Raw genomic sequence first — 131,884 nt, forward strand, 5'->3', positions numbered from 1 at the left:
GTGAGTCCTCCTGGTAGTTACACAGCAGAAAGGAGTGCTTGCACTCACAGACCAGAGCACAGGCCAAGAGAGGAGTATCATATAACCTCAGAATAGAAGTAGCTCTGAAAACAGCAACACAAAGCCCCTGAAGCTTGGGACAGAGCACTCTCCACTCTGAAAGCAGTCATACCAAGACAAAGAGCTCAAAAGTCAAGTAATTGGCTGGGAAAGTGAGCAGGCAGTGTAAAAGGACTCAGACCATAGAATCTTACATTGGTGACAAAGAAGATCAAAACATATAGCCAGAAGAAGTCAACAAAGTCAAAGATCCTACATCAAAAGCCTCCAATAAAAATATGAATTGGTCTCAGACCATGGAAGAGCTCAAAAAAGGACTTTGGAAAATCAAGTAAGAGAAGTAGAGGAAAAATTGGGAAGAGAAATGAGAGTGATGCAAGAAAATCATGAAAAATGAGTCAACAGCTTGCTAAAGGAGACCCAAAAAAATACTGAAGAAAATAACACCTTAAAAATAGACTAACCCAAATGACAAAGGAGGTCCAAAAAGCCAATGAGGAGAAGAATGTCTTTTTGTTTGAATTAAGATTTTTTATTTTTAGTTTACAACACTCAGTTCCGCATGATTTTGAGCTCCAGATTTTCTTCCCCCTCCTTCCCCTCCTTCTCCGCAAGATAGCATGGAATCAGATATATCCTCTACATATAACCTTACATTAAAATTATTTACACAATAGTCAAGTTGTAAAGAAGAATTATGACCAATGGAATGAATCATGAGAAAGAAGAAACAAAACCAAAAAGAGAGAGAGAGAGAGAGAGAGAGAGAGAGAGAGAGAGAGAGAGAGAGAGAGAGAAAGGAGAGCAAATAGTTTGCCTCAATCTGCATTCAGACTCCATAGTTCTTTCTCTGGATGTAGATACCTCTCTCCATCATGAGTCCTTTGGAGTTGTCTTTGACCCTTGCATTGCTGAGAAGAGCCAAGTCTATCAAAGTTATTCATCACAGAATCAATACACCTGTGGTTGAGTACAATGTTTTTTCTGGTTCTGCTTTGCTCACTCAGCATTACATCATGTAGGTTTTTCCAAGCTATTATGAAGTCCGTATCTTCCCCGTTTCTTATAACACAATAGTATTCCATTACATTTATATACCACAACTTGTTTAGCCATTCCCCAATTGATTGGCATCCCCTTGATTTCCAATTCTTTGCTGCCACAAAAAAAAAGCTGCTATAAATATTTTTTTACATGTTGGTCTTTCTCCCATTTTTATGATCCCTTTGAGACACAGCCCCTAGGAACAATTTTGCTGGGTCAAAGGGTATGCACATTTTTATAGCCCTTTGGGCATAGTCCCAAATAGCTCTCCAGAATGGCTGGATCAGTTCACGACTCCACCAACAATGTAGCAGTGTTCCAATTTTCCCACATCCTCTCCAGTATTTATCATCTTCCTGTTTTGACATGTTAGCCAATCTGACAGGAGAGATGTGGTACCTCAGTTGTTTTGATTTGCATTTCTCTAATCGATAGTGATTTAGAGCATTTTTTCATTTGATGTATAGATATCTTTAACTTCTTCCTCTGAAAACTGCCTGCTCATATCCTTTCACCATTTAATTAATTGGTGAATGATTTGTATTCCTATAAATTTGTTCAGTTCCCTGTATATTTTAGAGATGAGGCCTTTATCAGACACACTGGTTGTAAAGATTTTCTCCCAATTTTCTGCTTCCCTCCTAATCTTTGTTGCATTGGCTTTTTTATACAAAAACATTTCAATTTAACGTAATCAAAATTATCCATTTTGCATTTTGTAATACTCTCTATCTCTTGTTGTGTCATGAATTCTTTTCTTTTCCATAAATCTGATAGGTAAACTATTCCTTGCTCTCCCAAATTGCTTATAGTATCAGTCTTTATTCCTAAATCATGAACCCATTTTGACTTTATTTTGGTATATGGTGTAAGATATTGGTCTATGTCCAGTTTCTGCCCTACCATTTTCCAATTTTCCCTGCAGTTTTTGTGAAATAGTGAGTTCTTAGCCCAGAAACTGGATTCTTTGGGTTTATCAAAGAGTAGATTGCTATAGTCATTGACTACTGCATCTTGTGGACCTAACCTATTCCACTGATCCACGGCTCTGTTTCTTAGCCAGTACCAAGTAGTTTTGATGCCTTCTGCTTTACAGTACAGTTTAATATCTGGTATGGCTAGGCCACCTTCCTTAGCATTTCTTTTCATTAATTCCCCAGATATTCTGGACCTTTGTTCTTCCAGATGAATTTTGTTATTATTTTATCCAGCTCTGTAAAATAATTTTTGGTAGTTTGATTGGTATGACATGGAATAATTAAATTAATTTAGGTAAAATTGTCATTTTTATTATATTAGCTCAGCCTAACCATAAGCAACTGATATTTTTCCATTTATTTAGCTCTGACTTAATTTGTGTGAAAAGTGTTTCATAATTATGTTCATATAGGCCCTGGGTTTGTCTTGGGAGGTAAACTCCCAAATATTTCATAGTGTCTACAGTAACTTTAAGTGGAATTTCTCTTTCTATCTCTTGCTGTTGGGCTTTGTTAGTAATATATAGGAATGCCAAGGATTTATGTGGGTTTACTTCATATCCTACAACTTTGCTAAAGTTGTTTATTATTTCAAGTAGTTTTTTACTTGATTCTCTAGGATTCTCTAAGTGGATCATCATATCTCCAAAAAGTGATAATTTAGTTTCTTCTTTGCCTATTTTAATTCCTTCAATTTCTTTTTCTTCTCTTATTGCTACAGGGGTGATAATGGACATCCTTGTTTCACCCCTGATCTTATTGGGAATGCATCTAGCTTATCCCCATTACAAATAATGCTTGTTGATGGTTTTAGGTAGATACTATTTATAATTTTAAGGAAGGCTCCATTTATTCCTATGTTTTCTAGTGTTTCTAATAGGAATGGGTGTTGTATTGTGTCAAAGGCTTTTTTGCATCTATTGAGATGATCATATGGTTTCTGCTAGTTTTGTTGTTGATATGATCAATTATACTGATAGCTTCCCTAATATTGAACCAGTGTTGCATTCCTGGAATAAATCCTACCTGGTAGAAGAATGTCTTAAAAGGCAGGATTAGCCAAATGGAAAAGGAGGTCCAAAAGACTACTGAAGAAAATTAATGCCTTAAAAATTAGAAAGGAGCAAGTGGAAGCTAGTGACCTTATGAGAAATCAAGAAATTATAAAACAGAACCAAAAGAATGAAAAAATAGAAGACAATATGAAATATCTCATTGGAAAAACCACTGACCTGGAGAATAAATCCAAGAGAGATAATTTAAAAATTATTGGACTACCTGAAAGCCATGATCAAAAAAAAAGAGCCTAGACATCAGCTTTCAAGAAATTATCAAGGAAAACTGCTCTGGTATTCTAGAACCAGAGGGTAAAATAGAAATTGAAAGAATCCACTGATTGCCTCTTGAAAAAGATCCACAAAAGTAAACTCCCAGGAATACTGTAGCCAAATTCCAGAGATCCCAGGTCAAGGAGAAAATACTGCAAGCATCCAGAAAGAAACAATTCAAATATTCTGGAAACACAATCAGGATAATACAAGATCTAGCAGCTTATACACTAAGGGACTGAAGGGCTTGGAATATGATATTCTGGAGGTCAAAGGAGCTAGGACTAAAACCTACTCAGCAAAAATGAGTATAATACTTCAGAGCAAAATATGGATTTTCAATGAAATAGAGGACTTTCAAGTATTCTTGATGAAAAGACCAGAGCTGAAGAAAAAATTTGACTTTCAAATACAAGAATCAAGAGAAGTGTGAAAAGGTAAACAGGAAAGAGAAATCCTAAGGGACTTTCTAAAGTTGAACTGTTTACATTCCTACATGGAAAGATGATATTTGTAACTCATGAGACCTTTCTCAGTATTAGGGTAGTTGAAGGGAATATACATATATAGGTATGTGTGTGTGTGTGTGTGTATACATATATATATATATATATACACACACACACATATATGTATACACACACACACGTGTGTGTATATGCATATATATGTATAGACAGAGGGCACAGAGTGAGTTGAATATGAAGAGATGATATCTAAAAAATAAAATTAAAGGGTGACAGAGGAAGATATTGGGAGGAGAAAAGGAGAGATAGAGTGGGGTAAATTATCTCATATAAAAGTGGCAAGAAAAAGCTGTTATAATAGAAGGGAAGAGAGGGTAGGTAAAAGGGAATGGGTGAACCTTGCTCTCATCGGATTTGGTTTAAGGAGGGACTAACATACACATTCAATTGGGTATCTTACCCTACATAGAAGTAGGGAGGAAGAGGATAAGAGGGAGGGGGATGATAGATGGGAGGGCAGATTGGGGGAGGAGGTAGTCAAAAGCAAACACTTTTGAAAAGGGACAGGGTCAAAGGAGAAAAGTGAATGAAGGGGGACAGGATAGGATGGAGGGAAATACAGTTAGTCTTTCACAACATGACTATTATGGAAGTGTTTTGCATAACAATAAATGTATAACCTATATTGAATTGCTTGCTTTCTCAAGGAGGGTGGGTGGAGAGGGAAGAAGGGAGAGAATTTGGGACTCAAAGTTCTAAAGCAAATGTTTAAAAAAATTAGTTTCTGCATGCAACTGGGAAATAAGATATACAGGCAATGGGTATAGAAATCTATCTTGCCCTACAAGAAAGTAAGGGAAAAGGGGATAAGGGGGGGAGAGTGGGGTGATAGAAGGGAGGGCACACTAGGGAAAGGGGTAATCAGAATATATGCCACCTTGGGGTGCAGGGGGAGGGTAGAGATGGTGAGAAAATTTGTAACTCAAAATCTTGTAGAAATGAATGTTGAAAACCAAAAATAAATTTTAAAAAAGTAATTGTGGTGGGGAGGACTCCCTATGGGGGAGAGAGTAATCAGCCAGACATCTTTTGGGGGATGTCACCTGAGCTCAGCGCTGAGGGAGTTCCATGAGGCAGAGGGGAGAAGGTAGTATATAGCAGGCATGGGGGAGGGGGAATAGCCTGTACAAAGGCAGAAGGGAGATGGAATTATTTGTGCTGGGAACAAAACAGTCAGGTGGGTTAGAGCTTAGTGTGTATCAAGGAGAGTAAAGCACTGTAAACCTGGGTATGGAGGGCCTTAGAAGACAGTCAAGTCAACAAGCATTAATGAATAATTAATTGATTAAGGGCTTAATATGCACCAAGCACTGTTTGTTCCTAGGGGCAAGAGAGCCCCTGGGGCTTCTTGGCCACAATGAATGAAATGGTCAGGCCTGGCTTTAGCAATGCCAGTTTCACTGGTATTTGTAAGATGGTTTAGAGGGCAGCCAAGATGGCAGATTAGAGTTAGCATTCCAGTTGAATTCTCTCAACATTCTCTTCCAAACAACTTTAAAATAACACCTCAGATTGTATTCTGGAGCAGCAGCGCCAACAAAAGGTTGAGGTGAGACATTTTTCATGCCCAAGAAAACTGAAGAGTTGGAAGGAGAGGTCTGTGACATGGGGGTGGGGGCTGGCCACAGCCCACATGGAGGCAACACCAGTTGTGGGACTTGGAGGCAACTGAGACGGTGCCTTGGGAGTTCTCAAGCAAGAGAAGGGGATGTGGCACCTGGCCAGAAAGAGATTACAGGGCACCCCTGCAATAGCACTGAGCACAGGGCCAGACTCTGCTTGGCAATTCATGGCCTATACTCACTTCTGGGTCCCTGTTCCAGAGCCGAAAGGAACACTTGTGGTCACAAGGGAGCAGAGTTTGGATCTTTGGGTTTATCAAGCACTAACTCTAGTCATTTACCACTATACCTTGTGTACCTAATCTATCCTACTCATCCATCACTCTATTTCTTAGTACCAAATTACTTTCATGATTACCACTTTATAATATAGCTTGAAATCTGCTACTGCTAGGCCACCTTCCTTCGTATTTTTTTTAATTGAGTCTCTTAATATTCTTGACCTTTTGTTCTTCCAGATTTTGTTATTTTTTTGTTTTTTAACCCTATAAAACTCTTTGGTAGTTTGACTGGTAAGACACTAAGTAAATTAACTTAAGTTGAATTGTCATTTTTATTATGTTGGCTCGGCCTACCCATAAGCAATTATTATTATTTTTCCAATTGTTTAGATTTGTCTTTATTTATGTGAAAAGTGTTCTGTAATTCTGTTCATATAGTACCTATGTGTGTCATGGCAGGTAAATTCCCAAGTATTTTATACTATCTGCAGTGATTTTAAATGGAATTTCTCTATCTCTTCCTGCTAGGTTTTGTTGCTGATATATAAAAATACTGATGATTTATGTGAGTTTATTTGCTAGCCTGTAACTTTTATTGAATTTGGAAATTGTTTCTACTAGTTTTTAATTGATTCTCTAGGATACTCTCAGTATATCATCATATCATCTGCAAAGTATGCGTTTTGTTTCCTTGTTGCTTATTCTTAATACCTCAATTTCTTTTTTATGTTTTACTGCTATAGTCAGAATTTCTAATACAATGTTGAATAATACTGGCAACAATGGTCATCCTTGCTTCACCCCGATTTTATCAGGAAGGCTTTTAGTTTATCCCTATTACAGATAATGCTTGCTTATGGTTTGAGAAAGATACTGTTTCTCATTTTAACAAAAGCTCCCTTTATTCCTATGGCTCCTAGTGTTTTTAATAGAAATGGGTCTTATATTTTGTTAAAAGCCTTTTCTGCATCTATTGATATAATTATATGACTTTTGTTGTTTTTGTTGTTGACATAGTCAATTATGCTGATAGTTTTCCTAATATTGAACTAGCGCTGCAGTTCTGGTATAAATCCCACCTGGTCATGGTGTATAATTTTTGTGACATATTACTGTAATCTCCTTGGCAGTATTTTACTTAAAATTTTTGCATTGATATTCATTAGGGAAATTGGCCTAGAGTTTTCTTTCTGTTTTTGCTCTCCCTGGTTATCAAAATCATATTTGTATTACAAAAGGAATTCGGCAGGACTCCTTCTTTACTTATTTTTTCGAATAGTTTATGTAGTATTGGAATTGGTACTTAAAGATTTGGTAGAATTCACTTGTAAATTCATCTGATCCTGGGGATTTTTTCTTAGGGAGTTCTGGCTTGTTCAATGTCTTTTTCTAATGCATTTCTATTTCTTCTTCTCTTAATCTGGGCAATTTAGATTTTTGCAAATATTCACCCATTTCACTTAGACTACCAGTTTTGCTGGCATATAACTGGGCAAACTAAACTCCTAATAATTACTTCTTCATCTTCATTTGTGCTGTGTTCACTTTTTTCATTTTTGATACTGGTAATTTGGTTTTCTTTTTCTTTCTTTTTTAAGTCGCATGCCCAATTTATTGACCTGCTTTTACTGATGTACTCATCTAGAGACAATAATTTTCCCCTAAGTACTACTTTGGCTGCATCCACAAATTTTGGCATGTTGTCTCATTGTTGTCATTGTCTTTAATGAAATTAATCTCTCTATGATTTGTTCTTTGATCTACTCATTCTTTAGGATATTTAGTTTCTAATTAATTTTTAATCTCTGCTTCCAAGGCCCTTTGTTGAATGTAATTTTTATTGCATTATGGTCTGAAAAGGGTGCATTTAATATTTCTGCTTTTTTGCATTTGTGAAGTTTTTATGTCCTAATATATGATCAATTTTTGTGAAAGTGCCATGTACAACCGGGGAAAAGGTATACCCCCTTCTATTCCCATTCGATTTTCTCCAGAGTCTACCATAGATAACTTTTCCAAAATTCTATTCCTCTCTTTAACTTCTTTATTTTGTGGTTAGATTTATCTAGTTCTGAGAAGAGAAAATCGAGGTCCCCCACTAATATAGTTCTGCTATTTCCTCCTGTAGCTCATTTAGCTTTTCCTTTAAGAATGTGGATGCTCTGCCATTTACGGCACAAATGTCTAGTATCGATATTACTTCATTGTCAAAGGTGCCTTTTAGCAAAATAGTTTCCCTGATTATTTTTTTAATTATCTATTTTTGCTTTTGCTTGTTCTGAGTTTGATTGCTACCACTGCCTTTTTTTACTTCAGCTGAAGTATAAAGAGGTTCTGCTCCAGCCCCTTAACTCTACATGTGTCTTTCCATTTTGAGTGTTTCCTGTAAACAACAAATTGTGGGGTTCCAATTTCTAATCTACTCTGTTATCTGCTTCCATTTTATGGGTGAGTTCATCCCATTCATAGTCATAGTTACAATTACTAACTGAATTTTTCTCCATCCTGTTTTCTTCTGTTTATCTTTCTCTCTTTCACCTAATCCCTCTTCAAAAGTGTTCTGCTTCTGACCACTGCCTCCTTTAATCTGCCTTCCCTCTTATTACAAATTATTGTTTTTTGCTGATTTTCCCAGGCTATTTCTTGTCTTTAAATTTGTTAAAGTTGGGCTCTGCTCACTTAGGGTGGTGAGGGGAGGCATCATCCCAAGTTTCAGGCTTTTTCATGCTGCTGTTTTCAGAACTATTTCTGGGAGTTTGGCAATTTTTGGTGCTTCTAAGGTGCTGTGATATGGAGAAAGTTGTGGTCACTACTCTCCTGGTCTGTGCTCTGGTTTTTATCTAGAAAGGGCAGTTGATCTTCTGCAGAAACAAGCACTTCTGCTTCTCATGGACCCATTTTGACCATATCTTATCTTGATATATGTTGTGAGATGTTGGTCTATGCTTAGTTTTTGCCAAACTGCTTTCTAGTTTTCCCAGAAATTTTTGTTAAATTTTGTCAAATGGTGAGTTCTTACCTCCAAAAGCACGAATTTTTAGGTTTATCAAATGTTAGATCATATGGTCATTTACTACTACATATTGTGTACCTAATCCCAAAGACCCATATTATAGAAGTCAGACTAGCAACACCACTCTCCAGGCACAGCTAGCAGACCTGGTCAGGGACCTGACTTTGAGAACCATGGCCTAAAATAAAAGAACTTCAGTTTGGCAGACGCAGTAGAAATCAAGCCAACAATTACTACTAAAATGATTATTATTTGTTGAGTGGTTACTCTTTTCCACAAGGCACAGTGTGGTGGGTATTGGGTTACATTATAGGTTATATAAGTCAAGGGTCCTAGAATCTTTCCTGCTCTCTCAGGCTCGCTCGGGACCAAGGACTCCCTTGCAATAGAGGATCCACTTGGACTCTGCTAATTCATCTTCTTGGGCACAGCAGCTAAGACCTGAGATCGGAGCAGCATGGCATCCCGGTACAAGTTCCTTTGCAGGATGGCGCTGCTGCACAACATGGCCCCGTGGAGGGCTCCAAAAAAACCACAAGTGAGCACATCCTGCCCTAGAAGGCAAAAGCAAAAGCAGGGTCATGGGAGTCACTTCAGGCAAACTTTCCTAACAACGACAGCCATCCAATAGTGGTGGGGGTATATCTGCCTGGCACAAGCTGCCCCTCCCAGGTTGAGTTCATCACTTCTAATCTCATCACCAAACTGCTAACTTAAGCCTTGATGGACACCAGGTCCCTCAACCTCCTCTCCCCTCTGATTAAAAGGCTGGAGGGGAGGATACCAAACTTCACCCAATACCTTACTTTGTAGAGGACAGAAACTGGACTCTCAGTTCATTCCACTTTGCATCTGCTGCCTGCCTGGTGTCCACTTCAGGGAACAAGATGCTCCCCCACCAGGCACCCTTTGGCCTGCCCCCTGCCTTTCCTGCCTCCTTCTGCATGTTGGGGGAGCCCTTTAGGTTGTGAGCTCATTGAGGGCAGCGAATGTCTTTCTCTTTATTGATTGCATCCACAGTGCTTAGCACAGGGTCTGGCACATGGTAGGCACTAAATAAATGTTTATTGGGTTGGGTTGGACTGGAGGTTCTCCCCACATCTTCACTCAGAGAATGAACAATCACTTGTGGTCATGTCACAATGGGGATTCCTCTCCTGTAGGAGGTGGACAAGATGTCCACTTAAGTCCCTTCCAACTCAAGTTCCAGAATTCTGTGGACCTGAGTCCTGGGCCAAGCAGCAAGATAGCACTACTTCTGTCAGCCCAGAACTGAAGCTCAAGAGAGAAAGGCCCTGGGTTCTGGTCTGGGATAGACACCTTCTTCTCTTCTCTTCTAGGGACATTAGTCAGGTCAGCACAAAATGGCTCCTTGCTCAAGATGGACGATGCTGTGCCCAAGTGCTAATGAGTCACTTTGCTCAGACCAATCCTGGAAATCCAAGGGGACTATCTCAACACACCACATATTGCTTGTTCCTTGTTCCTTCTCCCCATCACTCCCCCGAGCCCTATGTCCCTGACTTCCCTGTGATCCCACATATGCCTCCTACTGCTCACATATGCTTATTATGTTGAAGGCAAGACCTGGGTAGGGATGAAGGGATTTAGGTTTAGGGGCACATGGGGGGATGGGGAGGGGACTTAGAGACAGCAGAAATCCCTGCAGAGTGAAGGAGCATACCTGTTAGGTAGAGATTGGGGATGGGGCTCTGGGTCCGCATTGCAGCTATTACTTGGGGCTGGAGACGACTCAGGTCATGGTCAACCCCATAGAGCTCTCCACGAGGGGCAGCCAGGAAGAACCGGTTGCTCAGTGGGGACCCTGCTGAAACATTCTCCACCTGAGAAGGTAAGGAAGGTAGCAGAGGTGAGGAAATCCAGTAGTGGCCTCAGACTCCAGCATCTGTGTTCTCTTCATTCTCTTCAGTCTGCACAACTCCAAGGTGAGTCAGAACGATGGGTGCCTGTGGCTATATCCCCTTACCCACAGTGTGACATTCCTTTATGACCCCTCTCTCTTGAACCGAGACAAGGAGAGAGATGCTAAAGGTTGAGCTCCCTCTCTACCACTCACTTACATGACCCACCCTCTTTTCCCTCTTCCCACTCACTCCAGTACCTTCCCCTCCAACTGAGGATAAAGTTTCATCAAAAAAGACATGGAAGCATCAATGAAGGAGTTCTTCAGGGCCTCATAATCACTCCCTCTCTTGCCCTGGGGCTCATCCTGCCATTCCTCAAACCACTCATAGCGGGCAGGCAACATCATAATTAGTGTTGATTTATCTGTGGAGATAGAGTTCTCGTCACTATACTTGGTGTTGGGCCTATCCTCCCTCTTCCTTTCCCCTCTTCCATGGCCTCTGTCCCACCTGGGAACCTGTCCTCCCATGTTGGGTCTTTGGCTGATGCTGAGGTGACATAGAAAAAGGGAATGTGTGCCACAGCTTCATCCCTGGATAGGGACAGGTATCTCTCCATCCTGTGGGGAGGAAAGAAGAGATCAGCCACATGACCAGTTACTCTACAGTGCGAATGAATGGATCCCTTAAAGAGAGAATCCCACACTCTGAGCTGCTGTCTTAACCCTCTCACAAGAAGGGGACAGGAATCATTCTCCCCAAATAGGCCAGTTTAGTAGAAGAGGAGCTGGGCAGATTCCTTGGATCAAAAAATGCTGCCAGAGACAACTTAAACAGGTCAGCCCAACAACTGATCCTGGCAGCTAAGGAAAGAGAAAGAGAGCTTAGAAGATGGAAGGGGAAAAAAAATACAGGAGCTTCTAGAAGGAGATCTGACCTCAAAGAGGAAGAGTGAGCAACTGGCTGTGGAGACCCTGGGCCTCTGAATCAGTTTGAGACCCCTTTCCTGCCCAGCTTTTAGGAAACAGGAGGAGGATCAATGGCTACCCTCTGCCCCCAGCCCCAACTCTCCTTTAGGTCTTACGCCTTGTCAATGTCTGTGTCAAAGTAGACATAACGGTTCTTGGCTTCCAGACCCAGGTCACTCTTGGAGCCCTGGAGGCAGATGAAGATACAAAGTATGGACAAGCCATGCTGCACCATTCCCAGCTGGGTCTGTATACCTGTCAAAAAGACCAGTGACCTCAGGACACAGAGACAGACTGGTGGCCATATATACATGCCTGCAGATGGGGTTGGTTAAAGTCATTGACCTTAGGGAAGCTTGCCTGGTGGTTTAAACTTACCCATGTTACCTGAGGGACAGCATGCTGGACACCCGCACTTCTTGTGAGTGGATCAGGACACTATTCCTATTTTCTAAAATATTTCAAGGATAAAAGTTCAAGGGACTTGAGAAAGGATCTGAAGAGCCAGAGGGAAATCTTGACCTGTGTCTGGAGGTTAGAGGGTAGAAGGTGGCAGAGGAGGACACTTCAAGCTAAGCAACAGATATGAGGCTCTTCCCAAAGAGACAGAAGCATCAACTCGTCCTCCAAGCAATAATAATATGAATGGTATATGCCAGGGGTGGGAAACCTGCAGCCTCAAGGCCACATGTGGCCCTCTAGGTCCTGCAGCCCTTTGACTGAATCTAAACTTCACAGAACAAATCCCATTAATAAAAGGATTTGTATTGTAAAACTTGGACTCAGTCAAAAGGCCACACCCAAGGACCTAAAAGGCCACATGTGTCCTCAAGGCCGCAGGTTCCCCATCCTGGGTATGCTATCAGCAGCATGTGGTGAGTCCCTAAGGGGTAGAGTCTAAGCCATTTGTCAACCAGATATTACTAATCAAGAGTTCTGGTGTCTTTCCATGGCAAGTATCCAATATCCAATGGAGAAACCTCTCAGACTTGCCAAACCTCACTACCACAAACTTGTGGTGACTACAGTGAAAAGCAATGATAACTGATTAAAATGATCTAGAAAGCATTGCCAAGGATTATGAAGTCTTGAGCCACAGTGCCAGCCACCCCTGGGGGTGCTCTCTCCCTTTTTCCCTTCCCCCACCCCATCTGGCTGCTCATGCTCCTTAGAGGAGTTAAGTCTCACCAGCTATGACCATTCCAGGAAGATGGAGAACTCCTAGGCTTTACTATCTGCTCCAGGCCCCCAGGGCTAACCATCTGCTGCTACTCCTTCCATTCCTGTGGGTACTGTTGTCTCACCTGTCCAGAGACCCCCAAACCCTTGGGCCTCGCTATCTACCTGCACCCAAACTCATTGTGTTATACCCCTCATTAGAGTGTGAACTCCTTGAGAGCAGAGACTTCATTTCTATTTGACAGTACTTCATAATACTTAATAAAAGCTTTTTCCTTATTTTATTCGGTTATGAAATTGAAGGCTAAGTGGCCCAGATGTTTTTGTTTTTTTTTATCACTGCTGCTGATTGTAGAGAAAAGTCTTAGAAGAGTGAGACAAATTTAGAAGTGAACAGCTTAAGAAACTGGTGTCTGAAATCTAAATTTGGATATCTGGATCACGGCTTAAAATACAGGAATGATGTGCTCCTGGCCCTAGATGGAGGGTGCCTCATAAGAGCTGGGTAGCTAAGTGTTACATGCAGTGGATAGAGTGCTAAGCCTGAACTCAGGAAGATTTAGCTTCAAATCTGGATTCAGACACTTAATTCTGTGTGGTGCTGGACCCTGGGCAAGTCACTCAATCATTGCCTGTCTCAGTTTCCTCATCTGGGGTTGTTGTGGGGATACAATCAGATAATATTTGTGTTAGTGCAGCAGAGCTTAACAAATGCTTAGTCTCCTCCTCTGCCCCCAAACCAAACAGGAGACAGAGAAAATAAAATGTCTGTTTACCTATCAAGCTAAGTACCATAAAGAATAGGGACAACAGAGGAAGAAGATTAGAGGAATTCTCATAAATTTACAAGTCCAAGACAAAAATCCTAGAAAGGTTCTAACCATAAAAGCCATGGCCTAAGACATCTTTACATAAATGCACAAAGTATTAGTAATGAGCAAAGAAATTAAAGTTCTTAATGAAAGGGAACAAATTAGACCTCCTAAGCGTTCCTGAGATCAGGCAGGACAGAGTCCATGTCTGAGGAGGTTATTGCAGGCACCGTCTGCAGCACCTATAGCTCCACAGGATATGGCTTGGCCCATCCAAGCACCACCGATGCTCCCTTCCCTTTTCCACCACAGGCAACTACCTGAGCCCTAAGACAAATTCACCCAAGGCTACCTACCCTGTGCACAAGGTTAACCTACTTCAATCTTTACTCAATGATTCACGTACTTCCACTAGTCATTGCCACTACCCATGACAGGGATTCAAAACTTCAGGCTGCTGTTCTCCATCACCCACTGACTTCTCCTTATTCCCATCCCTCTCAATGCCCCACCCCAAGCTGAATCCTCCAACCCCCGAACTCTCCACTCCTCTATTGTCCCTGCTGAAAGACTGGAGATTTTACCTCAACCTTTCCTTCCCCGGTCTCCATCTTCTCATCCTCATTGAATCCTGGCTCCCCCAATGACCCAGCTTCCCTGGCCATGCTTTCCAGCCCTGCTTGCACTATCTCTTTTTATATTTATTTATTTTCACTTTTCAACATTCACTTCCATAAGTTCTAAATTTTCTCCCCCCTCTCCTCCCTCCTCAAGAAGGCACGCAATCTACAGATATGTGCTCTACACATACATTCCTATTAAATGCATTTTCACATTAGTCATGTTGCATTAGAACAAATGGGAGATACCACAAGAAAGAAAACAAAACAAGATAGTCTGCTTCACTCTGCATTCTGACTCCATATTTCTTTCTCTGGATGTGGATGCCATTTTCCACCATGAGTCCTTTGGAAAAGTTTTAGGTCCTTGCCCTACTGAGAAGAGCTAAGTCTAACAAAATCAGTCCTCGAACACTGTGGCTGTTACTGTGTATAATGTTCTCCTGGTTCTATTGTGCCCTGTCCCCCAGTTTACCCTCCATCTTGCCCCAGCTTGCCCCACAGTTTGTGCTCCCATCTCCACGCAAATAATCCTGCCCCAGCTTGCCCACAGTTTGTACCCCCATCTCCACGGAAATAATCCTGCACTAGCTTGCCCCACTGTTTGTGTTCCCATCTCCATGGAAATCAGTTTGTTTTTTCCCTTTAAATAACCTGACCCTGCTCAGGGCTGTTCGATTTGAGTCTTTACTCCAAACAGTCAAGTGCTTGAATAAATCCACATCAAAATTTACATTCAGGTCTCACTCGCTTTTTTCGGCACAACATTTCTGGAGTCCCAGCGAGATTTGGGGGTGGCCTGTAGCACCCTCTCAAGACCTGGGCCAGGAGGGGTCTTGTCCTCGGGTAGTGGGTATCTCCTCATCCCGACCTCCAGTGGAGCCAGCCTCTGAGACATTCCAGAGCCCCAGAGCTCGAGAGGGAGGAGAACTAACCCACCCCCCAACACCGACCTGCCTCCTATTCGGACTCTTGTGGATCCAGACCTCCAGGGGGCCGGCCTCTGACACGTTCCAGAGCCCTGGAGGTAAGTCAAGTTTCTGGTGGGAATTCCCTTCTGCTTCTGGTGGGGATTCGGGGCTGCACACAGCACAGTGTTCAGTAAAAAAAACACACACACACACACACACACACACACACACACACCCACCAATCCCCCAGGTGTACTTGAGATGTCAGGCACCTGCCCGTTTCTGGTTTCTGTCCCAGGGTGTCTCTCCATTTCGTGCTTGTGTGTTTCTGTATGTCTGTTTGTGTCTGTGTTTTTGTGTGTCTGTGTGAATGAGTGAGAGTTGCCTGTCAGCAGCAACAGCAGCAGCAGCTGCAGTGGCTGAATGGTCAGTAAACTCCCCTTTGCCCCTCCCTATCCCACTGGCATTCCTGAGGAAACAGGCTGGAGCACCATGAAGGGGAGCAATTCAGTTTTGTCCTATGTGTCTGTGGTCTGATTAAAGTTTAACATTGTAAGGAGAAATACGCACAAGTTAAAGTCAAGTTGTGGAAGACTGACTTAAGTTGAAAACAGGGAGATGTGAGAAAGAAAGCCTGAGAAGTGTTAGGACCGAGCTCTCAGGGCTTTAACCTTAAAAGGTGCATGGGAAAAGTTTTCTTTGAACTTCTCTGCACTAAAAAATAGTTTCAAGATAAGAAAGCGTTAAGACAGAAGAGGGGGGAACTTTTCCCTCAGATCAAAGGGAGGCAGGCTAGACAAGTATTTTAACTCTTTTTCTGCCTACATAAAGTTATGAGAAAAGTTTTTGTGTAATGGGACCCAACCAGAAAAGAATTGAACTAAATGTGAAAAGTGAAGATGTGTCATTCCTAATTTAATGCTTCAGATAAATTAGAGTTCATTTTACTGCTTGTCACTTAACTTTATGGGAAAAGGAAAGGAGAGACTGTGATGAAGTGGAAGATCACTAAATTAAAATCTTGAGCAAGCAGCTTAGAATAAAAGGCTTGATAGCCTGAGTTAAAAACTGAATAGATGAAGTTATAGAGAGATGGAAAGGATTATGTCCACCCACCATTTGAACTAGATCTGTGAGTGGGTTCTATTAAATTTAATATGAATATTGGTCCAGTATGTCACTTTAAACTGATCTGGTTATAACAGGTGATTCAAAATTGTTTGTAAAACAATATGGGAATCACATAATTGTACAAGTATTTGTTTAAGTTAAATATAATTGCTTCATATGTGAATTTTATCAGATGTGAAGTTTATGTCAATGGTGATAAGACGAAGGTGGAAACACATCCAGCCAGATTGGTAATTAATTAATTATGCTTTTAAAAGGTTTAAATACATGACATCTGTTTATGGTATTGTATTTCTAAAAATTTTGTTATATTGTTTGGTAAATAACTGTTAAGTTCACCTGTGTTGTTAGAGAGGCAATTTCTCTAAATGTTGTTAGATTGACAAGTGTACTGTTAAAATAATGAAGAGATTAGGAAACTGTTAAGTTATGTTATATGACCATGTCTTTTAAAGAAGTTTAATTTAAGAAATTATAAACTTCCAGGTTTTGTAGCAGCAGTACTGGGATCCCTATTTGTACAATAAGTTGGGAAAGCCTGGAAGTGGAAGTTTTACTGAAAGAGAGAGAACAGTGGGGTCAGAAACTAGCTGACCTCTGAACTTGGCTTTTAAAGTCAGTAGGACTAATTTTTAATAATTGGCTTTTAGGACATTCTTTTAAAAATTAAAATTTGATTGTGAGGTCCTGGTAAAAGCTTTAAAAAGGAAAGATATTTGTCAGAAAATGCTATTATTGTCAAGTTGTGATACCCAAAGACCTAGAAGGTTTTATGGGGGGAAATGGAAAAATTTTTTAGTCAAATAATTGGGTAAATTGGTACTCTTGTATAGTCACGTGAAACTCCCCTGAGGCAGTTGGCAACTGGGCAGCCGATGCCGCCACTTGGGCGGCATCCCTCTCGGATGCTGCCTTCCTTCTTTTTGTTTCAGACCCCCTCCCCTCTGCCACCCCTCCTCCCTCCTACTCACCCTCAGATGATTCCTTCGTGGCCAAAAAAGGGGGAAAGAAGGAGTCTGGGTGGTGGGTTTTGGGAGATGGCCAGACTTTTGTGCCTGAGGCCTTGGGGTGGCATTGGGTGGGAAGACTCCATCAGATCACACACCTGGGGTCATGAAAGCTTGGGGAGCTACTCAGGGAGAGATATTACGTCCACCACCTAGACAACATCCCTACCAGCACAGTCACCAGATGCATGTCCTGCGCCCAAGTGAACCCAAAACAGGCAAAGACAGCTCCACTGGGAGTAAGGCTGCGAGGAACGCAACCTGGGGAACATTGGGAACTAGATTTTACTGAAGTCAAACCACCAGCAGCAGGTTTTAAATGTCTCTTGGTCTTTGTTGATACCTTCTCGGGTTGGATGGAAGCCTTCCCTTCTAAGAAAGAGACAGCCCTGGTGGTTGTAAAGAAACCCTTGAATGAATTGATCCCCTGTTTCAGCCTTCCCCTTAGCACTGGCTCAGATAATAGCCCTAGTTTTGTTGCCAAAGTTTCTCAGGGTGTGGCCAGAGCTTTAGGTGCAGAATGGAAATTGCATTGTGCCTACAGGCTCCAGAGCTCCAGGATGAACAAGCAAACCGCACCCTTAAAGAGTTTCTGTCTAAACTTATCCTGGAAACCCAGAAGAACTGGGTCACTCTGCTCTCTCTGGCCTCGCTCTGCAGCCAATGCACCCCTAATAAACTTGGTTTGACCCCTGTGAAATTCTTTTTGGGCAGCCCCCTCCTATTAACGCTTCCCTCATTAAGTTCCTACAGGGTCTGCAACATACCAAGTCTCAGCTTCATAAATCTGTCTGGGAAGCCCCGCCTATTCTGACTTCTGACCACCTCCACTGCTTCCAGCCAGGGGATTCTGTCCTAATCTGGAAACATACAACCTCTGGTCCATTCCTGTCTGGCTCCACCACAGCTGTGTGAAGGCAGCTGCATCAACACAAAGGAAGGCAGAGCCCCTCGAGGACCCCCAAAGACTAAGACTGTCCCAACCCTCTTCTTGATCCTCCTATTACCCCCTTGCATGGTCCCTCGCAATCCCCATGCCCCCAAGCCAAGCTCTACTTGGGTAATTACTACAGGGAACAGACAGTCCTGGACTTTCCAAAACCCTGAAGACATATACTCCCCCACTCCCGGAGACTCACCTATCAGGTCCTCTTGCTTGCCCTTTTGTCGGCTGTTCATAAGACACTTAACAGTTCTAACCACATGCTGGGCAAACATTGTTGGATCTGTGTTAAGCCCCAGTCTCCTTACTATGTAGGGGTGACACTAAATGCCCCCATCACCCCTACCTCCAACACGGAAAGCTGCGAGTGGGACCAACCACGGCTCACCCTTGGAGATGTGCATGGAACAGGTCTTTGCCTCACATCATCTAGCACCACTTTATCCAGTTCTCAGTATGGGTCCATTTGCAAACAAACTCAGGAGATTCAGGCCTCCAGCTCAGACTACTTCCCGGCCCCTCCAGGAGCCTGGTGGGCGTGTCATGACGGCCTTACCCAGTGTGTCTCTGCTACTGTGTTCCTCAGACACCAACAACACCTGGAGGGCCCTTTGTGCATCTTGGTGGCCATAATTCCCCGGGTCTCCCTCCTCCCAGGTGAGGAAGGCTGGTGCTATTTTTCCCCCCAAGGGCAACCGAGTTACCAACAAAGGCGAGCAGTACCACTCCTCATCCCCATCTTAGAGGGTCTGGAGCTTGTGGGCTCTGCCACCACTGGGACGGCAGCCCTAGTCAAAGGGGATCACAGCTATAAGGCATTAAGTGCACAAGTAAACATTGACCTCTCCCACATAGAGCAGTCCACCTCAGTCCTAAAAAAAAAAAGTGGACTCTTTGGCAGAGGTGGTCCTCCAGAACCACAGAGGCCTTTTCTCAAGCAGGGTGGCCTACGCGCAGCCCTCAGGGAGGCTTGTTGCTTCTTTGCTAACAACTCTGGGGTGGTGCGGAAAAGCCTGAGGTTGTTATGCCAAAATATTGCCAACAGACAGAAGGAGCTGGAAAACTCTGAGAACTGGTTATCAGTCCCTGTTCCTACATCCCCTTGGCTCACTACCCTGGTGGCAGCCCTAGCTGGCCCCCTCCTCCTCCTCAATATAGCTCTGGTTGTGGGCTCCTGCCTCATTAATTGTTTTCTGCAATTTTTTAAGTCCCACATAAACTCTGTTATTGGTTAGGGATCTCCATAACCAGTTTGCAAATTCCAGTCCCTCTGATTCTTGTGACAGATCCCCTGAGAATGTGGCAAGGGATTGACACACTTTGAAAAAGAAGTGGGGAATGTTGTGCCCTGTCCCCGAGTTTACCCTCCATCTTGCCCCAGGTTGCCCCACAGTTTGTGCTCCCATCTCCACGCAAATAATCCTGCCCGAGCTTGCCCACAGTTTGTGCCCCCATCTCCACTGAAATAATCCTGCATTAGCTTGCCCCACTGTTTGTGTTCCCGTCTCCACGGAAATCAATTTGTGTTTTTTCCCTTTAAATAGGCTGACCCTACCCCTGCTCAGGGCTATTCGATTTGAGTCTTTACTCCAAACAGTCACACGTTTGAATAAATCCACATCAAAATTTATATCCGGGTCTCGCTTGCTTTTTTCAGCACAACGTTTCTGCTCACTTCCCTCAGCATCAGTTCATATATGCCTTTCCAGGTTTTCCCAAAGTCTGCCTGCTCATCATTTCTTATACACAATAGTATTCCATTACATTCATATCCTGCAACTTGTTCATCCGTTCCCCAATTGATGGGCCTCCCCTCGATTTCCAGTTCTTGGCCACCACAAAAAGAGCTGCTATAAATATTTTTGTACATGTGGGTCCTTCTCCCACTTTTATTATTTCTTTGGGATACAGCCCTAGAAGCTGTATTGCTGGGTTAAAGGGTATGCACATTTTTATAGCCCTTTGGGCATAGTTCCAAATTGCTCTCTAGAATGGTTGGATCAGCTCACAGCTCCACCAACAATGAAGTAGTGTTCCAACTTTCCCACATCCTCCCCAGCATTTATTATTTTCCTGTTTTGTCATGTTAGCCAATCTGACAGGAGAGATGTGGTACCTCATAGTTGCTTTGATTTGAATTTCTCTAATCAATAGTGATTTAGAGCATTTTTTCATATGGCTATAGATAGCTTTAATTTCTTCCTCTGAAAACTGCCTGTTCATATCCTTTGACCATTTATCAGTGGGGGAATGACTTGTATTCTTATAAATTGGATTCAGTTCTCTATATATTTTAGTGTATCTTTTCTTTTTCTTTTTGGAGGGGGAAGGCAGAGCAATTGGGGTTAAGTGACTTGACCAAGTTCACATAGCTAGTAAGCGTGTCAAGTGTCTGAGGCCTGATTTGAACCCAGATCTCCCGGCTGGTGCTCTATGCATTGTGCCACCTAACTGCCTCCTCTATATATTTTAGAAAAGAGGCCTTTATCAGAGACACTGGTTGCACTTTAACTCATTATGCTGTGTTCCCTACCACACACTGATCTTGGAAGAGGAGTTGGAATACTCTTTGCTCCCCATGGCTACTTCCAGCTTCTCCCTCCACCCCCGTGTCTCAGTAACCTTTCCTCCTGCAATGTATACTCAATCCACATTATCACCCCATCAAGATGCTCATAGCTGTTGCCTGCAGACATCTACAATGCTGTCCTTCCTTCTTCTGTGAGTTCAGTGCCTGGCTCACAGTCTTTCTTTTCCCTTCGTCAACTGCCCTCATATCAAGAACATTCAACATATCTACTGACACTTCCGCAAACCCCCTTACCTCTCTCTCCACCTTACTCACTACCACAGACAGGTCATATCTGGGATGCTGTCATCACCCACACATGCCCCACATTCGCGTTCACAAACTCTGACCAATAGAACCTGTTGTCATTCTACTTCTCTCTGCCTTGCAACCCCAAACTACTGCTTCCAATCTGTCCACCCAGTCCATCACCCTACCCTACACTGGCGACATTCTCTTCCCTTACCCATTTTGAGCCTTTGGCGAATCAGTTCCCCCTACTGTCTTCTCTCTAGGCCCTTGCCCTTTTACTCTAGGGAAGACCTTGCCCTGATGAACTCTAGCCTTGGGTCATGGTGACCATCCCCTGCTTTTGCTCCTGTTCTTGTGCCACTGAATGAAGCTGGAGAAATTCATGAAACTCTATGGACTGGATCCACAACAAGCTTGTGTTACGTAATCTTAATAGGGCCCTCACTGTGGCAAGCCAAGCCTTGGACAGAGGAGTGGACAGCAGCGGATAGAACACTGGTCCTGTAGTCAGGAAGACCTGAGTTCAAATCTGGCATCAGACCCTTACTAGCTGTGTGATGCTGGGCAAGTCACTTAACCACCGTTTGCCTCAGTCTCATCAACTATTAGATGGGGCTAACAACAGCTGGGTTGTTGTCAACCTCAAATGAGAGAATCATTAATTGGCACTATACAAATGCTTATTTCCTCCCCCTCTTTTACATCTCCTTCGTGGAATTATTACCCACTCACCACAACAACATTTCCAAACTCGCTCCACCCTCCCTGAACCTCCCACAGTCCACCAACCTACCTTCTTCCCCACTTCAGCTGAGAACTTAGCCTCATGTTTCTCTGAGAAAACAGGCCATTCTCAGAGTTCCTCTTCTCTCCTCCTCACCTCACATCACCCGTGTCTTCCACCGCTATTTCCTCCCTCATCTCTGCTTAGCCTGACCATGAGGGCTTTCTCCTTGCCACGGCCAGCCCTCTCCTTTCACATGATCCCCTTCCATCCCATCTTCTCCAGCTGGTCACCCCTCTCACTGATCTCCAGTCTCTCCTTGTCTCCTAGCGACTTCTCTATTGCCCACAAACATGTCCGTGTCTCCCCCATGTTCAAAAAAATCATCACTTGACCAGTCCATCCTCACTGTCATCCTATATTCTCCCTGTTGTGGCTAAACTCCAACAGGCATCTACCCCAGGTGCCTGTTCTTCCTCTCCTCTCCCTCTCTTAACTCTCTACAGTCTGGCTTCCAACCTCACCCCTCAAATGCAGCTGCTCTCTCCAAAGTGACCAATGATCTCTTAACTGCCAAAGCCAGTGGTCTTCCTCAATCTGAATCTCAAAACCTCTCTGCAGCTTCTGACACTGTCAATCACCTTCTCCATCATTCCCTTCTCTCTCTTGGTTCTCTTCCTAGCTGTTGGACCGCTCTTTCTCAGTCTCCTTTGCTGAATCCAAGCTGTGCCCATTAACAGTGGGTCCTCTTCTCCTTCTATACTATTTTCTTGGTGATCTTATGAGCTCCCGTGGATTCTATCATCATCTTTATACAAATGATTTTCAGCTGTTTGTCCAGATCTGACCTCTCTCCTGGCCTCCAGTCTCACATCACCAACTGTCTATTGGACATCTTGAACCGGATGTCCACTGACATCTTTAACTCAACATATCCAAACTGAACTCATTATCTTTCCCCCTATACCTTTTCTCCTTCTGAACTTCCCCATTTACTGCCAAGGACAGCCCCATTTACCAGTCACCCACACTGATGACCGTCACTCTCCGATCCCCTCCTCCCCTGTTTTGGTCCATTGCCGAGGCCTGTCCATTTTACCTCCATAGCATCTCTGTAGATTCCTCTCCTTCCCTCTGAAATCACCACCACCATGGTGCAGCCTCTCATGCCTGAACAAGGGCAAGGCCTGCCAATCTCCCTTCCTCCAGTCTCTATCCCTTCCAGTCCATCACCCTCCCCTCAGTCAAACTGACCTTCCTACAGTGCAAGTCAGCCCAGGTCACTCCCACTCCCAAAACACATATAAAGATCAAATATAAAATCCTGTTTGGCTTTGAAAGCCCCTCATATCTTGACCCCTTTCCACCCGTTCAATTGTCTTATACTAACGATACCCCAAATACTGTTCTATGAGCTGCCTTCCTGGCTGTTCCTCAAACAAGACTCTCCATCTGCTGATGTCAGGTGTCTTTACTGTGTGTCCCACTTCCCCACGCCCCATCCCTGGAATGCCCCCCTGCCCCCCATCTCTGCCTCTTAGCTTCCCTGGCTGCTTTCAGATCTCAGCTAAAGTCTGACCTTCTGTGAGAAGCTTCTCCTAATCCTCCTCTCTCTCTGTACCTTCCCTTTGACATCATCTCTAAGTTCTCCTGTTTGCACACCACTGTATACATCTTGTCTCCTCCATTAGGCTGGGAGAACCCTGGGAGCAGGAGCTGGGTTTTGCCTGTGTATCTTCAGTGACAAGCACAGTGCCAAGCACAGAGCAGACACTTAGTAAGATGCTTATTGATTTGCTTTGATTAAATGCCTTTTCCCTCTTTCTTTTAAAGATTTTTGTTACAAGATCTCTCTGAGGAGGAGAGGGGAACATACCTGGAAATGAAGGTGATATGAATCAAAAGAGAACAAATGGCATTTTGAAAATGAAATCAATTCAATCTTTTCCTTCTCCACAGCACCTTGACCTTGTGCCTTCCTGCTTTCCTCCACAGCCATGGGTCTCATCCAGCTGAAACCTTTCACGTAATTGGTGCCTTGCATTTTGACACTGCGATTATTTCCAAATACGCCCCTCCCCCCTTCCCTCTTCAGCAAACTTTCCCATATGGCAAAGACTGAAAAACAAAATGGTTCAGCAAACCAAATGACACATCCCCCGGGTTGTAGGATGTGACTTCTTGGGTCCCCCCTATCCTGAGCGTACAGTCCCTAAAACGATTTCTGCTAAAATGATTACTGTTGAATGCTGTTCGGTCACCATCCCCTTCCTCTGACTCCTCCAGGGGATTCCAGCTTCTCAACAAGAACAGAAATCAGTAGTCACAGATCTGAGCTTCCTTTTTCTGCCTTCCTCTGTCACCGCTTTGCACCTTGGTGTTAATACCACTGTCTTTGGGCTATGAGCCTGTCTCCTCGCCCCTGTTCCCCGCAAGCACCCTTGCTCAGAGGACGGTGGGTTTTAGCTCACTGAGCTAATGCCCATGGTCCAATGCAGGTCTTCTGATTCCAAATCCCTTACCCTTCCAGCACCCAGCCCAGTGCCAGGTACACAGTAGGTGCTCAGTAAATGCCTGTGGCCTTCCTTGATTTTCACAGCCACTCTGTTCTATTTAAGGCATCTTACATGTCTCAAACACCATGTCTATCTCCCACCAAAACAAGTTTCTTCTGGCCTCTAAGCCCCTGATCAAGGTGACACTAAGCCTCCTACATTTTCTTCCTCACAAGCCTCCCCTGGAACCTGACCTTATCTCTCCAAAATTTAAACGTGCGTGTGACCTTGGAGAGGTACACAGCCTGTCCAAAGGCCTACAAATGTCTGTCCACGGTTTGTTCTGCCTGTACACAGTGATATGAAGGGGTGCAGAGATTCAGAGGCCAAGGGCATGCTGTAAATGACTGTTGCTTAACAGCCACCAAGCCTGCCCTGCTTTCTGTCGGGAACCTGAGTTCAAATCCAGCCTGAGACATTTCCCAGTTGTATGACCCTGGACAAATCACTTTAACCTCTGTTTGCCTCAGTTTCCCCATCTGCAAAATAGGACTGATAATAGCGACTACCTCCCAGGGTTGTTTTGAGGATCAAATGAGAGCAAATCTCTATAGCGCTGTGGAAATGTCACATGCTATAGAAGTGCTAGCCACCAGCAGACGGACATCCAACAGAAGACGGAAGCATAGTCAGGAGGAGGAATCCATGTACCAAGAAGGGGATGAGGATGATAGGGATTCAAATACCATGCAAAGGAAGCCACCACCCAAGCCACAGGCCTGGCCTGGGCAGAGGGCACAAGGGAGGCAGTGACCCTTCCTCCCTAAGGAGGTCTGTAGAACACAGCTGAGCCAGCCTGGAAGCAGAGCAGAAAAGGATAAGCGTCTTTTACCTGGCAAGCAGCGCGCCTTCTCAGGCAGCAAGCGCTCGTAGGTATTAAATATTCCTGCGCTGGAGATCACGATGGGAGCATAGACATTCACCAAGTCGTGCCCCTTCTTGACGCTGACACCTGCAAACAGAGGAGACTGGATGAGGTCCGGGAAGCCCAGAAAGGAAAGAGAAGGCCCTACAGAGCACAAAGGGCTGACCCTTCACAATACATCTTCCAAAGGCCCACCCTGCCTCCTAAGCCGAGAGACACCTTAGCAGAACTGGACAGCAGGCAATGCTTTCTTCAGGAGCCCTAGGTCCCCGTTCCCTGGTCTCCCTCCTTCTCCTCAGCTATTTCCTGGCATCACACTGCCCCCAACCCCATCTATTTCTGCCTCAATTTCACCCATACTGAAAATGCCACCTATCCTATGAAAACTTTTCTGCCAAAGTAATCCATTCCTGTCCTCAGAACTCCCCGAGTATTTGGTCTGTCCCTGTCTCATGACGCCTACCATATTCTAATGTATGTTATGGTTACCTATGACTTACAATCATTGGTACCTATTACCAATATCTGCATCTCATGTCACAACTTTGGCATTAACAATGATTCCTCGCTCTCTCACACAACAAATAAGCCATCGGATGCCGAATACTGTCATGTCCACTTCCACATATCTCTGATATCCACCTCCTTTCAACTCAAACGGCCACCACCCTATTTTAGACCCTCACCACTTCGGGTCTGGACTACTGAAGCAACCCCCTAATAGGTCTCCCCATCTCAAATCCACTCTCAGCCCAGTTGCCAAAGGAATTTCCCAAGGGACAGGCCTCACTATGTCCCTTCCCCTCTTAGTGAATTTCAGCAGCTCCCTAATGCCTCTGGGATAAAATCAAATGTCTTCTTTTCAGCTTTTGTAGCCTTTACAAGTGGTCTCCCTCTGCTCTTACTCCCCATTCTACAGCCTATGGCCCATGCTGATGGACAGACCTCCCACCCACCTCCCACATCCCTCCACTGAATCTTGACAAGGCTGTGTCTCCTTCCTGGAAGGTACTTACATCTCAGCTTAGGCTCTGGGGTTCCCCAGCTTTCTTCAGATTCTACTCCAGCACCACTCCCTACATGTAGCCTGTCCTGATGTCAATCGCCCAGCCGCTCATCCTTCCCCACGCAGAAAACTTTTACATTGATCTTGTATGCCCTTTTGAAATGCACATGTAATCTCTGACAGCATGTAATTTCTCTGAGGGTGAGGGCGATTTCATTGTTGTCTTTGCATTCCTAGAGCCCGGCACAAAGCAGGCATTTAAAAAGGGCTTGCTTGCTGATTACATAACTGTATTTCTGAACCCGATTTTCTGCTCTCTGAAGGCAGTTACCATGTTTTATTTACCACTGTAGCCTCCAGAGACCATAGCAGAGTAGCTTAGCACAAAGGAAACCTTCAATAACTATTTCACCAATAAAGGATTTGGCAGAGCCCTGCTCTCTGATGGGTACCATCAAAGCCACACTCCTCACCCCCCTACCTTGGCTATGGCTCCCAGCATTCAATTCCCAATTGGCAGCCAGCTCTACAGCCCATCATCTGCACCCTGGAGCCTCTACCCAATCCTCCTTCCTTGCCTCCCTTTCTTGAGCCCATCTCACCCACCCCACCTCTCATGATAGGACCCCCAGCTCTCACCACAGGCTCTTCCAGCAGAATCCAGCAGCACACTCTCCACTGTTGCCCTGGTAAGGACCGCACCCCCAGCCTTCTGAATCACTGGGATAATGTGAAAAGCAATTTCACTGGGGCCTCCCCGAGGGTAAAAGCCTCCACGCAGGTAGTGTCTGATAAGTATGGCATGCATAGAGAAACTGGCATTCTCTGGTGAAACACCTGTGGGAGAGAAGCAAGGTGAGTGTTTTAGGCTTGGCACTCACACACTACCAGTCAGCATATTCCCTTCAGGACCAGAATCTCCCGCAATCCCTAATCTATCAGGGAACCTTGTCACCAACCAAACCTGGGGTAATGAGAGAATTCTCCCTCAAGATTGCAATGATGGCTTATTTAAAGTTGACAGCCACATCTCACAGGACAGCAAGAGCTTCAGGGCACAGAGTAAAGGGAACTTTTACGGGGAAGAGTGACAGATGACTAGTCTTCTTGATCACAGACTCTTAAGAGTCACAGGTATAAACCATTCTCCACCCATATCCAGTAAAGCAAGAAAGAAACAACCTGAGAGCCAAGAGACCAGCAGAACTGTTCACACAGGCCGCCCCCTCCCCACCTGGCTGCTCCCTTTACCCCCAGCATTCCCAGAGCTGAAGGTCCATACCATAGGTGGGAAAGATGTAGCTGAGCACGGTTTTGAGCTCCGGGGAGGCAGGCAGCTGGCTGAGCACATTCGCTAAGCTCTGGGTGGCTGCTCTCAAGAAAGGGGAGAAAAAGGCCAGCATCCCAAACTTATCCAGCAGCTTCACCACGGGCAAAGGGATGAACTTCAACTTGACCATATGAGGGATTCCTTTTGCTACCTCCTGGGGAAAGAAAGGAACCCAGGGAGAAAGAAGTTAGTGCATCCCTGCCCCTGCCAGCCTGAAGAGCTGAGGCCCTAGTGACATGGGCCAGATTTCACTAAGCAGCCTGGGGAAGAAGTGACTTTTTAGGTAAGTCTTAACTGCACACATCTGCCAGATCATGTCTTAGTCTCTTTTTGGGAGCCCTCAGTGCTTATAAAGGAGGAAATCCCTGAGACCATAGCATGGGAGTGTCAGGCAAACCTCCAATGTCCTGATGAGAAGCAGGTGAGGCCAGAACTCTGGTCCCTCCTCCATCTTCACCCTCCCCCCGTAGGTCAATGCTGGCCCTTCCTGGGTCTCTGCAGACAGGGAGGAGCCTCCCAGCTCAGCCCAGTCTTACCTTCACCAAGTTCATGTACTTGTCAATGGCGGCTTCTTCGTGAGGAAACTTTTCCTTGAGGCCCTGAATATAGGCTTTCTCCCCAGCGTACATGGGGAACTCCCTTCTGCCATTGGGTCCCTCCAGCACCACGATGTCAAAGGGGGAGTCCAAGGGAGCCCAGTCCAGCTGCCCCTCTGTGATCTGGTCCAGGAGGAAGCGGTTAAAGGTGCCCTCTTTCAACTGCCCAACATAGTGGATTCCTATCAAAGAATGACAAGGAATGGATATGCTGCTGAGCATAACCCCACAGAGGTAGAGAAAGAAGGAAAGTCACGTGGAGGTGGCTGGAAGCTCCCAAACCTCCCCTCATGTACATCAACCCTGGGATCAGCCTTCAGTAAGAGGAAAGCCCAAGACCAACCGTCCTTTGCTCGGAAGCTCTGTGGTAACTGGACAAGAAGCTGGGCCTGAAGTCAGGAAGACTTGAGTTCAAATCTTGGCTCAAACACTTATGAGCTGTGTGATCCTGGGTGAGTCACTTAATCTCTGTTTGCCTCAGTTTCCTCATCTGTCAAATGCAGATCATACTAGCACCTACTCCCCAGGGTTGTTGTGAGGATCACAGGAGATAATATAGCTGTAAAGGGCTTAGCAGAGTGCCTGGCACACAGCAGGCACTTAATAAAAGCTTGGGCTTTGTTTTGTTTTGTTTTTTACTCTCCACACTCTGCCACTGCTGTTTGGCTGTCTTCTCCCCACAATACCAGGGCCTCCTTCTCTCACTGGTGAACTCTCAGAGCCTCCACTTTGAGAAGGGACCCAGTCTGGCCACTTCATCCTCCAGACTTTGCCCCCAGTGACTCAGCTCCCTTCTCTGCTTGACCCACCCTCCTAGGGTCCCCTTCTCTCCTCCATTTTGAGGAAGGGCCCAGCCCAGCCATGCTCCAGCCCAACCCAGCCCCTCTCCCCATTGGAATGTAAGGTCTTTGAAGGCAGAGACTGTCTCTTTGCCAGTATTTATGTCCCTGGTGCTTAGTACTGGACCTGGCCTAGAGTTAGAACTCTAATAAAAGGCTTTTTGCCTGGACTTGACCCAGAAGTAAGGATAACCTCCCCTTCTCTAAGCAATCTCCCTGCCTGGTCTATAGCACAAACCATGATAAAGGTGTGAGAGATTGGTAAAAGTTAGGCTTCCACAGAATAATTAATTGTCAGCCTGAACAAAGAAGGGAATAAAAATTAACTAAGGCAGGTGAATCCAGCCAATCAGAGAATAGCTCGTGGTTTTCTGAAAACTGCAAACCCAGGATATAAGAAAAACTGACCTAAACCAGCCAAATAACAGGGTTGAAGGGAGAACTGGGTCAAATTGCTAATACACATGCTTAATTGGCTAATTGAATATTACTTTACACACCCACAGGGAGGAGTCTTCGGCCAATTTTGAACATGGGACATATGTTGAGGGAGGGAACATACCAAGGAGCAGCATGTAAGGGTAGTGTAAGGAAGACTGTAACCCAGAAAGGAAGGGACCAATCCATTCTCTGGAGGGAGGTGCTGTGCTGATGCTGCGTTGAATAAACACTATACAACTGATCTCATTTTTGTAGCAGTACTCTCTCCTAAAGAAGAGCAGAGTCCGCTCCTGGCCAGGAACGTTTTCCAATTCCTTTGGATTCCTCCATAATAAATTGTCCTTGATACCTAAATCTCTGTGCCAAGTGTATTTCTAACAAAGGCTACAGAGAATTGTTGTGTACTGGAAGAAAAAAAGGAGTCCCTAGGAAGGAGAGGGACTCACTAAACCAATGAGGATGCCTAGTGTCAGCTTCTGTCTGGTCTCCTCTATCTCCTGATCCAAGTCACCTGGTGGCATCGCAGCAGAACTTTAATAAGATCATTATTCTGGAGGTGCAAGGGACCTCAGAGGCCAACTGGTCCTATCTTCATCATTTTACAAATACAGAAACTGAGGTCCAGGGAGGCAGTAGGAGGCAGTAGGAGGCAGAGCCCAGCTCTGGCCTCTAGTCCTCAGACTCTGAGTTCTGTCTTCTCCCCCCTACCCTGTGCCGCCACTCTCAGGTGTGCCCTGAAACAGAGGAGCCAAATAGCTCCTCCCCAGACCCACTTTACCTGTGTCAAACTCCAGGCCATTTTGGCCAAAGGTATGACAGGAACCGCCTGCCTTAGTGTGCTGCTCCAGAACCAGGACTCGCTTTCCTGCTTTGGCAAGGGTGGCTGCTGCCGCCAGGCCCCCAATGCCACTCCCAATCACCACGGCATCCAGCTGGTCTGGCACACGGCTGGCAGAGAAAGCTGTGAAACAAAATATGAGAGAGATGGCTTGTTGACCTCTGAGACAGCACTAGATGAGTGGGAGGTGGAACATGAATCTAAGTGAGCAACTCTGGCCACATACAATGAGAAAAGCCACAATACAAGTATGGGCACTGACCCTCTATCTCATTGGCAGTGAGATATGTAATCTGAATTGGCACAGTCTATTCCAATGAAAATTTTCCCATCCCTAAGGAGGACCTGACTCATCAGATAGACACACATAGAATCTGGAGCCCAAACAACAAGAGGTAAGACCCTGGATCTTCCCCTCCCAGAGTGATTTTTTTCTGACTAGGTAAAAGAGGCCTTTCTCTGTCCCATTTCTTACTTAGCCTTAATCACTGAATCAGTGTTGCCTCAGTCAAACTGAGATCTGTTAAAGACTTTAGCTTAAAAAGGCCAAGGTCTCCCACTGCATCTGGAACCATTTCCAGTCTTCCTGATCTATATCTGGCCACTGGACCCAGTTGGCTCAGGAGAGAGGGAGGCTAGTGACTTTGCCCAGCCCTCTCTCACTTAAATCTAATTTACTTGCATGTCTTGGCATCACCTCCCTAATGTCATGGTCCTCTTCAAGAACAAAGAACAAACCACAACAACCATAGGATTAGGGATTGAGGAGCAGCACAGGAACAGAGAGAAGGCAGAGTACCTTGCACAAGGCAAGCAGTTAAGAAATGTTTGTTGAGATGCCTCCCAACCCAACATGGAGTCCTCCGTGAGCCCAGGACAACAGGCCTTGGACTGCCCTGAGAGCTGCAGGCGCGGCTGGAGAAGGCTCTCAGGAGGAAGAAGGCCAGTGAGGGTGACGGCAAAGACCCCAGACCCTTGGTGCCCCTCCGCCTCCTCCAAGAGCTGCATGAGCACCTCCGGGAGCAGGGCTCGCCTCTCCTCCTTCACGAGTTCCTGGAAGGCAGTGAGATCTATCTCCCTGAGGTGGTGAGACCCCCGAGGAATTCAGAGCTGGTCGCCCACCTGGAGCGGATCAAAATTCAGCTGGCCAATGAGGAGTACAACCGTATCACCAGGAACGTTTCTTGCCAGGCCCCAAGGCGCAGTGGGACTCTATCTGACTTTGGACTCCAAGTGAGGTCAGTAAAGGCAGTGGTCATCTCCATCTTCAACTTTATCATCACTGTGGCAGCAGCTTTTACCTGCACCTTCCTAGGAAGCCAGTACATCTTCTCAGAAATGGCAACGAGGGTGCTGGCTGCGGTGATTGTGGCTTCCGTAGTGGGCCTGGCTGAGATCTACATCATGTTCCGGGCTATGGAAGGAGAACTTGGAGAGCTTTGACGGGGGTTCTGCCCCCACTCAAATACCAAGTGTGTTTTTAGGAGTCCCAGAGTGGGGGGGCGGAGCTTTGCTCTGTCTTCTTTTCTTCCACGTAGCTGCCAGCCCACTTCAGGACCTCAGCCCTCCCCGTCACTCAGCAGTGTACAGCAGACCCTCCTCTGCATGCAGCCTTGTGTTAAGGTCCAAGGAAGAGGGCTGGGGCTGCTACCACACCCGCTCCTCATCCCTGCCCACACCCCCAAAACAAACACTGTCTTCACCCTTGATACAAACCCAGCTACCTGCATCAAATATCACAGGCCTGAGGTCATTGCCCACTTGGACTCAAAGAGGAGGAGCAGAGAATTCCCAGGCCTGAAAAAACCTTCACATCCAGCCTCTAGCCAGGCCCTTGCAAAAGAATTGCCTTTTGTCCATTTCAGTTTCTGCCTTTGTGTTGACCTTAAAATTTCTTCTTGCTCTTCCTCCTATCCATCTTTGTGTCCTCTGATTCCAAGAATGGGGAAGGAGGGGTGGCAAGGCCTGTATGTTTATTTTTAACCACATAAATCATTCCTCTGGCTCCTCTTGTGTTCAGGGAAAATGGCTTCTCTGAATCTTCTCCAGTCCAAAAAGAACACAGTCAATTCTGCTATGATGCTTGTTTTAAAAAATGTGAATTTGTTCCAAATGTGATTGGTATATTCAGGAACAATTCAAGCATAACACAGATTTTGTGTTTCCTTATGCGCCATTGCACCTGACAGAAAATTGTGCTTGTTCAGGATAACTCACAAGCATCCACCCTTCCAACACCCACTTCCGAAGCAAACTTCTGGTCTCCTTCAAGGTGAAGCGCCCTAGATCCTATGGTGCAGTGGGACCTATGGGCTGATGCGGGCTGGTCTTTCTCTACCTCTTCCCCCACCTTCCTCTATGGCCAAGACCCACCCCCAGCCCAGCAGTTACCATCCACTGAAACTACCCTCCCCCCAGGAGCGACTAGACTCTGCCATCCTGGGCCCTGTGAGAACTGGGACACCGGCGGAGCATCAGCCGAGGCTACAGGCTCCACAGCTATTTATTGTAGTATTTACATATTTCTCAACCATTTAATATGTATTATCTTTTTATTAATTATTATTTATTAATTATTATCTTTTTATTAATATGTATTATTTAATATGTATATATCTAGGGAAACTGCTATCACTTTTGGTAGGTTCCTATCTTTTTTTAACGTGTCACTGATAAAGTTTTTGACTGTTGTCCTCCTAACCCCGTTTTCCCATAAACTCTAGTTTTTGTTGCAAGATTTTTGTATTGCACTGTGGTTTTTAGGGACACATGTCAAAGAGAACATCTTCGGGTTTTATGTATTCTGTGTCTACTGTAGCCTATGTGGTGGCTTACTGTATCAGAAAAGGTACATGTGTATATACACAGGCACACTTAGGTGTGTGTTCCTGTACAAAGGGTGTTTCTGTATATATGGAATACGCATAAAGTTCTCAGTTCTTTTTCACACCATTACCCAAAAAGGCTTCTGCCAATAAGAAGGCAGTTATACTGTTCTGCTGCCCACAGCTCTGGCCTTAAATGCTGTTTTCAGTTGTTTTGTCATGCCCTGATAGCATTTATACAACTATTAAAGTTTAAATAGCAAATGCCAAAAAAAAAAAAAAGAAATGTTTGTTGAATAAAATAACAAATGATATGGGACAGCCTGTACATAAATATAACAGAGCCAGGAATCAAAGCCAGGTTCTGGTGTGGTACTGGAAAAATCAGTTACTGTTAGAAAACCCCTAGACTCTGACAAACACCCCCAGAAAGAATGGACTCAGATCTCTTCGGCATTTAGCAAATATCCCTGGGGCCCTGTGACTCCTCCAAGGAATGTCAGTAGATAGGACCATCCCACTGAACAATAACCTGTCAGAATCTTTTGACCAGTCAGGACCTCTGCCCCCACCCTGTGACCTGGCCTGTAAGTTCCAAGAGATAACCTCTGTACCCTGTATTTTCTATATAAGCCACAACTTCACCCCAACTCGGGGCCATTTGATTTGGGTAGCAAACCCCTAATGGCTGCTGGCTAATAAATTCTCCATTTAAAACCTTTACTCTGTGGTGTGTCTCACTCGCTTCTGGTACAACACTGAAATTCCTAATCCAGTGACCTTTTTGCTAAACTGTGCAATCTCGTAGGCGAGGCCTGGGGTGGGGGTGGGGGGAGTTCACATTAAACACATACAATGAGGGGTGACTTGGCTTTGGGGAAGGGGCTGGGCCTTCAGAGGGTCCTGGGCAGCCCAGCCCACTTTGGAGCAGATCTAATGTGAGGAAGTGTTCCTGGCATCAGATCTCCATCTGCCCTTTTGAAATTCAGCCCATGGCTCCTGGTTCTTCCCTTTGGGCCTGGACAGAGTAGGTCTAATCCCTCTTCTCAGTGATAACCTTTGAGATACTTGAAGACACCTACCATGCCTCTCTTTAAGGTGTTTCCTCTCTAGGCTAAATTTCCCCCACCTGCCATTGCTTCAGACACCTTGGGCAGTTAATGATTTCCAAATCCTCCTGGCTCATCCAAGCCACTCCTACACCTCTCCACCCTATCTCCAAGGCCTATGTGGTGGACTTGGCCCAAGAAGACCTCTCACATCCCCCTGGTCTCTTCATCTAGTCAGTCTGGAAACAGAGATGAGGCGTGAAAGTCAGCAGAATGTGCTGGCCTTGCACTCAGCCAATAGAACACCAAAAAGCATGGATTAAGGGCCTACTATGTGCCAGGTCCTCTGCTAAGTGCTGAGGATACAAGAAAAGCAGCCCTGCCCTTGAGAAGCTGATAGTTAAATGGATGAAACAACTTGTACAGATATAGGTACATTTGGAGTAGATGGAAGGTAACCTTGGAGGGAGCTGGGAGACAAGGAAAGGGCCCCTTAAAAAGGTGACATTGGAGCATACGAGGCTGCATTGAGGAAGGTGAACATTCTCAGTTGGTGGAACAGCCAGTGCGGAGGCAGTGAGGAGATGGAGCATCACTGATTGGAAGGAGCTGCACCTGGAGTCAGGAAAAGCTGAGTTCAAGTCTGGCCTCAGACCCTTAGTAGGTTTAGTGTGACCTTGGGCATGTCACATAACCTCTTTTTGCCTCAGTTTCCTCATCTGTGAAATGGGGATAATAGAGTACCTATCTCCCAGGTTGTGAGGATCCAATGAAATAATATCTGTGAAGGGCTCAGCACAGGGCCTGGCACACAGCAAGCGCTACATAAAGGAGAGCTGTTGTTATTATTTTTAAACGAGGAGCAACAAGTATCCAGCATGGCTAGAATAGCTGTAGAGTGTGTGAAGGGGACAAGAGGCACAGAATGCTAGGGAGGGGCCTAGTTATGAAGAGCTATACAAGCCAAACAGAGGAATTAGCATGTGATCCTAGAAGTAACAGGGAGCCCTTGGAGTCTACTGAATCAGGGAAGGATGGGGGCAGAGAAAGGGGAAGGGAGAAGAGAAGATGATCAGACCCAAGCTTCAGGAAAATCGCTTTGGTAGCTGAATGGAGGATAAATTAGAGTAGGAAGACACTTGAGGCAGGGAGATCAATTAGAAGGCTACAATGGTAGAGGCAAGAGGTGAGGATGGTCTAAACTAGGGTGATGGCCAGAGCAGAAAGAAGGGAAACTATAGAAGAGATGGGATGAGGAGAACAGCAATAAAACTGGACAACTGATTGGTAATTAAAGTGAGGAATCAAGGACCATGCTGTGCCTGCAAGCCTGGGAGCCTGGGAAGGTGGACAGTGGTTCCCTCAAAAGGAATAGGAAAGTTCAAAAGATGGGTATGTTGGGCGGAAAGAGAATGAGGTCAGTTTTGGACATGCTGGATTTGAGATGCCCATGGGATCGCCTCTTTGTAATGTCTAATAGGCAGTTGGTGGTGTAGGGCTGGGGCTCAGGAGACTAGGGCTGGATCTGGAGATGCAGGAGTCATGTGCAGAGAGGTGATCACTAAACCATGGGAGCTGATGAGATCTCCAAGTGAGAGAGTGTAGAGGAAGAAGAGGTCCCAAGGCAGAGCTCTGGGGACACCAAGAGGTAGTAGGTGGGACAGGAATGAAGATCCAGCCACAGGGATGGAGGAGTAGTCAGGTTGGAGCAGAACCAGGAGAAAGCAGTGCCAGAATATCTGAGAGAAGAGACTTTACAGGATGAGAAGGTGGTCAATACCTTCCAAGAAAGGCCACGGAGGAATAGGCCACAAGATCTGATGATTGAGAGATCACTGATGGATACATAACTTAGAGACATTAAGGATAGCATCATAAACAATCTGGGGAGCAAGAAAGAAATTACTTTTTAGGTCTATGGATGGGGAAGAACTCGTGAACAAATGGGGGCCAGAGAGGATCCAAAACAGACAATTTTGATTACATAAAATTAAAAGGTTTTTGGATAACAAAGCCAATACAACTCAAATTAGAAGGGAAACATACAGGGGGGAATCTTTGCAACAAGTTTCACCAATCAGAATTTCATTTTCAAGATCCATAAGGAATTCATTCAAATCTCTTATAAAAGCCATTCCCAATTGATGAATGGTGAAAACTGGCAGTTTAATAAGGAAGAAGTCCAAGCTCTCAATGGCCATATGGAAAAATGCTCAAAATCGCTAATAATTAGAAAAATACAAATGACAGTAACTTTGAGGTTCCAACCTCACATCCACCAGATAGGCACATATGATAAAAAAGGAAAATAACAAATGTTGGAAGGTCACAGGCACATTAAATGCCCTGCTGGCAGAGCTGTGAATTGCTTCAGCCATTCTGGCAAGCAGTTTGGAACCTGGCCAAAGAGTTACTTAATTATGAACCCACTACTAGGCCTATAACCAAATAGGTTAAAGATAGAGCAGAAGGACCCATACATACAAAAATATTTCTACCAGCTCTTTTTTGTGATGGTAAAGAAGTGGAAACTAAGGAGGTGCCCATCCAATGAGGAAAGGCTGGAAAAATCATGATATATAAATATAATACTATAAGAGAAGCCAGGGAAACTTTGAATGAAAGGACACAAAGTGAAAAAGTTAAAGCAGGAGAACATTGTCAAAACAAACAACTTTGAAAGACATAAGAACTCTGGTGAATACGATGACCAAGGAGGATTCCAGACTACCAATGGCACCTCCTAACAGAGGTAAGGGACTCAGGGTACAGCTAGAGAGATTTTTTTTTCATGTGGTCAATGTGGAAACTAGTTTTGCTTGACTGAACATATTTGTTACAAGAGGATTTTTTTTCCAACGGGGGTGGAGAGAGGAAGAAAAGATAGGTTTTTGTTCAAAATTTGTAATTATTTTTAACAAGGAATCTGTTCACTGGGGCAAGATCAGTTTCAACTGAAATAAGAGGTTGCAAGTCAAAGGAGTGAGAAGAGAGCAAGGCAGGCACTGAGAGTAGCCCCTTTTCCTCAGTTTCCTCAGTTTACCTGAAAAGGGGAGATGAAATGTAGGATGACAGCCAAGGGAGATGATAGGATCCAGTGAGGAGAAGGAATGTGCCCAGGATTTGGATGGCCAGAGCACTCATTAAGCAGCTATTCGGTGCCAGGGGCGAGGGACACAAGCTCCAAGAGTAATAATGGTGCTCTGCACAAATGTGAGCTCAAGGCAGTTTGTAGTGAGGGGCCTGTAGGATTTCATAGTAGAAGGCACTGAGTCAGGCTGACCAGACACTTAGAGCTTGACCACATTTGGCCCCAACAGCCCCTCTGCAGGGCATAGAGCCGTGGTCCCAGCTATTTATGGCAGGGCTGGAAGGGGCCCTAGTCTAGGACTACCAAACTGCATACCCTTTGACCCAGCAATACCACTATTCAACCTGTATCCCAAACAGATCACAAAAAAGAGAAAAGGACTCACATGCACAAAAATATTTATAGCAGCTCTTGTGGTGGTGGCAAAATACTGGAAATTGAGGGGATACCCAGCAATTGGAGAATGTCTGAACAAGCTGTTGTATATGAATGTAATGGAATACTACGGTGCAAAAAGAAATGATGAACAGGCAGATTTCAGAAAATCCTAGAAAGACTTGTACGAACTGACACAAAGTGAAATAAGTAGAACCAGGAAGACATTGTACACAGTATCAGCAATACTGTGTAATGATCCACTATGAAGGACTCAGCTCTTCTCAGCCACGCAATGATCTAAAACAAGTAAAAAGGACTCATGAAGGAAAATCTTATCCACATCCAGATAAAGAAGTGATGGACTCAGAATACAGATTGAAGCATACTTTTTTCACTTTAATCTTTTTTTTTGTTTTGTTTTATCCTTTTGATCTGTTTCTTCTTTCACAACTGATTAATGTGGAAATAAGTTTTGCATGATAGCACATGCATAATCTATATCAAATTGCCTAATATTTTAGGAAGGGAGAGGGTATGGAGGGAGGGAGGAGAGTTTGGAGCTCAGGACCTTGTAAAAATGAATGCTGAAAATTGACTTGATATGTAATTTGAGAAAAAAATACTATTAAAGTTTTAAAAACAGTGTAAAAAGAGATGAGCGCAATTTGGCACTATGCCCAAAGGGCTATAAAAATGTGCATACCCTTTGACCCAGCACTTCTAGGGCCGTATCCCAAAGAGATCACACAAATGGGAAAAGGATGCATACGTACAAAAATATTTATAGCAGCTCTTTTTGTGGGGACAAAGAATTGGAAATCAAGGGGGTGTCCATCAATTGGGGAACGGATGAACAGGTTGCATGATATGAATATAACAGAATACTATTGTGCTATAAGAAATGATGAGCAGAATAACCTGGAAAGACTTATATGAACTGAGGCTGAGTGAGGGGAGCAAAACCAGGAGAACATTGTACACAATGACAGACACAGTACATCTGTGATGATGAACTTTGATAGACTTGGCTCCTCTCAGCAATGCAAGGTTCTAAGACCACTCCAAAAGACTCATGTTGGAAAAAGCCATCCATATCCAGACAAAGAATTACAGAGTCTGAATGCAAATTAAAGCAAACTATTTCCTCTCTCTCTCTCTCTCTCTCTCTCTCTCTCTCTCTCTCTCTCTCTCTCTCCCGTCATTCCATTGGTTATAATTTTTTTTTTACACCATAACTAATGTGAAAATATGTTTAATGTGAAGGTATATGTAGAACCTATATTGGACTGCATGCCATGATGTGGGGGGTGGGGGAGGGAAGGAGAGGGAGAAAATTTGGAGCTCAAAAGCTAGTGGAACTGAATGTTGTAAACTAAAAATAAATAAATTTAAAAGGAAAAAAAAGAGAGAGCTAAATAGCCAAGCAGTAGTACATTTAAGTCAGACATGCTGTAAATGTTGATGTCATCTCTCCAGAAACACCCTTTCCTCTCCAATGTATGCATGACACACATTTAAGTTTAGTATGCATTATTAATATTTTCATCACTTTATTAAATTTCAACAATCATCGAAACAAATCAAGACCTGTTTTATAGTCTTTGCCAATTTCCAAGGTGTATATAGGCATAATGCAAATTAAAAATTTGTCTCTTGTGAGCCAGTTCAAGCTTGGCTCCAGCATACCCCTGGTTGAAATGACAGAGGGATTTGAAAATAAGGAATAATTTTTAATCTTGAATCAGAGAATGATTTTTTTCTTTTGAGAGGGCAGATTTTTAATATTTTGGTTTTTTTCCAATTACATGTAAATATTTTTAGCATTTGCTTTTTAAGGTTTTGAGTTCTAGATTCTCTCCCTGCCTTCCTCCCTCTCGATCTTCCACCCCACCCTCCCCCACTCTCCCCCCATTGAGAATACAGCAATATGATGTTAAGCAGGTGCAGTCATGCAGAGCATATTTCCGTGTTGGTCGTGTTGTGGAAGAAAACATGGACCAAAAAAAAAAATAAGAAAAATTTTAAAAAGGGGAATGATGGTGGTAGGGGGGGAATGCTTCTATCTGCTTTCGCACTCCATCAACGAAAAGATGGATTTTGAATCGACAAGAGAGATTTGCAAAAAGAGAAAAGTTCCGTGCCCCAGGTCTAGGGAAACATGGCAGAGTCTAAATTAGACATGGCCTTTAAGTATAAAGGAAAGAAGTAAACGTATTCTCTGGAGTGGAATCGTGGAAGTACGTGCCATGCTGCTGTTGCCACACATCCACAACCCCCTACTTCTATCAATAAATTAACGCCGCGATGTAGTCCACAAAAGCACAAACGGCGCCGCGGGCGGTTCGCAGCGAGCGGCCTGTAGCTGGAAGGCGCTGAGCCAGGCTGACTGGACACTTAGAGCTTGACCACGTCCCGCCCCGACAGCCTCTCTGGGAGGCTTGGGGCTACACTCTAGTCTGACCTGTGGGGAAACTGAGGCCGTGGGGGGGGCATGTGCCTCGCCCAAAGTCACAGATCCACCTCGGGGTAGGTCCCACCAGTGACCTGCTCTGAAACCCACGGGCCTGGGGCCACATCACCTCCCCGCCAACCCTCCGCCTTCGCGCTGCGTTTTACAAAGAGGGAAACTGAGGCACGGCGCGGGATTCGCACCTTGCTTGAGGACCCTCTTGCGGGCCTCCCGGTCTGTCACCAGAGGCTCCCGCGGCCTCCTCACGTCTTTCGCGAAGGGGTTCGGGCCGCCACCGCCCACGAGCCTCCGGACCCAGGTCACGAGCAGCGCGACCCCGGCCGCCAGAGCCCACCACAGCCACATCTTGTTGACAGCCTCCTAGGACTGGAGCCCGGGGTAGTACAGCAAGAGATAAGGAGGGCCTTGGGCGTCGCCCCTCCCACCCCGCCCATGCCCCGCCCATCCGCACCACTAGGGCGGGCAACGAGCCTGCACAGCCCAACGACTGGACCTCGAACTTTGCACCCCGGCGCTCCGCGCGGTCCGGCAAGGATTGTGCCTGGCCGGGAGCCGTAACGCGGGCTCGCGAAACCTGCTGGGGAGTGTAGTTCTGGCTGGCCGCGCGAGGGGAGGGGGGGGCACACTGCGCAGGCGCAGAGTGGGAGAGTTGGTTTGAGGCAGCTGCTGCTGGACGGTGGCTGCTTCGGGGTGGAAGGGGACCACCGAGACGAGAGGCTGCGTCGGAGGCTGAGCAGGTAGGTCACGGCTGGACGCGGCCCCGCGCCGAAGGCCCAGTGCCCACGGCTGTCTCCCCGAGAGCTTCCTTTAGAGGCGGGAGGAGGGCGTGACCCAACGGGCTTGATACAAAGTAACCTCTCCAGCCGCCGGGGCTCCCCGGGTGCATCCTGGGCTTTTCCCGCTGGAAGGGATTGGGGATAGGGATGGGGGTGGGGCTGGGTTCTCATTGCATAGAGACCTCCCTTCCCGACCCCCCAACCTTCCCCGCCCTCCCGCCAGGGCAGTTTAGCCCCGTTTCTGCAGCTTAGGGGCGTCCCCTTTTGGGCAGTCCGGTGAAGCCTGTGGACCCTCTTCTTATGTGCATCAAATACAAAATGTAGGGCTGAAAAGGAAGCCAGGTATATGGAAACAGAGTTACAAAACTACTTTTTAAAAAAAACCCAGCAAGTTTGTACAGAATTGTTTCAATGTTGTCTCCCCATTAGACTGAGCTGTATGAGAACAGGGAATGTTTTTGCTTTTTTTCCCAATTCTCCGGCCCTAAGCCTAGGGCCTGGCAATCCAGTCCAATCCATTCACCATTTATTAAGTCCCTCCCAGGGGCCTTGTATTGTGCTAAGCACAGAGATTACAAAAGAAAAAGAAAATCAGGCCTCTTTCAAGGAACTTCCATTCTAATAGAGCAAAACATGAGTATACAAGCTACTCACGGAGTAGATGGAAGGCAATCGTATAGGGGAAGGCATTAACAGTTGGGGAGTATAAGAGGCCGAGGTGAGGAGGGAAAAGCCAGGGCAAAGGCATGGAGGTGGGAGATAGACTGCCAGTAGAGGACCAAAGAGGGTGAGGAAGGGAGAAATGTACAAAAAACTAGAAAGATTATTGTGGAGGGGTGGGGAGGGAGGGGAAGGTCAGTTTGTGAAGAGCTTTCTATGTCAAACAGAAGAGTTTCTGTTTGATTCTAGAAGTAATAGGAAGCCAGTGGGTTACATGGTCAGACTTAAGTTTTAGGAAAATTACTTTAGCAGCTATGTGGTGAATGGATTGGACTAGGGAAAGACTCGAGGCAAAGAAACCCATTAGAAGGCAGTAATCCAAGGTTGAGAGTGGAAAAAAGGGACTATAAAGATGCTGTAGAGACAGAAAATAGCGCATTAAAGATTGACCAAGCATTTTACCTGAGTTAATCTCATTTTACCCTTGCAACAGCATCATGAGGTAGATGCTGTTGTCCCCATTTTGCAGATGGGTAAACTGAGGCTTAAAGCTGAAGTGACTTGCCCATAGTCATGCGGCTTATAAGTGTCAGAGGCTAGATTTGAACATGGGCCTTCTTGACTCCCAAGTCCAACGCTATCCACCATGCTATGATGCTTTTCCCCATCTAGGCTCCATTGTGTTTTTTTTGGAGACAGCCCCTAATTCAGTTTTCTTTTTCATTCCCAGAGTGACCATTTGAAAGATCACACCACCTAAAACAGTGCCTTGCAAATAGGAATGGATGGTACTTATTTTTTTGAAAATGACCCTTGTCAGGAAGGGCAGAGTGACTGGCAGAGAGGCGATAAGACTTGGGCAGAGGAGCAAACTAGAATGGAACTCGGCTGCAGATCCAGAGCTCCTTGTCTTATCCTTCACTGCCTTTCTGATGCTTTGGACCCCTGCATCTGGAGTCACTTACTGTGGGTCCACACAATGGCTCTGCTGCTTAATGTCTCTGTGTCTTCTGAGAGGTCCCCGAACCTCTTGTGGCTTTCATTTTCCCAAATGGGGATTGTTTTCAGGCTCAAATATTTGTATTTGTTGTGTCATGCAGGTCTCTCAAGCTCTCATTCTCCCCACCTATTGCCCCATACAGGAAAATGTGTAAACTCCCACAGGTTTGACCTCAGAGGTTGACCGTTGGGAATTTATGTTTCTAGCCCAGCTTGTTGCTTTGTTTGGTTTTCATAGGAACAGGTGCCCTTTGGGGGGTTTCATACTTCACTGGGGATGCAAAACAGCCTTAGAGACAACCAGTTAAGCTGTAATCAGCCCTTCACTGTGGTGAAGATACTGCAGGTATCTTTAACACAACCGCTCCTGGGCATGGTCTGCCTTGGAAATGTTTCTCCTCTGAATAAAATTAGGTATGAACTCCTACTGCTAGCGAGAGATACATTATTCTCTTATCATCCTTCCAGTTGTTCTTTGTTTTAGTGAGTTACATACTTTGATAATTGGAAGAAACCACATAGGCATCTAGCTCAGTGTATATCTTAAAGCAGGGGCGACCTCAAGGCCACCTGTGGCTCTATATGTCCTCAAGTTTGACCCTTTGACTGAATCCAAACTTGGAAGAGGGCCACATATGGCCTTGAGGCTGCTGGTTCCTATATTAGGAAGGCAGAATTTATGATTTCAAAGAGAATCTCATATGTGCCTAAAAGGTCCGGAACTGCAGGATATAAGGAATTCTCTAGGCAGAAGGCAGGAGAACTAAAGCATGTATTTACACTCCACAATAACAAGCCCACAAACCAGCGTCCCCATTTTGATATTTTCATCAAAAGCTTCCAGGCCCAATAAGTCCGCCTTACAAGGGTAACCAGGAGGCCACAGAGAAGCGAGATGGTATAAGGCAAAATCGTATACATGCTTCCCCTCTACGGTAAGAAGATTACCCACTAGCCTGTAGTCAGCTCTGCTACCGTCAGCTCTGCTACCGGCAGCTCAGCTTCGGCTGTAGGTGTCTCTGGCTCCAACCGGAAAAGGAAAGGAGGATCTTCAAGCTGTCCTCTCCCCTCTTGTAGAGTTTTTGACATCATCAAGCGCCGCCTGAACGACCAGGGCCGATTGGTTCTTGACTTGGACCCTCCCCCTAGCGTAGACCACGTTAACACACCTCCCTCAGCCAGCCCCACGACTCATCACACAGGAAGCTCTCTGATCCCTGGCATGGTCGCTGGGTCTCCTGCCCCGGAAGAGCAAGCCCCAGCGTCCAGGGAAGCTCAACGAGGCAAGCTGAGTCATTCAAAGAAAACAAAGTCCATTCTGGCTACAGTTCCCCACTCCTGCCTTAAAGGAATCCTAACTACACTGTATCTGACAAGTGGTCATGCAGCCTCCGCCTGAAGACCCCCAAGGAGGAAGAGCCTACCAACTCTCCCGGCAGCTCTAATGGTTTGGAAGCTTTTCCTGACGTCAGGTCTAATTTGCCCCTTTTCGATGTTGCCCCTGGTTCTGCCCCCTGGGGGCCAACAGAGCAAGCATGGTGCCCCCTCCCCAAGACTGCCAAAGACAGGGCTTCAGATACTTGAAGACAATGATCACATGTCTCCTGAGGCTTCTCTTTCTGTGATATGACTTGGGACCTTTCCCACCCTGGTTGCCCTCCTCTGGTCTGTCTCCAATTTACCAGTGTCCTCCTTAAGCCTTGGTTCCTGGACCAGAATGCAGTGCTCCAGATAGGGTCTGACCAGAGTGGAAATAAAGTAAACCCATCCTCTCTTTATTCCTAGAAGCTTAGCCCCTGAATGAGGCACTAAACCACACTTGCTTTTTGGTTGTCCCTTAGAGTAGATGTTATCATGCTGTGGCTATATGCTTCATATAAGCTGTGTATGTGTATCTGTGTATACACAGATGAAATCAGATGCTTATGTAAAATACCTATTCAGAGAGATTTCCCCTTCTGTGGGTATATAATGATCTAATCAAGAAGGGTATGTCTTCCACTGGTGCAGATGGCAGCCCAGCCTTGCTTTTCCAACCTCTGGGACATGGCAGTGCAGTGCAGCACGAAGTCAAAGAACCTGGGTTCAAATATCCTCCCTCAGTTACTGCCTGGGAGACTTGGAGCAAGCCATGTGCTCCCCTGGGCTTCCGTTTCCTCTGAGGTTGCTTCTAGCTCTGGCTCTGTGAGCGAGGAGCCTTCCTTAGAGGGTCTTTTACTGCCCTGTGGATATGGGTCCGACCCCTTCCTTGTCTTCTCAGTATAACTCTGTGCTTTTCACCACTCCCTCTTTTCCCTACATTTGCCTTTCCATGGTGCTTTCAGGCATCTCCAATTTAGATCATTTGAGACTGGGATGTCCCATGATTCCCAGCTCCGTAGCATCACCAAGAGAACTTTGGCATCACAAAATGTGCCTTAGTGTCTGATAACAGGTTAGGATGCATGGCACACTTGGTCCTGTCCAGCCTCCTCTCCCCATTTCAGCTGTGTTCTCATGCACGAAGTAAACATGTGAAATGACAGCACCTAGTACAATGCCTTTCATTCAGCGATGGTGTTGTTCAGTCGCTTTTCTGTTGCGTCTGACTCTCTGTGACCCCATTTGGGGTTTTCTTGGCAGAGATATTGGAGTAGTTTGCCATTTTCTTCTCTAGCTCATTTTACAGATGAGGAGACTGAGGCCAACAAAATTAAGTGACTTGCCCAGGGTCATAAAGCTAGTAAGTGTCTGAGGCCAAATTTGAACTCAGGGTCTTCCTGACTCCAGGCCCAGCGTTTTATCCACTGCACCACCTAGCTGCTTTGTATATTACTATTTAATAATAAATATTTGTTGATTTGAAATGGATTCACATTTATTAAAAAATTATTCTTCCAAGGATGGGTGTGCCTACCTTCTTTACCCTGATACTGTGACCGATCTCGCAGCCATAGTTCTTTTTGCCACATGAACACTATTTTCCACATGCTAATGTCGAAAAACTGGAGGTCTTAATGAAGGTTACCTGCAGGACTCTGACCTCGACTGAAGAAAAGATGCTTTATATAACTGATTTTTTTTTGCTTTTTTAAATTATTTACTTAATATTTTTAGTTTTCAGCATTGATTTCCACAAGATTTTGAGTTACAGATTTTCTCTTCATTTCTCCCCTCCCCAACACTCCAAGATGGCATATATTCTGATTGCCCCGTTCCCCAGTCAGACCTCCCTTCTGTCACCCTGCTCCCCCCTCATCCCCTTTCCCCTTACTTTCTTGTAGGGCAAAATAGATTTCTATGCCCCATTGCCTGTATATCTTACTTCTCAGTTGCATGCAAAAACAACTTTTTTTTTGAACATCTACTTTTAAAACTCTGAGTTCCAAATTCTCTCCCTTCTTCCCTCCCTACCCACCCTCCCTAAGAAGGCAAGCAATTCAACATAGGCTACACATGTATCATTATGTAAAACATTCCACAATACTCATGTTGTAAAAGACTAACTATGTTTTGCTCCCTCCTATCCTGCCCCCCTTTATTCAGTTTTCTCCCTTGACCCTGTCGCTTTTCGAAAGTGTTTGCTTTTGATTACCCCCTCCCCCTATCTGTCCTCCCTTCTATCATCCCCCCTTTTTTATCCCCTTCCTCCTTCTTTCCTGTGGGGTAGAATACCCAGTTAAGTGTGTATGGTATTCCCTCCTCAGGTCATGAGAGCAAGATTCACTCATTCCCCCTCACCTGCCCCCTCTTCCCTTCCAACAGAACTGCTTTTTCTTGCCACTTTTATGTGAGATAATTTACCCCATTCTGTCTCTCCCTTTCTCCCTCTCTCAATATGTTCCTCTCATCCCTTAATTTGATTTTTCTTTTAGATATCATCCCTTCATATTCAGCTACCCTAATACTGAGAAAGGTCTCATGAACTGCACACATCATCTTTCCATGTAGGAATGTAAACAAAACAGTTCAACTTTAGTAAGTCCCTTATGATTTCTCTTTCTTGTTTACCTTTTCATGCTTCTCTTGATTCTTGTGTTTGAAAGTCAAATTTTCTATTCAGCTCTGGTCTTTTCACTGAGAAAGCTTGAAAGTCCTCTGTTTTATTGAAAGTCCATATTTTGCCTTGGAGCATTATACTCAGTTTTGCTGGGTAGGTGATTCTTGGTTTAAATCCTAGCTCCATGGACCTCCAGAATGTCATATTCCAAGCCCTTCAGTCCCTTAATGTAGAAGCTGCTAGATCTTATGTTATCCTGATTGTGTTTCCACAATACTCAAATTGTTTCTTTCTGGCTGCTTGCAGTATTTTCTCCTTGATCTGGGAGCTCTGGAGTTTGGTGACAATATTTCTAGGAGTTTTCTTTTTGGGATCTTTTTGAGGAGGTGATCTGTGAATTCTTTCAATTTATATTTTACCCTCTGGCTCTAGAATATCATGGCAGTTTTCCTTGATAATTTCTTGAAAGATGATATCTAGGCTCTTTTTTTTTGATCATGGCTTTCAGGTAGTCCAGTCATTTTAAAATTATATCTCCTGGATCTGTTTTCCAGGTCAGTGGTTTTTCCAATGAGATATTTCACATTGTCTTCCACTTTTTCATTCCTTTGGTTCTATTTTATAATATCTTGATTTCTCATCAAGTCATTAGCTTCCATTTACTCCAGTCTAATTTTTAAGGTAGTATTTTCTTCAGTGGTCTTTTGGACCTCCTTTTCCATTTGGCTAATTCTGCCTTTCAAGGCATTCTTCTCCTCATTGGCTTTTTGGAGCTCTTTTGCCATTTGAGTTAGTCTATTTTTTAAGGTGTTATTTTCTTCAGTATTTTTTTGGGTCTCCTTTAGCAAGTCATTGACTTGTTTTTCATAGTTTTCTCACATCACTCTCATTTCTTGTCCCATTTTTTTCTCTACTTCTCTACTTGCTTTTCCAAATCCTTTTTCATCTCTTCCATGGCCAGAGACCAATTCATATTTTTCTTGGAGGCTTTTGATGTAAGCTCTTTGACTTTGTTGACTTTGTTGTTCTGGCTGTATCTTTTGGTCTTCTTTGTCACCAAAAAAAATTCCAAAGCCTGAGTCTGAATCTGAGACCTTTTTCGCTGCCTGTTCATGCTCCCAGCCTTGACCCTTGAGCTTTTTGTTGGGGTACGACTGCTTGTAGAGAGTACTTTGTCCCAAGCTTGAGGGGCTGCGCTGCTATTTTCAGAGCTACTTCTACACGGCAAGTCTGCCACACCAGCGCTCCTTCTCTCCCAAGAACCACCAACCAGGATTGTGACCCAGATCCAGGCAGGGCAAAGCAGGCTTTGCACTCTCACTCTAAATTTGTTTCCACTTCCATTTGTTTCCACAGTCCGGCTAGCAGCTTCTGTGGGGGTGTAAGATCCACCCACAGCCAGTACCCAGAAAGCTGCCAACAGCACAGGTTCTTTTGATCTGCTTAACTAAGGAAAGCAAGGTGAAGGGTTTGACAAGTTTACTTTAATCCAGCATACAGACAGCATTCACTTAGTTCAGGGGAAAAAACCAGCACTCTGAACTTCAGAATAAAATACAAACCAATTGCAACCATCAACAGACAGACCCAATACAATTCATAGTTACGAACATGCTTAATTCCTCCCACTAGGTGAGCCTAGGGCTGGAAGCAACTGCAGCTGTAGCTCTGGAAGCAGCCTCAGAGCTGCACCACAGCGACCTCTTTTCACTCTCCCAGTAGCTTTTCCCATTAACCTTCTCTGTTGTCTTTGGTGTTTGTGGGTTGAAAAGTCTGGTAACTGACACAGCTCACTGATTCAGGGCGCTTTGCCTGTCCGCCTAGCTCCTGGTCTGGTTGGTCTTGGCGTGGCCCATGCTGGGCTCTGCTCTGCTCCCAGTTCTGTGCAATAGACTCTTCCCAGCTACCATCCAGGCTGTCCTGGGCTGGAGCCCTGCTTCGCTTTGCTATTTCGTGGGTTCTGCAGCTCTAGAATTTGTTCAGAGCCATTTTTATAGGTGTTTGTCAGGGAGCTTAAGAAACTCCCTGCTTTCCAGCTGCCATCTATAACTGATCTTATCTCTGCTTTCCACAATGGTAGCTTAGCCTGCTTAGGATTGCTGGATGTCCTGCTTCCCTGGCTTCTTGCTTCCTTTTGTTATTGTTTGTTCTTCGTTCTTGAAGAGGACCATGACTTCAAGGACACAATGCCACAACGTGCAAGTGAATTGGATTTAAGTGAGGGAGGGCTGTGCAAAGTCACCAGCCTTGTGGGACAATACAGCTTGCTCTTTCTTTCTCTTCCCTTCCCTCCCCTTCTCTCTGTCCATATAGGGCATGATACCCTTACCTGCAGGTGCTCTGCCCAAGGAATGCAAATTTTGAAACCTCTCCAGACATTTTGGGGTTTACAGGCTAGATTATTTTTATTAAGGACCATACCTTCAATGCAGATCACTTTGGTTCTCTTTGAGTGGCCAACAGTAGGTCCAAGGCCAAGCTCCACTTGGTCATTGTTTGGGCCCTGATGGGCTCAGAGCGAATGTAAATAGCAACTGTTTCTGTTATGGCCAGAAACTGAGGGTCTTCCACTCCCAGATGGATTTTTTTTTTTGGACTAGTGTAACCAGAATGGCCTTTGTTTTCTTTGAGTGACTCAATTTATCCCATTGAGCCTTACTAGGTGCTAAGCCCCAGGTCCAAACCCCATTAGGTGTTAACCTAATCCATGTGGATGTGAACCTCTCAGGGTCCTAAGGGGAGGGGCCAACTCAAGAACCAATCCCCAGAGCCTGAGCTCTGGTGATTCAGATGGTGTCTGATGTCTGAAGCCCTATAAGAAGGGAGGACAGAGCCATTTGTGCGGGGCTCTGGAGATGGTGTTGATGAGGAGACTTTGGGCAGCTGTAGTTAAGGAGCCCTTCAGCTTGTAAACCCGGATGTTGAAACTTTGTTGAACTCTGGTAACTATCTGTTGGAACTTGAATCAGACAAAGTCTGTTGATGTTTGTAATTTGTTTGCATTTTGTTTTGAAGTTCAGGGTGCTGGGTTTTTTTTTTCCCCTGAACTAACTGAATGATATTTGAATTAAAAGTAAGCTTGTCAACCCCTTCACCTTGCTTTCCTTAATTAAGCAGATCGAAAGAACCTGTGCTGTTGGCAGTTTTCTGGGTGCTGGCTGTGGGTGAATCTTATACCCCCACAGAAGCTGCTAGCCAGGTTGTTGAAACAACTAGGTAAAAAGGCCATTCTCTGCTTCATTTCTTGCCTAGCTTTAAGTTGCTTCAGTCAAACAGAGACCTGGGAAATACCTTGGTTTAAAAAAACCCAAGGTCTCCCACTGCATGCAGGGATATCTTCAGTCATCTTGATCTATATCTTGCTTCTTAGATGAGCTGATAAGGTGTGAAGTGGGTGGGGGCAGATTCATATGTAATAAGATAATCCAAGATACACAGCAAGATACAATAAAGGCTGGCCGTTGAATTGGAAGGCCTGGGATTCCAGTCTTTCCTCTCACACACAGAAGCACATGAGCTTTTGTGACTTTGGGCCAGTGTATCAGTAAGGCAGTAATAACAATGTAGATGATAATTGTCAAAATGCCTGTATCTTAAAGTATATGAGACTCTCCACATAGAAGGCAGAAGAAGTAAACCATTTATTCAGACACCAGAGAACCATATCCCACAAGCCATTTATCCAGTCTATCACAGCAGTAAAACATTCCATACATAATATCACAACATGGAGCCTCTCCATCCCAAAACCTCTCCGACCCCCTGCTGGAGTCTTCCCCAAACAGAAGCTCACAGTACAACTAAGTCAGTCTGTTCAGTTCTAACAATCATGAGGGCGGCCATTAGCGGCCATCAGCAGCCATAACTTTGCACTCTGTCCCTACACACTCTCTCTCTCTCTCTCTCTCTCTCTCTCTCTCTCTCTCTCTGTATTTCCTGTGACAACATAACTTCCTTTTCCTGTCAGGAAGCCCCTCCTACCACATGTAACTTAGGCTTCCTGTGACATAAGCAGTTCACATGGCCTATTAATGGGTGAAGATCTTCAAATCTAAATTGCTACTACAGCAAGGCACTTGATCTTGCAGGCCCCCAGCAACTATCTAAGATTATTCATTTCCCACTAGTTACAGAGCTCCCTACACTGATTAAGTCATGGCATTTTAGATCAGCAGTCTCCAGATATTCTTGGCCACATACCTCTAAATGTAAAACAAATTTGAGCACGCCCCCCCCAAATACATGTATATTTGTGAATATTTCCATTTATTACTACTACTATACTAATAATTATGTACATTATTTAACTTGCACAAAAAATAGACATTTAAAAAGGATGAAATACATCTACTGCCATTTGATCCTAGAGTCAGTAGTGAACTATCATTTGATTGAATAAAGGAGTGACATTGGTATTATCAATTTGGGAAATGTGTGGAAGCTGGATTCCATTAAGAAGAACCAAGTTCAGGGGACCAAAGAAGAAGCTATTGCAGTAGTCTGGGGTGAGGGGCTATGTCAGTGGAGAGAAGGGGGTAGATGCCAGGTGTGGGAGGTAAATGAACAAGATGTGGCACCTGATTGGATCTGTGAGGGGAAGGCAAAGGAAGGGAGGAGCTGACTGGAAGGATGATGGCCCCCTGAAAAGAAAGAGGAGTTGGGAAGAGGGGCGGTTTCTGAAGGAAAGATAATATACTGAGACTGTTGGTACAGAATGCATCCATCCTTCCTTATCTACGTAGCTCACTCTGTCCAAGCAAAAACAAAAAGGGAAGGGATGGGCCAGCTTGCCTCCCTGTGGGCCCCTGCCTCAGCCGTGGGGTAATCTGGGGGGACAGTGTGAGCACGTTGTTGGAGGGAGGGCTGGGCAAGGGCAGGAACATGGCTGGCTTAGCTGCTGCTACAGGTTATAACCGAACTGAGGAGCCTGTGCCAGGTTCAGGAGGGGAAAGTTTGGGAGGAGGCAGCCACTGGGAAGGAGTGGAGTAGGGGAATGATGGGGAAGGGAGGATGGAGTTGTATTGAAGATAGTGGATCGGTTAGTACTGGAAGGTGACGTGAGACCTGTCATCCTCTGGCTGGTTACCCCATGAAGTGATGCCAACACCAACTGGGGGTACCAACCCCCTCTATTAGAGACCACTCTTATAGATGATAACATGGGTTTGCTTTTTATCACAGGGTTGAACATAATAGCCCCAGCTGCTGCCTGGGGCTTTGTTTGCTACACAAGAAGACCAACTCTTCATTGGGCCTGGGTTTTGTGAGTACTTTCTGGTACAATAGCCTGATGTTCATGGTAGCTGAAGTGAGACAGAATCGACAATTCACTTGGATCTGAGGCCCCAGAGACTTGATCTGCAGAGGCAGCTTGGCCTTGCAGCACAGAAGAGTTAGCAAATCCAAGTCACTAACATTGTCGCATCTTTTGAAGATTCCAAGAGAGAACTGAGTGCCCCAGAGATGGCTGGACAGTAATCTTGAAGTTACCAGCTGCCTGATTTCTTAGGAGTCCTGTTTCTTTGGCCTCAGCCTTCATTACCAATGAAAAGATAGAGACCTTGATTTTTCAACTGTTACATGTGGCTTCCGGATTTCCAGTCTTGCCAGAGATTTTGTGCTGAGACATGTTGTACTGAGTTCTCAAGGCTTTCCTAAAGGAATACGGTTGAGACATGAATGAAGGAGCTTGCTGTCCCCCTAATGGGGAAGAGAGAGAAGATGGACAGGTCAGTGCTCTTACCTGGGACCAGAGTATTAGAGAATGTTGGTTTTGGTGCATATGCAAGATAAAACACTGCTGCCTAAAGGAGAATTTAGAACTATATGATAAAAGATTTATAGTCTCCTGACTCTAATTCATCACACTTAAACCCCCCTCCCATCCAGGAGGCTCTTCCATTTGAAGAACTTTTACATCTAAGTTCACTTCGTCAGACATTTGGTGGGCATCTTATTTGTGTAGATTGCTGTGCTAAGCATTGGGTAAGAAATAACATTTAGGTAAGATATAATCCCTGCCCTCCTGGAGTTTAAAGCCCAGTTTTCCATTCCTACAGCTCTCCTACATATTTCTTTGGGCAAGAACCCTGAAACCTGGCAAATAGCCATTTTCCCTAGGTGTCCTCTGTTGTTTCCGCTGCCGCATCTCTATTAAACACCGTACTTTGTCTTGGTAAGTCTTAGATTCTCTGGTGTTTCTTTGAATGAGACCACCAGCTTGCCCCAGGTATCTTGCTCAGCCCTACTTCAAAATATTCTATTGTTTCTGATGTTAAGGAATGTTAAGGCGTCCCTTGAACTTGTCTTTTTGAGTCGTGATAATTTCCAAAAACACTGGACCCAGAGTATGTAGGAGGCCACAAATGTGTCAAGGATGAAGCTCCCCCAGCTGACATGATTTGTCATTTGCATCCCAAGCTGGACTCCCTGTGTGTCCTTGGGAGTTAAGGCAGGCTTCAGTCAGTCCGTACTAGGCTTGTGCAGCTGGACCCTTGCAGATAAGGAGACCCTCCTATTTTCATGGTCCAGCAGTTCTCAAGGGAAAAGAGTGTGGCTTTTGCCCTCATCTTGCTCCTCCCCTTCAGGAGGGGGTTTTGTCCTTTTCCCTCCTTTACTGTACCTTTCCCCTCCCATGCCACGCCCCTTCAGGTGGAGATTCTGATATCTCCTCCTTCCTTTGTCCTGCTGATGTAAATGTGCAGACTTCTGTATGGATTGTGAACTCTTTGGGTTCAACACTCACGTTCATTTCTCTTGTAACAAACCTAGTTTTCACGTAAGGTTCACAAAGTTTTGATTGCCTGTTGTCAGTGGTTACAGTAGCCAGTCCTTGGATAAAGGTATTTCTATGTTGCTCCAGTATTTTATTCATTTAGCTTCTCTCTAGCAAGATAGGTGAGTTACTCCAAGGAATCCTGGGTAGTTCTTCCCAGCATTGATAGGGCTAAACTAGATAAGAGAGAAAAAGGATTTATAAAATGAGGCCTAGGAAAATATAGAAAACTACCGGGAATTGATCATAATGAGTTTCCTTGTCTATAAATGAGGGGCTTGAGCCAGAAAACCTCTGAATTCCTTCTAGCTCCACATCTATGAAATTCTTATTGAACATGTGTCGAGAACACACTGTGCCCAGAGACCAAGAGACGCAAGGAAAGCAAAAGACGTCCCTGCCTTCAAGGACATAGAGAAAGCTAACACAGTCTTAAATGCTTATCTAAGTATACAGTGACCAGGATGAGGGAAGGAATGCCCATCATGTGCTATGAGCTGATCAGGCCTTGTGTGGAGTGTCATGTTTAATCCCAGATACCCTGCTTTAGGAAGAACATAGGCTGGAGTGCGTCCAGGTAGTGAGAGAACGTGCTACTGTGTGTGAACATTGGGAAGGGTTCCTGGTAGCATCAGACCTTGAAGGAGGCTTATTTAGAGGGAAGTGCTTAGGACGTGGAAGAAAGCCCTGAAGTTGGGGGCCCCTGCTCAAGGCCCAGCTCTGCTACATGCCATCTTTATGACTCCCCCCCTCACCTCCCAGGATTCCGTTTCCCTATTTGTAAAATGAGGGAGTAGAATGTGAGGCAGGTCAGTAATTTTCTCTTCCTCCCTCTTTTTTTTTTAACTTCTCAGAAGTTAATCTGTTTTAAGGAACATTGGAGTCAAGATGCATTGGGACACTTATAAGCATTAAGCTTTTAAATCATTTAAATTAGGGATCATATCTGGGAGGTAGACACTTGCCTGGTAAACTGATTTCTCATTTCCTTTAGGTTACGAAGACTTCTGTTGAGCCCTCCCTACAAATTGATGAGCAAGGCAGCTTCCTTCCAGCCATCAGATGTGTACCTGTATGTATCTCTCTACCTGTGCCAGTTCTGACCTTTAGAAGTGCCCCTAGATTGGTCATTCAGCCATTCAGTGAGCATTTTTATATCCATGTAGGTCCCCTACCTTTCCATACTGCCGCGTCATTGTTTGTGATTCTCTAGGCTTTAAAGTTCCAGTTAGGCTTATTTTAGGAGTTGGACTTCTGTCTCAAAAATCCAGGGGCACTTCGGAAATAATTTATTCAATTCCTTTAATTTTTAACATTTACCATTTCTGCAGTATTATTGACTCGGGAAGCAAAGTCCCCACCCTGTAGATGACAACCTTCAGAGATTTTCATTCAGGTCCGACCACACCCTCAATTAGCCAACCTGAGGTAACTATCGATTAGGGGAAAGAGACATGACCTTAAAGTGAGTTGGCCTGTATTTAGACTTTGACTCCTGGCTGCCAGCTGCGTGATCAGGAGGAAGTTACATAGCCTTTCTAAGCTTCAGTTTGCTCATCTGTCAAATGAAAATAAGGCGCCTTGTGAGGAAGGCACCATGTCAGCCCCCAAGTGCTCTATAAAGGTGAAGTATTAGAACGCTTCATTGTCTTGGCATGTTTTCTCAAGAAATAGAGACCATGAAAGGAGGAAGGGCCAGATCACTTAAAATAAGGCTTCATCTGGAATGATGTGAGATTAATGTTACTCAGTCTGGCTGGAAAGCCTGGGATTGGGGTTGTCATCACTGTAGTTTAAGCTCAGTACAGGGCAAAAAAAAAGCGCCCTGGGGCTCCTCTGAGCTCGAGGTTTTCTGGTAATTTTTTGTTGTCTCTGGCCCTTTCCTTCTGAGGCCTCAGGATTTAATTAGTTCCAGGGCTTGAAAACCTGATGGCAACAGAGCATTGTAATGAATGAAGCTTCATTGAAGCATCACTGGGAAAAAGGATGATCCATCCATCCTGACACTAACTGTCTCTGGCTTCTGCAGATCTCCTCCCTGAAGTACCAGACAGTCCTCCAGGCTCTGACCGAGGAAGGCAGTGGATTGGAGCCAACCGGTGAGCCTTCTGGGTGACCCCAGGCATACTTACAACTTTGAGTCTCTGTTAGTGTGAGCATGGCCTGACTCGAGCCTCCAGAGATCTGTGCTTGGTCATTTATGCTTCTCCCATGCTCCCTTTCAGAGGATTCTAGAGGCTTAACCTTGTGATCACGAGCACTGGCCTCACGCATCAGAAGACCTGGCTCTCCGTCCAGTGCTGCTGCTGATTTCTTAGGTTATTTTGAGCAAGTTATTTAATCCCTGTTCCCTATTTCTTGGTCTCTGAAGTCAGAATAATAATATCTGCCTTACCTAGCTTGAAAGTTGTTGTGCAGATAATATCATTGAAAGCACTTTGGAAAAAAGCTAATGTCCCTTGTTATTCTCAGTCCTTTTCCTGCTTTACTGGATGTTTTTCTCAGTCACCTTCCCTGGAGTCAGTCTCCTTTGCTGAAAAGTGGAAGAATATTTACTTTTTATCTCCTGGAGAGAGAGGGGAGGATCAGAGAAAGTAGTTTACCGAGTACTAAGAGAAAAAGGAAGACACCAGGTTTTGGCTAATCTCACTGTGCTTAAAATGCTAGATTGCCATTTCAGGTTGGGATTTTCTTTATTCTGGCCAATCTACCATGTCACAGCCCTTCCCCCTTGTCCTGAGAGCTTGGAGTGAGGACCCTTTCTCTTCCAAACCTCCAAGATCAGCCATGGTCCCAGAGGAGCCTGAATCCTTACATCTCTCTACACTTTCCAACTGGTCCTTGTTCCTGCCCTAGAGACCAGTGCAGAGGAATTTTGAGAAGCCTCTAAAAATGAAATGTGATGGAATTTGTGAAAAGAATCACAGAATTTCAAAGGTGAAAAGGTCCTCTGGCCATCTAGTCCAAGCCATACCTGAAAGTGAAGCCTCTCTACAACATTTCAGCTTTTCTTGACGACCTCCCATTAGGGTATCCAGGGCAGCCCATTTCGTCTTCTAGACAGTTGTTAGGAGGTTTTCTGGACATCAAGCCTACGTTGGCTTCTTTGCAACTTTCACGTATTGTTCCTCAATTCTCTGATCTGGAGAACGAGTCAAATCCCTCTTCTGAAACAGCCCTCAAAGTGCTAGAAGACAGTTGTCACTTCTCCGTGGCCTTCAGCAGCTCTTCTTTTCTACAGGCTAAACATCCCCAATTTCTTTATCTGGTGTAAATTTGAAGTCTTCTTCATTATCATCCCTTGGACATTTTACCTTATCTCTATACTTCTTGGGGATGGGGGAGGTGGGGAAGAGGGAATTGGGGTTACGTGACTTGCCCAGCTAGTAAATGTCTGAAGCTGGCTCCTCCTGACTCCAGGGCCCATGCTCTATCCATTGAGCCTTCTACCTTCCCCCATCTCTATCCTTCTTAAATCACATCCAGAACAGAACACACCACTCTGGAGGCTGCATGACTGGGCCCAAGAACCACTGTATTATCCCTTTCCTAGCACTGGATATTGTGCCTCTTAATAAATACAGCCCAAGATGGCATATACTTTCTTGGCTGCTTTCTCACCCTGTTGATTCTCACAGATCTTGCAGTGCCCTAAACTCCCAGATGTCTTGCAGACAGCCTGCTATCTAGTCATCATTTTTCATCTTGTAAAGTTGAGTTTTCAAATCTGTTTATCCTTATATCTTTTTTGATTCAGCCCAGCATTCTAACTTGTCAAGTGCTTTTTGAATCCTGACACTATCAGCAAATATATTAGCTGTGCCTTCCAACTTTGTGTCACCTGCAGCTTTGATAATGGTGCCACGTATTTATTTATCAGAGAGACTGATGAAATTGTTACAGTGCAGAGCCAATTACAGATCTCTGGGACAGTTCTCTGAAGATCTGGATTACATTGAACAGTTAATGCCTGAGTCCAGCCATTCCACTAGTTCTGAATCTGCCTTACTGTTGTGTAGGTGACACCTCTCTATCCTGTCCATAAGATCAGCATGAGAGAATTTATCGAGTGCTTTGTTAAGACCTAGGTACACTCTGTCTCGCATGCCCCTGTACCCGCTCTTAGTAACCCTGTCCAAAAAGAAGTAAGGTTAGTCTGGCATGACCTGCTTTTGATGAAGCTGTGCTAGCTCTTTGTCATTACTGCTTCCTTTTCAACATGTTCACTAATTGTCCCTTTAGTAACATATTCTAGCATTTTCCCAGGAAATTAAAAATAAATCTCATTGGCCTATAGTTAGCAGACTTCATTCTCTTTTTAAAAATTTGAGATGTTTACCTTCTCTATTCCTATTTTCTTTCCTCCACAGTCTTTATTTTTAAAAATACTTTGGTAGCTTTGCTTTTTTCCCCCCACCATCATTATCATTTTTAGTAACCCTATCTCCATCCTAGCCTTTGTAGCAAGGAGAAGCCCCTACAAAACAGCATTTGTAGCCCTCCAGGTCTCTTGTACATTGTCTCTGTAAGTGTGCCTCATCATCAGTCCTCTAGAAACAAGATTTCCATTCCGTCTCATGACTTCTTAAGTCTCTTGGTGGTGTTTTTCTTTACATCATTGCTCCGTGGCCTTCCGGAGAAGACTGAGAGTGGTTCAGCTGTCATACAGGCTAGTTTGTTAGCACCCGAGAATATAGTTCTGCCGGGCCAAGTCCCTTGAATTTGTCAGAGATGCCCAGGAGCTTTTGACTTTCTCCTTACTGATTTTGGGAATCACTTCTCTGTTAGCTGTGTTTGTCCTGTCCCTCTCAGTCCAAAGATCATTGTTCTTGCCAAAAGCAGAATAAAAGTGACATCATTGCCTTCTCTCTGTCGTCCTCTCTGATCCATGATGCTTCTGCTGCTTTGACCCACCTTTATTTCTCACTATATATTTTTTTTAAAAAAACCACCATTCTATTGTCCTTCACTTTCTTCATCTTTGCTGCCCATCAGACTTGTCGGCTTTCCTTTCCTTTCCTTCCAGAGCTCTCATTTCCAACCAGCAGCCATGTTCTCCCTTGGGTGGGAGGGAGACACAGAATAAGGTCTCCCTTCATTGGTTCCTTTACCTTCTGAAGGGACAAATTATCATTAAGGTAGTTCAGAAATTAGAAAGTACATTACTCTCAGCAGAGAGGGAGTACCTGGGTGCTTCTGCCAGGTTATAACAGTTTCCCAGCCTCCTCTTCTCTTTGCTTCCTCTGTCTGGGGCGGTCTGCAGTCATGCTTCTCTGGTATCTACCATGCTCCCCCACCCACCAGGGCACCCAAATGGGCTCCTTGAGACGGTCTGCCCTCCTGCTCCAACACTCTGTACTCCCAACACCCAGTTATCTCAGACCCAGTTACCTCTATTTTCTTTTACAAAGACTCATCCCCCTTCTGTGGGTGGGTACATATAATGGGGCTTGGCCCCCCACACTGTGCTCATGCCTGTGAGCTCAGATCTCCCTCTCAGCCCTCTTCTGGGCATCTCCTTGTCAGCTAGCTCTGCTTGCTTCGGGAGAGGGTCCTCTGAGGCCGTGGCCTTTACCAGGGACTCCCTCCTTGGAGTGTCTCCTGTGGACTCATGGGTTTCCCAGTGCCTCTTCCTCCTTGATTTAGCTCTCCTCTAATGGCGAGGGCTCTTGGCCATTTTTGTGTCATGGACTTCTCTGAATAACGTGGGCTTTTGAAAATTCACCATTGAAGGAAAGGAAATGCCAAATTTCAGTCAGAGGTTAGTGAAAAACAAAGATGTGATTTTTTTCTCATCATAGGGCACAGACCTCCTGAAAATTTATGACCAGACCCTTCTGGGCCAGTTAAGAGCCGTGCTGTGTGGCACACAGTCTACACATGTGCCCAGTTTATCCCTTTCCCTCCTTTTCTCTCTCAAACCCTTTTGACTAGAGGTGCAAGACTCCAAGTAAATTCCATCCCTACCAGCCTTTGCTGAGGTGCAGCTGCTCTTGGCCCAGAGACCATCATTTCTGTATTTTGAGTTGTGACCTAAAATCCAAATCCTTCTCTCAGCCACCATCTTTTTGACTTATTTACTTTCCAAATCTTTCTCCTTTTTATTAGGAACTTAACAATCATCAACAACCATAAACATTTGAATATACAAAACAGAACCCAAAAAGATGGAAGAAATACTTTATATTCTTCCTTCTTAGAGCTTCTGCTCAGGGAAGGCAACATCTTGCAGGGGAATAGAGTCTGAGGACCTGATTTTGAATCCTGCCCCTTAAACATACTACCTGTGTGATCTTGGGCAAACCACAAAACCTCCCTGAACCTCAGTCTGCTCATCGGAGAAATAAAGTGGTTGGGCCAGAGAACCTGAGGTCCTTTCCAGTTTGATGTCTGCAATCCTACTTCAGCACAGTTCTCTTTCCATGTTTAAATCCGGCCCTCAGTCTCCTCACGCATATCAGGCCTTCTTGACAGTTCCAACGCTACAAATCCCTTTCCCAGCTCCTCTAGCTTCTTTCCCTGCCTCTTCTCCTTCCAGAGGGGAAGCACAGGTTTCTGCTCCTTGAGTGACTTTGGGCTCTCATTTTGGTTCTAACTTGCTACTGGAGTGACCACACGTGAAAATTGGGAGAGGGCTCGGTTCCTCTCAGCCTCGGCCTTGGCATTTATTCCCGCCTCTCTCTGCTTTCCTGGAAGTCAGCCAGCACTTGCATTTTGCTGTTACACCTACACATATCATAAGCCTCAGACATCAGTGTCAACTATACAAAAGCTACACCAAAAACTGGCGACTGGATTTCTTAGGGATTGAATGTTTAGGAATTTCCCACCGTATTCACTGCTGCTCTCTACTGTGCCAGTGCTAATGGGCTGTGACCTCCCACATTTCTCTTTGCTTTTCTCCGTGGGTCAGGGTGGAGGCTAGTCCTTCCCTCCAGTATCTCTGACAACAGCAGAGAAGGCCTGCACCCCTCAGGAACTGCTGAGTTCTGAAATTACTGTTTGAGTGTATCTCCAGACTTTGAAGAGTAGGGGACCCAAGGTTTCTGTCATCATAATTATTCAATGATAACAGGAAAATACACCCTTTAAAAAAAAAGTTATTGTCCAATCCTCTCCTCTGGATGCACGAGGGAAATTTAGCCTGCGTCAGACCATTGTTATAGGGGGAGATTCTTTTCAGCACTGAGCTAGATCTTGACTTTTTGGGGGCTACCTCCATAGACATGGCTGAGGAAAACAGAGAACAAATTCCTGTCTAATTCAGTGATAGGGAGAGTCACCTCTACAGTTTGGACCCCAAACTAGTGGTGTAAAATGTTGTTGTTGGTGGTCCTTTGTTCTTGAAGAGGACCGTGACATCAGGAAGGTGATGCCACGCTTTGCAAGTGGATTGGATTTAAGCGAGGCAGAGCTTTGCGAGGTCGCCAGCCTCACTTTTTCCTTTGGAGCCATCTGGGTTCAGTGGCCAGATACAGATCAGGATAACTGGAGATGGGTCCTGGATGGAGCCCCCCAAGAGCCCTTCCTCCTTTTGAAATACAGCGATGGTGTTGGCTTACTCAGCAATTTAGATCTTAAATTAGAGGCTTGTTCTAATCATTGACAGGCCTTCTTTTCTCGCAGTTGCAGGTGATAATATGGAGGTGCTCAGAGCCCAGGAGGAATGGGAAGCAGTGGAAAATATTCAGCCCGGAGCAGGTAAGTGAAGGAACTTGGGCCCTGTGTGCTTTAACTGCCGGGTAGCCAGCCCCTCCAGAAGCTAAGTGGTACCGGAGGCAGTGGCCCGGGGAGCCAAGGGTGCTTCCATCTTTTCATCTTTCGTCTACAACTTGACAACTCAGAACAGAGGTTCCCAAGCTTTGGGCTGCGAGGGATCTGTGCATCCACATGGCAGCCGAGCATTGTGATTCTGATTTATTCTGTGTCAGTAGAGATGATACACACAATTGTTCCTCACATTCAGAAAGGTTGGAAGTCACTAACTTAGAAGAAATCCTCTTCCTGAGTCTCAGTCTCCTCACCTATCCAAAGGGGAGAGTGAATAATGTTCGATTCCTGCCTCAGAGTTGTGAGGATGAACCAGTGAATGAGCAGCTTTGGTGTCCTCCTGGGGGGCCCCTGGGGAATCGCTGTAGGCAGCCCTTTGAAGGTCTGGGAGGTGGGAGGGGAAGCCCGGGGGCAAGGGCTTTCCAGGGGAGAGAGCAGCCCCAGACCTGCCCTGTAGGTTCTAGAATCCACCTTGAAAGGGATAACAACATAAGTAAGTCTTTATCAGCTGACAGCTTGCATAGCTGAAACGAACAGGATGGGGGAGGGGAGACACCAAAGACAAATTCCCCCTTCTTTGGGTCTCTCTTCCCTGGTCCAGAGTCCAAGCTGCTACAGTAAGTCAGACAAGGACATTGGGGTCCCTGAGTCTGCTGAATAGGCTGAGGGTAGCCCGGCAGCACCTGCATGTTTTCAGACCAATGGGGTTTTTCCACATGGGTCATTAAGCAGCAGTCGGGTGGATAAGACTCTGGGCAGTGAGTCAGGACCACATGTAGCTGTACGAGCACGCTTTGAGACAGGATGGGCACCCTGGAGCTGGATCTTCTTTGTGTGCAGGTGGCTGGGAGAGCCGAGACAGACCTGGGCAGCTGATTTCCTTTGATGAGGCCCTCCAACACTTCCAGACAGCTGACCTCTCCGTTTACAGGGTACAACCATGATGTGGTTAAAACTGAAGCAAGCCAGCTTCTCTTCAGGCTCCACGTTTATATCACAGGGCCAGGAAAAGGCAGCCAAGCAGGATGAAGGGCATCCTGTGTGTAGCTGCCACAGAATTGGCCTATGGCTTGCAGGTCCAGAGTGAACAAGGACTCAGCTAAGTCATTCTTATATAATCTGTGAGGATGGGGATCAGCAAGTACCAGCTGAGGCTCCCAGGAGTCTCCTGAAGTGACCAGGGGTCGCCTTTAGAGTGATGAGGATTTCAGAAACCCTTGTCAGGAGAAAGGGAGTGAAGGGAGTCTTTGAGAACAAGAGTGGGGTGGTGCTGGAGGAGGGCCAGCCAGACACCGAGAAGAGCCAACAGCAGTTGTGAAAGGGTGACATTCTCGGGCCATGGAAGGCTGTTCCATGGATACGCTTGACCCTGGCATTTCTTAGCTTAGAAAACACATCATTGTGATGTGGGTCCTATGGTTAGTTCCCCCTGTGAGGCTGTATCAGCACTCGATTAAATAAGTGCTCCAAAAGAGAAAACAGTAAAAAAAGTCCCATCTTAATTATTGATACAGAGGCTCTCCCTGTAGCAGCATGAGATCATGTTCCTGATTCCTCACCACCCCCTCCCTACCCCCCAGGACTGGCTCTTAACCTGGGATCCAAGAGCTCTTCTTTTTTTATAAATGTAACTATATTTTAGTAAAAATTGTTTCATTTATAATTCTGTTATGTAGTTCATGCATTTGAAAACATGGTTATGAAATAGGATCCATAGGTTTCACCAGATTGCCAAAAGGGCCCAGGACACAGAAAAGATTAAGCCACTCCCAGGCTAGAATGAGCATGCTACAAAACCTGGTCATTCTTGTATACCTGGCAAGGAGAGAAACCTATGGAGCAAGCTACTGGGAAAGCATGACTAACACATACCTGGCCGTGTGGGGTATTTTCCACAGATGCTTCTCATCAGCCATAGTACGGTATCTAGAGTCAAGATGGTCGTTATTCCTGTTTCCAGAAAAGTCCAGAAAGGGTATCCAATGCAGAGCAATGCATGGTGGTGCCTGAGCTTGAGGGGGAATTTTTGGCTGCAAAGTGCTTAGGGCTTAGTTGGGTTCACACCTCGAGGTCCTTTCCAGTTCTCTGGGCCAAGATCCAGTCCTGTTGCGGGGGAGGGCTCTGGGGACCCCACTGAGCCTGTGCTTGCTGGTAAATGGATTGGAGTGCATGCTGGATATCCTCCAGTCCACTCCTTCTTTCATTTCCTCAGAAAAAGGTCAAGTCAATGATTCCCCGGAGACGCTTCTCTACTCTCTTTCGCTGCTTCTTTGGGCCCCCCCAGCTGCGCGATGGCCTTCAGGAAGAACGGGACCTAGTTCTGGCTATTGCCCAATGTAAGTGACCACTCTGTAGAGCCAGGCCCAGATGTGGCTTAGCTGTCTTCTCCAGGGTGGTAGGAAGGGACCCATTCTCTGCTCCACTTTGCCCACCCTCAGATACCTGTGAAGATGGGAGGTAGGGATGGAGAGGGGTCCTGGTTGCCTCCTTGTCTCCTGCAAGCACTGGAGGCCTTTTCAGGTAGTTAGGAAGGTGGGCAGCTGCTGAAGGTTTGGGAGGAAGATGGGCCTTGTGCAGGACTCAGGCTTCAGACTGGGGATGCCTCAGCGTACAGCCTTAGAGGTCTTCTCCTCTTTGAGGAGCTGTCATGGGGGAAGCATGCAGGAAGGAAAGAGGACTTCTGTGTTTTATGAGCTAGGCGGCCTAGATAATGAAGACCCTGTCCATGGCCGTGTCCTTCAGACCATCTATAAGAAGCTCACGGGTTCCAGATTTGACTGTGCCCTCTATGGAACCCACTGGGAGGAGCTGGGCTTTCAAGGTAAGAGGAGCAGAGAGTGTGGAGCTGAAAAGGCTCTTGTCTCCCACTCCACACTCAGCTGTGGGCCTGAAGTAGCCAAGCCCGCCCTGAAGCACAGCTAGAGAGTTGCTAGGTCTTGGTGAGATGGTGGGGTGGAGGTGGGGTCATCTCTGAAAGTGCAGTAGTGAGTGTGGGGCCTGGAGGGCAGCAGTGACATGACCCTCTGAGTCCAGGGGTGGGAGAGAGGCTAATGAAACCGTTTATTTGTTTGTTTCTTTTAACTGGTAAATTGAAAGAACTTATACAGGACTTTGGACCTTTCCTTTGATTCCAAGTAGGAACACACCGAAAGTCCATTTTGTCCCAGTCTGCAAAAGTAGGGGAGCTGCTCCCAGACAGTTGGGACCCAGTATTTGCTGCACTATGCCCATTATCTTCTTGGAGCTCTGCAAAATAATTTGTCAAGGAATGTCACTCAGGAAGAGGGGCCTTCATCCCGGGAGTCAAGCAGCCTGGAGGGTGGGGGTGGTATAAGGAGATCATTCAGTTCCTGAGTCCTGCTGCCCCCAGGTGAGACCCATCCTCCACCTTCCTACTGCACTGGTCACTCTCTTTTATGTTACAGGATCAAACCCAGCCACAGACCTTCGAGGGGCAGGCTTCCTGGCCCTCCTGCATCTGCTCTACCTTGTGATGGACTCAAAGACCCTTCTGCTAGCCCATGAAATTTTCCGACTTTCCCAGCACCGCATCCAGGTACGGCTAGCCTGAGTATCTGTGGATATCCTCCCATACCCTGCCTGGCACAGCAGCTAGTCCTGGGCCAAGTGAGGGGTTGGGGAGGTTCACAGCAGGCATGGATCTTTATTCTCTGACCCTGTAGGGGAAAGTGAGAATTTTATATAAAGTAAAAGCACTACCCAAGGTCACCCTCAGTATATGCAGGAGCAGCATCTGAGAGCCCACAAGCCCATTCTCTGCCCAAGCTTCTTTTCAGTCAGGGCTTGTTAATGACAGGGGAAGTTTCCCCATCGTTCAGTGGGGTGGTCAGGGACCTCTTATGCTGCCATAGTCCAACTTCAGACTTGGTGAACCCAGGTGAGTCACTGCCCCACTCAGGAACCCAAATGTCTTCAATTCAGCAGAACTTTACACCGACTGCATACAAGGCACAGTGCTAGGCACCTTTGTCAAGAGTCTAGCTCCTGTTGTCTCCGAGATAAAATAGAGCCCCTTGTAGGCATTTAAATCCCTCCCCTCTGGCTCCAGCTGCCTCCCTTCACATTCTCTACCTCTTAGAATCCCTGGTTGGCTTCAGAGGTTAGTTAAAGTGCATGAAGCCTGATTTCCCCCACCAGGAGACTTCTTCCTCCACCTGGGGGCCATCTCTGGTTGTCCTGATCTGTGTCTAGCCACAGGACCCAGATGGCTCCAGAGGAGTGAGGCTGGTGACTTTACACGGCTCTCCCTCACTTAAATCTAATTCACTTGCAAGTCACAGCATTGCCTTCCTAAGAATGAAGGACAAACAACAACAAACCCACCCTCCAGTTACTTTGCATTCACTCTCATGTTTTTTGTGTTTACATCTACGTGTCCATGTTCTCTCCCCAAAAGACGAGTAATCCTTGAGGTGAGGGAATGTTCTGTCTTTGTCTTTGGATCCCCAGTGCCTAGCGCATGGGACACGGTGCTGTAATGTCAAATTGGTTGGTTCAGAGAGAACGTGAAGGTTTATGTGATTTGAAGGAGGAAGGGACAGAAAAAGAGAGATTGCATTTTGTCAGAAACCCGGGGATTTAGCTCATTTGATTCCAAAATCATTCTCTACTGTAGGTATCAAAGTACATTTTATTTCCATGAATAAAATTCTTCCTGCATTACCATTTACTTATTATTTAGATAAGATAACCATTGGTAAGTTGGTTCACTTCACCTGGAAATTGAATGGGAAACCATTTTGAAAGCGCACTTCCAGCTAGCTCAGCTTTGGCAACTTTTTTCTCTTATTGTCTCTATCTGAGGCTTCATGGGAAATCACATCTAATTCCCCTGCCTCTGGTGATTTCATCATGGCATCGAATCAAGAGGTAGAGGCCTGGAGTTCAAATGCTGCTTTTATTTTTCCCCTTTTTTATGTCATCTTGGGTATCGTTTTTTCTCTCTGGGCCACAGCGTCCACATCTATAAAATGAAGAGGTTGGATTAAATTCTCCTTCAGCCTATGACCGTTTCCTGCTGTGTGCGTTGTTAGCTCCAGCGTCCGGGGCAGAAGTGAAAATGCCATCCTAGTCCTTACACAACTGTTTGTTCCCCAAACTTTGACCTTACTAGCATTGTTTCCTATTGCAATCCTCAGTTCAGAAAAGGGGGAGACCAGAATGACTTGTCTTCGTGCCTGTGCCATCCTGGAAAAAAGCTCTAATCTGGTTTCTGAGAAAAAACTCTAGACTCCTTGTATGTAGAATCCACTCTGCTTTGTCTTCAGTGTCCACTGTGGCCTATGCACAAAATGATTCCACAGTATCTAGATGGTCTGTGTTCACTGAGGCTGCCTCGTAGGCCCTTCAGAGTGGAGGAGACAGAGAGAGGAGCTCCTGCTACTGCTGCAGACTCGATGGTGTCTTCAACAAAGGGGTCTGGGGAAGGAGGACCACTTAATTTTCTGTCTCTGGGGGACTAAGCATCTAAATGGATTAGGGACTAGATCAGGGAAGGGCTTCAGGTTGATGTTCCCTAGAACCAGCACAGCCAGATATTCATCAGTCCAGTCCTATTTCTAAAAAATGAGAGCTAGGCAGCATTTTTTTTTGTCTGCCTACTACCCATGTCGTTTAATTTTATCTTGTTTCTACAGGATTCTTTGGGGTGGGGTTGTGTTTTTTCTTGAATATTTACTAACTGTATCAGGCAAGAAGATGAAGAAGCAGCATATTGTGGTATGAAGGACACTGATCTGATGGTCCATGTGCCTGGTTTTTAGCCCCAATTCTACTCTTAATTAACTGTGTGACCGTGGGTGAGTCACTTCAACCCTGTAGGCTTTTATTTCATTTGTGAAATGAAAAAGATGGATGAGGTAATTTCTTAAAATCCTTTTACATCCTTTTAAAATCCCTAAAAATCTGTTCCATGATTCCTTAGACAAATGAAATTTTTCTGTGTGATCCACACTTATGTGTTTTGGAAGGATGGACTCCAGAGCACCGCCTGAGGAATCAGACATAAGTTTGGGGCACCCAGCCTAAGGGATGACCCGAGGATCTCCTCCGGGGTTGGCTAAAGGTGCTTGAAAGAGTGCTTCGTCCTCAAGGGACTTGGCCCCAAGAGCCTCACCCCCAGCTCCTTTGTGCCAGCCTCTTTGGAGCAGTGTGCCTGGTCCACTTGGCCTTGAAAAGCAGGCAGCCACTATCGTATGATAAAGTTCTTCAGGGCAGAATGGTTTTGCTTTTAAATTGATTTTGCTCTTAAATTTTAGAAACTTACTCCTACGTTAATTTTTGCTCTTTTAAAATGTATCTTATGATAAAACATTAAATTTGAATAGGACCAGTACAACCTTAGAAGTGTCTTCACATACTGTCTCATTAGATCCTTACAACCCTGTGAATGAGATAGGTAAGGTAAATATTATCCCCATTTCACAGATGAGGAAACAGGCTTAGAACCTGGACATGACTTGCCTGAGATCATAGGGTTGGTCAATAATCGATTCCTGATTCCTAGCCCAGTATGCCATGGAATCAATCCACCTGAGTGTTTTGCTTGTGACACATAGGCTTGTGACACATGAAAAGGAGTTCAGCCTGCTCTTGATTGTTGGTGGTGACAGATTGTGCCAGCCATAAGGAAAAGTGGTATCTCGTCGCCTTTCATTTTCTCTGCCAACCCTCGGCTGGAGGGAAATAGCCAGAGACCAAGAGTGGAAAAGAGATAACCTAAGGCCCTGAGCCACATCTTCAGAGTCTGTTGCTGAGTATTTGGGAATTGTGGCCCTCATCTTTAGGGTCATGGCGTGACATGCAGGGAGAGGCCAGACATTGGGCTCAGATGTCACCCTAACAAGGTGTAGCTCATGGAGGTGGTGGTGGGATATTGGCCCCAGAGGGATTCTAGAAGGTAGAAGTTGGGGAAAAGGCAGCATAGAGCTAGCTCAGCCCCTGACTTGTTGTCATTTTTTTTCCAGTACTTTCCCTTCTGTCTGATGTCGGTAAACATCACTCGAATAGTGATCCAGGCCCTTCGGGAAGAGTGTCTCTCCAAGTGAGTCCCCAGGCTGCTCTCATGGAAAATTAGCTGGCTCGAGGAGGCTTGGCACATTTGAGGAGCAGTTGGCAAGACCATCCCTTATCCCCCTCCAGTGCCAGTTCTTAACTAGCCACTTACAGGCATATAGTCTGTGGTAAAATCCATGCTTACCAGTCTGCTCAGTGCTGCTACTGAGTGGAGCCTTTCTTTAGCATGAGTAAGTCCACTTTAGGCCCCCTGGATTCTGTTGGAGAAAGTAAGTGGCATTAGCCCATGCTAGGCATAACCTGGGGAACATCGGAAAATGGCCTGTTTGTGGCTATTTTGATCAGTGAACAGGAGGTAAGATGTAGAGAGAATGGGAAGAAGAGCAGTTCTGGAGGTTTCGCCTTGCGTTAATACGTAACATAAGAATGACTTGCTGAGCTTTTAAAAGTCAGTCACTCCCGTTCTCCTTCACTGCTGTGTAGAGAATGTAATCGCCAGCACACGGTGATCCCCGTAGTGAATAACCTGTATGCAGCCGCCTTCCTCCGCCTCGCCTACGTCTGGAGGACACAGCAGAAAACCATTTTAGACTCCAGCTTTGTTCTTAAAGGTATGTACCAGACCAGGCGGTACCTTCTTCCCCCAGGGGAATCTTAGAATCCTCAAGACCAGTTCCTTCAGCTGTAGGATCTGTAAGATGTCTGGTCTTTCTCTGCCTTTACATTTTCTTAAACTGGCTCACTGGTTCTTTATCAGACTTCTTACATGACTGGTGTATCTCTTAGACCAGCTTTCTTTTTCCTCTGCCACTGTTCTTATCACTTCACTGTCTATACCCAACCTTTCTAGCTTCTCTTAGTCCCCAGCATGCCCCAGTATGGCTCTCATACCTAGTTCTGGATTTGGTAACTTTGAAAGGACCTTTCACCCAGAGCTTCTAGCGTCCAGGAGTATTTCCCAAAGCTATTACCTTCAGGGTCCTGGGCTTTCTAGCTGCATGGGCCAGCCTAAAGAATTATCTTAGCTCAAAGAGCTGTCAGATAGATCCCTTTATCTGGATTGGATAAAAGGGTCTGTCCACCTTTATCCATTTCAGACCTAGAAGTACTGGCCAAAAAGAATCCAAAGCAGCTGCTTAGGAACCTGGACATCTACTTGACCAAAGGAACCAAAGGGCTGTCTCCAATGGGCTTGTCAGGAGTACAGATCTCTGAATCACATGGCACCCACCCCAAAAACCTCAACTTCACAGGAGTATGTGACCTACAGCTAGACACAACAGAGGGCATGCAGGCTGTCTGACTCCAGAAGCCCCAAGATCTGGATGCCAAAGCTTGAAGATCCTGGAGAAGCCCATGCAGGCCATCACTAGGAATAGCTTGGATAGGCCTGGTCAGCCCTTTTCTCTATTGGTGAGGTATAGCTTTTAGAGAATCCTGGCCTGGAGACAGGCCTGCCCAATACCTTTAACCTCCAGGCTGTGGGTGTGTGACCCACATGGTCAGAACCATGGGATGCACAGGCATCCAAACTTAGAAATGCCTCCACTTTGGGCAGACCATTTTCCAAGGTTTATATGCCCAGTCTGAGTAGCAAAGTCCTTGCTTAGTACTACAGGGCTCCTGCTTCAAAATTGGGCAGAGATGGATGGGCAGTTGTGAGCTTTAGCTTTGCAGAATACTTGTGTGAGGGATGGGTAGAGCTGAGGTAAGAGACATGACCTCATGAAAAAGAATAGACTGACAGAAGACTCATTCCCTGGACATAAGTGCTTTCCAGTTTTAACGTGTCTCATTGACTAGGAACAAAAACGTTTGAGCCTAAAGAGAAGTAGGCTAGAAGAAGAAAAGGAAAAAGGTAGTTCTAGCAGCAACCCCAGGGAACAGCACAGTTGGAAGGAGCCTGACCTGTGGGAGGCTTGCCTTGGGGTACCTTCTGCCCCTCTGTTAGGGCCGTGTGGCTCCTTCAGGCTGGTTGCCCTGCGACCCTGTGCACTACCCTGTGACTGCCGTCTTCGAGGTTCCATTGTGTTCGGAGATGGGCATAGAGATGGCCAGGCAGGGGAAGGACCAGCATTCACACTAGCAGTTTTCAAATAAAAAAAGATTGTCAAGGTTTTAGGATTTCACAGAATTTTTATTTTCCTTCCATTAATTTTCTAAGTATAGTTAGTGGCAGCAGCAGCACAGAAGAGGGAGCTTGGTACAGAGGGAGCTATTGTGTACATCGCTAGTAGGTTACTTGGTACATTGCCCTTTGTAGCTATGGTCTGTAGGGGTCTTGGGTGAGGGAAGAGTTTGCCTTTTGCCCTGGTGAAACATAAGTCACATGGAACCCAGTTAGCCGTCCACAACCCTGAAGGCCACAGAAGCACCCTCGCTTAAAGCAGGGGAGCCAGGAAGTATGCAGGGAGAAAATAGAAACCCAGGCTGTCCTGCAGAAAGGGTTAAGAATGACTCCTTCATGTTGTCCTCTGCCTGACTTTTCCTCCAGTTACCAGTGAGATAGCCCGCTCAGCTCAGAGAGCTTGGCTCCTTCCTGACAACTCGTGCTCGGGCATGGAGAGCTATGGGTCCACAACCAGGAGAGGATTGGCTGATTCAGCCCTACCCTAGCTTGGCCTGAGGTTTTTCCTTGTCCCCTCCATCTCCTTGAATGCCCCAGCCTCTACGCCTCTGGAACATAAGACTCCCACCAACCTTTGATAAGGAAAGTCCATGCAGCCAAGCTCTGGCACGTAAAAACTGTCCTGATGCCCTCTTTGCCTCCCAAACAGGAACTTTAGTCCACCCTCAAATTTGCTTCAGGTTGATGTGAATTAATTTTAAGGACTAATTTCTTGTTTTTCTCCTCTAATTCCCACTGGAATTAGACTGGGGCCTTACCAGACCAGCTAGAACAACAGAGGGTTTACTCAGAAGTAAGGATTGGAGAACTTGGAGAAAAATATTATATACGTAATTTTAAGGGCTGTATGTGGTGTTTACTTTGCCTCTAAAAAGCCATGTGCTGCTCTCTGAGACCATGATCTGTTTCCATGGGACCCCACTCACAGAAATGTTCTGGACCAAAGTTCCCCTCCCAATCCACCCACCCCTGCCTTGTAGAGGTTAGAATGGAAGCCCCTGGATGGCAGGCACGACTCTTTCATATTTGTATCCTTAGTGCTTGGCACATTGGGAGCACCTAATAAATGCCTTTTCGTTCATTCACTTTGGTGACAAGTCAGGAGCAACAGTGAGGAGTACCTGAGGTCACCTCATATTTACACCCAGGTCAAACAGTAACAGTTACAGAAAGAGCCGACTAACCAGTGTGAATCTTCCAGATGCCGGACTCGAGATCTATGACTAAGCCTCCAGCTAAATATATCAGCTCAGAGATGGCAGTTTGGCCTGGAGTAACTTAAGTGAAAAGGTGGTCCTACTGAATATAGCATTTTTCTGTTTCATGCAACCCCTGGGCTCTGTCGCTGCCTATTTCAGGGGTGCCATCCTCACCCCCACTTCTCTATACACAGTCATGCTGTATAAAACAGACCTTTTTAAACACATTTGAGACACAGAATCCTAAAGCTAAGGGGGAGCTTGGAGACCACCTCATCAGTCCCCTTCATTCTGGAGATGCAGGAAATGGAGAGAAGCTGGAACTTGCCCACAATTTCTAGGCTAGTTAGAGGCCAGGCCAAAGCTGTGTCTTTGTGATCACTCCTTCATCCAGCTTTCTCTTCCCAGGATTCTTAGAGGGTGTGACTCTCAGGTAAGGAGACTTGGTTCTGTAGGACACACTTGAAAACCAAATCCTTGGTTTATGATGAAATTAAATGTATGACCAATGGGACGCTTCCTAAATTACTAAGAATTACTAAGAAAGATCATCTCGCTTGGGAATGTAAAACCAAACTAAGTCCCACTCTGAAAATGGTAGCAAAACCTGACAGACTGCCACGTGCTGTTTGGTTTACTACCAGCTCTTCCAATTGCAGAACTTTGCTGTCACACAGCCATTAATGGTGCCTCTTGTACTCTCTGGGTGTCTCAGGGCAGAGAAGGGACAGAGACCCCTCCCCAGTCTGCTCTAGGTTGTGCCTGGTCCTGAGGCTTGTGGCCAGAGACGGGCCTGAGCCAGAAGCCAGATTCCCAGGGTTGGCCATATTTGGTGCCTCCTTTGCCTAGTTCTCGAGCCCATGTTCCACCCCAGCATACCTAGTGGAGAAAGAAATACAGCAAGGATCAGTGTCAAGATTGGTCAGGCACCAAGGAATGGGGGGAGAATGGGTCCAGTTCATTTCTTTTAATTAACTCCAAGATGACCAAGCACAAGTGGCTGCAGATAGAAGCAAGAAGGCACAGGTAGCCAAGGGGCACAGGGTAACCATTGGCCAGCCATGGTAGGGCAGAATATAAACCACAGTATAATCCGTGGTTGAAGGGCTAGGGAAACAAGGGAGAAGCAGGGAAACAGGAATGCTCATTTCCAGTTCTTGAAAAATTGCTTGAAGATGGGGCTCTCACGACCCTGGGGTAGAATCTCTACCTGCAAAAACAGTGAAAATACATGGTGTATTTACAGCAGTACTTCTACTATCAGACTGAAGGCCCTTAAAACCAAGCATCCCTACCCCCCCCCCAGCCACATTCCCTGACAGGACTGGCCCTCCAGAAGCAATCCTAAAACTTAGGTACCCATTCAGAAGCTATGTTAATAAACTGTCCTGAGTCTGACTTCTCTCCTCCGTGATGGAAGTTTGCTGAGCCAAGGGACATCATGAATAAGATTGGTGGAGAGTATAATTTAGAGAACATGCTTCTAAAAACATTGCTTGGAATGAAAACAGCTAGTTGGAAATTTGCAAATGAAGCTTTTCGTTGGTTAAAGTAGACCTCTGCTCTTGCTGACTACTATTGTCTACTATTAAAGGAGGCCTTGTTTTGTTCCTCACACTGAGAATGACTTGGTTAGGATTTTGTGTACTTAATAAAATTGTACTTGTGCAAAAATATTCTGTAGTTTAGATTTTTCACCAATTGAGCCTGGCGTTCCCACTCAGTCTGTGTTAGGGGAACTTGACCATACCTAACAATTCCAGGCCTGAAAGGGAGATGTTCCAGGAGGTAGGTGTGAGCCTTAAGAGTTGGAGCCATGACTGGAAGGGATGGGGAGGGGGCCTCACCTGGGTATTGGGGGCGTACCGCATCCGGGAAATGAAGTCTTCTGCCACTTTTAGGGCTGCTTGCCTTTCTTTCTCATTAGCTTTTCTCCCTGGGTTGGGGAAAAGATTAAAGAAAGGCTCAGCCCTCATTCCAGTACTTTCAGGAGATCTGGTCAGATATGCTGCCAAGGAATGACTGCAACTGTTAGGATGACCATTCTTCCCAGGGGTTCTAGCCGTAAGCACATTAAGTGGCTTCCAGGATCTTCTGTCTATAATAGGAATGAGTCAACTAGCATTTATTAAGCGCCTACTATGTATCAGGCACTTGGCTAGGTACTAGCAGATAGAGAAACCAATCCATTGAAGACAATACAAAAGACCAAGAAGGTGAGTGCTAAGGCTGGAAATTGGCGGAAGCCTCTGAGGGCACTGCAGCTGACATCTCCCAAGGAAGCCACTTTCCAAGAAGTGAAGAGGAAGAGAGACAAGCCCACCCGTAGGGGGAGGGGCATTAAAGGTCCCTGGTTCAATATCAGATTTCAGCACTATTTGATGTTGAGGATTAGAGTTGGGAGAGCTCAGTTCAGGCGCGAAAGAATTCATTTAGACCTCTTTTAGCTAATGGGAGCTTTTTATTTTATGTAAAAAAGCATCACCGGCCTCCTTGGCAAGAAAGCTAAGCGAGACCCTGATATTTGGGGGAGTTATGCTTATATAGAGGTTTCAGAATGATGATGTCACCTTAGAGGTTTTTATGGAGGTTAAAGCTTAAAGACAGGACAGGTTGACATAGGATGAGGGAGACAAAGGGAATTCTTTATGGTCTAAGGATTTAAGGCCAGGGCAGGAGGGCACAGGTTAAAGATTAAAGGACCGGGGGAGTACAGGATAAGAGGGGACAAGAGCAATTCTTTTGGTACAGGCTCAAGATTAGGGGGAAAGGACTTTGGGGCACCTTCAGGTTAGAGAATAAGCTAGGGGCTTCACAAAGCACTGGAAAAGCAGCTCCTAACCCTCAGGGCACCGTTTGTATCCACATCATTTGTCTTCTTGGATCACTTTTCTGGCTGGCCACATCCTGGTCTCATCTCCCATCTCACATCCTTCCTCCATTTGCTCTTTTCTGCCTCATCAATTGTTTCCACAAAAAAAAACTGATCAGTAACACAGGATAGGGCCTGAGCCCCCCAGAATAGCCCTAACCTGGACGATGAACATGTGCAGACATTAAGCAAGATATAATGCTAGTATGAAAATCACCAAGTAAAGGAAGCGCTGGAAGTGTGCCAGTCACAGGACAAAATCAAGCTAGATCCAAAGACGCCAAAAAAGACTAGGAAGAAATAAAGAAGGGTGACCGAAATGCAAACATGCAGTCTAGCAAAACTCCCAAAATCCTTAGAAATAACCAACAGACATCACAGCTGAAAGCTGAATCATATACAAGGTGGAACCCCTGAAAAGAGAGACCCCATAAATCCCTCTTCAATTCCCATTCAACTTCTACCTACGTACCCTTCCAGACATAGATCTTGCCGCAAAGGCCATTGTCCAACACAAAGCAATCATCGTCAATCAACAGCTCGACTGCAAATGGGCTAGAATCCGCCATCTTTGACAGGTGCATCTGGCCAGTGGCATCCGAAACCTAGCAGTTGGACAAAGGCCAAGGGTAAGAGGAGGCCCCCATAATCCTTACTCCTCTATATGCCACCACTTTCTCTAATTCTCAACCCGAAGATCATTCACTCTCTGGCCTACTCTTGGTCTATAATAATAATAATGAGCCACAATAGAGTAATTTAAGAATTGCAAAATGCATTATATACCTGTTCTAATTTTTTTATTTTTCTCCATTTCCCCCCCTCCACCTTGTTCCTCAACTCTGAAGCAGAGTATCCGAGGCATTGATCTCGGGGTACCACCTAGGCCAGGAGTTCTTAATCCTTTCTGAATCATAAGAAGGCTTTAGAGGCCCTTTCTCAAAACATTTTTAAATGCATAAAATAAAATGCATTGGATTCTGAAGGAAGCCAAAAGTTAGTGAAAATAAATGTCATTTTTTTCCCATCAAAATTCATGGATCACCTGAAATCTCTCCAAGATCATTTAAAGGTCTATGGATCACACATTAAGAACCTCTGATCCAAGAGGTAGGTGTGAGATGAGGACACCTAATGGTGGAAATGGAAGCAATAATCTCCAACGTCTCCCAACTTCATTCCCAAAGCACTGAACAGTCTACAGCCAGTATAGAAAACAATTTATTCCTAATGTTATGGGCTGGGGATAGTGCTTCTCCAAGAAACCCAAGGTGGAAGTAGGGTGAGCTATCAACCCTCTTCCCTTCAGAAGGGCCTAAAACTAGCCCACTTCTTTTTTTTTAAATCTTTCCTCTCCAAGGACTAGAATAAACCACTCAGTTCCGACTTCTTCCAGCTAAGACCACACATCCTATTTTCTTTTTCCCTCTAAATCCAAGTTTAATAGAGAGACTATTTTTTTTTACCCCTGACCACAGCTTATTGTATTACAGTGAGTCTGTGTATGTGTGTGTCTGCACTTCTGTGCCTCTGGCCCTTTATATGTGAAAAATCTAATGAACAAGCATCATTCTTAGTCCCTCTGACCACCACCATCTTTCCCTTGTCCCCCATCAGTCTTCTTGTCCCTCTACCTACTGCCTAATTCTATGCACAATTTCCCAGACTGGCAATCCCAATACCCCCCACTCCCAAACCCTTGGGCCTCACCTTATATAGGGCAGCAGCGTGGGCATTAGTCTGATCAGCCCTGAGGTCTTCTTCTGGATTGCCCTCCTTCAGGGTTGGCTTTGACCCCAAGACCTGCGAAGACCAAGACCATCTCTACAGGACTTCACGTACTCCTAGTACTCCTCCCCAACCTATCATACTCTAGATCCCACTGGTTCCCCCAACCCATATCATGCTTTTCCTTTCCATGGTCCAATCCTCCTGAGTGTTCCCCTTTGTTTGTTCCTTCCCCAACCTAACCTCCGTCCCCACCCGTCCCCACCCTGCCCTTCTCTTCCAGCTTTCCCACCAAACCTGGATCATCTCTGATGGCTCCTCCCCATCGGTGACGATCTCCATTTGGGCTTTTCCCTGCCGTTCACTGTCCCTGATGGCCAGAGCCAGGTCCTGGGCTTTGTTTCGTTCCAGAATGTTGGATTTACTGCCACACCAGACAAAGATGGTCTGAGAGAAGGAGGGTGAGGTAGAGTTAGGAGTGAATGTGTCTCCCACCCCCAGCCCTCACCTCCTCCTTCCACCCTCCTGATAATAGATATGACCTGTGATCTGAAGGGATGTGCTACCTCTAACCACCACCACCACCACCTTCTGCCAGCAAGGCAAGCCGGCCAAGGGGATAAGACCTCTGCCGGGTCAAACACCATACCAGATTGGTGACAGGGTCTAGAAACCACACCACAGAAAGACCCACCCAAGGAGCTGGGCATGTTTGGCCAGAAAATTGGTCTTAGTGCAATCGATTATGATGTGATAACTGCCTTCAAAATCAATAGAATAAGTGACCTGTTGACCCAGAGGACAGAACCAGTAAGGGATAGCTTTCAGCCCAACATAAGGGAATAACACTCATAACAATGGCAGCTGCCCCCCAAAGGAACAGGCTGCCCCACCCCAGGTACTGAGCTCCCTCTCACCACCCTGGTCACCCTTCTCTGGTCACTCTAGGTCATTAATATCTCTTAAAAAGTGGTGCTCAGAACCATTCCCTAGCACCCAGATAAGGTCTGACAAGCACAGGCATTGAGAGGGTCATAGGAACCGCTCTGGCTCTAGGGGTTATGTCCCCTAGGAGGAGGGCAAACCCCTCACCTCCTGTGCCTCAGTTTACCTCACCTATAAAAAGTGAGATGATAAGGGGCATTTCAATATATTTTACAAACGTTGTTATTCAGCCTCAACAACAATCCTGTGGGATACAAAGTGGTTTGGGTTCTCTCTTGCTTCCTTCCTTCCTTTCTTTTTCTTTCTTCCTTCCTTCCTTTCTTCTTTCCTTTTTCTTTCTTCTTTCCTCCCTTTCTTTCTATTTTTTTCCTTCTTTTTCTCTTTCTTTTCTTCCTTCCTTTCTCTTCCTTCTTTCTTTCTTTCTTTTTCTTTTTTTCTTTCTTTCTTTCTTAATTTCCTTCTTTCTTTGTGCCTGAACACATCATTCCATTGGTTTAGAAAATATCAACTGAGGAAACTTCTCCACCCTCTACCAATTTATACGAGCAACCGCTTTGCTTGTAGAGAGCTGCCTGGGGCTGAAGGCCCGGGATCTCACAGTCAGTACAATGCCACTTATCAGAGGTAAAACTTGGACCCAGGTCCTCTTGACTCTGAGGTCAGTTCACTAACCACTAAACCACACTGCCTCTCCCTCTGATATTACTATTCCCATTTTACAGATACAGAAACTAAGACTCAAAGACAGTCAGCAGCTTGCTCGTGGTCACTTGGCTTTGACTCTGACAAAAATGAGGGTCCTGACTCCAAAAATGGCCCTTTACTATGAGAGAGGCAGACTGGCTGCCCCGAGCCAGGCCTCCCTCTGATATCTCCTGGCTGGGTGACCCTGGGCCAGTCACCTCCCCTCTCATGTGGATTGTATGTGGACAAAACAGGTGCAGCCGTGCGTCAGTGGGGAGTCTTCTCATTGAGAATTCCCCAACCTACTGAAATCACCAATCTATTTCCATCCCAAACTGCGACAAAAACGTCAGCTACAACTGTGATCCCCTGTGACCTACACACTCCATTCACTTCTATTAACATGCCAGAGACTCAATTTATTTCTTCAATGGGGGAGGGGCTCACACTGAGGTCTTTTGGGTGGAGGTGGCTTCATGGCGCCTATGGAAGACCTAAGTTCAAATCCAGCATCGGACACTTACTTAGCCATATGACCATGGGTGTCATTTAACATCCCCTAGCCTCAGTTTCCCTCTCTGTAGGATAAGAGTAACCATAGTACCTACCTCCCGGGGTTGTTGTGAGGACCAAATAAGATAACAGATGTAAAGCGCTTTGCCAGCCTTATAGCACTATCCAAATGCTGGCTATCGCTGTTAGATCCCAGGCTTCCTTCACCCTTCACCCTGTACCTATGTGCCTGATATCTTTTAACCTACAGGTAATCTATGGGCCATTTTTGGGAAAGAAATATGCTACTGATGGGGGTTCAGTGGCTCCCCAAAACATGTACCAAGTAATACAAATTAATTTCAAGAGGGAAAGTGAATCAACAGCTAGGGGAGCAGAGGTGGTCTTCAGGAAAAGTCTTGTGAAGAAGACAGCCCCGGATCTGTGCACTGGAGGAAATTAGATATTCTAGTTGGATAATGAGGCTGTTAGCATGAACCCTGGGGAGCTCTGGGCTGGCTGCGAACTGGCCAAGTGCCTACCTTTTCCTACAGAGGGTAATTTTCCAGTGCAAAATAATAATGATGATGGCGGTGGTGGTGATGATAGTAAAACTGAAATATTATTGATTATGTATTCAGATTATTAATAACGATAACTACCCCCATTTATATAGCACTTTTAAAGTTAGCATGCCCTGAGGCTTTGCCCTTGAAATACAACCATCTCTAATCGATAATGATTTAGAGTATTTTTTTAATATGGCTAAAACAATTGAAGAGGAAAGTGACAGATGTTGGAGGGGATGTAGAAAAATTGGGACACTGATTCTCTGTTGGTGGAACTGTGAACTAATCCAACCATTTTGGAGGGCAATCTGGAATTATGCCCAAAGAGTTATTAAACTACTTATACCCTTTGACCCGGCGATACTACTATTTGGTCTATTGCCAAAGATAATTAGGGGAAAAGGAAACGAACCTATATGTTTTAAATTGTTTGTAGCAGTTCCCTTTGTGGTGATAAAGAACTGGAAATTGCAGGGATGCCCATCCATTGGAGAATGGCTGAACAAGTTGTGGTATGTGGTTGTGATGGAATACTACTGTGCTCTAAGAAATGATGAGCTCAATGATCTTAGAAAAACACGGTAAGACTTGCACAAAACAACGAAGAGCAAAATGAGCAGAACCAAGAGAACGTTGTGTACAGGAACGGCAATATTGTTTTAAGAACAACTGTGAGTGACTAAGTCATTCTGATTATTAGAAATATCCAAATTAACTACAAAGAACATATGAAGGAAGATACTATCTGCATCCAGAGAAGGAACTGATAAATAGAAGTATGTATAGAACAGTGTTACGTGTGTGTTTGTGTGTGTGTGTGTGTGTGTGTGTGTGTGTAAAACATACATATTTGTGTCTGATGGTAACTATCTCTAAGGTGGGGGGAAGAGAGGAAAAAAAGGGAAAAAAGAAAGTTACATGATAACTTTATCATATATTTAGAAGGAATAGCAAGTTGTACATAATAGATTTGCAGTTTCATGCACAAGCATCTTTTTTCTATTCTGCTATATTATGGAAATGCTTGTTTCAGTTCTTAAGTTCAAAATACAATAAATTTTTAAAAAAGAAAAGAAATGACAGAATTTTTTCCTGTATAGAGTAACTAAAAGAAATAAAGAAAGAGAGAGAGAAATACAACAATCTCTCAGGTGGAGAAGAGGGAAAGGGGGTACAGAAAATGGCCTAGGCCTTTGCGGTTTTAAAATAAGGAGCTCTTCCTGCCACGGATATCCATTGAAGAAAATTTGTCGGCAATCCCCACTACAGAGGGCTAGCCTTCAAAAGCCCCTCAGTTGGTTGGTTATGCCTGTGGTGGGATCTGTATCTGTCACTCAAGATCACAGGAACCTTTTCTGAGTTGACTCGGGACTAGCCAAAACAACATTTTAGCTCAGTTACTAATGGCTGTTAGTAGAAGGAAATAAGATTATCTTTGGTGACTTACAAGGTCCCTGCCAACTTCCCATTCTCTGGTTTGTTTCCTTGGAGTAGAATGCATTTTGAAAAGAAAATGTTGCTGTCCAAATTGCTTAAATAGCCTGCTATTTTTTTTCTTTGCAAGGCAATTGGGGTTAAGAGAATTGCCCAGGGTCACACAGCTAGTAAATGTTAAGTGTCTCAGGCCAGATTTGAACTCAGGTCGTCCTGACTCTAGGGCCAGTGCCCTAATCATAGCACCATCTAGCTGCCCCTTAAAAAAAGTTAGCCTGCTTCTTAATCAGGGAGAGGTGAGTGTGGATGTTGGGGGTAGGGGCGGTAATGTTAAGGCCATTTACTCCCTGTGGCAAGCAAATTCATAAGGAATAAACTATACTTCTGATACGAAGTCACAAGAGTGAAAGATTCTATTTTATGAAAAACGACAGACTTTTTATTTTTTAAGTGAATATTTCCAGTTGAGGTTTCTGTGTTCCAGTGAATTCAAGGAAGCATCCCAAATATGATGGATATAATAGGTACTAAGTGAATCATTAGACCTGGCAGATACATATGCTAATTGGATTAGATGTCCATGCTTCATTTGGGTTTCCTTGTACCTGTGAGGTCACATACAGGCTATCTACCAGGCTGTTTTATGTGCTAATTCTGACTCCTCTCACAACTAACTCCAAATCCTATATTACTTTTATCACAATTATATTCTTCCCAAAATTTTAACTTTCACCCATATCTATCCAATTCCCTAAATTCCTAATTAGCTCCTGAAATTTGCACTCATTTCTCAAAAGAAAAAAATTCACCTGGTGTTGGGGGCGGGAACGGGAGATGTTGGGGGTGGGAACGGGAGATGTTGGGGGCGGGAACACTTAGAGCTAGCTTGCTGTAATTGCCATATTAGGATATAAAGTAGGACTCAGCCTGTGTTTGGACGATAGAGCTCGCATAGGGAGGGGTAAAGCTATAAGAGCACTCGCTTCGGGGAAGTGCGGCGTTCCGGGATGTAGTCGCGACGGAATAAAGAGCTCCCTGATTACCTCAGGTGTTCTGTCTGGTTCTTCCTCCACGAGGGTCGTGGAGGCCGGTGGCGCCCCGAAGACTCATCATGCTGCGACTTGGTGAGTGAGAGGACGGGCTAGCAGTGGTGGGGACAGTAGTGCGAGTGCTGTAGATAGAGCACTCCGCAACCTGGTAAATAGCTCCATGGTTTGCTGGAAAACTAGGTTCCTATACGTTATTAACAAGACCTCATAACCTGCTTTAGAGATGTCTAACCCCACTAAAAATGTACTTTCAGTTTAACAATCCCGATGGCTGGGACCCCTGTACGGGATGTTAATAAGAGCCTAATGCCTTTAAAGATTGTTGGTAGGTCTCGTCCAACACCCCATTTGGGGTTTTCATGGTAAAGATACCAGAGTGGTTTGCCATTTCCTTCTCCAGCTCATTTTTAAAATGAGGAAACTGAGTCTAGTGACATGCCCAGGGTCACACAGCTAATAAGTGACTGAGACAGATTTGAACTTAGATCTTCCTGACACCAAGTCCAGCACGCTAACCACTTGGCCACCTAGCCACCTCCCTTTAAAGAAACCCTCCCTAGGCTGATGCTCAAACTAACACTGCTCTTCCCCTTAATAAGACTTTATTGTTTTCTTGAGGTAAGACAAGTCTCCAGTAACTTTCCTCAATGTTTGCTCTCTTTGTCACTGGCCTTCAGACAACACATCTATTCATTGGTTTGACTGATCACCTTTAGGCTGATGACTCCAAAACACAGAATGATAAGAACTGACATTTGCAGAGTGCTTTATGTACATTATCTCATTTTATCCCCACCAAAAAAAAAAAAAAAGCCTGTGAAGTATTATCCCCATTATGCAAAAGGAGAAGTTAAGGCCCAGAAAGCTAAAGTGATTGGCACTTTCCTATGACTCACCCCAGCCCCAGTTGGTTTCTCTGACTGGTTGCTATATATTTCCCTTTAGCTGCCCTCACAATTACCTCAAAGTCAATATATTAAACATCCAATTCAGGATTACAGATACATACACACACACACACACACACGCACACACACACACACAAAATCTACCTTATTGCAACTTATTTCCCCTTTGGAGTGCCCTTTGCTGCTCCTTTTAAGCTGATTCCTCTTGTTAAAAATGCTAGGAGGGATAAGGACCCATACCGTGGTCTGCCCTAGGCTATTCATCCTTCTAGCAAGGATGTTGGATGCCCTAGTCATGCCCACTGGAACTCTTGCCACAGGAGGCTTTTGCCTGAGGTGGCGAGGTCTGACTCACAAAAGAGTGGAAATAGCCTCAGGCTGGGCTCCCTGAAAGAGTGTCCACTATCCAGCCTGGAGAGTCCAGCAGCGGCAGTGCAGCAGACAAACAGAGGGCAGCAGCAGCAGATGGCAGCTGAGTTCAAGCCTGATTTTCTGACTGGCTCTATTCATAGCAAGAAGGAGCTCATCCAGGCCTGCTTGACTTTTGGTTTAGAGTCAATATACTTCGCTCCCATCATGCCCCTGGTAGCTGACACCAGGGCCATGGAAATTATCCTAGAGTCTCCTCTAGCAACAGAAGAGGGGTGGATGGCTCTGCCTAGGTCTGTCCTTCATTAAACAAATCCTAAGTTAATTGAGGGTGAGCACTGGGCCTCCTGTGGAGCCCTCATCCAACCTCCATCATAAACACATGCAGCCTTGCCAACTCACACGGCCCAAGTCCAGAATGAAGCAGTCTCCAGTGTTGAAGCTCTCCCAGCTAAGGGCCCGCTCTGTGGCTCGAATGTTCTTTTTCCCTTTGACCTGGTAGAGTCTCTGGATGGGGCCTGAGGGAGTTCCAGACGAGGCTCGGTGAAATGCTGACTCCACACCCCCTTCCTAGAGCACAGAACAACAGATCATGGAGCCTGAGCCTCACCTAAGGCTCCTCCTTGGGGAGAGATAGACACTCATCTACTCACTTCCCTGGGGTTCCGGGAGGACAAGGAATGGGTACAAGCACCCAGAGAGAAAGTACCCCAGGACCCTAGTGACCCAGGGCAAAGGGGAACCATCTCCCCACAGAGAGCCTGGAGGGTGAAATGAGGATGAAATAAAGCCCCCCAAAGCCCATTCAGGCTGGTGTTTAGGAGGGATGGGGGGTCCGGTCTTCCAAGCCTGAATGGTCAGGTTTAAAGAGATGGACACACAGGCAGTCAGTGTGAATGGGATTCCCAGAGATGGCCCCGGGGCCACAGGTCTGCCATTCACCCGTGAACTACCCACAGATCAAAGCCTCGGAGAGTCCCAGCAGGCAGACTGGGTTCTGACCTTGTACTGGAGGCCTCGAGGGAAGTAACTCATGAAGCGGTCCGACTCATTGCCCTGGACCTCCCGGTGCTGCACTGCTTTCTCTCCCAGCGAAGAGTTGAGGTGCACAGATAACACTGCACAGGCTCCTTGCTCATCTCTGGAGGACTGCTGACCTGGGAGAGGAGGGGAAAGAAGAGCAGAAGAGAGGAGAGGAGAGGAGTGGGGGAGGAGAGGAAGAAAGGAGAGGAGAGAGGAAGAAAGGAGAGAAGAGTAAGGGAAGGTGAGCAGAAGAGTAAGAAAGGAGAGGAGAAGAGGAGAGGAAGAAAGGAAAGGAGAGGAGGGAGGGATAAAGGAGAGAGGAAGAAAGGAGAGGAGAGACGAAGAAAGGAGAGGAGAGGAGGGGAAGGCGAGCAGAAGAGTAAGAAAGGAGAGGAGAAGAGGGGAGGGAGAGGAGAAGAGGAGAGGAAGAAAGGAAAGGAGAGGAGGGGAGGGAAAATGGAGAGAGGAAGAAAGGAGAGGAGAGATGAAGAAAGGAGATGAGGGGAGGGAGACGAGAGGAGAGAGGAGGAGAAGAGAGGAAAGGGGGGAGAAGAGAGGGGAGGGAAGGCGGAGGGGAGGAAGAAAGGAGAGGAGGAGAGGGGAGGGGAGGAGAGGATCAAGAACCAAGGATGAAGTCTTAGAGATCCCCCGTTGGCATTCATTGGTGCTTCTCTCACCACCCTCAAAGGCTGCCCTTCCCTGGCTTCTCTTCTTCCCTCCAGATGTTCCCCCCAGTCCCATAGTCAGCCTGTGCTGACTCCATCTCTACTGACCGATCCAGAGGTGCAGGTGGGACTGCTCATCTGGGCCATTGTGCAGGACAAGGTAGGAGTCTCCAGAGAAGAAGATTCCGAGGCTCTCGGGGGGCACAGGCACAGGCTTCAGCTTTTCCACCCTCCACACATGAAGGCCTGGTTCCTGCACTGTCGACTCAAATGGGGAGGCGCTGCCAAGAGGGAATGGGGGGCAAGAGACTCAGTGGAGAGGCAGAGGAACATGGGAGGTGAAGGAAAGGGTGGGCAGAGATTGAGGTAAGACGAGGAAGGCATCAGGAAGGGAAGAATAAGGTAGCTGCTACCCAGACACAAGCAAGGCTTTGACCCATATTCCAACATCTGCTCTGACCCTCCAGAGGATTGAGGAGGTAGGAGTGGGGAGAGAGGAAAGGGCTGGGGTCAAAGGCCGGATGGCGGGGGCGGGGGGGGGGGGGGGGAGAGTGAATCACAGATCCAAAATTTCAAGCTGGAAGGGATGATAAATGGCATCAAGTCCAACTCCCTCATTTTACAGATAAGGAAACTAAGGAACAGAGAAATTAAAGGACTTTGCCCAGGATCCCACAGCTCATGAGTGTCTTCAACAAGATCTCTCCTAAACCCTCTTTCTGAATGAGCCAACTGAGTCTGCTCTAGGGATCAGAATTCTTAATTAAGATTTGGTTAGTGTTTAAACTTAAGTTAGTATTAAGGGTAGTTAAGACCCTGGAGCAGGAAATTGGAGCAGGCTGGGGTAGGCACAGTACCTCTTCGGGATTGACCCATACATGACTGCTTGGGTATCTAGAAAGATAAGAGAAAAGAGGTCGTTAGAATTATCCCCCAAGGCGGATTCCTTGGATGGTTCCTTTTGCTCTTCTCTCTAATCTCCCAGTTTTTCTCTCTTTTCTACTTCTCCATCTACGCCTTCTGCTTCTCTTACCACCTCTACGCAAGAGCTCTCAAATTCCCCCTGTCCAGTTCTGCCTCAGATGACAAGCAGAAAACTTTGGTCTTTTTCCTGATGGCAATAGAAAACCATAGGAATTCTATAAACAGTGTAAATTGATGAAATTTCAGAGCACCGGCCTCACTCCTGGCTAGCCTACTGTGCCTGCCTTCCAGGGCCTTCATGAGCATGGGAGCCTGCATTCTCAGAGCCAGAGCCTGGAATCTTAGTAGTCTGAAAATCAAACACTGATCCTGTATTTTATATTGGATTCCATTGTATGATTGGTTCTATCCTGTATCAAGCCTTTCTTTGTCTCTGAGTGAAGACACTCATGTGTTCAAAAGTCCAGTCTTCTCTCATAGTTAGATGCCAAAAGCAGTCTCTCTATTGATCACTTTTAATTAAAGAAAAACTCAGAGCTAAGTTTAGAGGTTCAGTGCGCTCATAAAATGCTTTAATTCTAAGGGAATTGTTATCTCAGCACCACCTACAAATCACTTTGTGCCAAGAAAATTTGTGATCCCTCAAAACTTTAGCTCCTGAGAAAACTCCATGACATCTGTGTGGTGTTGTTTTTGAGGGCCTACAAGTTGTCCAGGTCCCATCTTAGCCCATGCTTGCCCAATTAAAAGTGATTTCCTCTCATTCCCAGGAGTCAGTGAGCCCCTGGTCCACTATCAATAGCCTCGGTTTGCAGATGAGTTCCTTAAAGCAATGAAGGAGTCCTCTAAGACAGAGAAGGGTAGTCTTGGCCCCACTTGTGTGTGAACCCCTTTTCCTGATGTAACTAAACTCATGTTGTCCTCGCCCCCATGGGGCTGCCAATCCTGTAACCAATTGTATTCTTTCCTCACCTGCCCTGTTCTGTACTTTGTTCAAATCTTATAAAAAGGAGCTGCTTCTCCTCTTTGGGGTCTTTTGGCTAATTGAGGCAGTCATTAGACCTCCTTTATTACCAGATTTGTGCCCTGCTAATTAGCAGTTATTTTGCTTGGAGAATGTGTGCCTCAGTCTCCCTTTGTTGAATTTTACTCGTGACAGTAGGAGCCTTCTAATCCTGACTCTGCTGCTAACTAGTGGTCATCAGGAAAGCAAAAGGCTGGTTAAGAATGGGGTTTTGTGTGATCTCTTTGGGATACAGTCCTAGAAGTGGTGTTGCTGGGTCAAAGGGTATGCACATGTATATAGCACACGAATGGGAAAGGGACCTGTATGTACAAAAATATTTACAGTAGCTCTTTTTGTGGTAGCAAAGAATTGGAAATCAAGGGGATGCCCATCAATTGGAGAATGGCTAAATAGGTTGCGGTATATGAATGTAACGGAATACTACTGTGCTATAAGAAATGGGGATGATACGGACTTCATAACAACCTGGAAAGACCTACATGATACGATGCTGAGTGAGCGGAGCAGAACCAGGAGAACACTGTACACAACCACAGATAGATTGATTCTGTGATGACTAACTTTGATAGACTTGACTCTTCTCAGCAGTACAAGGTTCCAAGACAACTCCAAAAGACTCATGATGGAAAAAGCTATGCATATCCAGAGAAAGAATTATGGAGTCTGAATGCAGATTGAGGCATTTTTTCCCCTTCTTTTTTGGTTTTGTTTCTTTTTTCTCGTGATTCATTCCATTGGTCATAATTCTTCTTTACAACTTGACTATTGTGTAAATAAGTTTAATGCAAAGATGTATGTAGAAAATATATCAGATTCCATGCCATCTTGGGGGGGAGGGGAGGAGGGGCAGAAAATCTGGAACTCAAAAACATGTGGAACTGAGTGTTGTAAACTAAAAATAAAAAAAAAATCTTAATTTAAAAAAAGGAATGTGGTTTTGACTAGGATTTGGATTTGGATTTTTGGACCACAGCTTAAAATACAGGAATGTCAGTTTCCTGATCAGGGCTGGTAAGAATAATGTCAGTTTCACTCTTCAAAAGGTGGAAGAATCAACGAGGGGAAATACCTTTCTGGATCTGAGTCTCACCAACAGGAACTAGGAAATGATGGAGATTGGGAAGTGTAACCACTCTATCTTTGGATCTGCGATAGAGGAGAACACTGGACTGTGATGTGCATCCTAGATCTGGGGAGAGCAGATTTCAAAGTATTCAGAGAAAGGACAGGTGGACTCCCATACACTAAAATTCTACAGTGGAAATCATTCCAGAAAGGATGGGAAACTCACAAGTGAATTTCTTTAGACAAAAAGAGAAGCAACTCCAATAGAGAGGAAAAGGAGGGATTTTCCCCATGGGGATACCCAAGCAACGCATCGACCAGTTAGATTTTAGAAAGATATATACAATAATAAGAGACCAAAAACTGAGGTTAAATACAGCAATCAACAGAGTTGAAAGATACATCCTCCTTTTCTGTTAACAATCTATAAACTACCAAAGTGGGAAGCGATATCCCATTGGCAAATACAGTGATGGGCAGGTTTCCTTAACTATTTTCAGGCAATGTGCTTTATATATTGGGGGTGAGGGGTTGGTTTAGGAAGTGGGTTGTTTCAAAACAAAATCAATCAATAAAATAGAAATTATACAAAGCATCAACAGGTAACAGAGTTGTGAATACAAAAACTTAGCTTGATCCTATCTCAGAGGTCTCTAAGGGAGCTGAGGCTGCTAAGTTCACCTAAAGAAAATTAAATGGACTCAAACTTTGTTGGGGAAAGGAGGAAACTCCAAAAGGGAAACAGAATAATGATAAAGGATCACTGCAATATAGCAATAAAGCTTATTTTGCTTTGGTCAGCTCTGCCAAGGAGAATTGTCTTTGACATCATGAAGATAGAACAGAAGTAAGTGAGGGCAGATTGATCCCCAAGAGAGCATCAAGGTGGCCCATGGAATCAGGAAGACCTGAGTTCAGATGTGGTCTCAAGATCCATATCTACAAAAATATTTATAGCAACTTAAAAACTTGGAAACTGAAAAAAAATACCTAGCAATTGAGGAACGGATGAGCAAGTTATGGTAGATGAATGTATTGGAATACTATTGTGCTATAAGATACAATGAAAGGGATAGTTTCAGAAAAACCTGGGAAGACTTGTATGAACTGATACAAAATGAAGTGAGCCAAATCACAAGAACAAATTATACAATAACAACAATACTGTAAAGACAAATGACTTTGAAAGACTTGGGAACTCTGATCAATATAGTACACTTCCAGAGGACTCATAATGAAATACGCCACTCACTTCTAGAAAGAGAGAGATGATGACTCAGAGTACATATTGAAGCTTTCTCTCTCTCTCTCTCTCTCTCTCTCTCTCTCTCTCTTTCTCTTTTTGGACAAGGCTAATGTGGGAATTAGTTTTGAATGACTATACGTATTTGTAATGGGTTTTCTTTTGCTTGCCTTCTAAATGAATGGGGAGAGGGGAGAACTTGGAACTGAAAATAAAATAAAATTGAATTTTTAAAAATGTAGCCTCAAACATTTGCTATCTATGTGATCCTGGGCAAGTTACATAAACTCTGTAAACCTTACCTTCCACATCAGTAAAATGGAAATAACTTACCCTACCTGCAAGGGTTGTTGTGAGGACAAAATGAGAGAATATTTGTAAAGTGATTTGAAAACCTTAAAGTGCTCTCTAACTGCTAACTATTTTTATTTTGTCATAGTAAGAGGCTACCTCGCTGCCTTTGATGAATTCAAGGCACCTGGAGAATTGACAGATGTGGCTACCGAGCCACTTGTTGGGGTTATTTGAAAGACCATGGAGAGAACACAATTTCAAAACACTCTTCACACAAATACAGATCTAAATAATTGGAGTAATATTAATCACTCGTGGGTAGGCCAAAGCAATGCAATACCAAAGACAATGCTACCTAAATTAATTTACTTATTCAGAGCTGTTCTAATCATCAAACTACCAAAGAATTACTTTATAAAGCTAGAAAAAAATTGACAAAATTCATCTGGAAGAACAAAAGGTCAAGAATCTCAAGGAAATTATTTTTTTTTCTTATAAGTGGGAAGGAAGGGGGCCTAGCAGTACCAGATCTCAAACTATATTGCAAAGCCATAATCATCAAAATAATTGAAACTGGGTAAGAACTAGAGGTTGCTCGGTAGACCAGATTAGATATATCATATACAAAGTTTATGAGCATAGTAGTCCATCTGATAAACCCAAAGCTCCCAGCTGCTGGGGCAAGAATTCATTTTGCAACCAAAATTGTTGGGAAAGCTAGCGAGCAGTCTGGCAAAAACTAGATATAGAGCAACATCGCACACTGTATACCAAGATATTGTTGTTGTTTGGCCTTCATTCTTGAAGGGGACTTTGACATTGGGGAGGTGATGTTATGACTTGCACTGAATTGGATTTAAGTGAGGCAGGGCTGTGCAAAGTCATCAGCCTCACTAACTCCTCCAAAGCCATCTGGGTTCAGTGGCAAGATATAGATCAGGACAACTGGAGATAGCCCTGGATGCAGTGGGATAAACTCTAAATCGGCATATGATTTAAACATAGAAGGTGATATCACAAACAAATTAAAAGAACAAGGAACTGTCAAATTGATAGATAGGGGAAGAACTCATGACCAAACAAGAAACAGGATCACAGAAGGAAAAATGGACACTTTTGACTACATAAAATTTTGAGGTTTTGCACAAACAAAAACAATGCAGCTAAAATTAGAAAATAAGTAAATGATAAAAATAATCTTGGCAGCATTTCCCTGATAAAAATCTCATTTCTAACATATAGAGAACTGATTCTAATTTATAAGGATAAAAGCTGCTCCACAATTGATAAATGGTCAAAGGATATGAGTTTTCAGTTAGCAATAACCATACAAAATGCTCTCTAAATCACTAATAATTATAGAAATGACAATTAAAATGATCCTGAGGTTCCACCTCACACCCATCAGATTAGCAAAGTTGGCTAAAGAGGAAAATGAAGAAAGATAGTGAGGCTATAAGAAAATAGGGAGGATAATGCATTGCTGGTGGAGCTATGAACTGGTCCAGCCATTCTGGAAAGTGATGTGGAACTATGCCCAAATAGCTATTAAACTGTGCATATCTAGTGATACCACCACTAGGTCTATGCCCTAAAGAGATCAAAGAAAAAGGAAAGAGACCCATATGTACAAAAATGTTTATAGCAGCTTTTTTTGTTGTGTGGAAGACTTGGAAACTGAAAGAATGTCCATCAATTGGGGCATGGCTGGACAAGTGAATGTGATAGAATACTATTGTGCTGTAAGAAATGGAAGGGATGGTTTCAGAGAAACCTGGGAATATCTGCAGGAACTGATACAAAATGAAGTGAGAACTTTATACCCTAACTACAATACAGTAAAGACAAACAACTCTGAGAGACTTAGGAACTCTGAGAAACACAATGACTAACCACAATTCCAGAAGATTCATGATAAAACATGTTGTCTACCTCCAGGTAGGTATTTGATGGATTCAGAATGAGACATTTTTGTTTTAACATAGCCAATTTGGTGTTTTGCTTGACTATATATGTTTGTTTTATTTTCAGGGGAAAGGAGGAGAGAAAAAGTCAATTTTTGTTTGGAAAAATAATTAAGAAAGACAACGGGGAATGGGAGAATTGCCACAAGAATGAATCAAAAATTGATAAGAAAATGGAATTTGCAAGCTATAGGACAGTGAGCTTCTTCTCTTCAATGTCTCACAAAATTATAGGGTGATTAAGGGGCCAGTTAAGTGAACATCCTAAGGAGAATGGGGGTGGGGAGACACAGAATTAGGGAGGTTCTATCTAAGATAAGTCGTGCTAGACTAACCTCATTTCCTTTTTTGACAGGGTTAAATAGACTAGGGGAATGTTGTGGGTTTTAGCAGCTGCAGAAATTTTAGCAAAGCATTGACAAAGTCTCCCACGCTATTCTTGTGGAGGAGAGGGGATGGTGGAGCTGATGCCTGTACAGGTGGGTGGCCCAGGTCCCGGTTGGAGGATTAGGAATTCTTGCTCTAGATGAGAGCATCGCCTTCCTCTGTCTCCTTCTCTCTTCAGGCAGCAAAACTAGGAGCCTTTGCTAGGGGGCTGTAGGTTTTAAACTGTCAAGAAAGTCGGCTCATAGGTGATTACCTTATGGAATAATTTATAACCGGCTGTCCTCACCATCCAGTATTCTCATACTTGGGAGTTCTACATTCACTCTCATTTAGGGAGATGGATGGGTTTCGTTTAAGGGGCTTCTGCCTGCCTCTCCACCCTCCCCACGCTGCCTCCCTCCTCCTCAATCAGCCCCCCAAAACAGGTTAGCTGAGTTCTGATTCCCGACTCCCCCTGCCCCACCCACTCTCAGCACCTAGGAGAATGTGCCTCCCTTTGCTTCTGTTTCTGCTTGATTTTTTCACCTTCCTCTAGTCCTACCTCCCGCTCCTCCCCCAATTTCCCCCAAGTCTCATTCCACCCAAGCTTCTGACTCCTCCCCCTGCTGCCCCTCCAGATTTCTCTCGGGATGGCTGGGGCCCTGGGATTACCCCTTGCTGCACATGGGGGGAAGGGAAGGGGCCCAGAGGAAACCTTGGGTTAGTGGTTTCAGCTTATATTTCCGGCAGTTTCGATGGAGCAAAGCAATCAAAGTAGCCTGGAGCCCTGGGGGGAGCTGCAGGCATAGGATTTAGGACGACAGACTTAGGGTCAAGAAGACCTGAGTTCATCTCCCACCTCGGACACTTACTAGTTGTGTAACCCTGGGCAAGTCCCTTAATTTCCCTGTTCCTCAGCTTCCTCATCTGTGCAAGGGGGGAGGTGGCTTCTTAAAGTCATATATTTAGGGCCGGAAGGGACCTCAAGTCATCTACTTGGACCTGCTAATTTTACAGAGGAACCTGTAAACCTAGAAAAGAAAAGTGCACCCCAAGTCCACCCCCACCCCACCCTAGGGAATGTCAAGTCCTCCAGGTGAGAAATGATTTCATTTTGTCTTCCTAGGCCCAGAGACTTGCACAGTACTGGGCAGTGACTCTCAGATGGTCTAAGGTCAAGCAGAAGAGCCAGAATTTGAACCTAGAACCTCTGGCTCTAAGTCCAGGGCTCTTTCCTCTACACCAGGGGCTGGAGGAGGCTAAAGGAGAGGGTCCTTTAGACCTAGGCTGAGAACGGGGTGCTGTCTGAGGAGCTGGAGCCAGGAGCGCCTCAGCTCTGATCTCATCTCTGTCACTTTGTGACTGTGGTAAAGTCCTAAACCCCATTCTCCTCGCCTGGAAAGCAGAAATAATACAGACTGCAGAATGTATGTCACTGACTGGCCTCCAATGAGAGGAGTAGGGAATGCTCCTGTCTAGTAGACCACAATAACTAGCACTTCCACAGCCAACACGTGAAGGTTTGCAAAGCGCTTTACAAGCAGGATCTCATTTGACTGTATCAACAATCCTGGGAGAGAGGTGCTATTATTATCTCAATGTTACAGATAAGTAAAGTGGGGCTGAGAAGGGCTGAGTGACTTGCCCTGGACTGCACAGCTATTCAGCATCTCAGGTCTTGTAGTTGAGTTGTTTCAGTCGTGTCTGACTCTCTATGACCCCATTTGGGGTTTTCTTGGCAGAGATTCTGGAGTGCTTTGCTGTTTCCTCCTTCGGCTCATTTTACAGATGAGGAAACTGAGGCAAACAGGGTTAAGTGACTTGCCCAGGGTCTCACAGCTAGTGTCTGAGGCCGGATTTGAACTCACAAAGATGTGTCTTCATGACCTAGCACTCTACGCCTTACACCAGATAGTTACCATTATTATCAGTTATTATTTGGATGATGATCCAAACCCAGGATGAGAGCCAAACCCATTTTCAGGCCCTGCATTTTGCCCAGAGGCATCGGGAAGGGGGGCTCTGAAGGAAAAGAAGTGGGTAGCCAGTGGAGTCCAGCCCTGGCTGCCCAGGCCGCACTCTCACCCAGGACTGGTCAACCCAGCCCAGGAAGCCTGAGTGCTGAGCCTGGGGCCAGAGAGGCCAGACACATGAAACCACTTGCTAGAGGCCTCTAGGGCCAGCTACCTCCCACTCCCCAGATTCTCTAAAGTTGCCTGACAGGCTCCCTGAGCCTCTAGAGGTTAGTGACACACTCTGGGTGGGGCCGCCTCTTCCTGCCCATTTTCCTCTCTCCTTCCCTCCCCTCCCCCATTCCCAGGCCAGATCCTCATTTCTCCCCTACTTGAAGGCAGAGAAAGGGGCAGCCAGGTTAGGGGGCTCATCCACACCGGACCCTGGACCCCGGGCCAGCCCCAGCAATGCTCAGGGCGCCCCCCCCCTTCACTTTTCCTTTAACACCCTTTTCCTGAGCAAGACTCACATTAAGAGTTTAGGGATCTTTGTAAGCTAATGAGGAAACAATTGTGACACAGCCAGATGCACCTCCCTCCCTCCCTTATTGGCAAAGGCAGCCCTAATTCTCAGACTCAGTCAGTGTTTTGGTTGGTTTTGTTAAACTGTTCCTCTCTCCCTCAGCAAAGAATGTCTGTCTCTGTCTCTGTCTCTCTTTGTCTCTGTCTCTGTTTCTCTGACTGTCTCTTTGTCTCTGTCTCTGTCTGTCTCTCTCTCTTCCTCTGTCTCTTTCTGTCTCTCTCTCAGCAGAGCTTAGGGGATAATGTCCTGCCTCTGCCCCATCCTGGCTGTGGGACCTTGGCTCAGTCCCTTAATTTCTCAGTCCCCTAGTTAACTCTCTAAGACTAACTTGCCTCCTCCCCGCCAAAAATGTGCTGACCAGTTTTCTAACCTGGGAGTTCCTGTTATCGGTAAAATCACCAATGATGGCCCTATCCCTCTCTCCTTTTTCTTATCCTTTAGAAGCTCAGTGAGGGGAGTGGAAGGGAGATATTCAGAAATGCTAATATAAAAACCAAAGACAAAAATAAAAGTAAGAAAACAAAAATAGAAAAACCCTCTCCCAACAATGTGTTTTCCAGAGTTTAGAGCACTTAATGACAATTTCACGGTTAGGAACCAAATGGAATCAAGAAATTAACTTCTCTGGACCTCAGTTTTCCTATCTTTAAAAATGAGGCATTTGGATTAGATCAGTGATTCCCCATTTATGGGTCTCAGACTCCTGGTAGTACTTAGAAAAGTTACCAGGGTCCGTCTCACTAAATGACTCAGTAAAAGAAATAAGCAAACATACATTCCATAGACTAAATAAATATGTCACATTATATATACATATGCATGTATATGTACATATATATATGGCTGTTTTACAAATGCAGGTAGATGCTGCTGTGATTAATAAAATATAAATTCATTTAAAAGCAATAATTTTTGCCTTTTAAAAAAGTTTTCTGAATATTTTGCTTGACTTCCACATGTTTCATGGAATATCATACTGCTTGCCTTCTCCATGGGGAGGGGAGGGGCAGGAGAGGGAGAGAATTTGGAACTCAAAATAAAAAAAGAATGTTAAAAAAAGTGGAGGTTTTTTCCTAGTAGAACTTCCTCATTCTATAAATGGGGAAAGTAAGAGAGAATATGAATTGTCTGTGGTCACTCACAAAGCCGGTTAGTACCAGAGGCAAGACCAGAACCCCAGTTCCCTGGCTTCCAAGCTGATTTGCACTGCATACTGATTTCTCAGATCACAATCAGAGAAATCCAGAATTTTAGTGTTAAAAGGGTTCTTAGAGATCATTTAATCCAACCTCCCCCATTTTCTGGAAAATGGGAGTTCAGAGACTTAGCCTGATCCCTGCCCCACCCCAGTACATCATAGTACTCTATTCCTCTTGAAATCACTTCCTATCACTTCTGTCTGTATTTATCTGCATCCCTCATCCTATGGGAGCCCCAACCCTCCAGTGAAATGCAAGTTTCCTGAGGGTTTCATTTTTTGTTTTTGTACCCCCAGCACCTTACATGGTGCCTTTCTCTTACAACTGTGTGACTTTGGGTAAACCACTCAACCTTCTGGGAACTTCGGTCTCCTCATATGTAAAATAAAGAGAAGTTCAGCCTGATGGTGCTTGCAGGCTGTTATAGCTGTAGACTCTCACACTAGGATACATAGCAAGTACTTATGTTTGAGGGACTGAGTTGAAGGGAGCTGACCCAGCCATCATGGCTGGTTAGTGCCCCAGCAAGGAGTATTGCCTCCATCTCCTGACTCCGGAGGAGGCCAGTATACTCTCTACTACTCTCCACCCTTCTCCTTCTACTACACTCAATCTCATGGAGTTTTCCAACCAAGGCTTATTTGGGAAGAGAAGTAGGTGGCCTAAGGGGTCCGAGCTACGAGGGTCGAAAGAGTTCCTAAAGCCAATTCTTGAAGTTCTTGGAGAAGAGAACCAAGTACCATAGGGAGAAATTCAGCCAGGACTCCTCCGGTCTGACTTGCTCCCAGAGTGGTAACAAGTATTTGGGTCCCAGGGCCAGGAGTGAGTAGCCGTAAACCCTCCCCCAAATTATCTTTGTAATTTGTTGCGTAAAAATGATGAAAGCAATTTAGAACAATTTAATTGAGCAGGGAAGGTAATTAGTAATTAGAGTTGTTTCTATGATGCTTAAGGCATACACGAACTGAAGGTTTTTGCCTTATGAGCCGCTTGTAGGGGGCCGAGACCTGATGGTTGCTGTGAAGCAAACTTTGTAAAGGTGAGTGAATATTATTATTTTCTTTGGGCTATACGTATTGCTGTTGTTGTTCAGTCATGTCCAACTTTTAGTGACCCCATTTGGGGTTTTCTTGGCAAAGATAGTGGAGGGGTTTGCCATCTCCTTCTCCAGCTCATTTTACAGATGAGGAAACTGAGGCAAACAGGGTAAAGTGACTTGCCCAGGATCATACAGCTAATTAAGCTCTGAGGACACATTTGAACTCAGGTCTTCTTGAACCCAGGCCTGGCACTCTCTCCAGTGCACCACCTAGATGCCCTTCATATACATATACTTCCCCCTCAAAAAATATGACTTCTAAATATCAGTGCCCTGGAGCGTAGCTCCCGTTGCCCCACCCAAGTTATGGTCTTACATGCTCTCCGTAGCCCACCCTATCCATATATCCTGAATAGTACAACTACTATTATGTGGCAGTCTCTGACTCTTTTTTTTTAATGTTAAAGGGGCTCCTCCTACTCAAAGATTGGGAACCACTGAACTAAATGATTTTCCAGCTCTAAATCTCATGGCGACCTCCTATGACTGAACCTTACTTGTTCGCTGAACCCATAATCGAAATCAATCTTACTGTACCACACCAAAATATAAGCCAAACAACTACCACATACGCAGGAAGCCACTTTGAAATGAAGCCAAGCCCACTCTTTTTAGATGGTCTGTTAAAGTAGAACCTGAGCAGGATGAGCTCTTTTGGCCAGACACCAAAGGAGGAGTCTCTGATCTGTCGGACCACAGAGCTGGGCATCTGGGAGGACGGCCCTTGTCCAGCAGCTCAGGGCAATCCCCTGGTCACTCCTGCTAAACTTCCATGTCCTTCTTCATTCTCGAATGAGCCATCACTGAGTGACTCCTAGGTGCCTAGCACTGTGCCAGGCATTGTGATGAAGCGAAAGGGCACTATCTCTTCCCATAACTAACCTACAGTCTCATTGGGGAGGCTAGTTTTAACTGGAAACAGTTAAATGCCAGGGCCTTTCCTCATTAACTCAGATTCCTGTGATTCAGAATCTGTCATATCAGATTTCTTGGCCTGAATTTGTCTTTTCCTTGGAAACTAAAGTGGGTAAAATGGACAGCAGAAGGCTGAGGAATTCCAAGTGGGATGGGCTTGGGATTTCAACAATAAATGTGTTCCCTACGGACATTCTTAGTCTATTCATTAATGCCTTTATAGGATTCTCCCAAGCTTTTTCTTCCTCTTTCCCTGGAACCTCCCTCCATGTCCTAGATGGGGAATTTCTTTCCAGACTTGCCCTAGCTAAGTGAAAAGGAAGAAATCCATTCCCCACCTTCCCCTTAGGGGAAAATAACTACATCTAGGTCGCAGCTCACACCCATAAGGCTGGAGCACACTCCTCCCCACCCCGGCAGCCAGGAAAACCGGGAGCTGAGCTTCCCTGCTGCAGGATGCCAGTTTGATGGGAGGGCAGCCCTGTCCTCGGTCCCCACCGTCCACCTCCAGGGCTCCTCCTTTCTCTTCATCTTCCACCCTTTATTCCCAGTGGGCTCTCTCCCCTCCCCAATGGCTGCCCAACTCTCTACTTGCCTGAGAGCCTCCTGCTGTTCGTAGCTGGCTCGATCTTCCAGTAGGTGACTGGTCAGACAACTTTTGGGTAAAGTTGGTTTCCTGTGAGTCAGAAGGGAGGGGCCTTGGTGTGGTTGAGGGGGCGGGGGGGACTGGAGCTCTCCCGGCTTCGTAGAGAAAGGGCGCTGGCCCCGGGTCCTAGCTCTCCTCCTTCTGGACCTGAGTGACCTAGGACCGCTTCTAATCCTTAGCATCCTGCAGGACCTGCCTGCCTCAAGGAGCAAGCCTTGACTTCCTCCGTCCGAGTCCAGAGAATTGTTTGTTAGCACTCTCTCCTTCCTCATCTCAGACCACAAACGTTTCATCTCCCCAGTACAATGTAAAAGCCTGGGGAGCAGAGACTGTTTGTCATGTTGTTGTGTCCCCCAACACAGTGCCTCGAACGCAGCAGGCAGTTAATAAATGTTTATTCAATTGAAGTGGGCTTGAATCCCCTCATCTGTAACATGGCCTTGCCAGGTTGTTGTCAAAATTAGAGGAAGGCCCGTTAATTAGGGAAAACATTATGGAAATTAAGAAGGGATGACTATTATGCCAACCTTCACCCCGATTGTCTCCTAACCTCACAACTTCTCTTCCTCTGTTGATGGGGGTTGGGGTGGGGAATAAAGCCATTATTCTATAATTGTGAGATTTAGAGCTGGAAAAAGTCCTGAAGAGATCATACTTAGCACAGTGCCTGGCATACAGTCAGTACTTAATAAAGATGTGTCATCTAACTAATACAGCCCCCTCATTTTACAGAGGGTATCATGGTCCTTGTGTTCCTTGACAGATAAGGAATTCAGGCAGCATGGTCCATCACAGAGTAATGGAATTATCAGCAAGGTTTGGATTCAAATTTTCCATCTCATACTTAGTTGTATGACACTGAGTAAGTCACTTATCCTCAACAACTCCCTTGGACTCATTTACTAAGCCCTAGGGATGGGTTGAGATTTGCCTTAGTGGAGAGCCGGCCCCTCCTTCCTGCATCTACATCCAGGGTCAAAGAGGGGCATTATGACCCTCAAATCCAAAGGTTCTAAGCCCCCATTTCTCCCAGGGGTGGTGATTGTTCTGACTGCTGAGACTCAGCCCTGGTCCTCTCCTCCATTCCTACTTGAGGCCTGGCAACCATCATTAGTTGTTGGCACAGATTCAAGGGGCTCTGTAGGGTCCATTCCAGTGTCTCTCTCTTCCACCCCATATGTGTGTGTGTGTGTACATAGATATATATATGTATATATATATATATATATATACACACACACATATATATGTATGTATGTATATGTCATTACAATGACTGAAGTGAATTGTAGAAGAAGGAAAATCAGAAGGTTCTTTCACAGATGTGAAAAAAAATCCATATTCTACTGGCATATATGATAGCCACTTTGCTTCTCTTTTGGTTACTACTAGTTGTTTGCATTTTGTGCATTCATTTATTCTTCTTTCTTTTATACATTCATTGAACATTTATCAAGACCACTGGAGCTTGGAGCTATAACCAGCAATTTTCATGCCACTTAAACTTCACAAAACAGGTCCTCAAATGAGCTCCTCAAGACAAATTCCATTGGTCTGGAGAGGGGAAAACAACTGGGTTGGGCTGGGGCTGAAGGAGTTAACCTAGGTGTGGCCAGTGGGGAAGGAAGAAAGCCATCTGCTAACTTCCTAAACCAATGATGCTTGCTACCTAGAGAGGCATCTGGGGGTAGAGGAGAAAGAAGTAGGGAGGTTCTAAGCTCAGTTGTTTTTCTCTCCTAAAGGGCTGGCCATTAGTACTCTCTAAATGTCAATGCTGTGTTCATCATGCTCTAGTTACAACTCTTTGGGGAAGATATTGAGGGGTACGGTGGAAAGAGAACTGGTGTTGGAGACAAAACTTGGGTTCAAGATTCAATGTATGTAGCTAGCTTTATTACTATAGGCCAAGTCACGTCACCCTTGGAGCTCCTCAAATGATCAAATACTCAAATTGATTTGCCATCTTATCAATGTGGATGTCTCCTCTGTTGACCAGGATGGCAACTTATCCGTGCCTGCTGGATCTGTGTGACTCTCATCCATATCCTCCCACGTGTTCCCCACAGAGGGTTTACCCAACTTGCCAGGGATCCTTCCTTAATTCCTCTGAATATTAAAAAGATGCCAGCAAAGCACATGGTTTGTCCACTGGTTTCACCACATGACTAGGCTATCCTTTTTGATTCTACATTTCTCTTTGTTTCAGTTCTTTCTCATTGTTCCTTATTTGTTACATAACACAGCTTGTTCACACCCACCAGGCACCTCCCTGTGGCCTTCTGAGGCATATTCATTTATAATTCTCTAAAGACTAAAATGTTCTGTGACTTGTAGCCACACCATCTACAGCAACCTAGATATTAAGAAGATGTGCCTTTATTTCCAAGAGAAGTTTGTAGTCATTAAAAGAGTTTTGTAATTTCCCAAAGGCAATCCATCCTACTCTTGTCTTCCTGTCTGATTTTGGATCCATTTTGTCAGTCAGTCAATAAATACCATGCACCTACTGTGTACCAAATGCTGCTGTTCATTTGAATTGTCTGTTCAAGAAGATAATGAGGATGAGGTCTATGGATCATCCATCTAACTCATGCCACAATCCGGATAACGACAGACATTCTTCATCTACTTAGCTTTTCTTGTGACTGGCCAGGCCAAACTCTGCTGAGACATTACAGATCTCTTCCAGGTATCTCCGCAGTGATTCAAGATTTGATGCAACCAGCCAGCAGCTGTCTACAAACAGTAACACCTGGTGCATCTCACCATCCATAGGAAATACCTCTTCAACATGGACTCAACTCTAAATCCTCTCTATCACAGAGATGAACACCTCTGGCAAGCACATGATAATTATCACCCAATGGTCACCAAACAAGGTCCTTTCTGTTGTTAAATTTTTCAAAGAATTGTGAATAATTTTGGATTAATACAGCCTAAGGCTTTTTTCAGGCCTTTAAAATCTTCTCTTCTCTTTGACAGCTGTCTTGTGAATCAACCCCTCATATACTCACAACCAACCAGTCAACAAGCAGTTATTAAGTGCCAACTGTGTGCTAGGCTCTGGGGATACAAAGACAAAAATGAAAACAGTCCCTGCCCTCAAGGAGCTTATATTTGCTACTCACCTCCTAGCAGAAGCGATAAGACTCAAGATGTCAAATGAGACATACATTTTTTTGATGTGGACAACAGGAGAATTTATTTTGATTGGCTGCATATGATGAGAGATAAAGATAGTGAGAAGGAAGAAGAGAAACCTCTTGGTAAATGGTGGTGAATGGTATGTTTTTTTCAATACAATGTGAGGCAAGGACTCAGTTGACAGGGTGTTGGAAGGTACTTGAGAAGAGTTTTCCAACTGTTGTGGTGGTGAATATACCCAATTTGCTAAGGAAAAGTAGAACGATTGCCCTGTGGTGGTGAGGGTCCAGCTGAAATTAGATAACAAATGTGTGGTGGACCCAGTCAGCACAATGTCATTCTTTCCTCCAGCTCTGGTCAGCAACATGTGAGCAGGATAGAAACAGTAAGATGGTAGGAGGTTGGGTAAAAGTAAGGGTGAGTCTTAGCAAGGTATGGATAAGAAGGGAAGGGATTTTAGAGGAAAGGATATTGTAGAGTTGAGCTGGTTCACTGAGAGGTTGAGACTGGGAAGGGAAGAGAGTAGAGCCGGAGGAGGGGAGTGATGGCCTGAGAAAGTACTAAGGGGTGGAGAGATTGAAGCTCATGATGATGACAAAGAACAGGGTTAGGGGTAAAGTAGGGCATAGTAAGGCACTAAGTTGAAATTACGATAGATTTTGATCAAAGGAATTTCAGTATTCTTGAACATGGAAGTGGAAGATTAGTGAGTAATTCTAAGATGAAGGGTATGACCATATTTGTGAGGTGGAGTGAAATAGGATGTGGGATTTGAGTAGACTGAGGAACTGAGTAGTTAAGGTAATTGAGGGTATCTTGACATCCCTAGAATGAGAGTAGGAGTTGTAGTTGAGAGGAAGACTATGATCCAGGCACTGAATTCATTGAAGAGGTAAAGAAAATGTCCTAAGGTCAGTAGATAATGGCCTCCAGAATCTGGAATGGGAGCTAAATTTGGACCCAAACTCATAAATTTCAAAGAAGGACAGAGTGGTGGCAGTAGAGGATAAGTCTGGAAGTGGCGATAAGGAGCAAAGAATATCTTGACCTTATCATGCCAAGTGACTTGAAGGATATGAAACAAAGAGCAGCCAATCCAAGTCATCTGGAGGGAACCAGGTCTCAGCAAATGCCAGAAGAGGGAATTCTGCTGACTCCAATATGGATCATGTCCATGTAAACTCCATCTGGCACAGTTGTTTTTCCCATCTTTGCTCTCTTTAGTGCCATCTTTATCTGTTCTATAGGTACATCAGGATTGTAATGTCAGCATTCAAGCATGAGTTCACAGCTCAATTGTCCTCAATAGGATAAAAAAAAAATTGTCATCAAAATCCTTGCAGATCTTTTCCATTTTCTTTCCACTTGTTATCCTTCCATTTTCATCCTTAGATGTCCTGTTTGCTCAGTTGGGTCACTAATTAAGTTCTCTTTAATTTGGTTTTATTTTCCATTGCTTAGTTCCATTTTATGAAGTGATATGTTTCATAATCATCAATCAAGTTTCCCTGTAAGATTTTACAAACGACATTGTATTCTAAACCAGTATTGCCCTTGTCTGCCATATCTCAAAGTCATGTCACATCCCAACTCAATAAACTCCAGTGGCTCCCTATTACCTTTAAGATCAAATATAAATCCTGAGTTTGACATTTAAAGCTCATTATTACCTGACCCCTTCCTACCTTTCCAGCCTGACAATGGAAGACCTATTCTCTAAGCACATTCAGCCTGCTCTCCCCACTGTCAGCCCATGTGAAAGAGGCTAGGGAGCATGCCTCTGGATGGAATGGCCCTACCCCACCCCATTTAGAACATTCCACTTTGTTTCAGGTATCATTACCAAGTGAAGAGGAGACCTTTGATCAGCTGGTGAAATGGAAATGAGGATGCTTAGAAAAGACAATAAATGGATGGCTCAGCCCCCTTCTCCTTCCCTGGTGGTAAAGAAGATGAGATGATTTGGGTTTCCTCCTTCCTATACATGTGGGTACATATGATGTTCATACATACACAAATACGTGTATGTTTGCATGTACACGTATAGGTATTTTGTGTGTATATATACACATATAATTTATGTGTTTATACATATAATTTATAAAATATACAAAAATTGCATAAAGAAGTTTCACTGACATAAACCAATCATCACAGCAAGGAGACCTGAAGGGCTTTAAAAACCATAGCCAATCAATCGACAAGCAGAGATGTCCATATGGATGCACCTCTTCTAGCTATGTTGGAAGCTCCTTGAAGGAAGGGACTGTTTCACCCTGGTCTTTGCATCCTCAGCACTTAGCATGCAGTAAGGGCTTAATCACCGTTTGGTGACTTTAAATTTTTTTAGTCTTTTCCTATGTCCTTTCTTCCACGTATGCGTCATTTTTCATCACAAAAAACTTTTTAAAATAATTTATTTTATAATATATATAATAATATATAATATATATACAATATATATAATATATTTTATTAAGTGACTACTGTATGCCACGAACTCTGCTAAGCACTTTACAAATATTATCTCATTTGATAATTTGGTAAGTCTGGTTTGAATTACATGCCATATCTTTTTCTCATTTTTATTTTCCTAGCTTTGTCACATCTGGCTCTCTGCCCTAAGTAGGCGGTATGACTGTATACAGATGGCTGATTCGTAGAAAACTCCCACATCCACAAGTTGTTTCCTGTCTGTTAAAACAGAAGCAATTTCATCTTTATGTGGTTAGTCAGGGCTTGTCCTACCCAGCACATGCTGATTTTTTTAATTCTGAAGAAAATACTCATGAGCTGGAGGCACGAGGCTTCTGCGGAGGACACCAGTCTTTGGACTCTCTTATTCCTTTCTCCTGATCTATATTTTCCAAAATGTTCCTAAATCCCTCGTCCCCTGTTTCCATCTTGGCACTGATGTCATTGAATAGCATAGCACATGCAGATTCAATATGGATGCCGTTGAAAATTCCTCATTGAATTTCTCAATTTCATCTTCTATCACCAGGGTTTGTTTGTACACAAGCTACATTGGTTCATGGCTGCATTTCCACCAATACTTGTCACAAGCCCTGCAATATGGGATGACCAAATGTTCCCTGAAGTGGTTTTAGAAATTATAATATAAGTAGTAGAACAAAAAAGAATATCATACGTTCAGCTATGAGTCTCTATTAAGTACAATTACGTACATAATGCTATCATGCTTTTATTTTAAAATATATAACGAATCCAACATGTAGCTTTCAAAGCTGTCCTATGGGAAGAATTCATGACCAAACAAGAGACAGAGAACATTATGAAATGCAAAATGGGTAATTTTGATTACATTAAATTAAAATGGTTTTGCACCATCAAAGCTAATGCAACCAAGATTAGAAGGGAGATAGAAAGCTGGGAAACAATTTTTACAGCCAGTGTGTCTGATAAAGGCCTCATTTCTAAAATATGTAGAGAACTGAGTTAACTTTATAAGAATACAAGTCAGTCCCCAATTGATAAATGGTCAAAGGAAATGAACAAGCAGTTTTTAGATGAAGAAATTAAAACTATCTATAGTCATATAAAAAAATGCTCCAAATCACTATTGATTAGAGAAATGCACCAGAGAAATTAGAGAAAGAGAGAGAGAGATTAGAGAAATCAGAGGTACCACCTCACACCTATCAGACTGGCTAATATGACAAAAAGGAAAATGATAAGTGTTAGAGAAGATGTGGGAAAATTGGAACCCTAATCTGTTGTTGGTGGAGCTGTGAACTATGCCCAAAGGGCTATAAAACTCTGCATATCCTTTGATCCAGCAATGCCACTACTAGGTCTATATCCCAAAGAGATCATAAAAAAGGGGAAAGTACCCACAAATACAAAAATATTTATGGCAGCTCTTTTTGTGGTGGCAAAGAATTGAAAATTGAAGGGATGCCCATCTATTGGGGAATGGCTAAACAAGTTGTGGCATATTAATGTAATGGAATACTATTGTTCTTTAAGAAATGTTGAACAGGCAGATTTCAGAAAAACCTGGACTCACATAAACTGATTCCAAGTGAAATGAGCAGAACCAAGAGAACTTTGTACACAGTAACAGCAACACTATGCGATGACTAACTTTGATAGACTTTGCTCTCTTCCCAGCAATACAATGATCTAAGACAATTCCAAAAGACTCTTGATGGAAAATGCTGTCCACATCCAGAGAACAAATTATGGAGTCTGAATGCAGATTGAAGCATACTATTTTCTCTCTCTTTTTTTTCTTTCTCATGGTTTTTTCCTTTTGTTCTGATTCTTCTTTCACAACATGACTAATGTGGAAATATGTTTAATATGATTGTACATGTATCACCTAGATCAGATTGCATGCCATTTTAAGGAGGGGGGAGGGAGAAAAATTTGCAACTCAAAACCTTATAAAAATGAATGTTGAAAACTAAAAATAAATAATGAGTAATTAAAAAAAAAAAAGCTGTCCTACCTGTGTCTGAGATTCTTTCTGGCCTTTCTCTTCTTCCTTTTTGTGCATTTTTTTAAAATGTTTCAATGACACTTTTTTCCTTTTTAAATTTTTCTCTTTTGACTATCCTATCCCTAACATCCCTCTTCCTTCAACACATCCAACCCCCCCAAGAAAAAAAAGGAAAACCAAGCCCTTGGAACACATATAAATAGTCAAGCAAAACCAATCCCCGCATTAGCTTTGTCAACACCGTGTATCTTATTTTGCATCTTGGATCCGTCATTTCTCTGTTGTGGTGGGCAGCCTGCTTTGTGATGGGTCCTCTGGAATTAAGATCATTTATTACGTTGATTAGAGTCCTTGAATCTTTCAAAGCTGTCATTCTTTACAATGCTGTTGTTACTGTATAAATATTCTCCCAGTTCTACTCATTTCACTCTGTATCAGTTGATACAGGTTTTCTCCGTTTTCTCTGAAACCCTCTTTTGAAATTTCTTATAAAGCAATAATATTCCATTACATTTATATACCAGAGTTAGTTCAAGACATCTCCTATTCAATGGGCACCCTCTTAGTTTCCTGTTCTTTACCATAACAAAATTAATTGCTATAAATATTTCTGTACATATAGGCCTTTTCCTCTTTATCTCTTTAGGGTATATGACTAGTTGTGGTATACTGATGGATCAAAGTGTGTGTGGGGAGAGGGGGGTTGTTTGTCCTTCACTCTCAAAGAGAACCAATGACGTCTTAACTTGCAATTGAACTGGATTGTAGTGAGGCAGGGCTCTGCAAAGTCATCAGCCTCACTCTCTCCGGGGTCGTCTGAGTCCAGTGGCAAGACATAGCTCAGAGGGAGATGACACCCCACCAAAGACACACACACACACACACACACACACACACACACACACACACAAATGAATTTGAGGGCATAATTCCAAATTGCTTTCCAGAATGGCTAGACCAGTTCACAGCTCCACCAATAGATGGCAGAAGTGTCCCTGTTTTCCCAAAGCCCCCTCTAACAATTGTCATTTTCTGTTCTTGTCATCTTTGCCAATTTGAAGGGTGTGAGATGGAACCTCAGAGTTTTTTGAATCTTCATATCCCTAATTATTAGTGATTTGGTGAATTTTTCATACGGTTGTTGAGTCTTTTCCCTTTGAGATCTGTCTGTTCCTATCCTTAGACCATTTAAAAATTTTCTTTTAAAACAATGAATAAAATAAAAAAAAAATACTCACTAAACAAATTAATAAAGAGAGCTTATATTCCTTGCTGCCTGTAGGCACATGATAAACTTTTATTAACCACTTACTATGTGCCAGACACTGTGATAAGCACTGGGGATGTAAGAAGAAGCGAAAGACAGTCCCTGATAAAAACCAACTCTTCCTTCATTTTCCAGTGTGGCCTATCTTTGTACTTGGTTGCAGCTTCCTTCTTTCTTTTGGTTTTATTTACTTATTTCCTACCATAATGTGTCTACACATGGGTCACTGAATAAGGATTTCACATTTGGAAAAGCAACATCTAAGTTGAATTTTACAGACAGTTTAAAAATGATGTGATTCTTAGCACCCTCTGTCCCCTTTCTCTGCCATCCTCAGGGGAAAGGTGCTCCGAAGGACAGAGGTCATCTTGCATTTTTTCTTTGTTTCATGGGTGTCATGGGCAAAGAATTCATCACCAATTGACCAACCTACCAGTGAAAAACTTAATACTTAGCTAAGTTGTTCCTCAGACGGCAGACTCATTCTTGCCAAGACTGCAGTTTCTCACTCTATGCATCACCATCATCATAGCCAACATTTTGAAGCATCTTGAAGTTTACAAAGCAGTTTGTATACATTATCCCACAGGAACCTAAGGACAACTCAGGTAGGTACTTTTTAGGTAGGCATTTTTAATCCCTATTTTACAGCTAAGGAAACTGAGGCTCTAAGAGACCTGCGCATGGCCACACAAAGACACACAGATAGTAAGAGTGTCAGAGGTAAGATCAGAACCTGGGTCTTTCTGGCTATTGGTCCAGCACTCTGTCCACTACATGCCAAGGAGGGGAAACTAGGGGAGATAGTGTGAAATAGACAGAGAAGGAAAAATGAGGTAATACCAACTCTTGGACATAGCAGGAACTCCATCTACCCCACAGGGCTTGCTCTGGAGAAAGTGCTTTGTAAAATATAAAGCACTGTATAAAATATGGGCTGCTCTTGTCCCGCCTCAGGCACGTACTCTGGGTGAATCACTGAACTTTGAAGAGCTCCGGGCAACTGGCTAAGGCTCCAAGCTACAGAGAGGGTGCCAACCTGCTTTGGTAGAGGGACTGTCCTCACCTGGGATCCAGTGATTTCCCTCTTTTGATTATCTCCTATTTATCCTGTATTTAGCTCAGTTTGTATACATCTATTTGCTTGTTGTCTCCCCGTTAGATTGGAAGCTCCTTGAGGGCAGGGACTGTCTTTCGCTTCTTTTTACATCCCCAGTGCTTAGCACAGTGCCTGGCACATTGTAAGTGGTTAATAAATGTTTATTAATTGATTAGGAGTTTCCCATGCCAATTAAATCACTGGTAGTAGTAGTATTAATGGTAGAAGTAATTGTAATATTAGGAGTAGTAGTGGTGGTGGTAGTAGTATTAATGGCAGAAGTAGTAGCAGTATTCAAATACAAAAATCAATTGTTGTATACACCTTTGCAACAGTTGTGCAAACATCAGGTAGCATTAGCAGAATGGTCACCTTTCCTATGATGATACTCCATGGAACACACAATAATCATATCCACACCACTATTCTCACATCTTAAGCTCACAACAATCCTAAAAGGTAGGCGCCGTTACCATCCCCCTGTTACAGACGAGGAAAACCGAGGCAGGCAAAGGTTAAGTGACTTGCCCAGGGTCACAGGGCTAGTAAGTGTCTGAGGTTAAATTTGAACTCAGGGCCTCCTGACTCCAGGGCTCCAAGCACTGCACCGGCTGGTTGAGAAGGATGTAAATGGAAGAGGTCTTGGCTTTACAGTCTAGGAGGGTAAAGCCACTGTAAGTTAGAAGGGGACAGAGCTATGGTGGATCGGTTGAAAGCCCCCCAGGCCGGGAAGGCTCCCTGGAGGAGGATGAGCTGCAGAGTAGATGTGCGGGATGGGCGGGGTGGGAGGAGGATAGTCATTCCAGGTTGGGGGTGGGGCGGGGAGCACGGAAGTGACTTCCATTCGACAGCCAGAGAAGGAAGCCCCCACCCTCCTAGCCATCCCCGCCACACGGAGCGAGCTCCCAGAGACGCCCATTGACGTCATGTCTCCTTTCCAGGACTCCCAGGAGTAAGCTCCTCCCATGGCTGCCCCGCCCTCTCCGCGGAGCATCTCGGGAATGGTAGTTTCCAGGAAGTTTCCCTCTGTACCGCCCTTCGGGAGGCTGTACTACAAATCCCAGAGTTCAGCGGGCTCGAGGCGCAGATGGGGCGGGAGGAGGATCCGGGCCTCGGACGGGTCGTCGGCCCTGATCCATCTGCGCATGGATCCCAAACTAGGCGTGTCCTGGAATGGAAGCCTTTCTCCCTAACTTAATAGGCTAAGGCACTTATGAATCGTTCTGTCCGGCCCCGAGCGGAAGAGGATGATGACCAATCAGAATTTATAAAATAGAACAACCACCACAACCACCACCCCTACCCCCACCCCTACCCCTACCCCACCCCCGCCCCATTTATGCCCCACCCATCTCTCGAATAACCAATCAGAATGGAGACAGAAGGCCACGCCCTTCGTTGGTGGCAGCTGTCAATCAGCTCCTCCCGGCCCTGACCCGGGAGGGACCACCAGCTGGGTTCAGCTTTCTCTGCCTCCCCCTGCCCTCCCTCTTCCACGCCACCACCCCCGCCCATGGCTCTGACCCTGAGACCATCTCTGTCCCATCCCTCTAGGATCCCTCTTCCCAAAGAATAGAAATGCAGTGTAGGGAAGGGGGAAACGGGCTTTTCTTGGAGTCTGGGGACCTGAGTTCCAATTCGGCCTCCACCACTTATTAGCTGTGTGACGTGGGGCCAATCTCTAAACTTCTGGACCTCAGTTTCCTCATTTGGTCTAAATAATATTTCTGGTCCCAGCACCAAAGCTGGGAGTCGAAGACAGCTGAAATCAGGAAGACCTGAGCTGGAATCCTACCTGGGGCCCTACCCTCCTTCCAGTCTTCCAGGCTCATAACCTGAGTCCTCTTGTACCTCTGTCTCCCTCTCACTCCCCCGCCCCCCATCCCACCATCCAAGCTGTAGCCAAGGCCTGTCAACTTCACCTCTGCAACACCTCCCCTTATCAATTTCACCTGGGCACTGTGCCCTGGATACGCCCCCTTCTCTCCTCGGACCCTGCCACTCGGCTGGTGCAGACCTCACACCTGGGCTATTGCAATAACCTGCGGGGGGAGGGGTCTCTCTGCCCCAAGTCTCTCCCCACTCCAGTCCCTCCTCCCGTCAGCTGTCAAAGAGCTCTCCCCAAAGCGCCGATCTGACCGTGTCATCCCTGTATTAAATAACTCCAGTGGCCCTTTCGCCTCCAGGATCAAATAAGCCCTTCATAACTGGCCTTTCCAGTCTGCTTACACCTAAACCCCACCCCTCCCCTCTTCCATCCCGTGACACTGGGCTCTGGGCTGTTCCTCACACTAGATACTCTTATCTCCCGACTCCGGGCATAGTCGCCGGCTGTTCCGCTGCCTGGAACGCTCTCTCTCCTGGTTTCCACCTCCTGGCTTCCTCCAAGTCCCAGCTAGAGTCCCATCTTCTATAGGAAGCCCTCCCCAGTCCTTAATACTACTGCCATCCGGCTGATTACGTCCGATTTATCCTGCAGATATATACCTGTTTGTACAAAGCTGTTTGCATAATGTTTACCCCAATAGACCGGGAGTTCTTTTAAAGAAGAGACAATCTTTTGTCCCAGCTCTTAAACACTGTGTCTGGCCCGTAGTAGGCACTTAATAAAATACTTATGGACTAACTGACCCTGGGCAAGTCGCTCAAACTAAAATCGGGATAATAAAAGCACCTACCATTCCCCACTTCCCCTGTAAGAATTACATGAAATAAAATGATTAATAAAACTTAAAGCTATCATAGAAACAGGTCTCGATGAAGTCAAGGGGGTCTTGACTGAGGAGTCCTGGAGGCCTGTGGAGGCATCTCAGGGCTTGGGAAAGAGGATGACGCCAAAAGAGGCTCCCACTGAGGCTGGGCAATGACCATAGTGGGTACCTGAACCAGGTCCCTAATTTCAGCTCAAGGCAAAATCTTCCAGAGGTTCCCAGCCGATGTGCCCTGGAGGGAAGTTTGGAGCATCTTTCTGGTTCCAAGTTCTGCCTTCTTGTGTCTCTATCTGGCTTTTGTGGGATTGTAGGATTTAGATCTGGAGAGACCTCAGAGGTCATCAAGTCCAACCCCCTCATTTTACAAATGAGGAAATGGAGACACAGTGAAATGACTTGTAAGAAATACATAATTGGATATCCTGACTATATATTAAATAGCGGATAGATAGATAGACAGACAGACAGATGATAGATAGGCAGATAGATATATAGACGGACAGACAGAGATGTAGATAGACAGATAGAAAGATAGATGATAGATAGATAGATAGATATAGATGGACTGATAGGTAGATAGACAGATAGACAGACAGACAGATAGACAGATACATAGATAGATAGATAGATAGACAGACAGGCAGACAGACAGGCAGGCAGACAGACAGACAGATAGACAGATCAATCCATCATAGCATGATTCGCTTAGCACTCAGGAAGTCCCTTTCCTTCTCTTGACCTCAATTTCATTACCTATTAAATGAGAATTTCCCTCAGTCCTGATTCCATTATGATTTCTCAGCTCTAAATGGGTATTTCACAAGGCAAAGTCAGGGGCTGAACATAAGGGGAGGAAAAACAACAGGGGCCCCTATATATTTTTGCTCTCCCTAAACACAGCTGTACATCCCAGTTTGGGGAGAGAGATCCTGACCTTGTCTTCCCCACCCAACCCTACCATCTCTTTTCAGAGCAAGTGACTTACCCACAGCCCCCTGGGTCCGCCAAGTCCCGCCTGCCTGTTGATGGTGAGGCAGCCCCAGGTATGTGCTCTGTCCTTGGTCCCAGAGCTGCCTTTCTCCCTGAAGCCTCTTTTCAACTCAGTTCTGGCTCCCAGGTGGGGCCTCAGGTTACAGCTCTACCAGGAGCAATGCCATGACACTGACCAGCCACACATTGGACTTTCCATCTCTAGCCCCATTTCAAGCTTTTCCTGAGCTGTGCTTGACATAATCCACAGAGTCCTTCCATCACTCTTCAGGGAGGGGCAGCTGGACACCTCTCCCTCCCTCCTCCTCCCACTCCAGCCCCCACACTGGGAAGGTTCAGAAAATTTTCCAGTGCTTAGAGAGCTGAATTGGGTTCTTTTCATTGTTGTTAGTTGGTCAGAACCATCACCTACTTTTTAGAAGCTGGAATGTTTCTATCTGGAAGCCTCTCTGATTACAGCTTTAGACAGGGGTGTCCAAACTGGAAGACTCCATATTACTTTAGGATCAGTGGAGGGATTCTTTGGGCTGTTGGCCTTTTACCCTTCCAGCTTAGGTGTGATATAGTAGAAAAGAAACTGGATTTGAATGCAGAGGGTTGAGTTCAAATTCTGCCTCTGTCACAGAGTAGAATAGTGGATAAAGTGCATTGGATTTCGAGTCAGGAAGAACTGAATTCAAATTCTGCTGTTTTTTGATTCCCCCAACATTTAGCACTGTCTGGCACTTATGAGCACTTGATAAATGTTTATTGACTGACAGGCTAGCTGTCGGTGACCCCAGACAAGCCACTTAGCCTCTCAGCCTCAGTTGCCTCATCCATGTAATCGGGTTAATAATGCCTCCAACTTCCCAGGGTTGCTGTGAAGATGCACAAATGCTTTGGAGACCTTAAAGATGCTAATTGTCATCACCATCACCATCATCATCACTAGTGTTAGTAATAATGCACGTGACCTTGGGCAGGTCATTGTGCCTCTGTGGGCCTCCGTTACCTCATCCGTAAAACGATGAAGTTGGACTCAATGTCCCGCGAGGTCCCTTTTAATTCCAAAGCTAGGAATCTTTCTCAGGGAATAGTTAACTATTATTGCTCGAAGGAGGGGGTATGGGCAGTGTGTGAGAGCTTACTTCCCCCAAGTATTGAGTGAAAGGACTTTGGCTGATCTCTCTCTCTCCTCTCTCTCTCTTCTCTCTCTCTGTCTTTCTCTGTCTCTGTTTGTCTCTCTCTGTCTCTCTCTGTTCTCTCTCTGTCTCTCTGTCTCTTTCTGTCTCTGTCACACACACACACACACACACACACACTACACCCTTTGGTGGAGTAAATACTTCCTAGCCCCTTCTCCATTTTTCATGGTACCTACCAATAACATCTGGGCTCTCTCTAACCTAATACTGAGCTGGACAAAGAGCCTTGTTCTTAGGCTCTGTCTTCCAAGGGTGCCAAGCCTTCCACTGATCAAACTCCTTAACCAGAGGGAATCTACAGGAGTTGAGGCAGGCTTTTATGCCCTCCCAGTCCACTAGCTGTTTGGGCCCTGCTGGAGCTGCCAGCCCAATTTCCCCAGGTGAAGGTCCTTAACATAGAAACATTTCCCTCTTGTTTATAATTAGGTGACACGCCTTGGGGTGCAGCAGCTCCTTGAGGTTTGTGTCTGGGGCACTGAGCCCAGACTGGTCTAGGAGCTCCTCGGGGACATCTGTCCCTCTCTACTGGTGGTGTTGTTGTTGTTTTGGCTGGGCAATTGGGGTTAAGTGACTTGCCCAAGGTCACACAGCTAGCAAATGTGTCACATGTCTGAGGGTGGATTTGAGCTCAGGTCCTCCTGACTCCAGGGCTGGTACTCTACTCACCGTGCCACCTAGATGTCCCTCTCTACTGGTGTTAATGGTTCTTTTGGCATCTGAAAGGAGTCACTGTCTCCCAAAGAGGGGCAGAGTCCCTGCTAGCTTGCCCTTCTTTTACTTCTACATGGGATATGAAGAGGCCCTAACACAGTATCATTGTTTTAATAGCTAGTCTGTGTATACATTTGAAGGTTTACAAAGCACATGCATATGCTATTTCTTTTGATCTTTAGGTGGCCTTTTTATACTCTATTTAACTGATGAGGAAAGTGAAGTTAAGTGACTTATCTAGGGTCCTACAGCTAGTAAATGGCTGAGGCAGCGTTTGACCTCAAGTCTGCCTGGCTCCTCTCTTTCCACTGCTGCTGCTTGAGAGCAGAGGCTGTTTTTCATGTATGATGTGTATTTATATGTATGCTATATATTTGTCTATGTGATATATTTAGAGCTTATTGCCATCAAACAGCACCTGGCACATGGCCAGCACTTCCTTAATCCCTGTGTTATTGGATCTGATCACTGGCACAGGTCAGAAGGGCAGCAGTGCCCCAGGAAGGCAGCCAAGGCCCCATTTGAAGAAGGACAGGAGGGGGAGTCATTTGGTGGAGCCTTGGACATCTCGGGATTTCACTCTCTCCGATCCTTGTGCTGAAGATGAAGGTTTCACTTGTGACTTCTCCCATCAATGGCCACAGCAGCCTACTTAGAGACAAAAACATGTTGTGGCTTAGAGAGTGGCCTCAGAGTCAAGGAGACCTACCCGTGACTCATGCCAACTGTGTGACTCTGGGTGAGTCACTTAGCTGATTGGGGCTCTAGCCTGGGCAAATCTAAGAAGCTGCCACCCTGCATCAGAGTCAGGAGAGTGCCCTTTGCCAATAACGTCAGAGATCTAGTCCCTACCCTTTCCACCCCTTTTATTTCATGACTTAATTCAGTTCAACAAATATCTCTCTATTTTAAATTTTACTATTCTTTACTTTTCTATCACCTTCATTTCTTGAGCTAACCTTCCCCTTGCTCCTCCTTGAGAGCCATGCCTTATAATAAAGAATCAAAAGAGGAAAAAGATTTAAGCAAAACTAACCCCCTAAGTATAGCATTCCACACCCATGGCCCCCCACCCCAGCAAAGAAGGGAGGGAGGCATATTTTCAGTCTCTTCTGTGGGGTTAAGCTTGGTCACGATCATGGCTCATGGTCATTTCATAACAGCCAGTTTCCACGTTTTTTGGTCAGCATTCTATTTTCCTTTAAGGCTCAGCTAAAGTTTGTTTCCTTCCTGCCTGGGGACTGTATTTACTCTCCTAGTTGCTGGTGCAGCTGTTATACCAAGAGCGAGTGAGACACTCCACAGAGTATAAGTTTTAAATGCAGAATTTATTAGCCGGTGTCCATTCGGGGTACAACCCAAATTAAAATGACCCCGAATTGGGGCAAAGAAATAGTATTTATAGAAAATACAGGGTACAGTGGTTAACTATCTCTTGGAATTTACAGGCCAGGTCACAGGGTGGTCTGGGGGAACAGAAACAAAGGTCCTGACAATTCAAAAGATTCTGAGTCCATTCTTTATTATGCAAACTGGGGTTTTCTCAGGGGTCTCCTAAGCAATAACTGATTTTTCCAGTACCACATTCCCCATTTCTCTTTATGGAGCTATTCAAACCTTTGAAAGAGGAACGACCTGATGGGGCATAGCAATAAAATGAGGGGGCCAACCAAAACGCTAAGCAGGGTGGTGAGCCTGGGGAAGGCATGCATTTTGATAGTAACAATAAAGGGCAAGGCTCAGGCAGAGATTCTGGTCCAATGACAATGCAAAGCCCATGGCCCCGAGGAAGGCCAGATTCAGTTTGAAGACCCAAGGAGAGTTCAAGGAGCCTCCCAGGGACTGCACCCCTGATCCAAGGGGGTTCCCAGAGACTGTGCCCTCATCATTCCCCCTCAAACAAATAGGACCCAAATTCTTTTGGGGTCAGGGACAAAGGTCTCAGCTTCTGAAACTGCTTCCTGCTGGCAAGGGGCATAGAGCTGTCCCCGCCTTGATGGGTTCAGTTCAGGAGCTACACAATCTGAGCAAAGAAGCCCAGGTCCTGGATTTTCTTCCAGTTACTCATTAATTCAGGCTCTGGGTCTGGTTGAAATTAAAAATGATACAAAATGGTATAAAACGTTCCACATCTCCCCCTTTTGGTCAAAGGCAAACTGAAGGTTTCACCTGAAGACCAATTAAGGTATGGAAAAACCTCTATCTTCCTCAGGGGTGAAGTTCTAAAAATCCTTATCTAGGTGGAGTCAGGTTTTTCCCTCTTCTGTGTTTGGACATCCCAGGGATGGGCAGAACTTGTAAACTAATTGTAAACAAGCAGAGGGAACAAGTTGCAAGGGGGATCAGGATAGGGAGCATGATGGCTAAAAATACTAAAAATTCAGGCAAACAGTCTTGGGAACACAAGGATTCAGAAAGGGAAAAAGCAGGTCCTTGCTCAGGTTCTGGTCTGGACCCTGTGAAAAAGCTGTCTGTGTCTGATGCTGTCCCTTTCAGGCTCTTTGAAACCGCAGGGCAAGGTCTCCTATAGGCTCAGATGTCCACTCAAGAGCAGGGGCAGTCCTCAGATGCGACAGAAGGATCAAGGAGTCCATATCCACATGTTGGCAGCTGTAGAAGTAATCAGACCTAACAGGAGCTCCCAGAACACATATGATTTGATGATTGAGAGAAAAAAACAGCACACCATAGGTCCCAACCACGCAGGGCTAAGTTCAAACAAATACAATAAATGGTTCAGTATCCCAGCCACACAGGGCTGAGTTCAAACAATTACAATAAAGTTTTTCCCATAATTCACAAAACTGCACAATTACCTTGAGTTAGGTACAGACCAAACTACTTAGATGGTTCACAGTAGAGGGGGAAATTTGTATGTCACATGTTTTACATTTACACATTAGATAACCAAGAAAACTTAAACATGAACCACACAAAGTAATGCAATCATTATTAACAATGTTGACTACCACTAAATCCCTCGTATCCCAGTAGCACAGTACATATAACATCACAAACTTTTAGTCATGCCATGTCTCTTTGATGGCATTTACAAAATAATCCACAAACCATTCTTAACAAAGCTAAAAATGTTTCTGATTTAATTCCAGCACTTAATTGCACATTTTGTATACGAAGTAACTTTAAATCACAGTTACATATTCCCAGTATCCATTTAAAGCTGTACCTTTTGAATCCCAGATGCCTGATTGTAGTTATCTGGTCCCTAGATAGTAAAAGAGAATTCTGCTTCTCTGGTTCAGATCTAGAAAATTCTTAGACAATTCTAACTTAATATAACTTACTACAATAGCTTAAATTTGGCTCTCCTTTTTTTGAAACTTCAGAGCATTTCAGTTTATGTATCATCTACTGTTTCTAACCTTACCTAAATTTTGTACCTGGTATAAGAATCCTTTAAAATATGAAGGTCCAACCATAAATTGAACTCATCTTCCTTTAAAATTATCAGACAGATACTTTACAAAGGAGATATAATTTCACTTGTACTACTATCTTATACAATTTTCTTGTGCTAACATCCAAATTTAAGATCTTATTATCAAAACACACTTATCAGCCTGAATTTCCAGGATTGATAAATTTTGGAGCCAATCATACACATCTGTATATAATTCTTAGGGGAATCAATCTGATCCTGTTGCCTTTTTAAAAATTTGCTATCCCCTTTCCTTTCATTAGACATTTATCACATTATATCTTTGTCTTATTGCTCTGTCCAATCATATCCTCTTATCTCTATATTATTTCAATGTTTTATTTGCCATGAACACAGGTTAAAATTGTAAGCTATTCATTCCTGCATCTTATTGCAATGACTCAGAGATATTTCACTATTCACCTATTACCTAACAGATTTAGCACTGTGCTTACAAAACTTCTTGATAATGTAAATTTGCAATGAAAGAAAAGAGGGACTATGTCATATATCTTAACAGAAGGAAAGAACTTCCTTAGCTCTGTTTGATTCCAGGCATGAGTCACATCTGTTAGCCAATCATATAGTCACTAGGTGCTGAAAGCAGGGCTTAGGAGTAATCAGGTGGGGATTTTCCTTTTCAGAAAGGAAATAGCAGAATTGGGAAATAGAGTCTGGAAGATCCTACCTAGGCCATGTCCAAGGTCAACCTCAAAACTGTTTCCCAGGCACAGACTTTTCAAGTTCTCAGCTTGCAATGCCTGCCATACTACTACCGGCTTCATGTGACCTATTCCTGTAATCAGAGCTTAAAACAATATTAAATTGTAGTCCCATAAAATCTTAAATAGCAAATAAATATCCTTCAGATAAGACTGTCCAAATTTCATTGAACTAATAATTATCAAATCAAGCTACATAACTTTTCCATCTTCTCAATACTTCCTCACACTCTTTCCCAACTTACTTAAACCATCTGAAACTAGCATTCTCAGGACAGGAGAGGCTTAGCTAACTCCCATTTGTCCCCAAACTTTCTTATCTGCCTTTCGTATTTTCCCTCAAACCTTTATTCACCTTTCCAAATCTTTCAAACCCATTATTCAGTGTTCCTTTACATTTCAACCATAAGACAAAACAACTCATAAGTTAATACTTTTTACTGACATATCTGTGTATACTGGAATCCCATTCCAACTTCTTAAACAAACAAAAGAGGTTGATGGATTTATGTCCCATGTTAAGTCATTCTAGAGGAAAGGGACACTTCAGGAATTAAGTCTTATACACATTGATAAGCTCTAACTCTTGCTTAAAATCACAAAACACTTTTCAAAACATTTCTAGAATTGTTTCCCTAAACTGAAGATGTCTCTGATTTAGTCACGGTAATTAATTACACTATTTGTATTAATACCTAATTGCTCTTATCACTTTAAAACATCTAAGAACTCTATCTCACAATATAACTTTAAATCCCAGCCTTAGTCTATGGGATAATGATTCAACCTTACATTTGTAAACGATATTATCTCATAAAACTTCTTTTCCCTTTTTCCCAAATTATTCCCATTAACACTTTAGAAGCCATATTATCTTTCATTTGGCTATACAAGAATAGCAATGTAACCAGTCATTTGATTAAAAACAACAAGATTTCACCTATTTGCATTTATCCAATTTTCCATTTTTCCCCATAAGACCAGCTTCTTTCACAATGGTAACAGATTCTGGCAGATAACTTCCCTTTTGTCACTACCTGCTTATTTCTGATTACAGAGATCTGCCATATTATCTCCCCATGAGTGTGGGTTTTTTTCCATCAGATGGCAGGCTTCACTAATAAAAACTACCAAACCAAACCCATCTCAAGTCTAGTCTAATCTTATCAGTTCTGTAGACTTTAAGAAGCCAGGTTTGGAGGCTTCTGACCCCTACTCAAATCCCTGCTGCTCCTCCCTATTCCTTCCCTTCTGACAGGTGGGCAAAGGTAAAATTATTTCTTCTTATCTAAACTAAGGGTGGGGAGGAGTAAGGAATGCAGACTGCCCTTTCGAACCTCCTTACTCAAAAACCTAGAATAAGACATTGAATGAGCCTTTCTTGGAGTACATAAAACACATGCTTTAACCACCCTCCCAAGACTTCTATAGGTAAGTATTAATTTCCAAGTATAAGGTTTGTATATTCCCTTCTTTAAAACAATTTAAAATTTATCCTGATGTTAAAAGGAATACTCACTAAAACTTTCTGATGAGAATTATTTAGAAGGTTTTAAAATGATAGCCATCTCCTTCTTTTTCCTTAAAGCAAATTAACCCTTAAAACTGGAATTCATTAACTAAATTGGTAAAAAAATGTCCTCATCCTCAAATATTGCACAGAATTACTAGATATTACAAAGTTCCCTAGTCCAAAAGGTGTTGTAATGGGGAGGATACCTAGTTTCTATAATTACATACCCAATTAAATTTACCTTATCACTATAACAAAGTTTACCAGGACTTTAAAAACTTTTTCATAGGAATTCCTCACACAGAAAGCTTTACACAAGATTGATAAGAATTCAAGACTAGATGGTTAACAACCTCAATTTTTTAATTAGGTACAATTCCAAATCTAACAACATCCAGATTATAAGAGGAATTATTTTTCTAACAGCATAGGTAATGCGATATTAACCAATTTGCATAATATAACAAATTTAGAAATATAAGTACACCACAAGCAATTATCATATATTTAAAACTTGAAACAGAATCTAATTAATTACCAATCAAGTGATCATAACTGAGTTGGATAAGCAAATCAAATCTGATTCATAACCACTAGTGGTAACATTTTAATTTCTAAGGCCCAGTACTTACCATTGTAAAAGATTATTACCTATAAAACCACATTTTAACAGTTCACAATGTATCCTGAATTGACAGAGATTACAAGAGGACCTAACAAGGCCTTTGTATAAATACTTGATTTATAGCAAAACAATTTCAATTGAACTTTCAGACTTGGAAGTCATAATTTCTTAGGTTACAGCAATTGTCCAACTTCTTAACCTAATGCAACTTTAACAAAATTTATACTATAGAAATGTAATAATGCCCTGAACATTATTATGTATGTAAAATTTGAACTACTCATTTTAGTCTAGGTAAATACATTTCTAAACCAAATATGACAGTTTAAAATTACCAAATTTTCATCACATCCTTTAAAAGCACCCAATTCACATATATCAAACTCAGGTTAAAATCACATAATGGTCTTCTCAAATTACACAATCTAAGAGAATTTTAGAAATACAGTATAGTTTTAGAAATACAGAAACAATAAATTTCAGATGACATCAATTGCATTTCCAGGTTATCACATATAGGAATTATTGATCCTGTTACTTCTGGTATTTCTATATTAATACATTAATATATAAATACATACATAACATATATCAATACATTAATATCTTTAATTCACTTTATTTATTTAGCTGTATATTCTTCAGCACCCACTACCTCTGGCCCAAGTATTAGGAATATTTGCCTGGCCGTGAATGAACTTATAAAAGTAAAGAAAAACCTTATTTCATGTCATTATCTGCTTTCATGAACCATCCAGATTTGAATTTGGCACCCTGCTTTCTCCAAGCTTCATCTTATGCATTCCAATCCCTGACTCTAATTCTTCAGTTTTTACAAAAGGGTTTGAATTAACAAAAGGCCTAAGGAATTTGAAAAAGGTGAGGCACTTCCCTTTCAAGCAAAAGGACCAAGCTAACACAATTTTAGTTTCCCCTCCCTTCTGTCTACCTCAGCATGAGAAGGGGGATCCCTTTCACTTGCTGAGGAAGACTGACAAAGGTGAGTTAAAGAGGAACTCAAGATTATCCATAATAAAAATCTCAGCCATAGGTAAATTACTTTGGGCCTGGAAGTCCCTTTGAGAACAAAGGAGCTTGCCTATGTTAATTTCCAGGCAGCCAGCTTCTTCAACCGATTTGGAATGCTGTTTAATTTCTGCCACTAGCCAACAGTAAGATTTCATATTTTTATATAATCTCTGTGGAAACAAAATTCAGTCATACCTTACATAGGCAAAGCTTAATGATTATACAAATCAAAATCTTTCTTATAGTAAATGCCCAGAGATTCAATAAAACCTTTCATCACTAACTAATCAGCCCTATTTTCCAATCACGTTACAAGTTTCTTTTAGCTTCAGCTCCCCACAGTCTTTCAATGTGGAGGGTGGGGAAAGGGTGTGGCCAGGAGCAGATGGCAGCTAAGAGCAGCACATGGACTCCTGGCTAGCCAGGTGGTCTCAAGCTGCTATTCTACAACCCCTCCCACCAAATTCCTTTATACAAGTTTCTATCTCTCTCTTTCCCAAATTTTACTTTTAGCCTCTGCATTCCAATTTCAATCTTTCTTCCCTAATCTTGACCCAAACTGCCTCAAACATTTAAGTGAATAATAAATTACATACCTACCCAGCTTTCCCTTTTCCCAGCTGCTTTTTTTTTACCTTAAAACTTAAAGGTTAAAATGACCAACAATTTTTAATCACATCCTAAGCAGACCACTGAACCTCTTTAAAGTGGTCATGCAATTTTTCATACAGACCCCTTTACTTCTCCTCTACAGTTTAAACACTTGCCTGATGTTAGATAGACTAACTCAACACAAAATACACGATTTTTTTTCCTTTAGAATCTAACCAACTCTTAATTCAGAGCCCATTTATCAATTTAGGTGAGCAAATTTCTAAACCTCCATGCACAGAGAATCTTTCATCTCATCTTTAAACCACCAGATATATTCTCTTAATAAAAACTTTTTCACATGGAAAGTATGTTCTCATGGTTAAATATCAGTATTATTAATTATTCACTTGTTACAACCACATGTAACAGTTCCAAATTTTATCACATATAGAAATTATTCAACTGATTAATTTTGGTATTCAAAAACCACTTCAAAGGTTAACAATTACATTAAATCAGAGAGAGATAACAATAATGTTGTGTCTAAAATATAAACAACCATCATTATTATTTCCCTTTACAAATCAGGAAAATGCTATTCACAGGCCCAATCCATTCATCTTTCCCTTCCCCCACAACTGCAGAAGTTACTGAGCCTAGGGCAGTTTGCAGCTGCTGGGGACAGGGTGGGAAGAATGCATAGGACCTGGGTGTCTTTTCCAAGATTTGCCAAAAAGGATGGGCTACAAAGGTACCCTTGGGCACAGGACTAACTGTCAGTCTGTGAATTTCTGTCCTTCTCCTCCTTTTGCCAGGTGGGGAAAGGTGATTTAAGTTTTCCCTACAGTTCTCCTGCATTCTCTTCTAATCTGATCTGGGAGGAGAGGAGTTTATTTTATCTGCTCTTTTACTGCAGCCCTGGCTCGGCCAGAGACAGGACAACAATGGTGAAAGATCTCAATGATTGTAATTCAAGTAAACTTCACCTTTTGCTTACTCCTTAAAAACCTTTTTGCACTTAAATCTAAGGGAAAAGATTCCCTCCTAACTTTGGGAGGGAGTGGATCAGGGACAAAAACAAACTGGAGAGACTGAAAACTTTAACCAGATTCCGTATTTACGGATAAACAGAGGTTTTCAGCCAGAAGGCATTCATTGGGAGGAGGTGTTTCAGCAAGAGTGAGCTCCTGGAATGATTTTACAGTTTCAGGAGTTCTCTTTCCCAAAATTCCAACTAACCAGTTTTCAAACTTTTCCAAATTTTAACCCTATTTCTGTTGTAATCCCAAGTTGACCAGACAAGGACCCACAAGGAAAAGAGTCTTTGTTTCCCTAGTTGCGGCCTGAAATCTCTGGCTGCCTGCATTTCAGATTTTTTTAACAAAATATAGACACTTCACAATTTTGACATAGACACATGGACACAGACAAATTCAAAACATACAGAACATAGAACAGAACCAAACAGTGTGGGTCGAATTGAAAGCTAAACCAAGTTCCCTCAGAGGAAAGAAAAAAATAAACCAGATTTCCTCTTTAGGGATAAAGGCCTCCAATCTTCCTTACACCCCAACGGTGAGAAGACGGCATCCCGTACTCCCCCCCCTCTATCTGAACACACATGTCCCTGTGTTCAGGTAGCGTGTTAACAGAAACCAGATGGCTAGCCCAGAACAGAAACCTTACCTCTAGAGGTCTGAAAACCAGAATTCTCCATAGGCCAAAAAGGGACAAGTCAGCAGAAAGCCCGTTCTCCGAGACCTTACCCCACATCAGTCCTAGGAAAGGAAATCCCAGGTGCCGGCCCTCCAAAGTGAGAGAAGATGGACTGGGGCAGAGACTCCCTGCTGAGGTCTGAAATCCTGCGTGTGTCTCTGGGGCGGTAACACGAAATATCACCTATCTCGCTGCAGCCTCCATGATGTTATACCAAGAGCGAGTGAGACACTCCACAGAGTATAAGTTTTAGATGGAGAATTTATTAGCCAGCGTCCATTCGGGGTTCAACCCAAATCAGAACGATCCCGAATTGGAGCGAAGAAATAGTATTTATAGAAAATACAGGGTACAATGGTTAATTATCTCTTGGAATTTACAGGCCAGGTCACAGGGTGGTCTGGGGGAGCAGGAACAAAGGTCCTGACAATTCAAAATATTCTGACAGGTTATCGTTAAGTGGGATAATCTTATCTATTGACATTCCTTGGTGGAGTCACGGAGCCCCAGGGACATTTGCTAAATGCCAAAAGGTCAGAGTCCATTCTTTATTATGCAAACTGGGGTTTTCTCAAGGGTCTCCTTAGCAATAACTGATTTTTCCAGTACCACACAGCTGGGGCTTTAGTTTTTTCTCTTTCTCTAGTTTCTTTTCTTCTTTAAATCTTGACTTGTGATTTCATCACCAAACGGAGCACCTGATCAGGAACTTCCCCATTGATGCCATTGGGCACTTTCTCTTCCTCTTGTCTTGGAGAGTGATGGGGGAGGGGCACAAAGAAGTTAAGAGATCAGCCCAGGATCACAGGGCCAGTGTGGACTTGAACACAGGTATCCCTATCTCTGAGGCCAGCACTCCATCTATTACTTGTGGGATCTTTATGGCTCCCTAATTACTATCTATTACCACACTTTGTTTGGTATAAACTGTGTATTTGCTTATCTGTATGGAAATGATTTCCTTGCAATAGAACCTAAGCTCCCTGAGGGCAGTGACTGTTAAATATGCATGGGTAAATGTGTATTGATGTGCATATACACCTGCTACCTAGCTACCCGTGGGTGTATACTTAGGTATTTGTATGTATGGGCAGCTAGGTAGCACAGTGGAGAGAGAGGGAGAGGAAGAGGGAGAAAGAGAGAGAGAGGGAGAGGGAGTAGGAGAAAGAGAAAGAGGGGAGGGAGGGAGAGAGAAAGAGAGAGAGAGAGAGAGAGAGAGAGAGAGAGAGCGAGGTGGCACACAGAGGATAGAGTGCAGGCTCATCTTCTTGAATTCAAATTTGGCCTCGGACACTTATAAGCTGTGTGACCCTGGGCAAGTCACTTAACCCTGTTTGCCTCAGTTTCCTCCTCTGCAAAATGAGCTGGAGAAGGAAATGGCAAACCATTCCAGTATCTTTGCCAAGAAAACCCCAAATACAGTCACACATTACCGAAAAATGACTTATCTATCTACCCACACACACACACACACATTTTGGACTTTATAATGGGGATATTGTCTGGCACATAATAAGTGCCTAATTAGTGGTTACTGAATGAAACTATACCCCACTCTACTTCCTCCTTCTCTAATTTCATCTGCCTCCATGCCTGGGTTTGTGTCTCCCAAAAGATCTACAATGACAATTCAGCAAGAGAATGTGAACCGACTGAAACCAGCAGTCCTTTGGCATCAGCTACACAGACAGACCTGCGAAGCAAGCAGACGTTCTGCCTGGTTCTGGTCCGGGCCTCCCAGCTCCATCCAGCCAATCCCCTCTTTCCTCCCTTTATGAATGGCAGCCTCAGGCCAGGAGGAAGAAGCCGCTGCACGGCTCTTCTCTGCCACTAGGTGTCTCACTGACTCCTTGACTAATATGAAAGGGAGACCCAAAGCCTGGTCACGACACCTACCACAGGGCCGATAAGATTTTTACAGAGTAATTTTGTTGTTTGTTTGTTTTCTTGCTGCCTTTATACCCTCCTCCCACCCACTGAACCATTCTTAGCAACGAAAAAAATCAGTTCAGCAAAACTAACCGACGCCACCATATCCTACACCCATGGGCCTCCACCTCCCACCAAGCCATCTTTGACTTTCTAAGATGGAGACTGGCCATTTCAGTTAACTAGACTCAGCTGCCTTCTAGACGGGTTTCAATTCTATTTATATCGGAGGCTCGTGTCTGTTGCTCACCTGGTTCTGCTCCCTTCCCTCTGAATCACTCATCCAAATCTTTTGCTTTTGTCTTAAATTTTCTTTTTTTTTATTTTAACATAGCCTATAGCAATGTTCCTATCCCCTCTCTCATTTGAACTGATGAATCTGGTCCCCTAGAGTTAGCTACACTTCTCCCTTAGGGTTGGGGTAACTTTCTGATGTATCACCTCAAGCCCCCAATCTGGAGGATTCCCCCCAATATCGATTGCTAATTTATCTCTTCAATATCATCTGATCAGTGCCAGTTGATAGCTCCTCAATAGCACTGAAAGCATTTATTTTGCCCCAAAATGATTTAATCAATTTAACACCAACTGGTTTACAAAAAAACATGTTTACAAGAAGATATAGCAAAGACAGAAGCACAAACTCATCCCTGCCAACCCAAGATACATTCCCCCCCTCTGCTACCTGAGTCCCTGGGACACAGGGCTGCTTTGTTGGCTGGTTGTTTTGAGTCATGTCCAGCACTTTATGATCCCATTTGGGGTTTTCTTGGTAAAGATCCTGGAGTAGCTTGACATTTCCTTCTGTAGCACATTTTACAGATGAGGAAACTGAGGCATACAGGGTTAAGTGACTTGCCCAGGCTCACACAGCTAGTAAGTGTCTGAGGTCTGTTTTGAAATCAGGTATTTCTGACTCCAGGCCAGAACTCTAATTACTGAGACACCTAGCTGCCTAGTGGCACCTACTGGGACAAACCCTGAGACCTTGGCATTAGTGGTGCTGGGCTGCTACAAAGAGGTTAACACAAAGCATTCACCTTATCAAGTTCACTTCCAAATGCAGCACAGTTGATGGTGATGGAGTGAGTCATAATCCCTTGCTACAGCAGGAGTCATAATCTGGAAGCCAATCCACTTATGGGCCACACCAAGCAGATTAGTCCTCAGGGACTTGTTGGCGCCTCATCAGGCCCAGCTGCCAGCAAACTCAGGTATAGACTGAAGTTCCTGGATCCCTGGTAGTTCTCCTGACCATTTGAGGCTTACAAGGTCACAGTCTAGTCTATTCTGTCTCCAATACTCCTTCACCTAAGAGCAGGTAAGAACAAATTGCAATGGGGCAAAGTGACAGTCACCATATTCACTGCCACATGTTGGCAAGGTGGAAAGATAGGCAGCCATAGCAGGACATCTCGGCCACCATTGCTACCAACTCACCTCCCACCTGGAGACTCATGACAGTCCTTTCCATGATCACCCTCACGTTGCCCCCGGTAATATTTTTTTTCAATTTTTTAAACATTTTTATTTAAAGTTTTGCTTTCCAAATTCTGTTCCTCCCTTCTTCCCTCCCCTCCCCCCTCTCTGAGGTGATAAGCAGATATAAGTTATACATGTACAATAATGTAAAATATTTCTATATTAGTCATTTTGTACAAGAAGATGAATAAAAGGGAAGAAAGAAAGAAAGAAAAAGAGAAAGAAAGAAAGAAGGAAGGAAGGAAGAAAGAAAGAAAGAAAGAAAGAAAGAAAGAAAGAAAGAAAGAAAGAAAGAAAGAAAGAAAGAAAGAGAGGAAGGAAGAAAGTGAAAATAGTATGCTTCAGTCTGTATTCGAATAATATCAGTTCTTTCTCCGGAGGCAGATAGCATGCTTCATTGTGAGTCCTTTGGGACTGTGTTAGATTGTTATTGCTGAAAATACCTAAGTCATTCATAATTCTTCAATGAACAATATTGCTGTTACTGTGTACAATGTTCTCCTGGTTCTGTTCCCTTCACTATGCATCAGTTCATGTAAGTCTTTCCAGGTTTTTCTGAAATCATTCTGCTTGTCATTTCTTACAGCACAACATTCCATTACAATCATATAACACAGCTTGTTTAGCTATTCCCCAATTGATGGGCATCCCTTTGATTTCCAATTCTTAGCTACCACAAAAGAGCTACTATAAATATTTTTGGTACAAAAAGCTTCTTTTCCTTTTTTTGGATGTCTTTGGAATATAGACCTAGCAGAAGTAGTGCTGTATCAAAGGATGTGAACAGTTGTAGAGCCCTTTGGGCATAGTTTCAAATTGTTCTCCAGAATGGTTGGATCAGATCACAAGTCCACCAACAATGTATTAGTATTCCAGTTTTACCACATCCCCTCCAATATCCAACATTTTCCTTTTTTGTCATATTAGCCAGTCTGATAGGGGTGAAGTGGTATCTCAGTGTTGTTTGGATTTGCATCTCTCTAATCAGTAATGATTTAGAGGATTTTTTTCATATGACTATAGATAGCTTTGATTTCTTCATCTGAAAACTTCCTCTTCATATCCTTTGGTCATCTATCAATTGGGGAATAACTTGTATTTTTATACATTTGACTCAGTTCTCAAATATAGAGAGAGATACTTATTGCAAAATTTCCTCCTAGTTTTCTGCTTTCCTCATAATTTTGGTTACATTGGGTTTTTTGTACAAAAATGTTTTAATTTTATATGATCAAAATTATCTGTTTTACATTTCGTGATGCTCTCTATATTTTCTTTGATCCTAAATTCTTCCCTTATCCATAAATCTGACAGATAAGCTATTCGATGCTCTCTTAATTTGCTTATGGTATCACCCTTAATGTGTAAATCATGTACCCATTTTGACCTTATCTTGGTATATGGTGCAAGATGCTGATCTGTAACTGGTGATCTTTTTATGCCCAATCATTTCTAGCTCAGCAGTCAGTTGGAGAGGTCCTTTTCTCCCCCACCAGGTAAACAGACAGGAAAGAGTTCTAGAATACACTTGGAATTATATCAGGCAAAGCTGTTGTGTATGCTCAAAAGGACTGCATTCTCCTTAGCCAGCCCTCTATTATACTTATTATGAACATCAACAAACACAAATGTCCCAATAGACAAAGAACAAAAAAAAAGAGTTAAACAAGTCTTCCTATGTTATTATTGATTCCCAATAAAATTTAAGCTCTTCAAGACCAAAGACTCTGATTTTGTATATAGTAGGTGCTTAACAAATGTTTCTTGATGGCTTATGTTCCTCTTATTCATTTCTTATAGCACAATATTATTTCATTTCGTTTATAGGCCCAAACCATTGACTAACCATGACCCTATGATTTAGACCTTAGAAATCATCTTGTCCAACAACGTCATTTTACAGAAAAGGAAATAGAGTCAGAGATGAAGTGATTTGCCCAAAATCACACAAGTGACAGTAAGCAGTAAAGCCGAGATTTACCTCCAGGTCCTCTCACTCTAAAACAAGAAAGTATGGCCATGATAGCCCACTGCCTCCCCTTTGGCCACTCTGGCTTGAGTTTCTCCATTTATAAATTAGGAATGTCACAGCGATGAGACAATGCAAGGGAGCCCAAGAGTTCCCTAATGGAAGAGAAGACAAATCAAGGCATCTCATCTCCCCTAGCTCCTGGAGGGCCCAGGGGCAACCCAGAGAAATTGAGGAAGTGATTAAAAAAAAGGCATGGCTTGACCAGCCCGAAGTTAGAGAGGAAGGACTAAGCTGAAGCCCATGGCATCTTGGGAAGAAAGTTCAATTGTTGAAAAAACAAAAAATGTCATCGATAGGATGAAGAAAGAAGAAAGGTCAAGAAAGAGCCTGGCTAGTCATCCCTGACCTCCTCCACCAGGAAGCCTTTTCTGGTGTTTACATTCCTCGAGAGTGGGAGCCTTAAAGGGTCCTGTTTTGTTCTTGTCTTTGCATTCCCAGCAGGCCCACCCCACCTCATACATATGCTTACAGAATTTGGCACCTAATTTGTTGTCGTTCATTCCAGCCTGACTCTTCATGATAACGTGGATCATGCTGTCCGTGGGGTTTTCTTGGAGAAGATACTAAAGTGATTTGCCACTTCCTCCACCAACTCATTTTACAGATGAGGAAACTAAGGCAAACAGAGTTAAGTGACTTGCCCAGGGTCACCCAGCTAGTAAGTATCAGGTCAGATTTGAACTCGAGTCTTCCTGATTCCAGGTTCAGCACTTGATGCACTGGGCCATGTAGCTGCCTTTTGGCGCTTAATAAATGCTTATGGAATTGAATGGAATCCAACTGAAAAGAGAGGCAAGCTCCCGCTTTCAGGAGTCCAACAGGTGAGAGAAGTGCTGGCATGAGGCTCATATATGTGCATTTTCCATAAGATAGTACACCAAGTGGGGGCGGTGGGGGGGGGAGGCAGGGAACAATTGCTCATCCCACCCATCCCCCACCCCTCCCCCACCCCCTCTACACAGCCCTGAGGCCAACCATTGTGGCTTCTCCTCCACTCAGTCTCCTGATGATGATGACCATGACCATGACCACCACGAAGACTAGATGATATGATTTGCCCAGGGTCTCCCAGCCAGTTAGAAAGGAAGGCCAAGCACAAACCTAGCTTTCTCCTGAAGCCAGGCCCAGTGCTGTTTCCACATCATCCTCTCTGCCATTCTACCCATTAATTCTGGTTCTTCCCTCTGGAGCCAAACAAAACAAATCCAACCCCTCTTCCCCACAGGGTAGAGCCCTTCAAATATAGGAAAACGACACCATCCTGGTTCTGTCCCAAGCCCTCTCCTATTTTCAGGTGTCCATCCTTTGAAGTCTCCTTTCCCTCCTTCTGTTACTTGACAGGACATTCCTTAAAGCTCTGGCCTTGGATTTCTCTACACTCTCACCCATTCATCCTGATCTCCCACAGTACCAGCTGCCATCTTGATTTAGAAGACTTATGAATTTACAATCCTCACCTCAACCTTTCCCTGGAGCTCCAGTGATATCTAGTTGCCTATTGGACATTTCCGCTCAGATGTTGTGTTGCTATCACAAAAACAACACATCTAAAACTGAAGAGGCAGTTTGGCATAACATATAGCATGATTTTGTAATCTTTTTCGTGCGTCATGGATGTCTGTATCAATCTGATAAAGCCTATGGACTCCTCAGAATAATATTTCTAAATGAACAGAATAAAATATATACTATTACAAAGGAAATACATTATAATGAAATACAGTCATCAAAACATTTGAACAAGTTCAAAGACCCTGGTTAAGAACCATTGGTTTATAGGGTTCTAGACTCAGAGTCTTTGAGTCCAGGCCAGCCATTCTTCATTCCTTTTTTGGCTCTGCTTCTCACTCAGCCTTAGTTGCCTCCTCAGCTTGGATGGTCCTTCAGTGCCTATGGCCTTCCCACCCTAAAACATCCCTTTACCCCTGAGGCCCCCTTCTCCCACTGGTGAGGTCCTCCCAGGGCCTTCATTTTGAGGGAGGGCCCCAGACCAGTCTTTCTTCATTCTTCTCCCAGCTCTGCTCTGACCCTCTGGACTTTGTCACTGTACCCCAACATGGGTGCCTGCCCCTCCCCCACCACTTTTCAGCTCCCTCTTGGGTGTTGTTGCTTTCCCATTAGAAGGCAAACACCTCAAGGACACTGTGTTTTTGTTTGTTTTTGTAGCCTCAGAGCTTAGCACAGTGCCTGGCCTTCTCAAGAGCTTAAGAAACGCTTGTGGACTGAATCAGGAGTAACTGGGTTTGAATCCTGCATTGGATAACTGTTGACTATGTAACTCTGGTCAAACGGCTTCTAGCCTCAGTTTCCTCCTCTGTAAAATGTGAGGGTTGAACTCGGCCTCCGGAGGTACTCTTCAGCACAAAATCTCTGATCCCACGATCCTTTGATGGGTTTGGTTTCAATGATCCTTAGGGTCCCGCCCAATTCTAATGCATGATCCCTAACCCTAAGAACAACCCGTCTTCACCCTTTAACCTATTTCCTGACTTCCTCCCACATCTAGGTCAGTGTCACAGCAGTTATTCCACTTATATAACCCTATAGCCTTGAGCAAAAACAGCTCCTTTTGCCCTCTATTCTGGCTCCGCCCTTACTAACCTGCCTGACTGGTCTGTCTCCCTCTCCTAACCTACATTTCTGAATCTACAATATGAGGGAAATGAACTAGATGGCCTCTAAATTCCTGTCAAGTTCTAGAGCCATGATCTCGTGATCCCCCATGGCCATTCCATCCTAAAATGGCAGAGCCAAAATGGTGTCTAGTCTGTGTCTGGAGGACCCAGGCTCGAATCTGGGCTCTGCCACTCTCACCTAGGTGACCTTAGACAAGTCACTCTACCTCCTGGTTCGAAATTTCCTCTACTGTAAAATGAAAGGGTTGAACCAACGGCCTGTAAAGCCCCTTCCAGGTTGAGAGTTAGGATCTTATGGTCTTAAGTTCTCAGTTCCTTCATCTCTCATGCACCAGGAGCTTGGATGCGACAGTATCTGAGGTTTCTTCCAGCTCTATATCTAGGGCTCCTCAGAATCTTTCTCCACGATGTCTTTTACATCCATCTTTTCTATGTATTATTCAGGCCTTCATCTTCTCCAGGGTTATTGTAATAACCTCTTAACTTGTCTCCCTGTTTCCAGTTTCGACCCGCACACTCCTGCCAGATTAACCTTCCTCAGGCTCCATTTTCATCATGCCACTCCTCTTCCCAAGAATCATCATTCAGAACAAAGTCACAGAATTTCAGAGCTGGAGGGGACCTCAATAACCATCTTGCTGTTGTTACTGTTCAGTCATGTCTGACTCAGTGACCCCATTTGGGGTTTTCTTGGCAAAGATACTGGAGTAGTTTGCCATTTCCTCCTCCAGCTCATTTTACAAATGAGGAAACTGAGGCAAAAAGGGTTAAATGACTTGTTCGGGGTCTAAGGCCAGATTGACTCCAGGCCCTGCTCTATCCACTGAGCCACTAAGCTTCCCATACCTCTCTCTAGTCCAACACAATAGACAAGAGGTCATCTGGATTTTGCTTGAAGATTTCTAATGAGGGGAACTCACTACTGCTTGATGCAGCCTAGTCTACTTTGGACTGCTCTAAGGGTGTTTATTTTTCCTGTAGTTAAGCTTAAATTTACCTCTAATGCAACTTTCCCCCATTTCTCCTAGTTCTGCCCTCCAGGGCTGTGATCCCTCTCCAGGTAACAACCGATGGCTTCTTCCTCTTTCAACCACCTCTCTGTGTTTGCTCTTCTCCAGGCTAAACACCCTCAGGTCCTTCAGCCCATCCTCTTAAGGCCTGAGCTCAAGGCCCTTCACAGCCACTCTTCAGCTTGCTTATT

At 44.4% G+C, this 131,884-nt stretch overlaps 3 protein-coding genes and 1 pseudogene across 5 annotated transcripts; 2 read left to right on the plus strand and 2 right to left on the minus strand.

Moving 5' to 3' along the window:
- Nucleotides 1–9,022: 9,022 nt before the first annotated feature.
- LOC118843659 (all-trans-retinol 13,14-reductase-like) lies at nt 9,023–40,586 on the minus strand. The gene is made up of 11 exons (XM_036751388.1): nt 40,239–40,586; nt 30,184–30,366; nt 28,066–28,307; nt 27,482–27,683; nt 26,839–27,036; nt 25,161–25,280; nt 11,742–11,880; nt 11,168–11,277; nt 10,915–11,081; nt 10,477–10,636; nt 9,023–9,346 (listed from the first exon to the last, which is right to left on the minus strand). Exons 1-11 carry the CDS (start codon nt 40,399–40,401, stop codon nt 9,201–9,203), a joined length of 1,830 nt encoding a protein of 609 aa, XP_036607283.1. The 5' UTR covers nt 40,402–40,586; the 3' UTR covers nt 9,023–9,200.
- Nucleotides 30,494–31,686, plus strand: LOC118841329 (annotated as a pseudogene).
- A 64-nt stretch (nt 40,587–40,650) lies between the features above and the next one.
- ELMOD3 (ELMO domain containing 3) lies at nt 40,651–73,046 on the plus strand. 3 transcript variants are annotated; one of them, XM_036749266.1, is made up of 13 exons: nt 40,673–40,793; nt 51,652–52,199; nt 54,240–54,317; nt 54,577–54,673; nt 55,275–55,344; nt 60,872–60,946; nt 61,856–61,947; nt 63,228–63,351; nt 63,714–63,836; nt 64,441–64,571; nt 68,002–68,078; nt 68,534–68,661; nt 69,148–71,460. In XM_036749266.1, the coding sequence occupies exons 4-13, from the start codon at nt 54,614–54,616 to the stop codon at nt 69,351–69,353; spliced, it is 1,086 nt and encodes a 361-aa protein (XP_036605161.1). In that variant the 5' UTR covers nt 40,673–40,793; nt 51,652–52,199; nt 54,240–54,317; nt 54,577–54,613; the 3' UTR covers nt 69,354–71,460. The 3 variants fall into 3 exon arrangements, with proteins under 3 accessions (XP_036605159.1, XP_036605161.1, XP_036605160.1); XM_036749264.1 differs by lacking the exon at nt 54,577–54,673 and having other exon boundaries at nt 40,651–40,793; nt 69,148–73,046; XM_036749265.1 differs by lacking the exon at nt 54,577–54,673 and having other exon boundaries at nt 40,705–40,793; nt 60,878–60,946.
- On the minus strand, nt 72,330–97,511 carry CAPG (capping actin protein, gelsolin like). The gene is made up of 10 exons (XM_036749267.1): nt 97,342–97,511; nt 84,973–85,009; nt 84,224–84,396; nt 83,430–83,584; nt 82,830–82,997; nt 76,275–76,424; nt 75,960–76,052; nt 74,722–74,854; nt 73,225–73,313; nt 72,330–72,587 (listed from the first exon to the last, which is right to left on the minus strand). The coding sequence occupies exons 2-10, from the start codon at nt 84,993–84,995 to the stop codon at nt 72,522–72,524; spliced, it is 1,050 nt and encodes a 349-aa protein (XP_036605162.1). The 5' UTR covers nt 84,996–85,009; nt 97,342–97,511; the 3' UTR covers nt 72,330–72,521.
- Nucleotides 97,512–131,884: the final 34,373 nt, after the last annotated feature.

This window comes from Trichosurus vulpecula, chromosome 3 (genome assembly GCF_011100635.1).
Source record: "Trichosurus vulpecula isolate mTriVul1 chromosome 3, mTriVul1.pri, whole genome shotgun sequence".
Lineage (NCBI taxonomy): Eukaryota > Metazoa > Chordata > Mammalia > Diprotodontia > Phalangeridae > Trichosurus > Trichosurus vulpecula.

Excerpts from the sequence above, each read along its gene's own strand:
- LOC118843659 (XM_036751388.1), bottom strand. The coding sequence starts at position 40,401 with ATGTGGCTGTGGTGGGCTCTGGCGGCCGGGGTCGCGCTGCTCGTGACC. Across the intron at positions 27,684-28,065 it reads AGTACATGAACTTGGTGAAG|GAGGTAGCAAAAGGAATCCC; the intron begins GTAAGACTGGGC and ends TTCTTTCCCCAG. Across the intron at positions 25,281-26,838 it reads TTCTGCTGGAAGAGCCTGTG|GTGTCAGCGTCAAGAAGGGG; the intron begins GTGAGAGCTGGG and ends CTCTGTTTGCAG.
- CAPG (XM_036749267.1), bottom strand. The coding sequence starts at position 84,995 with ATGTATGGGTCAATCCCGAAGAG. Across the intron at positions 82,998-83,429 it reads CTCGAGGCCTCCAGTACAAG|GAAGGGGGTGTGGAGTCAGC; the intron begins GTCAGAACCCAG and ends TCTGTGCTCTAG. Across the intron at positions 72,588-73,224 it reads GGTACGCCCCCAATACCCAG|GTAGAGATTCTACCCCAGGG; the intron begins GTGAGGCCCCCT and ends CTGTTTTTGCAG.
- ELMOD3 (XM_036749264.1), top strand. The coding sequence starts at position 52,146 with ATGAATGAAGGAGCTTGCTGTCCCCCTAATGGGGAAGAGAGAGAAGAT. Across the intron at positions 60,947-61,855 it reads AAATATTCAGCCCGGAGCAG|GTGGCTGGGAGAGCCGAGAC; the intron begins GTAAGTGAAGGA and ends CTTTGTGTGCAG. Across the intron at positions 61,948-63,227 it reads CTGACCTCTCCGTTTACAGG|AAAAAGGTCAAGTCAATGAT; the intron begins GTACAACCATGA and ends TCATTTCCTCAG.